The 144,179-nt window shown below is 41.9% G+C and overlaps 4 protein-coding genes across 5 annotated transcripts; 2 read left to right on the top strand and 2 right to left on the bottom strand.

Moving 5' to 3' along the window:
• The first annotated feature begins 1,251 nt into the window (after positions 1-1,251).
• On the top strand, positions 1,252-23,258 carry LOC109899097 (synaptic vesicular amine transporter). The gene is made up of 15 exons (XM_031835781.1): positions 1,252-1,418; positions 3,520-3,859; positions 5,170-5,228; positions 5,383-5,466; positions 8,562-8,654; positions 8,756-8,845; positions 8,959-9,002; positions 10,218-10,278; positions 10,831-10,926; positions 11,748-11,826; positions 12,355-12,406; positions 14,768-14,831; positions 14,938-15,057; positions 15,257-15,390; positions 20,491-23,258. Exons 1-15 carry the CDS (start codon positions 1,286-1,288, stop codon positions 20,590-20,592), a joined length of 1,551 nt encoding a protein of 516 aa, XP_031691641.1. The 5' UTR covers positions 1,252-1,285; the 3' UTR covers positions 20,593-23,258.
• A 5,963-nt stretch (positions 23,259-29,221) lies between these two features.
• LOC109899693 (PDZ domain-containing protein 8-like) lies at positions 29,222-93,798 on the bottom strand. The gene is made up of 5 exons (XM_020495136.2): positions 92,592-93,798; positions 67,135-67,263; positions 57,372-57,474; positions 35,678-35,840; positions 29,222-35,512 (listed from the first exon to the last, which is right to left on the bottom strand). Exons 1-5 carry the CDS (start codon positions 93,470-93,472, stop codon positions 33,264-33,266), a joined length of 3,525 nt encoding a protein of 1,174 aa, XP_020350725.1. The 5' UTR covers positions 93,473-93,798; the 3' UTR covers positions 29,222-33,263.
• A 4,463-nt stretch (positions 93,799-98,261) lies between these two features.
• On the top strand, positions 98,262-120,795 carry LOC109899098 (ectodysplasin-A receptor-associated adapter protein-like). Of its 2 annotated transcripts, none has more exons than XM_031835780.1 (6): positions 98,262-98,372; positions 115,971-116,029; positions 117,276-117,318; positions 117,427-117,497; positions 117,916-117,964; positions 118,171-119,626. In XM_031835780.1, exons 1-6 carry the CDS (start codon positions 98,300-98,302, stop codon positions 118,557-118,559), a joined length of 684 nt encoding a protein of 227 aa, XP_031691640.1. In that variant the 5' UTR covers positions 98,262-98,299; the 3' UTR covers positions 118,560-119,626. The 2 variants fall into 2 exon arrangements, with proteins under 2 accessions (XP_031691640.1, XP_020349743.1); XM_020494154.2 differs by lacking the exon at positions 98,262-98,372 and adding an exon at positions 110,564-110,910 and having other exon boundaries at positions 118,171-120,795.
• Positions 119,901-132,649, bottom strand: LOC116376226 (neuroblast differentiation-associated protein AHNAK-like). Its single transcript, XM_031835779.1, has 5 exons — positions 132,583-132,649; positions 127,209-127,265; positions 126,418-126,541; positions 126,134-126,309; positions 119,901-124,845 (listed from the first exon to the last, which is right to left on the bottom strand). The coding sequence occupies exons 2-5, from the start codon at positions 127,209-127,211 to the stop codon at positions 120,391-120,393; spliced, it is 4,758 nt and encodes a 1,585-aa protein (XP_031691639.1). The 5' UTR covers positions 127,212-127,265; positions 132,583-132,649; the 3' UTR covers positions 119,901-120,390.
• Between the last annotated feature and the right edge of the window lie 11,530 nt (positions 132,650-144,179).

Here is a 144,179-nt window from a genome sequence, read left to right as displayed (position 1 = left end):
ATTTAACCAGGTAGGCTAGTTGAGAACACGCTCTCATTTACAACTGCGACCTGGCCAAGATAAAGCATAGCAGTGTGAACAGACAACACAGAGTTACACATGGAGTAAACAATTAACAAGTCAATAACACAGTAGAAAAAAAATTGGAAAAAAAGAGAGTCTATATACATTGTGTGCAAAAGGCATGAGGAGGTAGGCGAATAATTACAATTTTGCAGATTGCATTGATTTCATATCATGAACATCATCAAAACACAGACTTTCACTATTTCGACTTTGTCTTCAACGTAACCTCTAGTGGACAGATTCTCGTGGACAGATTAAACAGCGAGAATCTGTCAAGGTTTACGTCGAATTATGTGATTACTAGCAGCAGTAGTTCCTGGATTTGGGTTTTCATCATTGATTATTTGGACGAATCAGGATTGGGAGAAGGCAGTGCTAAACGGTTTTCACTGTATTCCACAGCCACAACATCAAAATTGGCCATATCGTAAAAATTCCTGAAAAGAAAATGTCCTTTTTAGCCATGATTAACACGGATGACATTAGCGGAACGGCTCCCTCCTGCCCTAGCCTTCGTTAACAGAACAGGGGCAAAGGACACTTTGTCGGTGTGTACTAGCTATAGCTAGCTACCGTTGTCGCCCCCGCCTCTTCTGCCTGTGAGGTTTATCAGCGTATGGCATCCAACATTATGTTGCATCCCTGCCATCTACTGTACTGGAGCGCCCCTGCCCATATACTGGAGTAAGAGTTTAAAATGGATCAATAGAAGTATAAAGAGGGGTTCCTGCAGATGCAGAAATGCCCACATGTAGGAACGCCTCCGAATTGCGGGCTGCAGTTGCACCCTTCTCGAGACACTGTTGTGCTCTAGGTGAGGATGTTCATGATAAAAGTTGCATGACGTCAAGGACCAGTCAAGAAACTAAAACGCCCTGCACATATCGTTTCTTTCACCACGGTTTGCAGCCTCAAAGTGATTTTTGCTAATGTGCATCTAAGGTAAGATTTCAACCATTATGTCACATTACAGGTCACGATTTATTGAAGCAGATGTCCCAATTTCTGTTTTATTCTAATGACACATATGCGATTTATTTGAGTCTTCTCCAATCTACATCAAGTCATTGATGTAGATTGCCTTGTATGAATGCTTAATTTGCCATTAGGCTTCTTGTGCTAAAGTACATTTTTAGGACTGTCACTCTCTGGTGTCCATAACGTTTGTTATTTCCCCAGAGCAAATCTTTTTTCGCTCGCTCCTTTGTGGACTCAAAAAATGGGAAGATTAGACACTCTGAGAGAATTTAATTTATTGTCATGGATGAGAGAGGAAAGACAATCGAGGAAGTTGACCCTGGTCATCGTTTTCATCGCCTTGCTGCTGGATAATATGCTTCTAACGGTGGTCGGTAGGTGCAACTTTGGAAATATTATTTTCACACCTGTTACTGTTGTGTCAACTGTTGTTTCACCGATTGAAACGTATCAATGCCTGTCTAAAGGACAATTCGAGTGTTTTGCTAGCCAAACTAACCCTATTATTTTCAACCATGCAATGTTTTGCTGTTTGACTTGTAAGAAGTTGTATTCTCCTTTTTGTTTAGAGTAGTTAAATTATAATTTTGGTGTGGAAAAAAAGTTATTCGGTCTTGGCTATTACCCCCCCCCCCCCCCCCCCCCCCAAAAAAAAGAAAAAACATTGTCTAGTCTAAAGCCTATGATTTGCTCATAATTTTACCTTGCATGAAGCTTTTTAATTATATACGAAATTAGACACTAGCTACTTCAGTTGTTACATTTTATTCAAATAAGATACACATTGGTTTTCATCCAATATCCAATATTAGATAGCACAATGAGTAGGAATGACAGTCTGGTCTCATAGACTAAACTATACATAGTAAACGTAAATCATGGACACAAAAATGTGTATTATATGTTAGGTGTGGTATGATACATAAAACAGAAGGTTACTTAAGGCAAAACTGAAAGTAGGGTGGGTGAGTGTATAACGCGAATGTCTAGCAACCCAAAGGTTGCGTGTTCGAATCTCATCACAGACAACTAGCATTTTAACTAATTAGCAATATTGCAACTACTTACTACTTTTTAGCTACTTTGCAACTACTTAACATGTTAGTGTTAGCCACCTAGCTAACATTAGCAACAACAAATTGGAAATCGTAACATATTTTACATTTTGGAAATTCGTTACATATTGTACGAATTGTAATTCTTAACATATCATACGAAATGGATGATGGACATCCACAAATGAATACATACATACCAAATGTAACATATCATACTAATCCAGGCTGCATCACATCCGAATGTAATTGGGAGTCCCATACGGCGGCGCACAATTGGCCCAGCGTCGTCCAGGTTTGGCCAAGGTAGGCCGTTATTGTAAATAAGAATTTGTTCTTAACTGACTTGCCTAGTTAAATAAAAGTGAAATAAAATGTAAATAAATAATTGGAACATCCCAGATTTACTTTTACTGTGTTACGTCTACTCCTGAGTCCAAGTTCAGAATGAATGAATAAAATATGTCATAAATCCAACATATTGTGAATCAAAATGTAAATATACCCATAATAACATATTAGTAAGCGGCCTATGTGCTACAATGTTTTTCCCTAAACATTTCCTCTGTTGATTATTCATGTTATCAGATTGTGTCAAGGTGTTTTACAACCTTAGGCATTTTCAAAAGCTGAATGTAGCCTTTAGTGTAAAGTTCACAGGGAGGTTAATTGTTAATAATTGGTCACCATTTATATCGTCTTTCACGTGGCCAAGTGAATAGTAATTAGTAAATGAAAACTATGGTGGGCCGGGATGGTGGGCCCGCTACAGATTATTTGGGCATGGAATTCATCCATCTACACCCATTGTATATTTTTGGTCCCAAGGTCCCCAGCTCTCTTGATTTCCTTGAAAGCATCAGCATTGCCATTACCAATGAATCTCCCAGTCGTATCAGATAGATTATGGATGACATTGATGTGCACATGAATGCTGTTATTTTGCTTGAGATTGTGCCGTCACGTCTCCCGGACATGTCCATTGAGCAATGGATACAGATGCGCATTGGAAGAATGTCCACATTTTTCAGTCAGAAATGACTCTAGAGTAGCTGTATATGCTCATACGTGATTGGAGACAAATCGATAAACAGCAAGGGTGTGAATAACAATATGATAAAAGCATGATAATAACAATAATATGAAAATAATCACCTAAAAACCATCTTAATGGGGCCAATTATTGTGTTATCTGGCACATTTATAGCTACATGAGTTAAATCAAATCAATCTTTTGTTAACCTTTGAAAGAAATGGAGTGTGTCCTAATGTCCTACACGCTACGAAAATCTAATAAATATGAAATAAATTCGTAATTATATTCCACACAGACTTCTTTGGATGATGAGGTTATATCGGAATATACTATAGTAGATATAACACTTCAGCATCTGTTTTTCTGCTCCTTTCTTCCTGGTAGTCCCCATCATCCCCAGCTACCTATACACAGTTGATGATGCAGTAGCCAACATGGCCAAGAATCACACCACGGCCTCCCCACACACCCCTTCTGGAACCTTCCATACCATCGTGTCCCTCTATGACAACTCTGTCAGGGTAACCAGCGGGGGCCCAATGGACTCCACACCCATACCCTTGGATAAGGCGCAGGCTCTCACACCCCACAACTCCACAGAGCCTGACTGCCCCAAAGCAGATGACCAGCTTCTCAATGAGAATGTGAAAGTGGGACTACTTTTTGCCTCCAAGGCCACCGTACAGCTCATCACCAACCCCTTTATTGGGCCTCTCACCAACAGGTGGGTGATTGACATGACCACACTGGTTGGTGTGTTTTGTGTTATCTAATTTTCATACTTATTTCTAGATTATTTCAATGAAATGCCAGCTGTGAACTGGCTGCATGGCAACTATAATTCAGGTTTCGTAAAACCTGTCCATTTGTGTTGCCCTAGTTTATGAAGAGTTTTAGCATTTAAAATGATTCCCTGGTTGCACAAATGTTTTAATTATGGTTATAAAGGGGTGGTTTCATACAGTTATGACTTGATTTGACTAATAATACTAATAATTAAGACAAGTAGTTTTGAATGACACTAAAATGAGATGACAGCAGGCATGCAGGTTAGGCCAATGTGTATCTTCAGTGTGAAGCCACATGCAGTGTGGGTGCCTGCCAGGGCTTCCTGCTAGCCCAGAGCTAAATGGTGGCTCAGCTTGGCCTGCGTTTGGGTAATCAGTCAAAGGTCCATGGAGAGAAAGACCAGGAAGACTCTTTTCAAGTGACAGGGAGTCAAATCGAACGCTGCCATTTGTATATTGCTATTTTGAAACCAAATGTCATGTCAGTTAGATCTAATCCAGCCTGTTCCCATATAGCTAAATTCCTGTTTAGTGGTTTGTGTTGGATTTATGCATCTCTGCATGCATGCATTCAGTATGGATCCCTGCTTGTAGTGCTTTACAAGCACTTGTAGTTATTGTTTTGAACTACGTACTGTATTCTGAAATTACTCAATATCAATTATACTAAGGATCAGTACTTTTGTAGACATATCTGTATGTTAGCGCACCTATTCAGAAAGACCAATTTGTCAGAGATATTACTGTGAAATATTTTCTTATAGAATGCTCACATGGGTAAAGTCAGTCAAGGTTTGAGCTCTAGCAGTGCTCACGAATGCATCAAGGCTAATATTTACCGTCTCAGCCGGGCACCACAATATTCTGTAATTGAAGCAAACAATAGAATCTTATTATTTACCCATAGTCACCTTCCGTGTGGGAAATGACAACACAAGGCAAGTCATGCATGTCAGGTACATGGAACAAGGCTCTAAGTACACACAATGCATATTTACAAAAGCATTGACACCGCTCCATGATTGTGTCGTTTTTGTGCAGACCAACTCCCAGGTGTGTATCACACAAATATCAGTTGTATCACAACCATTGTGTCAAACGCAGTGTGTACGAGGCCAAAGAGTGTTTCTGCCCAACTTCTACTAGACTGCCTAATGTTAGATGAGCTGTAGTTATGCGTCTTGTTTTATATAGTATTGCATTACATTCTATACTATTGAGAAAGGATGTCTCAATGTGCTTACAGAATAGGATACCAGATCCCCATGTTTGCTGGGTTCTGTATTATGTTCCTGTCAACCATTAGTAAGTATTACCCACATCCACACCTGTCACATCCACACCTGTCACATCCACACCTGTTTCCAGATCTCACACCGTGTTTCAATTATATTTTTCATGATTGATGTTTTCTGTTCTTTTTTTTGTCGTCTGAATTTCTATTGTCGTCGTTGTAAAGTGTTCGCCTTCTCATCGAGCTACACTCTGCTGTTTCTGGCCAGATCCCTGCAGGGTGTGGGCTCCTCCTGCTCCTCCGTGGCTGGTAAGGTCCTTGGCATTATACCTGACATTTATAGATGCTTTCAGGATTAGCTTCACTTTGAGACAGGAGCAGCAAGCACATACCGTTTCCCCAGAACCTTCCCCTTTGTTATTACAGTAGGCCTACCTTGGTATGCATCTTTGTCTCTCGAGTTGAACAATGAGGCATTTATTATACACATCTCTAGTTGAGTTATTGAAAGGTGATGTGGTGAGAGGAACAACAAATACTCCCTAACGTAACGCTGGTAAGTGTCTATTCAAACAGTCACAGAGGATTTGTTGCAAGCAGCCCTGGGATAAATTAAGAGCAGTGTTTCAAGAACTAATAATAATAATGTATGTAGTATGCTATAAAGAAATACATTGCCTTGCAAAAGTATTCAGATTTTTTAAAAATTATGTTACAAAGTGGGATTAAAATGGATGTAATTGTCATTTTTCTGTCAACAATATACACAAAATACTCTGTCAAATGTCAAAGTGGAAGAATTAAAGATACATATAAAATTAAATAACAAAAATATAGTTGTTGCATAGTATTCAGCCCCTTTGTTTAGGCAAACCTAAATTAGTTCAGGAGTAAAATTTGGCTTAACAAATCACAGGAAAAGTCACATGGGCATGACATGATTTTTAAATGACTAACCCTTCCTCTGTCCCCCATACATACATCTGTAAAGTCCCTCAGTCATGTATTGAATTTCAAGCACAGATTCTACTACAAAGACCAGGGAACTTTTCGAAAGCCTCATAAAAAAAAGGGCAGTGATTGGTAAATAGGTATCAATAAAAATCAGATAGTGAATATCTCTTGTAGCATGGTCTAATTTATAATTGTGCTGTGCATTATGTATTAAGCCACCCAGACACCTCCAAGATACAGTCGTCCTTCTGAACTGAGCTGCAGGACAGGAATGAAACTGCTCAGGGATGTCACCTTAAGGACATTGGTGGTTTTAAAAGTGGTTTCAATGGCTGTGACGGGAGAGGACTGAGGATGGATCAGCAACATTGTAGTGACTCCACAATAATGACCTAAATGACAGAGAGAAAAGAAGAACATAAATACACAAAACATGCATCTTGTATACAACAAGGCACTAAAGTAATACTGCAAGAAAAACATGACAAAGGAATACACTTTTTGTCCTAAATGCAAGCCTTATGTTTTTGGAAAATCCAATACAACACATCACTGAGTAACTGCCTTCTTATTTTCAAGTGTGGTGGTGCCTGCATCGTGGTATGGGTATGCTTGACATCAGCAAATCCTGGGGAGTTTTTCAGGATTAAAAAAACGGGACAGGGCTAAGCACAGGCAAAAATCCTAAAGCAAACCCTGCTTCAAATCTGCTTCATACCAGACACTGGGAGAGAAATCTACACTGGAGTTGCCTACCAAGAAGACAGTGTATGTTCCTAAGTGGCCAAGTTACAGTTTTGACTTAAATCTGCTTGAAATACTATGGCAAGACTTGAACATTTCTGTTTAGCCATGATCACCAACATCTTGACAGAGCTTGAAGAATTTAGAAAAGAATAATAGGTCAATCTTGCGCAATCCAGCTGTGCAAAGCTCTTAGAGACTTACCCAAGAAGATTCACCTCTGTAATCGCAGCCAAAGGTGTTTCTAACATGTATGGACTCAGGGAGCTGAATATTTATTACATTTTTATTCATGTTTTTAAACATTTTCTACTTTTTCTTCCAAATTGACCTTAGAGTATTTTGTGTAGATTGTTGACAAAAAATTACAATTAGTCCTTCTGAGTAGCGCAGCTGTCTAAGGCACTGCATCATGGTGCTAAAAACATCACTACAGACCCGGGTTCGATCCCAGGCTGTGTCACAGCCGGCTGCGACTGGGAGACCCATGAGGCGGCGTGCGATTGGCCAAGCGTCGTCCGGGTTAGGGGAGGGTTTGGCCAGCCGGGATGTCCCTGTCCCATCGCACTCTAGCGACTCCTTGTGGCGGGCCGGGCGCCTGCAAGCTGACTCGGTCACCAGCTAGAAAGTGTTTCCTCGGACACATTGGTGCGGATGGCTTAAGCGTGCCAAGAAGCAGTGCAGCTTGGCGGGGTCATGTTTCGGAGGACGCATGGCTCTCAACCTTCGCCTCTCTCGAGTCCGTACGGGAGTTGCAGCGATGGGACAAGACAACTACCAATTGGATATGATGAAATTGGAGAGAAAAAAGGGTTAAAAAAAACAACACCTACTCACAGGTTTATCTTTATTTTACTACATTGTAGAATAATAGTGAAGACATCAAAACTATGAAATAACACATATGGAATCATGTAGTAACCAAAAAACGGTTAAACAAACAAAATATAGTTACTATTTGAGATTCTTCAAAGTAGCCACCCCATCAATGCGCCCCTTCAGTACGCCATCCCATCTGGTTTGGGCTTAGTGGGACTATCATTTGTTTTTCAACAGGACAATGACCCAACACACCTCTAGGCTGTGTAAGGTCTATTTTACAAAGAAGGATAGTGATGGAGTACTGCATCAGATGACCTGGCCTCCACAATCACCCGACCTAAACCCAATTGAGATGGTTTCGGATGAGTCGGACCGCAGAGTGAAGGAAAAGCAGCCAACAAGTGCTCAGAATATGTGGGAAATCCTTCAAGACTGTTGAAAAGCATTCCTGATGAAGCTCATTGAGAGAATGCCAAGAGTGTGCAAGCTGTCATCAAGGCAAAGGGTGGATACTTTGAAGAATCTCAAATATAAAATATACTTACATTTGCTTAGCACTTTTTTGGTTACTACATGATTCCGTATGTGTTGTTTCATAGTTTTGATGTCTTCACTATTATTCTACAATGTAGAAAATAGTAAAAATAAAGAAAAACCCTTGAATGAGTAGGTGTGTCCAAACTTTTGATTGGTTCTATGTATGTAAAAAAAAAAAACTTTTTAAAAAGACAATTAAATCTATTTTAATTGTGAAAATGTGGGGGGTCTGAATACTTTTGCAAGGCACTGTATATCACCCTGACTGCTCAAACCAACTAAATAGATATGGCCAGGTGAAATGTACCTTTGTATATAAGAGCTTACATGTTCTGTTCTTCTTCTAGGGATGGGGATGCTTGCCAGTGTGTACACAGATGACGAGGAGAGGGGAAATGCCATCGGGATAGCACTGGGTGGTCTGGCCATGGGCGTGCTGGGTATGTACACAATTCATTATGTATTTGAGCTCTTTGTAGACTACTGTAACAGGCAACAGTTGGCACAAAATCATTGACCACCTTTACTTTCTTCCACCCAGTGGGCCCACCATTCGGCAGCATCATGTATGAGTTTGTGGGGAAAACGGCGCCTTTCCTCATTCTGGCTGTTCTGGCTGTGCTGGATGGAGGTAAGTAATGTGGCCATGTTTCTCTCTATCATAATGCAGATATTCTGTTTTCTCTAATCTGGAGTCACCTGTTAGGCATGATAACTAAGTTCATCCTCTGTGTCTCCCAACAGCACTGCAACTGTTCATTCTCCAGCCCTCAAAGGTGGAACCAGAGGTGAGTGTATGGCTATCGATTTGACAGCTCTTTTTATGATTATTGATGTAAATTCATTGGAATTGTGGAAGAATGTGTTCACAATCACCAGATCACTGTGATATGAATGCGGGGATCAATAGAGTATTATAAGTGATTTGATTGGATTCATACAGCGTCTTTCCAGATGCTTAAAGTGCTTTACACTGTTTAGGGAATACAAATATTGCACAGGCCATTACAAGTAATTTAACACTGAGTAAATACACTTTTCTCTGTCAGAACTCTTCTGCCATGCAAACAGATAAGCAGAGAAATGAACCTCAGCCGCTCACAGTGACAGCCATGAGTGATGATCCGTTTGGAAGTGTCTTCCAGCCAGGTTTTTATATCAGAGCGGCAGCCTGAGCTGTGTGCTGTGTAGGTCTCTGGTATGATGGGTTACCATCACAGTTAGAGGAGACATGTGCCTGGGATGGATATTCCTATCAGAGCCCCTCTGACTTTGATCTATGGGGCTGATGCATATCAGTCATCACGGATACCAAGGAGGTAGTGACAGAGACCCAATCAGATGGTGGCTGTGATTATCAGACCAATGGCGCTTATACATTGTTTAGTTGTGGATGATGAATATTAAAAAGGAAAAAAGGGAAGGGGACATGACATAATCCTCACTATTAGTACATCACTGCTGGGCGGCATGTAGCCTAGTGGTTAGAGCATTGGACTAGTAACCGAAAGGTTGCAAGATCAAATCCCCAAGCTGACAAGATAAAAATCTGTGGTTCTGCCCCTGAACAAGGCAGTTAACCCACTGTTCCTAGGCCGTCATTGAAAATAAGGATTTGTTCTTAACTGACTTGCCTAGTTAAAATTAAATTAAAAATCTCTGTTGCTGAGATTTATAACAGTGATGTGAATACATGATCATTAAGCTTAGAGACGTTGTCATAGTAACTGACAAGAGGTTATTGTCACACCTGTGCCAGTCATTAGTGAACTCAATGGCTATGTGTGGACATTTCCTATTCATTACTGTAAGAGCAGGAACAGTGGTATTTCAGTGTGTACAAACACTTTGCATACTGAAAGCACAGATAATAACTGTACATCATTGTGGAATGATGTAAAGGTACAGACAGCACTGTAGTAACGAGGTACCACATAATTATTCGAGGCTGACTGACAGCTGTCTGTTTAGCTCTACATTTCCTGACCCTTTTCTCTCTACAGAGCCAGAAAGGGTCCTCACTTTGGAGCCTTATTAAAGATCCATACATACTCATTGCTGCAGGTAAGAATTCATAATTTATTATTGTTAGTCATATTATTACTTCATTCTGAAGTACCCGCTGTGTCACACTAAATAAAAAGCAACTAGGTGGGAGCAAAGATGTGGAAGAAGAACTGACTGAGATGTTCGAACAAATTGTATTCCAGTGGTTGAATTTCTGTCCTGAGCTAGGAAAAGACAAACACTGAGCCTACCAATTGATTTCTGGGTTAAGAACAGTATTATTGCCAGAAAGAGTGTTGAGAGAGAGCGAGCACTGCATGTTAGAAGGGGTCATCTCCGCATCAGAATAGAATGTGTATGTGTGTTGTGTGCGTGCACATTTGCTTGTGTGTGTTGGAGTATGTGTGATGCTGAAGTGCTTGGGGAAACAACATCTATGTGTCAGTTAGACTCCCCACCACTTCAATTACCAGGCCCTTTTGCTAGGGCAGCCTAATACTGGGTATTATGCCTTTGGGGGGGGGGGGCTGTCAGGGACATAAAAATGTGTAAAGATGGAGAATAACAGGCCCAAGATCCACTTATCCTCAGTCACATTCTCTTTTCCAGGATCCATTTGTTTTGCAAACATGGCCATTGCAATGTTAGAACCAGCGTTGCCTATTTGGATGATGGAGACCATGTGTCCAAGAAAATGGCAGCTAGGTATTTTGACATTTCTTTTCCTTTTTGTCCCTCTTGACAACCCTGTTTCCCCTATTGACAATGCTGCACATGAAACCACTCTGCTTTTTACATTTTTTATTTTACCTTTATTTAACTAGGCAAGTCAGTTAAGAACAAATTCTTATTTTCAATGACGGCCTAGGAACAGTGGGTTAACTGCCTGTTCAGGGGCAGAACGACAGATTTGTACCTTGTCAGCTCGGGGATTTGAACTTGCAACCTTCCGGTTACTAGTCCAACACTCTAAACACTAGGCTACCCTGCTTGCTGAATGTACTTAGAATAATGGCCTTCATTTGAACTCGAGGTTTGAAAACACAGCAAAAAGAAACAGCATAACACAATAATAACTTGATTATGACACTGTGGCGTATAACTGTGAATTCACAAAAACTTCATACAGTATCTAGATGACCATTGAAACGGATCTGTAGTCATTCTCCACCTCATTGAACCTCTCGTTTTAGTGAAACCCGAATTACTCTTTCTTTTCCCGCCATTATTACTTATTTTTTTTATTAGTGGCATTGACTATGAGGACTCGCACAGATAAATGGGGGATGAGAAAGAGGATGGAGGGACATGGGGGGGGGGGGCGGGGGACAGGATATTAGGGTTTCATTTGCGGGCGAGTGGAGAGTGGGAGTGCTCATTACTGTGTCTAGGAGATATGCTGGAGCCCTATGATAGAGACGGATAATGTGCTTGCTTATCTGGGCCCCTCTGTACCCTGCTATCTCTCTACCCTGCTCTCTCTCAACTGATCTCTGTCCCCCCCTCTCTATCTTTCTCTCTGCCAGGCGTTGCCTTTTTGCCAGCCAGCATCTCCTACCTGATTGGAACGAACATCTTTGGCGTCCTCGCGCACAAGATGGGGAGGTAGGGAAGGAAATGACTCCCGTTTTTTATTCGGTCTCCTTATCTTTTCCTACGTTGGTATCTGTTTCCTGTGCTATTGAGCAACTCTAAATGAGATTTCTCAGGCAGGTTGGGTATTTGCTGTTTATTGAAGTCTACAGCGTGACAGTGTGTTTATAACTGCTTGGCTAACGTTTGTTTGTTTACCACAGTTGTGTGTGCACAGTCCCATTTAAATCAATAGATTTTTACCTCACACTTTATGAAAATACATGTGTTTCAGGGCTCAAATATTGCCTGTAGTCATAGAAGTATTCTTTTAGAAAGTTTGAAAAAAAATCTAACATTTGTTTCTCAAAATGTCCTAATCCAGTCTCAAAGAAAACAGATTGTGATCCATTTGCTTCCTCTGTCATTTATTTGAAGTTTATTATTGTAATAAATGAGATTTTGTGGGCTGGCGGTACAAAAACAACTGTGAAGGGAGGGGAGAGGGACATTGACTGTTGTCATTGGCAGACCCTGAACTGCTCTTTCCTCTTTTCCCAGATGGCTGTGCTCTCTCATCGGGATGGTCCTCGTGGGGGTTAGCATCCTCTGTGTGAGTACTAGACACATCTTTATCAGGTAGCTTTTAGCATCCAGCTCAACACAATGCTAACATTAATGTACCCGTTTGGCCTGGTGGCATCATCTGAATCAGGGGGTCCATCTAAGGATATGGGTAACACTATTGGGTATACACTATACAGTGCCTACGGAAAGTATTCAGGCCCCTTAACTTTTGCCACATTTTGTTATGTTACATAGCCTTATTCTAAAATTGATTAAATAAATAAAAATTCCTCATCAATCAGCACAAAATAACCCATAATGACAAAGCAAAAACAGTTTTTTAAAAATGTATTCAGACCCTTTACTATGAGACTCGATATTGAGCTCAGGTGAAACCTGTTTCCATTGATCATTCTTGAGATATTTCTACAACTTGATTGGAGTCCACCTGTGGTAAATTCAATTGATTGGACATGATTTGAAGGCACACACCTGTCTATATAAGGTCCCACGGTTGACAGTCCACGTCGGAGCAAAAACTAAGTGATGAGGTTGAAGGAATTGTCCGTAGAGCTCTGAGACACGAAGTGTCGAGGCACAGATCTGGGGAAGGGTACCAAAAGATTTCTGCAGCATTGAAGGTCCCCAAGAACACAGTGGCCTCCATCATTCTTAAATGGAAGTTTGAAACCACCGAGACTCTTCCTAGGGTTGCCCACCCGGCCATACAGAACAATCAGGGGAGAAAGGCCTTGATGAAAACCTGCTCAAAGAGTAATCAGGACCTCAGACTGCAGCGAAGGTTCACCTTCCAACAGAACAATGACCCTAAGCACACAGCCAAGACAACGCAGGACTGGCATCGTGACAGGTATCTGAATATCCTTGAGTGGCCCAGCCAGAGCCCAGACTTGAACCCGATCGAACATCTCAGGAGAGACCTGAAAATAGTTGTGTAGCAATGCTGTAATTGATGCTGTAATTGCTTCCAAAGGTGCTTGAACAAAGGGTTTGAATACTTATGTGAATGTGATATTTCAGTTTTAATTTCAAATTTCTAAAAAACTGTTTTTGCTTTGTAATCATGGAGTGTTGTGTGTAGATTGATGATGGAGAAAAAAAACAATTTAATAAATTTTAGAATAAGGCAGTAACATTACAAAATGTGGAAAAAGTCAAGGGTTCTGAATACTTTCCAAGGCACTGTAAAAACAGGGGTATGTGGACACCCCTTCAAATTAGTGGATACGGCTATTTCAGCAACACTGGTTACTGACAGGTGTAAAATATATATATATATATCACACAGCCATTGGCAGTATAGTGGCCTTACTGAAGAGCTCAGTGACTTTAACGTGGCACTGTCATAGGATGCCACCTTTCCAACAAGTCAGTTCGTCAAATTTCTGCCCAGCTAGAGTTGTCCCGGTTACCTGTAAGTGTTGTCATTGTGAAGTGGAAATGTATAGGAGCAACAACGGCTCAGCTGCGAAGTGGTAAGTAACACAAGCTCACAGAATGGGACCGCAGAGTGCTGAAGTGTGTAGCACGTAAAAATCATCTGTCCTCGGTTGCAACACTCACTACCGAGTTTCAAAGTTTGTTGGGAGCTTCATGAAATGGGTTTCCATGGCCAAGCAGCCACACACAAGCCTAAGATCACCATGCGCAATGTCAAGCGTCTGCTGGAGTCATGTAAAGCTCACCGCCATTGGACTCTGGAGCAGTGGAAACAAGTTCTCTGGAGTGATGCATCACGCTTCACAATTTGGCAGTCTGATGGACGAATATTTTAATATTTTTTATAATAGACCGCTGCTTCATTCAGGAGCCCAGAGTGCCAGGAGAACGCTACCTACCTCAATGCATAGTGCCAACTGTAAAGTTTGGTGGATAAGGAATAATGGTTGGGGGCTGTTTTTCATGGTTCGGGCTAAGCCCCTTAGTTCCACTGAATGGAAATCTTAATGATTTCGGAATGAGATGTTGGACGAGCAGGAGTCCACATACTTTTGGTCATGTTGTGTAGGTGAAAGCTAGGGTTTTACCAACCCAGTCATGTCAGATCAGGGGTTACATACAAGAAGGGATTCATTTTCTAAGTATTGGAACAGGCCTACTGTCTTAATGTCCTACTGTATCTCATTAGTCTCCAAATCATATTTTGAGTCTACGAAGGGAAGGGGAGTTCAATCAGAAGTCAATTCAAAAGCCAGTCAGAAAACAGTGAATTCTCTGGACACAGATAATTACATTTTCATTGTTGTTCCTTATGCAATTGTGTTGTGCGAGAACAAAGATCCTCAAGTCCTGAGACCACATAAAGATGGTATTCTGAATTACACGGTAAATATTTGATCAATACAAATCCTCTTCCACTCCTTACCTTGACTATGTCGTGTCATAGGTCCCTTTCGCTAAGGACATCTATGGACTGATACTTCCGAATTTTGGTGTTGGTTTTGCAATTGGTAAGTCAATTTGTATGGCATTGTATAGAGAAACAACAGATGATGAAATCAGCATCTGGTTTGTAACAGATATTACTGAACTTCTCATTGTCTTGTCTCTTGTCAGGCATGGTGGATTCCTCTATGATGCCAATCATGGGATATTTGGTGGACCTGAGACATGTGTCAGTCTATGGCACTGTGTACGCCATTGCTGATGTGGCTTTCTGTATGGGCTTTGCTTTAGGTAAATTATCATCAGATGCTTGAAAATATCCCAGTCCCATAGTATAGTTTTAAAACATTTCTGTCACATGTTCTTATGTATGTTTTTTTTTTAATGAGGTGTGGCAGGATAAGAGTGGCATCACGATATGTCAATTTGGGGGAAATAATCTATATCCGGCTCCTCTATAAGCTCACTAACCTTCCTTTTGCTGATGAAGGTCCGTCCGCTGGAGGCGCCATAGCGAAGAACATTGGGTTCCCCTGGCTCATGACCATTATCGGCGTCGTGGACATCCTCTTCGCTCCCCTCTGCTACTTCCTCAGGAGTCCTCCTGGGAGGGAAGAGAAAATGGTGAGACACTGAACACCTTGTACACATGTGCACAGAAGTGTGCATGCAAGCACACACCTACACACACACACACACAAACATACTACACACACTTAAACAGAGGTATGCGTTTGAATACTGGTTACTTGTAAAGCTGCATCTGATGCAGAGAGAACTATCCATTGCCGTCCCCACAGGCTCAAACTATTGCCATCTTTTCACTACCAGGTGAAACGGAGAGAGAGGAACTCGGGACACACTTCGATCATGAGACACACTTTGAATGGGCTGTCTGTTTAAGATGACCAGTTCAGGTCTCATCATTGCTGTGTATTGCATTCTACTGCTTTTGGCCACCCCCACTCTACCTTCTACCTGCTTTTGGTTCCCTAGACTAAATTGATTTAGACTATGAGTAAGCTGTGTATGGGTAGGTGGAAGAGGATGGCTTATTTGTGCACATGGGGGAGGGATAGGTGGATCGATTGTGCACATGGTGCCTGGTGGCACCTTAATTGGGGAGGACAGACTCATAGTAATGACTGGAATGGAATGAATGAATGAAATGGTATCAAACACATGAGCTGTGTTCAAATACCCATGCTAACATACTGTATACTGCATACCTAATGAGTATATACTACATACTATATACTATTAGTTCATTCTAGTATACTGTAAACGAATGGTATCGTTTCACTTGAGCATACTAGAGCTTTGCCTGTCTACCGGAAGTGGATGATGTTGCTATGCCACCTCTTGCTAGCCTGTTAGCATAACAAATGACTAGCTAAACATTTTACGATTTTGGGTGTATTCGTAAATTCAATCTGCAGTACCAGAATGGCTGAGTCTGGCTGACTGGCGGATCCTGGCAGACTGAAAGATCTGGCTGCTCCACCCTGACTGGCGGCTCTGGCTGCTCCATGTAGGCTGACAGCTCTGGCGGCTTCTTACAGACTGGCAGCTCCTTGCAGACTGACAGCTCCGTGCAGACTGGCAGCTCCTTGCAGACTGGCAGCTCCTTGCAGACTGGCAGCTCAGGCTGCTTCATGCAGACTGACATCTCTGGCTGCTCCATGCAGACTGACAGCTTTGGCTACTCCATGCAGACTGACAGCTCTGGCTGCTCCATGCAGACTGACAGCTCTGGCTGCTCCATGCAGACTGACAGCTCTGGCTGCTCCATGCAGGCTGACAGCTCTGGCTGCGCTGAACAGGCGGGAGACTCCGGCAGCGCAGGAGAGGAGAGAGGCTCCGGCAGCGCTGGAGAGGCGAGGCGCACTGTAGGCCTGATGCGTGGTGCTGGTACTGGTGGTACTGAACCGAGGACACGCACAGGAAGCCTGGTGCGGGGAGCTGCTACCGGAGGGCTGGGGTGTGGAGGTGGTACTGGATAGACCGGACCGTGCAGGCGCACTGGAGCTCCTGAGCACCGAGCCCGTCCAACCTTACCTGGTTGAATGCTCTCGGTCGCCCTGCCAGTGCGGCGAGGTGGAATAGCCTGCACTGGGCTATGCAGGCGAACCGGAGACACCGAGCGCAAGGCTGGTGCCATGTAAGCCGGCCCAAGGAGACGCACTGGGGACCAGATGCGTAGAGCCGGCTTCATGGCATCTGGCTCGACGCTCAATCTAGCCCGGCCGATACGCGGAGCTGGAATATACCGCACCAGGCTATGCACCCGCACTGGAGACACCGTGCGCACCACAGCATAACACGGTGCCTGCCCAGTCTCTCTAGCCCCCCGGTAAGCACAGGGAGTTTGCGCAGGTCTCCTACCTGGCATAGCCATACTCCCTGTGACCCCCCCCCCCCCCCCCCCAATACATTTTTGGGGCTGACTCTCAGGCTTCCATCCGCGTCACCGTGCTGCCTCCTCATACCAGCTTCTCTCCGCTTTCGCCGCCTCCAGTTCTTCCTTGGGGCGGCGATATTCTCCAGGCTGAGCCCAGGGTCCTTTACCGTCCAGTTCCTCCTCCCATGTCCATTTCTCCAGGTGGTGCAACCTCTCCCACTGCAGCTGCTGCTGCTGCTGCCTCTGTTGCCTCTCCTGTGGCTCCTGCCTGTTAACACGCTGCTTGGTCCGTTTGTGGTGGGTGATTCTGTTACGGTTTTCTAGGTGTGAAGGATAGTCGGACCAAAATGCAGCGTGTAGATTGCGATCCATGTTTAATGAACAACGTGAAACACGAATAAACACAAAACACTACAAAACAAAGAAAGTAACGAAAACCGAAACAGCCTATACTTGTGTAAATAAACAAAGCGATAGGAACAACGACACTAAGGACAATCACCCACGACAAACTCAAAGAATATGGCTGCCTAAATATGGTTCCAAATCAGAGACAACGATCTGATTGAGAACCACTCCAGACAGCCATAGACTTTGCTAGATAACCCCACTAGCTACAATCCCAATACATACACACCAAAACCCCAAGACAAAACACACCACAATACAAAAACCCCATGCCACACCCTGGCCTGACCCAATACATGAAGATAAACACAAAATACTTAGACCAGGGCGTGACAGTGTGTGTGTGTGTGTGTGTGTGTGTATCAGTCACCAGATCTCAACCCAATTGAACACTTATGGAAGATTCTGGATTAGCGCCTGAGATAGCTTTTTCCACCACCATCAACAAAACACCAAATTATGGAATTTGTCATAGAAGAATGGTGTTGCATCCCTACAATAGTGTTCCAGACAATCCGAAGGCGCATTGAAGCTGTTTTGGCGCTATTAAGACACTTTATCTTGGCGTTTCCTTTATTTTGGCAGTTACAGTGCCTTGCAAAAGTATTCTCCCTCCTTGGCGTTTTTCCTATTTTGTTGCATTACAACCTGTAATTTAAATAGATTTGATTTGGATTTCATGCAATGGACATACACAAAATAGTCCAAATTGGTGAGGTGAAATACAGGGAAATTCTTGAGGGAAACCTCTTCTAGAGACTGGGACAGAGGTTCACCTTCCAGCAGGACAATGACCATAAGCATACTGCTAAAGCAACACTCGAGTGGTTTAAGGGGAACATTTAAATGTCTTGGAATGGCCAAGTCAAAGCCGAGACAGACCTCAATCCAATGACTTAAAGACTGCTGTACACCAGCGGTTGCCAACTAACTTGAAGGAGCTGGAGCAGTTTTGCCTTGAAGAATGGGCAAAAATCCCAGTGGTTAGATGTGCCAAGCTTATAGAGACATACCCCAAGAGACTTGCAGCTGTAATTGCTGCAAAAGGTGGCTCTGCAAAGTATTTGGGGGGGGGGGGGGGGGTTGAATAGTTATGCACACTCAAGTTCTCAGTTTGTCTTATTTCTTGTTTGTTTCACAATAAAAACAAATTTGCATCTTCAAAGTAGTAGGCATGTTGTGTAAATCAAATGATACAATACACCCCAAAAATCGATTTTAATTCCAGGTTGTAAGGCAACAAAATAGGGAAAATGCCAAGGGGGTGAATACTTTTGTAAGCAACTGTACAATACCTGTACATAGTTAGAAATGCTTTTATAAATTGCACATGCGTATGTCTGCAACTAACTAATGTCATTCTTGCTAATTTATTATACATAAAAAACAGAAATACATTATTTACATAAGTGTTCTGCCCCTTTGCTATGAGACTCGAAATTGAGCTCAGGTGCATCCTGTTTTCATTGATCATCCTTCGGATGTTTCAACAACTTCATTGGAGCCCACTTGTGGTAAATTCAATTGATAGGACATGATTTGGAAAGGCACACACCTGTCTAAGGTCCCACAGTTGACAGTGCATGTCAGAGCAAAAACCAAGCCACAAGGTCGAAGGGATTGTCCGTAGAGCTCCAAGACAGGATTGTGTCGAGGCACAGATCTGGGGAAGGGTACCAAAACATTTTTGCAGCATTGAAGGTCCCCAAAAACACAGTGGCCTCCATCATTCTTAAATGGATAAAGTTTGGAATCCCCAAGACTCTTCCTAGAGCTGGCCGGCCAGCCAATCTGAGCAATTGTGGGAGAAGTGCCTTGGTCAGGGAGGTGACCAAGAACCCAATGGTCACTGTGACAGAGCTCCAGAGTTCCTCTGTGGAGTTGGGAGAACCTTCCAGAAGGACAACCAACTCTGCAGCACTCCACCAATCAGGCCTTATGTTAGAGTGGCCAGACGGAAGCCACTCCTCAGTAAAAGGCACATTACAGACCGCTTGGAGTTTGCCAAAAGGCACCTAAAGGACTCGCAGACAATGAGAAACAAGATTCTCTGGTCTGATGAAACCAAGATTGAACTCTTTGGCCTGAATGCCAAGCATCACGTCTGGAGGAAACCTGGCACCATCCCTACGGTTAAGCATGGGACTGGGAGACTAATCAGGATCGAGGGAAAGATGAACGGAGCAAAGTATAGAGAGATCCTTGTTGAAAACTTGCTCCGGAGTCATCAGGACCTCAGACTGGGGTGAAGGTTCACGTTCCAACAGGACAATGACCCTAAGCACACAGCCAAGACAATGCAGGAGTGGCTTTGCGACAAGTCTCTATGTCCTCGAGTGGCCCAGCCAGAACCCAGACTTGAATCCGATCTATCCTCTCTTTAAATAGCTGTGCAGTGACACTCTCCATCCAACCTGACAGAGCTTGAGAGGATCTGCAGAGAAACTCATCAAATACAGGTGTGCCAAGCTTGTAGCGTCATACCCAAGAAGACTCGAGGCTGTAATCGCTGCCAAAGGTGCTTCAACAAAGTACTGATTTAAAGGGTCTGAATACTTATGTAAATGTGATATTTCTAAAAACCTGTTTTTGGTTTGTCTTCATGGGTATTGGTTGTAGATTAATGAGAAAAAAAGCAATTTAATTCATCTTAGAATAAGGCTGTAATGTAACAAAATGAATACTTTCTGAATGCACTGAGACAGGCAGATGAATTTGCCTTGGTAGTTGTCTTCCACATGACTGTTACAATGTAACCACAGTACAAAGCTCTTTGTGTTCAATCGAGAGCCATCTTTTGTCTCTGAAACTTTGATCCTTGATAACAAATTATTGGTGGCTAATTTTTGTTCTCTTAGAATTTCTGGTAAATTATTTGGTTATATTCTGACTCTATACAATTGTAATCTTCTCAGGCCATCTTGATGGACTCTAACTGCTCGATGAAGACCCGATCATACTCAACACAGGGGAACACAGAGTACGAAGAGATGGAGACAGAGTACGATGAGTATTAATGGACACCAGACATGTATGTTACCTTCCAGAAGATCTATTTTGTTGTACAAAAACAGAGATACAATGATTATTATTTTTTAACAGCGAAGCTGTTTCGTTGTGAGTGTCCGTCTTCACTGTTCTGTGTCATTGTTATTGTACGACTAGAGCAAACCAAAGTTGTTGTCATTGCCGTGTTTATTTTGAGCCAACAGCCTTATCCAATGGAAGTGGGGCCGTGTCAAAACAGGGTTTTCATGGGCCGTAATAGCAGACTGCTGTGAGTCATATTTACTGAATAGTTCAGATGAGGGTGGTATTATACAGTCGTGGCCAAAAGTTTTGAGAATGACACAAATATAAATTTTCACAAAGTCTGCTGTCTCAGTTTGTATGATGCCAATTTGCATATACTCCAGAATGTTATGAAGAGTGACCAGATGAATTGCAAAGTGCCTCTTTGCCATTCAAATGAACTGAATCCCCAAAAAACATTTCCACTGCATTTCAGCCCTGCCACAAAAGGACCAGCTGACATCATGTCAGTGATGGCTGGAGATCATTCTGCCATGCTGATTGAGTTTGAATAACAGACTGGAAGCTTCAAAAGGAGGGTGGTGCTTGGAATCATTGTTCTTCCTCTGTCAACCATGGTTACCTGCAAGGAAACACATGCCGTCATCATTGCTTTGCACAAAAAGGGCTTAACAGGCAAGGATATTGCTGCCAGTAAGATTGCACCTAAATCAACCATTTATTGGATCATCAAGAACTTCAAGCAGAGTGGTTCAATTGTTGTGAAGAAGGCTTCAGGGTGCCCAAGAAAGTCCAGCAAACACCGTCTCCTAAAGTTGATTTAGCTGCGGGATCGGGGCACCACCAATACAGAGCATGCCCAGGAATGGCAGCAGACAGGTATGAGTGCATCTGCACGCACAGTGTGGCGAAGACTTTTGGAGGATGGCCTGGTGTCAAGAAGGGCAGCAAAGAAGCCAATTCTCTCCAGGAAAAACATCAGGGACAGACTGATATTCTGCAAAAGGTACAGGGATTGGACTGCTGAGGACTGGGGTAAAGTCATTTTCTTTGATGAATCCCCTTTCCGATTGTTTGAGGCATCCGGAGAAAAGCTTGTCCGGAGAAGACAAGGTGAGCGTTACCATCAGTCCTGTGTCATGCCAACAGTAAAGCATCCTGAGACCATCCATGTGTGCGGTTGCTTCTTAGCCAAGGGAGTGGGCTCACTCACAATTTTGCCTAAGAACACAGCCATGAATAAAGAATGGTACCAACACATCCTCTGAGAGCAACTTCTCCCAACCATCCAGGAACAGTTTGGTGACGAACAAAGCCTTTTCCAGCATGATGGAGCACCTTGCCATAAGGCAAAAGTGATAACTAAGTGGCTCGGGGAACAAAACATCGATGTTTTGGGTCCATGGCCAGGAAACTCCCCAGACCTTAATCCCATTGAGAACTTGTGGTCAATCCTCAAGAGGCGGGTGGACAAACAAAATCCCACGAATTCTGACAAACTTCAAGCATTGATTATGCAAGAATGGGCTGCCATCAGTCAGCATGTGGCCCAGAAGTAAATTGACAGCATGCCAGGGCGGATTGCAGAGGTCTTGAAGAAGAAGGGTCAACACTGTAAATATTGACTCTTTGCATCAACTTCATGTAATTGTCAATAAAAGCCTTTGACACTTATGAAATGCTTGTAATTATACTTCAGTATCCCATAGTAACATCTGACAAAACATATTTAAAGACACTGAAGCAGCAAACTTTGTGGAAATTAATATTTGTGTCATTCTCAAACAATTTGGCCACGACTGTAGATCACCAAATTCTGTGCTGTAGATCGGCTAGGAGTACAAACCTATCCTAATAATTCACCTATTGGCCATTAACAGTACGAACAAAACTAATGTACTTAGAGAGTTACTTCTGTCTGTGTAGAAACTGACCTAGGGTCAGATTCAACATCTCGAACAAGGCTCTATGAGAACACTGCTTAGTGTTGGTCATTCTATTATTTAGATATATAGTATAAGATAGCCTATTACAGAGATACAAGTTACTCAATACATTTGGAATGAGAATTTTCTTACTGCTATAACAAGGCAAACCACATTTTACCTTGAAATGGGCCTTTTTCATTGATTCCACAAACATTTTTTTTATACATTGAGATCGATTTTTAAATTGAGGAAATACCTGAAATGAAAGGACAATACACCAGAAGCTGTTATAGCCAATGCTGTCCTGGGTTGACTGCTTATGACTGTGCTTGTGACTATTTGCATGGTATACCACATTAAAAAAAACACCATCACTCCAATGCCTTTCCTCAGTTTCACTGTCCACATCAAAACTAAAAACAAGTTAATAAAGCACATGACTGTCACTGTAAATGATACCACAGCTCATAGGACACATATTTAGCTGTTTTTTAAGTGTACATACCTTTTGGTAAGCCATTTGAATGTGTGGAAAACAAAGACTCATGTCTTTTTTTCACCTTTATTTAACCAGGTAGGCTAGTTGAGAACAAGTTCTCATTTGCAACTGGGACCTGGCCAAGATAAAGTGTATCAATTCGACACATACAACAACACAGAGTTACACATGGAATAAACAAAACATAGTCAATAATACAGTAGAACAAAAGAAAACAAAAAAAGTCTATATACAGTGAGTGCAAATGAGGTAAGTTAAGGAAATAAATAGGCCATGGTGGTGAAGTAATTACAATATAGCAATTAAACACTGGAATGGTAGATCGGCAGAAGATGAATGTGCAGGTAGAGATACCGGGGTGCAAAGGAGCTAAATAAATAAATACCAGTATGGGGATGAGGTAGGTAGATAGATGGGCTGTTTACAGATGGGCTATGTACAGGTGCAGGGATCTGAAAAGCCTCACTAAAGCTAGTGAGGGAGATGTGAGTCTCCAGCTTCAGAGATTTTTGCAATTCGTTCCAGTCATGGGCAGCAGAGAACTGGAAGGAAAGACGACCAAAGGAGGAATTGGCTTTGGGGGTGACCAGTGAGATATATCTGCTGGAGCGCGTGCTACGAGTGGGTGCTGCTATGGTGACCAGTGAGCTGAGATAAGACGGGGCTTTACCTAGCAGAGACCTGTAGCCAGTGGATTTGGCGACGAGTATGAAGCGAGGGCCAACCAACGAGAGCGTACAGGTCGCAATGGTGGGTAGTGTATGGGGCATTGGTGACAAAACAGATGGCACTGTGATAGACTGCATCCAGATTGTTGAGTAGAGTGTTGGAGGCTATTTTATAGATGACATCACCGAAGTCGAGGATCGGTAGGATGGTCAGTTTTACGAGGGTGTGTTTGGCAGCATGAGTGAAGGATGCTTTGTTGCGATATAGGAAGCCGATTCTAGAGTTAATTTTGGATTGGAGATGCTTAATGGGAGTCTGGAAGGAGAGTTTACAGTCTAACCAGACACCCAGGTATTTGTAGTTGTCCACGTATTCTAAGTCAGAGCCGTCCAGAGTAGTGATGCTGGACGGGCGGGCAGGTGTGGGCAGTGATCGATTGAATAGCATGCATTTAGTTTTATTTGCGTTCAAGAGCAGATGGAGGCCACGGAAGGAGAGTTGTATGGCATTGAAGCTCGTCTGGAGGTTAGTTAACACCGTGTCCAAGGAGGGGCCAGAAGTATACAGAATGGTGTCGTCTGCGTAGAGGTGGATCAGAGAATCACCAGCAGCAAGAGCAACATCATTGATGTATACAGAAAAGAGAGTCGGCCCGAGAATTGAACCCTGTGGCACACCCATAGAGACTGTCAGAGGACCGGACAACAGTCCCTCCTATTTGACACACTGAACTCTATCAGAGAAGTAGTTGGTAAACCAGGCGAGGCAATCATTTGAGAAACCAAGGCTGTCGAGTCTGCCAATAAGAATGTTGTGATTGACAGAGTCGAAAACCTTGGCCAGGTCGATGAATACGGCTGCACAGTAATGTCTCTTATCGATGGCGGTTATGATGTTGTTTAGAACCTTGAGCGTGGCTGAGGTGTACCCATGACCAGCTCTGAAACCAGATTGCATAGCAGAGGAGGTATGGTGGGATTCGAAATGGTCAGTAATCTGTTTGTTAACTTGGCTTTCGAAGACCTTAGAAAGACAGGGTAGGATAGATATAGGTCTGTAGCAGTTTGGGTCTAGAGTGTCACCACCTTTGAAGAGGGGGATGACGGGCAGCTTTCCGATCTTTGGGAATCTCAGACGATACGAAAGAGAGGTTGAATAGGCTAATAATAGGGATCTGAAGACTCAATGTTTAGGGAGAAGATAATTAACTTTCCCTATTGACATTACAAGCCATACAAATATATATTGTGTTGAAAGGTAAACGTACGGATACAGGTTTACTTTGACGTCTCTGAATAAACAGCACCTTGAGGAGATGGTAAAGCACTTTATCAGAGTCTAGTTACTCACACCATTTAACTCCAAGGACAGTTCTAGTATGTTGATGTTGGTTTAGCAGAGAGAGAATTGAGGTGATGAGCTTGATATGTTTTGTAATTTTGTCTAATGTTAGCAACAAAACACTCAAAGTTTTATCAAAGATGAATTCACTTATTATTGTGTGTGCAGTGCAGTGAACATCCCAGTAGTGTTAATCCCTAACACTACTCCCGAGTGGTACAGCAGTTTAAGGCACTGCATCTCACTGTTAGAGGTGTCCCTGGTTTGAATCCAGGCTGTATCACAACCGACCGTGATTGGGAGTCCCATAGAGCGGCGCACAATTGGCCCAGGTTTGGCCGGTGGAGGCCGTCATTGTAAATAAGAGTTTGTTCTTAACTGACTTGCCTAGTTAAATAAATAAAATAGAACCGCAATGTGTTTTCAAACACTGAGGTTGAATTTCTGGTCTCAATCTTGACCAGTTGGAATCTTAAACTAACCTGTGAAGAGCATTAATATTATTTGTGAACTTATTTGTGAACACTTCCAGTAGATCATCAAAAAGTATACACACAATATATACAGATCAATATGCATTGTTTCCAATATCATATTGACCAGCAGCAATGTGCATGCACATACATACAGTAGCAACTTCAGTCTGAGGATTTGATTGGCTGACTGAGCCCTGGCCTGCACATGTCATTAGAGACTTTTGTGTGCAGTCAGTCACCAGTATTAATCCACAACACAGAGCCATGAAGTGTCCCTCCCATCCCCACTCTCCTATTTGTCCTGAAGCTGAAACTATTGACTCATCCACTGCTCTTTGTCAAGAAACAGCCAGGCATACAAAGCACTGCTAATAACTGTCAAATATCTCTGTGCTGTTTGGCAAAGTGCATTTATTACAAACCATTCTGTGGTTGTTCGAGCAAACCTGACATCTGGAAATCTGTGAAAATACTTTTATGCCCTTGCCACGGAAAAACACAATGGCACATGTTAAAAATGTCAAATAAGACTGCATTTTTAGGTATATGAACTGTTATTTGCAAAACTCTGGGTTTGCTGGATTGAAGGTTTGGTTGAATGGACACCCCAATGTGTTTCATTGTAAATAAATGATGCAAGCAAAATAGTCTGCGATGGAGTTGACAGAGAAAGTTTCCTAATACCTTCACTATTAGTTTCATTATTTGCTCTTAAATGTATATTAACATTTTACATTGAAATACTCATGTCGAGATGGCTACCATTCTGAGAGATTGTTATTATTTTGCAATACATTGTTGGGTCATGTAGGTTACATAGTGGATTATACAGTGCCCTCCTGAATTATTGGCACCCCAGGTGAACAAAAAAGGCTGTGAAAAAATGTAATTGTTGTTTATCAACTTGTTCTTACACTCCAAATATCATATGAACGTAACATTTAATTGAGTTAAAATTCTAAAAACAAAAATGTAAAACAAATCAAGAAAAAAAGTTATTCTAAAACATACGTCAGAATTATTGCCACACCTAAAAAAATTATTATTAACAAAATCAATTGTATGTATATTCTGATCTGAGTCTTTGGGAACTCTTAACAGGTCATCCATGACAGGGGTATAAATATGAGGTGACACGCAGGCTAAATCCCTTAGTCATCCATCAACATGGACAAAAGGTTGTTGACCTTCACAAATCAGGCAATGGCTATAAAAAGATAGCTACATGCCTGAAAATACCAATGGCAATAATGAATACATTTTAAACAACTGGTGACTGTGATGAACCTGCCTCGAAGAGGATGCAAGTGTATTAAGAAGGATGGTTCAAGTGGCAACAAAAAAATCTCCAAGGATAATAGTTGGAGAATTGCAGAAGGGAGTTGGAGTCACCAAGTCTCCAAAACTACAATTAGACGCCACCAATTCCAAAAAGTTATTTGAAAGGGTTGCTAGAACAAAGCCACAAACGTAAGCACTTGGAGTTTGCTAAATGTCATTGGAAGTTTGATTGGAACCACCCTTCTATGGTCTGATTAGACTACAATAGAGATTTTTGGCAACAAGGGTTTGGTGTAAAAAGAGAGCCATGGCCATGCAGAAAATAAGTATGGTGGTGGATCTGTGATGTTGTGGGGCTGTTTACTTCCAAAAACCCTGGGAACCTTGTAAGGATCAGTGGTGGAAATATTACCCCATTTTCATACTTGAGTAAAAGTATAGATACCTTAATAGAAAGTTACTCAAGTAAAAGTGAACGTCAGCCTGTAAAATACTACTTGAGTAAAAGTCTAAAAGTATTTGGTTTTAAAATATACTTAAGGATCAAAATTAGGGCCTCCCGAGTGGCGCAGTGGTCTAAGGCACTGCATCGCTGTGCCACGAGAGATTCTAGGTTCGAGTCCAGGCTCTGTTGCAGCCGGCTGTGACCGGGAGACCCATGGGGCGGCGCACAATTGGCTCAGCATCATCTGGGTTAGGGGAGGGTTTGGCCGGCAGGGATGTCCTTGTCCCATCACACACTAGCAACTCCTGTGGCTGGCTGGGCACAGTGCACGCCGACACGGTTGCCAGGTGTTTGGCGTTTCCTTCGACACATTGGTGCGGCTGGCTTCCGGGTTAAGTGGGCATTGTGTAAAAAAGCAGTGTGGCTTGGTTGGGTTGTGTTTCGGAGGACGCACGGCTCTCGACCTTCACCTCTCCCGAGTCCATTTGGGAGTTGCAGCGATGAGACAAGACTGTAACTACCAATTGGATGACAAGAAAATTGGCTAAAAAAATATATTAAAAAAATAATACATTCTTTAGGAATGTATTAAAGTAAAAGTTGTCAAAAACAGAAATAGTAAAGTACAGATAGCCCCCCAAAAAATACTTAAGTACTTTACACCACTGGTTAGGATACATGGCATCATGAGATTTTAGGCAAAAACCTGTCTGCCTCTGCCAGGAGGCTAAAACTGGGTCGTCGTTGGATCTTCCAGCAGGACAGCAATCCAAAGCAAACCTCCAAATCCACAAGAAAATGGTTCACTGACAATAGAATCAAGCTTTTGCGATGGCCATCCCAGTCCCCTGACCTAAACCCCATTGAAAACCTGTGGGGTGAGCTGAAGAGGGGAGTCCACAAGCGAGGACCAAGGATCTGGAAGAATGGTCTCAAATCGCTTCCTGTGTTCTCCCACCACATCAAACATTACAAGACAACTCAGAGCTGTTATCTTGGAAAGGGGAGGGTGCTCAAAGAACTAAATGCAGGGGTGCCAATAATTGTGATATGTATGTTTGTTTAAAAAAATATATATATATTTTTTTGTTACTTAAAAGGTTAGATTAATATATTTTGAGTGTAAGATTAAGCTGATAAACAACTTTTTTCCCCAGCCTTTTTTGTTCATATTTACCTAGGGTGTAGAGATGAATATATTGGTCATTTGTTTATATTAGAAATCTATTGCACACATGCACAAACATATGTGTGTGTGTGCCCATGTTGGTGTGTGTGCCTTCTGACATGTATGTAATTGGTTTGTGTGTATATCAACTACTTACTAACTGGTACACAAAAACAAATGTTGACCTTTTATATTCTGGACTGGTTGTTTACCTGTAAAGTGTGCTGATTGTGTAATATATGTTGATACTCAGTGGGGATGGAAAACCCCAAAATAAATGTTGCTCTGAAAAAGTGTTTGGATTGAATATGAGTATGTCAACATTGGATCTCTTTTTTTTTTAAGCAGTAGATTCAATCAACCTAAGTTTGTTACATGTTTGATGGTATGATTGTTTTTGACTGAGGATAAATGCCTCCTATTCTTGATGTCTTCGAAGCAGTAGTGGGAGACACAATGATGATGGGGGACCAGGCTATGATGATGGGGGGGGGGGGGGGGTGTCACCAGTTTCCCATGTTTGAGAGACACACTGTACTTATCATGACAGTCTCCCCACTGGGCTCCAATTACTTACCAGATGCTCCGTTCCCATTCCACCAAGGAACTTTACAGTTACCATAAGACCGATGGCTGCCTTATCTTTCCCTGTGTCTACAGGACAGTGTGAGAGAAAAACCATAAGATCAATGTAATGTTTCACTAAGAAAATATTTAACAGGAGCAAATGCCATATTCTGAAGGTACTGTAAGACTATGAGTTCAGTATTGTGTAATTCAAAGAGTATTTAGAGTAGAAACACACAGGAAGGGGCTTCAGATGAGCTTGTTTATTGAGGCTATGTACAATAGCGCTTCATCACATGATCCACCTCTAGAACTGTGTACAACATCCCTCTTACAAAACAAATCACAAAAGCAGAACGCCATAACACGATGTGAATCGTGGGGAGAGAGATAAACAGCGTATGAATGGGATTAGAGAGCACAGATTTATAATAGCTGCAGCAGTAGTAATGGAAGTAGCAAGACACAGACCAAAAATGTTTTTTGTTTACTCTCCTCATGAGCTCAATTCCAGCCCAGGGTCCCCCAAGTTACCTAACTGACCCTTAAACTACGCCAGATATTTTTTTGCGTCGGAGAGAAACAACGAGAAACTGAAAAGGAGAGATTACAAACTGAAGATTCCCTTCCTGATTATCACATTTATCTTCATTTCCTCCAAAAATATGAATATACAACAATTGAAGAGAGATCAGCAAGTAGCAGCCAAGACAGTATCTAGAAGAGCATCACGTCTATTGCACAGACATTTTTTGCTTTGCTTCCTTTCCCCTTCACACCTTGTATATTGTCCTCCTGTCTGACCCCAAAAGTCCTGCTTTTAACCAGCTCTGGTCCTGTGCTGAAGCAAATGGCAGCACAGCCACAGAAGTACACTGCGATATAAATTAGCTTGGTGAGAACAGAATACATGTCATACTGATCCTATCCAGAGGATTTGGGCCCCTTGAGAAGAGAATAATGCTCTCCTTATATGAACTTTACCCTAAAAATCAGTGTGTCCCCCATCCTAACTGCACAGAGCATTTATAACATCCTAACTGCTCAGAGCATTTATAACATCCTAACTGCTCAGTGCATTTATAACATCCTAACTGCTCAGTGCATTTATAACATCCTAACTGCTCAGGGCATTTATAACATCCTAACTGCACAGAGCATGTATAACATCCTAACTGCACAGAGCATGTATAACATCCTAACTGCACAGAGCATGTATAACATCCTAACTGCACAGAGCATGTATAACATCCTAACTGCACAGAGCATTTATAACATCCTAACTGCACAGAGCATTTATAACATCCTAACTGCACAGAGCATTTATAACATCCTAACTGCGCAGAGCATTTATAACATCCTAACTGCGCAGAGCATTTATAACATCCTAACTGCACAGAGCATTTATAAATCAGAACCCACACCAGTCACCAAACGAAGTAAATAAAGATATGCAGTACCAGTCAAACATTGACACACCTACTCATTCCATGGTTGTTATTTTTTTTTACAATTTTCTAAATTCTAGAGTAATAGTGAAGACATCAAAACTATGACATAACACATATGGAATCACATATGTGTTAATACATTTTATATTTGAGATTGCGCAAAGTAGCCACCCTTTGCCTTGATGACAGCTTCGCACACTCTTGAAACAGTCTTGAAGGAGTTCCCACATATCCTGAGCACTTGTTGGCTGTTTTTCCTTCACTCTGCGGTCCAACTCATCCCAAATCATCTAAATTGGGTTGAGGTCAGGGGATTATTGAGGCCAGGTCAACTGATGAAGCACTCAATCACTCTCCTTCTTGGTAAAATAGGCAGCACACAGCCTAGAGGTGTGTTGGGTCATTGTCCTGTTGAAAAACAAATGATATCCCATCTGGTTTGCGTATCGCTGCAGAATGCTGTGGTAGCCATGCTGGTTAAGTGTGCCTTGAATTCTAAATAAATCACCAACAGTGTCACCAGCAAAGCACACCATCTCCTCCATACTTCACGGTGGGAACCACATATGCAGAGATCATCCGTTCACCTACTCTGCATCTCACAAAGACACGGTGGTTGGAACCAAAAATCTAAAATTTGGACTCATCAGATCAAAGGACAGATTTCCACCAGTTTAATGTCCATTGCTTGCGTTTCTTGGCCCAAGCAAGTTTCCTTATTATTGATGTCCTTTAGTAGTGGTTTGTTTGCAGCAATTTGACCATGAAGACCTCATTCACACAGTCTCCTCTAAACAGTTGATGTTGAAATGTGTCTGTTACTTGAACTCTGTGAAGCATTTATTTGGGCTGCAATTTCTGAGGCTGGTAACTCTAATGAACTGTTCCTCTGTAGCAGAGGTTACTCTGGGTCTTCCTTTCCTGTGACAGTCCTCATGAGAGCCAGTTTCATCATAGTGCTTGATGGTTTTTGTGACTGCCCTTGAAGAAACTTTCAAAGGTCTTGAAATGTTCCAGATTGACCTTCATGTCTTAAAGTAATGACGGACTGAAGTTTCTCTTTGCTTATTTGAGCTGTTCTTGCCATAATATGGACTTAGCCCTAGTTGGTCAAATTATATCTTCTGTATACCACCCCATACCTTGTCACAACACAACTGATTGGCTCAAATGCATTAAGAAGGAAAGAAATTCCACAAATGAACTTTTAACAAGGCACACCTGTTAATTGAAATACATTCCAAGGTGACTTCCTCATGAAGCTGGTTGAGAGAATGCCAAGAGTTTGTAACGCTGTCATCAAGGCAAAGGGTGGCTACTTTGAAGAAACTCAAATATAAAATATATGTAGATTTGTTTAACACTTTTTTGGTTACTACATGATTCCATATGTGTAAATTTGTCATTTTCATGTCTTCACTATTATTCTACAATGTAGACAATTGTAAACATAAAGCAAAATCCTGGAATGAGTAGGTGTGTTCAATCTTTTGACTGGCACTGTACATAGAATAAAACAGAGATCCATGTGCTCCTGTAACAACATTCATACTGAGATGAACCATGTAAATAAAGAACTTTCTGCCACGACTACATAAATACTTTGCATTTATCAAGAATAATTTCAAAAGCAAGCATTCCATCTGAAGTAACATGATTGGATAAAACCACCACCACCACCATAGTTATGTTTTAGTTCAGGGATATTATATCCATACAAAAAAACTAAACAAAAAAAAAGATTTGGAAAGGGGGCAAGAACACAAAAGCAGGTGCTTAATCAAATAACTTACATTTTAAAATGATACATTTGAGAAAAATATGATATAACTATCCCTCCACCCAAAAAGCTAAGAAAACATTGTAACAGAGAGAGAACTAACATGTGCAGTTAATATGCTGGTTAAACAAAAATGGGTCATACATGTTTGGCCTATAAATAAACTGAACCAAGGATGACAGGGGAGAGACCATCTTCCCACACAACATTATTGCCCATTTCATTCAATCATCACAAGCTTGTAGTTTGCAAAAAGTCCAAAAAGTCCAAAAGAAGAGGAAAGTCATAGGTGATTTCGAAAAATAGATGATGCATTCAAATCAAAAGTGCTCACAAAGTGAATATATGAAAAGTACATCATCTGAAACATACATTTCCATATTGTGGAGGATTTCATTTTTGTTCTGCATTTCCACACTGTTGTCTTCCTGTAGACGCACAACACGGTGTCCAGTCTAACAAAATATGCTTGTGTTACTCACAGTCAAACAAATCAAACTAATATTTATTCCCCAAATACAATTTGGATAAAACAGAGCCATTTGCTATTTGCATAGCTCCTGCAACGGCAACCACATTTTGATTGCAATCTTCTGCAAAACGGAAAAGCGGTTGCTGTAACATTTAGTGATAAAATACTGAACTGTAACAAACATTTAAACTCACATTTTCAAGTGATAGAAAAAAAGTTAAAGGTGCCCTGTAATGTCAACAAAAGCAAAATTATAGAAGGCAATTTTATATATGTATGTTTTAAAATGTTTGTGATCCCAAGCACTTACAGATTGCCATGAAACACTGATCCTCAATGCAAATTTCACCATCTAGCTTTCCAGCTTCCCTTTAAAAGTATAATTTTAGGAAAACTAAACTGCTGTTCTTTGGGACAACAAGAGTGGTCTCCCCAAACCAAGTATGAATTGCATGACCAATTGTTTTACAAATCAACCATTTCACCCAGACCGCCTCAGCTGATCTTCAGAAGGGAACCTTCACCCCACAACCCCCACAGAAAAAGGTTCTGAAGCCCATCCCTCGTCCTTGTCCTCTCTAGTGGAGCGCCTCCACACAGATCTGCTCCTCTGTGATGTCATCCAGCAGCAAGGCCTCCGCTGGGCTGCATATGTCACTGTCATAAACCTCTGTCCCCAGTAAGGCCTCCTCCAATGCCACCCCCTTATCCTTGAAGCCATGTGGCTCCGAGGGGGAGGTGCCGGTGCTATCCACAGACTCCAGGTCCTCGATACCTGCCCGGTAGTGAATCACGAGCAGGGTGAGAGCCTGGAGCCTCTCACCAGACTTGGCCAGGGCGGCCGTGATCAGGGCCTTACTTCGGGCGTCCCCCGTCTCCCTCTCCTCCAGCATCAGGGCATTGTTGTGCTCCAGTTCCTGGTCGATCTCCTGCTGCAGCTTGTCTAGCATCAGCTCCAGCTTTTGAGAGCGCTCGTCAGTGGGCAGGCCCCGGTAAAGGTCGCGGCCGATCTCCTTCACTGCGATAAATACACTGTCGTCAAGTCCTCCCTCCCGCCGTACAAGCTTGGTGCTGCCGCCGGCTGCATGCTTGGAGGGGCTGGCCCCAGCGTAGGTTTCTGTATCGCTGCTCTCGTTGTCAGAGATGTCGGGGATGTGCACCACATCTGGCACATCAGCCGCTTGCTCTGCCAGCCGGCTCTTTGGCACCTGGCGCAGATTGAGCAGACGGGAGCCGGTGTTGATGATGTGGCGGCTGAGGCCCGCAGTGGCGCGGTTGATGGTGGATTTGGCCTCCGGGTCAGCACTGCGTCGGTCAGTGGCGGCCACGCAGAAAGGGTGCTCGGCCAGGCACTTCTCTTGGCACTTCTTGTGGCAGACATAGGAACAGATCATGCACTGGGAGGCGGCCTTGGTCCACACCTTCTTCTTGCAGTACTCGCACCAGGTGGGGTTCTGGAACTGGGTGTCCTGAAAGTTGTGGCGCACCTCCACCAGCTGTATGGCACTGTAGGCCAGGTCGTCACGGGGAACAAAGGAAAGCTGTTCCCTCTCCCTTAGCTCCTCATCCGGCATGCTGGCCTTCTTTTCACCCTCCATCAGCCCACCACACGTCTCTGACTCTCCATCAGCCAGGTAGCTGAAGTTGAGTGTGACGTCTCCGTAGCAGAGCTTCTCGTTGAAGCCCTTGTGGCTGCTAAGGCTGCGCAGGGCGGTGCGGCTGACGCTGGCCCTGGGCTCTGGGGCTTCCAGTCTGAAAGTGCTCTGGTACTCAGACGAGGACAGACACTCCAAGGCCACATGCTCCAGTGTCAAGCTGACATGGCCCAGACACAGCAGGCTGCCCAGCTTGAAGGGGTCTTTGCACCACAGGGCCGTGTTAAGGTACTTATGGTTGCTCTCCACCGCTAACACCACAGAACCATTGCCCCAATGGGCCGTCCGGTTGCGGAACATGATCTCTGAGGACTCCCACATTGAGTGGTCCTCCATGATGTCTCGGGTGATGACGGAGCTCTCAGACACCTTGTCTTTGGCCAGGTCCTGCTTGCTGGGAGCGGAGGGGGCCCCTGGTGGCTCTTCGCAGGGCTCGGGTGGTTTGACCGCCGGCTTTGGTTCGGGCTGTTTCACAGGTGTCGTCACAGCACTGCCTTTGTCACCATTGCTTCCAGTGGAGTGTGTAGGAGTCTTTTCTAGAGTTTTCTCAGCCGCGGTGGTAGCTTCGCTCCCCTCCAGCAGACTTTGTGTTTCAGAAGAGGCTGACGTTAATTTAATGTGGGGTCTAGGGGGCACCAGCGGGCGAGTGGGTGGGGGTGGAGGGGGGACAGTGGGGCGCTGTGGCCACTCTCCTGGTTCACCACTCTTGTGTGGTGAGTGCTTTGGTGTGGGTGGAGGTCTGACCGGTGACTGAAGCCCTGCCAAGTTCAGTTTGCGGTTGAGGATGGGCGATATGCTGCCAAGGGGTTTGGAGGCCAGATTGGCCACAGTCCTTTTGGGGCTTTGGTTTACTGACAGGAAATCCTCCTTGGCCTCGGCGCTGCTGCTAAGCAGGCTAGACTTGGGGTCTGCAATCGACTCTTCAAACTCAGAGTCCATGTCTCTGCTGTCGGATATGTCGGCGAGGGCGGTGATGGGTGCCGGGTCCTCCTCATAGCCCCCCGGCGGGAGGATGAACCCGGGCTCCTCCAGCTGGCCCAGCCCCTCCTGAAGGGCTCCCAGGCCAATGGTGGTTCTCTGGTGACGCACAGGCCTCTCATACAGGACCAGCACCCTGTCCCCTGCCTGCTTCAGCAGTTTGGGCACTTGGACAGAGGATGTCACTTTGACACCTGCCCGGAAGAAAAATAACATGTTAGACTCATATTGAGATAAACAGTACAACATACATCCAGTATTACTGTATGCTGCTGTTCTTAAGTCACTTCAAACATCCTCAGGGTTGCCAGATCATGCCACAGTCGGTTTACTTATGCTGCATGGCCTTAGTGTCTTACCGCCGATGGCGATGAGTCGATCGCCCCTCTGTAGGTCTGCCAGGGCAGCAGGAGAGTTGGGAGTGACTGTCTCGATGCTGACATGGACCGCATCACCCTCACAGTCAGGGATGTGCCTGAATGTCATACCCACACTGCCAAAGGGCCCTTTGATCACTTCTGCCTGAAACACAGAGAGAAACAAACACACTTAGCACTTTCAACTTAGGATCACTTTAAAACTAGAATCCTGAAGAGAAAACAATAACAAAGTGTTTTGCTAAAAAGCTAAGAAATGTAACCACTCTCAAATGTATAGATAGAGCTATGGATGCATGGACTGACCATCCATGATATAAAAAAGTATACTTTTAACCATGTTTTGAGGCTATACAGTGTTTTTTAAGTAAGCTCATAAGGCATTTATAAGTTATATTCTACAATAATGAATGGGTATATAGAATAATGTATAAGTCCAAAAATGGATGTAGCAACTAAGGATTCTAACTTTAAGCTTGTTATGGATATCAGAACATTGAAGAAAATACAGTAAGCCAAAGTATCACAGAACAGTTAACACCCTTACAGCATACAAATATTCAACAATATTAGTATTCAACAAATGAAGTTCATTTCTAGACAGTAAGTAAACACTTGACTTCTTGTGAAGTCCTCAGTCGACTATAAACATCTCATATGTTGCCTGACTACATTTTATTTTGAAACGTTAATAAATACCTGTTATGTTAATTTTGGCAGGGTTACCTGCCTACATTACCCACTGTAGTGTGCGTAGGTCTCAAGCCCATAGTAAGTCAATAGCGCTAACTGGCTAGCTACTAATGTTAGCTAGCCAGAGATAAATTCTCCATGGCTATCTACCTTGGATAACATTGGTTTTAGGTCATTTTTGCCTGTTCTACTATCTGGTTAGCTACATTATTACAATTCACATATAGCTAGCTGATAGTTATGATGGAAAATGTTTTCTTTGTGTACATCTTGTTTCGTCTCTGTTGTCATTGTCCTAGCTAGAAGAAGGAAGGTTCAGTGAATGGGTAAGTCCACAGTATGTCAATAGGGCTAACTGGCTAGCCACAAATAATTGTTAGCTAGCTAACATGGGGCGGCAGGGTAGCCTAGTGGTTAGAGAGTTGGACTAGTAACCTAACCAGAAGGTTGCAAGTTCAAACTCCCGAGCTGACAAGGTACCAATCTGAACAGGCAGTTAACCCACTGTTCCTAGGAAAATAAGAATTTCTTCTTAACTGACTTGCAAACCGTAGTCTGGCTTTTTTATGGCGGCTTCTTCCTTGCCGAGCGGCCTTTCAGGTAATCTCTAGGAGACAGAACGCGTCTCCTTCCTGAGCGGTATAACGGCTGCATGGTCCCAAGGTGTTTATACTTGCATACTATTGTTTGTACAGATGAACGTGGTACCATCAGGCGTTTGGAAATTGCTCCCAAGGATGAACCAAAGGTCTACCATTTTTTTTCTGAAGTCTTGGCTGATTTCTTTTGATTGTCCCATGATGTCAAGCAAAGAGGCACTGAGTTTGAAGGTAGGCCTTGAAATACATCCACAGGTACACCTCTAATTGACTCAAATGATGTCAATTAGCCTATCAGAAGCTTCTAAAGCCATGACATAATTTTCTGGAATTTTCCAAGCTGTTTAGAGGCACAGTAAACTTAGTGTATGTAAACTTCTGACCCACTGGAATTGCGATACAGTGAATTATTAGTGAAATAATCTCGTCTGTAAACAATTGTTGGAAAAATTACTTGTGACATGCACAAAGTAGATGTCCTAACCGACTTGCCAAAACTATAGTTTGTTAACAAGAAATTTGTGGAGTGGTTGAAAAAATGAGTTTCAATGACTCCAACCTAAGTGTATGTAAACTTCCGACTTCAACTGTATGTAAGCAAGGTTTGAAATAATCATGTTTTAGTCAAATATTAAAATCGGACAATTTGCAATCTACAAATTATTTGTAATTATGTTCCGGCCCCCTGACTATCTGCTCAAGAAAAAAAATCCCGGCTCCTGTTGAGTCATGCTGATGGCAGAGTCAGGGCCCATCCTGCCTGGTGTCAACGGTACAGACTGGTGGCGGTGGTGTAATGGTGTGGGGATTGAGCAATGTTTCCTTGCCTTGAAGAAAATGAAATACAGAGATAGAGGTGCTAGTGTCAGAGGTTACGTAAAACCAAACGGTTTGACAAGTAAAAATAAAAGCATAGCTACAAATAGAGGACATTAGGACAATTCAAGTTGGTTTAGCAATGGCAAATATACTTCAAATGAGTAGGCAACACTCACCAATAAGCCATCTATCCTCAACAGCTCAGGCCAACATTGCTGTTCTGCAGAATGGATGAGTTGTGTGTTCCACCTGGCCACCACATTCAGCAGCGTCTTTTGCGCATCACACAATGTGCAGGTGATAGGTTGAGTGAGTGGAAGCCTTTTCTGTTCACATAGCTTTTATGGCGATGTGGGTGCCGTCTATTGCTCCATTCGTATTTGGGAACCTATTGATGGCAAAGAAACCCCTCAACTTTAACCTGTTGTGAGATGGTGTATGGAAATTGTATGCAACTGTTCGTTTTGCTAATGATCACATCCAAAACACAGTCCGTCGAGCTGTGAGATGCCGATCGGTAAACTCCTGCCAAAATCCCTAGGGTGGAGAGCACTTGGATGTGCACCGGAGTGGCATGTGCTTGCCTTTCTAAAGTAGGTATTAAATCGTTACAAAAATCCTATAACATTGGTTTGGGGAAACTATGTCTGATGATCCAATTTGTACTTGACGCTAAAAAGTCCCACCTGTCTCTAAAAACGTGCTCTCTGCAAAATACAATAACTGTGCCAAATCTTCCAACAGAGCAAGATCGGCCAGCTCTCATTCCATTTCCCCATTTCCTTTAATAGTATTTCAACAATGGCTTCCCTTTCACACGTACCTCTAATTTAACAAATAACTGTACTTTAGAAGGATTATTATTGTAACAAATGCACTGTCAAGATATGTTACATGACTTCACAATAAAAATGGATTACAATTTCAACATATATTTGACCCATTCACTAGGCTACGCTTGACCAGCAGTTCCCGTATTCCGACCAAATCGACACTGTGCGTACGCATGGTCATGGATGTAAATTTACGCACACTCTCAAGCAAACGTTCATATTGATAAATCTCACACTTTGCGCAGAAATTATACCCTGCATCGTTTACGCACAGATTTGTGCCTACAGAAGTTTGATAAATGAGGCTCCTGGAGTTTACCAGTTGCCTCAATCACTGTCACAGCGCACTGAGAACAAGTCACGTATCCACCATTCACCGGTTGTGACGTTGGTGCAACCTGCTTTGTGTCTCCCTGGCCCAATGCAACATGACAGCATGTGTCGCTAAAGTGCAGTCCGTCTAAAGTTGGAGTCCCCCTCTATTGTATGCAGATCCTCATAACACCATGTCATCATGGGACAATTCCAACTATCAACATCGTGCACACACCAACACAACTATAGAATTGTGGAGGAAGTTGATGAAGTCGGTCAGATCTTGAATGAGAGTTCAAATGTGATGAGAGATTGATGGTTGAGGGAGAAGGGGAGACAGAGAGGACTCAGAGAAGCCAGAGAGACTGAGATGAACAACTGTAATTTCCCAGCTGTCATTTGGCATAATTCTCAAGGAGGGCACTGATCAAGTTACGGGCGGGGATGAAAAAGCAAATGATCTATATGAGCTGGCAAGCCGAGGGGGGTTGATTCACTTGAAGCTGACAGATGATTTCAAACCTGGGATAGGAACCTTTTGGAGATAAAGAGATGTGGCTACATCACAATGTAACACTGTAGGCAAGAACAGATCATAATGGTTTATATTTCTAATAAAAGTTTCAGGTATCATCAGAAAAAGTCAAATGGTAACTTGCGCTTGACATTTGACTGTTTTATTGTTGGAAATCAAATGATTGTGCAATCATAAAGAACTGCAGATTATCTTGACTATGTTCACACATGTTGCAGATGGTTTAAAAATACTTACAATACACCAGAAAAATAAACACACAGTTGAGCTGTTAACCATGAAAATAGCCTGTAGGCCTCGTCACATTGGGAGGCAACTGACAATGTTTTTTTAAATAAAAAAAAAATAAAACAAAAACAATCTGTTTTATTGTCACATACACCATATAGGTGCAGTGAAATGTGTTGTTTTACAGGGTCAGCCAAATTAGGGTTAAGTGCCTTGCTCAAGGGCACAGACAAAATAAAATATTGTCAGCTCAGGTTTTCAAACCAGTGACCTTTCGGTTACTGGCCCAACGATCTAACCGCTAGGCTACCTGCCGCCATTATATGGTGTGGACAGCAGTTTTTTAAGTTAGTCCTATAACCTGTTTATAAATCCTGTGGACCCAGAAACCTGCCTTTTCATTTGAGACATTCCAAATTCATTTAATGCAGGTCTCTGCCTCACGGCTTAACTTGATCTGGCCACGTTGCTCCCCTTTCCTAGAATGCCCTAACGACATTTAAAAGGCAACAGGTGTTTGTGGGGAAACTAGGAGAACAGCAAAGCTAACAGTAGCTGTAAAGACAAACTGTGCACAAGAGCCTTTAAAGTCATCAAAATTGTGCACAAGTCAATGATGAAGACCACTGTGTATCTAAGGATTAAATGTCAGGAATTGTGAAAAACTGAGTTTAAATGTATTTGGCTAAGGTGCATGTAAACTTTCGACTTCAACTATGTAAATATACACACACACACACACACATATTCTTACACAAATATATATATATATATATATATATATTTTGCAAGTGTCAAACAGAGTTGACAGCATGCTCTTGTAATATTAGAGGAGGAAACTACACATTTTGTAGGTAAGTCAAACTCTGGGGGCCAATCTTGCCAAAGAAAACATGTTTTCCCCCTTTTCTAAAATAAGAGGCCAGTGAGATTCAGAAGAGGGTCTGAAACCACACATACCGTCAGCTCCAAAATGATTGGAACCCTTGATAAAAGACGAGCAAACTCGACTTCAGAAAATAAATATACAAAATACTGTATAATCTATATTTTATGCCAAAAGAATTACCCTAATACAATTGCTCAGAGAAAGAGATATTGTTTAACAAGTCATATTTACTTTTCTCAAAAAAATAGGGGTCAAAATTATTGGTACCCTTGTTTTAAATACCTTTAAATACCCTTACCTTGCAAACATAATGGCACTGGGCCTTTTAATAAAATGTTTTAGGAGATTGGAGAACACATTGGGAGGGATTTAGACAATTCCTCCATAAGTAATCTTTCCAGATTCTTGATATCCTTCGTCTGTGCTTATGGACTGCCCACTTCAATTCAAACCACAGGTTTTCAATGGGGTTCAAGGCTGGAGACTCAAAATGTTGATTTAGTGGTCAAGTAACCATTTCTTTATGGATTTTGATGTGTGCTTGGGGTTACTGGCTTGCTAGAAGATTCACCTGCGTCCAAGTTTCAGCCTCCTGGCAGTGGTAACCAGGTTTTTGGCTAAAATGTCGTAGTACTGTGTAAAGTTCATGATGACGTAGACCCAGGAGCAGGGCCCCAGGAGCAGTGGAAGCAAAATAGCCCCATAACGTCAAAGATCCACCACCATATTTTACAGTAGGTATGGGTTAATCTTTCTTTCGAAGCCAAACCCACCACTAGCCCAAGAGCTATATTTTCATGTCATCCAACACATGTAAACGCCTGGAGTATGCTAAACTGTAATGGCACTTGGATCGGAACCTGTACTGGGGTCAGATTATATGAAAATAGAGTTCTTAGGCCACGTACACCAGTGGTGGAAAGCTGCATAAAAGGAAAAGACCATACCTACTGTAAAATATGTGGACTTGTTCATCAAAATCTCTTTCTCTGAGTAATTGTATTAGTATAAAATATAATTTAAAAAATGTAGCATGCAATATAGCTCAGAAATGTTAATTGTATTATTTATTTTCATTCAGTCTTTTTCGTTTATCTATCAAGGGTGCCAATCATTTTGGACCCGAGTGTACATAAAGCAATTCAAGCTCAACATTTAGCATGGCAGAGTGAATATCAAGGGTGCCGCCGCTATTACTGAGGCTAATATCTTCTTTGTGCCAGGAGCGGAAACGCTGTGTGATCTAAACCGGAGGCTTTCATCTGAGAATGTCTGCCTCTGAAAGCATTGCAATCCACTTCAGTCGCTGGTTATGATGCAAATCACACACAAGGCTGCGACTGACAAAAGACAATTTAACATCAGATCGAATGGTCTGCTATACACTGCTATAGTCACGAAGCAAATTCAATTGAGGGCAAACCATCAGCTGGATCCTCATGAGTTTCAGCATCCAACCTGAAGAAACACTGATCTCTGAACTAGACATTCAGTCTAAAACCTCACAATTCTAATAAGCATTAAACAAAACTGTTTTCATGGTACTGCAGCTTATCAATATTTTGTGATGATAATGCTCGCCGGGGGCCTCCCGGGTGGCGCAGTGGTTAAGGGCGCTGTACTGCAGCGCCAGCTGTGCCATCAGAGACTCTGGGTTCGCGCCCAGGCTCTGTCGTAACCGGCCGCGACCGGGAGGTCCATGGGGCGACGCACAATTGGCCTAGCGTCGTCCGGGTTAGGGAAGGCTTGGTCGGTAGGGATGTCTTTGTCTCATCGCGCACCAGCGACTCCTGTGGCGGGCCGGGCGCAGTGCGCGCTAACCAAGGTTGCCAGGTGCACAGTGTTTCCTCCGACACATTGGTGCGGCTGGCTTCCGGGTTGGATGCGCGCTGTGTTAAGAAGCAGTGCGGCTAGGTTGGGTTGTGTATCGGAGGACGCATGACTTTCAACCTTAGTCTCTCCCGAGCCCGTACGGGAGTTGTAGCGATGAGACAAGATAGTAGCTATTACAACAATTGGACACCACGAAATTGGAGAGAAAATGGGGTAAAAATCCCCCCCCCCCCCAAAAAAAAAAAAGATAATGCTCGCCGGGTCAAGGAGGGTTAGGCTTGAAGCTCATCAGTTTGCCTTGAATAGGATTTGTAGGAAATCAGTTTATCTGATAGGCATGTCACCTCTTGAAGGCTCTCAAAAATGAGACACTATACAAAAGAAGAAAGCAGAGATAATACCCTCTGCTATGACTGTTCTACATGCCCTGGCAGCAAGACCCTGAGATAGACATCCTGTGTGTGTCCATGTCACTGTTTTCCCCAAAAAAGCCTAACCCACTCAGAGGAGTCATTGAGTGGCAATTATGGGTCATTTGCAAGGATGAACGCAGACTAAAGGGCAATTACAGAGGAGACGGTAGGAGCAGTAGGGAACGGCGTAGGATTCAGCCAGGCCAATAATTTCAGGGAGCAGGTAAACAGATGCTGCCGCTCACCAGGGATGTGGCGTGCAGCGCTCCGCACCACATCAATTTAAACTGATTCTGTACACGGTCCCTATAGATCAGCACACCTGGCCCACAGATGGCCTACCTGCCATGAACTAAAAAGAGCCTCGAGCTGTGTGTACAACATGGTACCATTGTCTTGAGTGACATGTGATTACATTCATAGGGGTGACGTAACACTAAAAAGCTTTACAGTTAGATGACCAAGTCGTAGGCTGCAGCAAAATAATACAGGGTTGAATACATCTATGCTTGCAGTTACAGCACTTCAAGTAGTTATACTGAAAAAATGATCGCCTTGCACTGAGCGGAAATCATATGTTTTTCAGTGCAGGAAGTGAGGTGAGTCAACACCATTGATGACTAAATACAACTCCACTACGTCCTTTATTCAGTTACTGTTCACAGGGAAACAAGTAGTGAAATCGTAAACATAAAACTGCAGGATTATTCACACAAAAAAAAAAACGGTGTCCCCACAAATACAATTGTATGCTCTGCTAAGCAACATTGCCTCTGAACAGAATGCACAGACATCAAATTGTACGCTGCAATTGTAATGACAGGCCGTCTGACAGAGTACATTGGTGAGAAACAAATTACCCATGTAGCAGATGCCAAGAGATTGAGAGGCGGCGGGTAGCCTAGTGGTTAAGAGGTGGGAAATCTGTCGATGTGCCTTTGAGCAAGGCACTTAACCCTAATCGCTTCTGTAAGTCACTCTGGATTAGAGCGTCAGCTAAATTACCAAAATGTCAAATGTAAATGAGCAAATATGCCAAGTTGAGGCACATGGATGGGTGTGTGTGTGTGTGTGCTGACGGACAGTCATTGAAGCTATTGTGCTCAAACACAGTAGCCTTGCATATATACCTGTTGCTCGAGCGACGCCGTTGTTCAATCTACCTCTTCATCCACCCCCTGGGTCATTTGCATATGAGAGCAGAGTTTTTTTTTTTGTGTGAAGTTCAAATAGTGCCTTCTCCCCTCCCACATGCTGTGTGCACAACACACACACGGTGGACACTGACAAGAAAGAAAACCCCTCATGAATTTAGAAGTAAAACACATTTTTTTTATCATTTTGAAAAAAAATGTAAAGACTGAATATCAACAATGGTGTTGGACAAAAACAGACCTGAAATTCAACTAATGAAAAACCATGTGTGCCAAACAGGCCTTTTTTTATGGCACTTTTCATGCTTAAAGTTGTTTTTAAATGGATTTTACCCTGAAATGACATTGTTTTATTATTTTATGTGGGTGCTTAATCTCAAGCGCGAGCTGAAGTGACTGAGTAATCTAGTTAACATTGACAGAGAACAGACAGCTCTTGGTTTCTTCTCACTGAGGAGAAAAACAAACAGGAAGCGTAGCAACAGTGAATGGCCTCGATGTAAATAGAACAATTTTCTGTCTATTTCAGCAAACCTATCTTTTATCTGTGCTGCCATGAAGAACAAATGAAAGGTTAATATTACTTATTTAGCAGGTATTCCTGATTAAAATACACATTCGTCTGTAGCCTCGTCCTCCGCTTGAGTAAGAATACAGTTGGCCATTATCTTCTTTGATTCATCACAGTATCTATTTAAATCGCACGTTGGATTTTTACTTAAATTGGCCTGTACTGTGAAATCTATTCAATAGTTTGTTGATAATGTGTGTGTGTCTTCTTTGTTATTATGTAGCCTAATGAAAATGGTGAAATTCTATGACAGAGAAATTTTAGATAAATGTTCAACTTCAGCACTCCCTACATCAACGTCCATGTGTAGACTGACACCATGCTAGATGCCAAAATATAAGCAGCAATATCATGACGTTAGGCAGCAAGAGGTAAAAAAATAGAAAGGTTAGCCAAAACAAACACATGGTTTCAGTGGTTTTGCACTATTGTGAAAAAAGATAAAACATGTCAACGATAGCAGCCCCTTACTTTCCTTCTGCCTCAAATTGTTTCATATAATACCCTGTATAGGCCAGGTAGTGCCACAGTCATAGCTTAACCAGCTTCATCTATTTGTTACACTCTCTAGTGTAACATGTGCTTTTAGAGGTACAAACTGAAATATAGATGACCTGAGAGGGCTGGGGCTTCTGCAGAATGGCTGAACTTGAAGCTCCTCTCGGGCTGGTCCAGGGGGTGTCTGCCGGATGCTGGTCGGGGCGAACAAATCCTTTTCCCTGTCACTGGGCTGCCCAGTAATCTAATCTAATGCCACATGTCAGATCGATTTGTGTATGCTTATAGGGTACAAGTCCCTGCAAGGCATGCAGACAGCTACTGCAGGGGGTCCAGGGGCCAGATCTCGAAATATATTTAAAAATACATGTTTATGAATATTATTAAAAACAGATTAAATATATTTTGGCAAAGGGAATAAGTTGAGGGTGTAATACAGTATTATGGATCTAGAATGTCTGTTCTTTCCACCAATTATCAATGTTTTCAACTCAATACTTATTGTTTTCCCCAAAATAAATATAGATTTTTAAATGTCATTTTTTTTCTTCACATGCTTTAAAATGGCAAAGTTCTCCCTCTGCATCATGGAAAAATGTGTCGAATTTCAGGATATTAGCTTTAAAACTGCATTAAAAAAAAGATCTCTGCCACATGACAAAATGTGTAGAATTGCAGGAAATTTGCTTGAAAACTGCAAAATTCTCTCTGATACCAAGAGGGCCTTTAAAATGTTCCTTCCCAGGGCCAGAGACTTGGTTTGTCTGGCCATGCACTGTCAAAAAGTCATAGTAAAACTCTTAAGTGTGCTATTTTTACCTCACTCGAGTTGTGTTCTGATTATGAGAGGGTCCCCAATGAATTAGGCATCACAAAAAGCATCCCCAGCCCACAAAAAGTTTGGCAACCCCTGCGATATGGAATAGAATGTGTAAGAGCGAATGTGACTGTGTGATTATTTTTATATGGCTGGTTATGGCTGCCTGGTTTAACAGATTTAATAAAAGGTCTCATAATGGATGTTTCATCAATAATCTCTGTTTTGTATGTGAAGCATTGCAATCTGTTTAACCCAAAAACTTTTAATTGAAGGAGAAAGCCAATTACATTACTCGTTGGGCATGTTGCAGATGTACCTGCTAAATCAGGCCTCACACGTAACTGACATAATTATCGTTGCCTGTCATGGTTGCCCTTTCCTCTTTCGTGAAAAGTAAATAACGCTCTAAATCAACTATTCAAATACCTATTTATTTTACTGAAATGTATGTCCCTCAGTTTTATGCCATTGGTGTTACCGCCTTGAAAATCACAGATTACAGTACAAAGATATACAAGGACGTTGAGCATTCTCTCCATTGGCGAACTGCTACTGGGGAAGAGGTCTGTCTATATTAAATACAATTATTAGCTAATGACACCCTTTTAGTATGTCATACATTTGAGGATTCCATTGATCATTTGGTGTGTGTAAATTCAAAAGTGTCACTTGGTGGTAGTCAATTTAAATGAAGCATTAGTGGCCTCCACTAATAATTAAGATACTATATTAGTTATTTTAGAATGGGAAGATGTACCCAAATACATTTAAATAATACAAATCTAGAAAAATTGAGTTGACAAAGCGAGTTGACAAAGCTTGCGGTCTAATTTATGATCGTGTTTGTCATCAAAAGTTATTTTAATTTTAATGTTGCCACTGTGGCTTATAAGAGGCCGGGTTCAAAAGCAAGGGGACAAAAGAGTTGTTATGGAGACTGAGGCGAACACAAAAAAGGTACTCATGCCCCCCCCCCCCCCTAATTTGCACTTGCATATACAGCCTCCCCTGTAGGTTCTTCTCCCACACGTAGTCCACAGGTCTGTTTATAGCAGGCCCATTGTCCTTCGCACCCAGATAATAATCTCTCATCAGCAGCGGTTTTCCCAAATGGAAATAAAACCACCACAAAGACACAAAATGTCCTTCCTCTCATATCAGCAATTTCCTTTCAAACAGCAATGACACACTTTTATTTTCCTTATCACGTTGGCATTTAATTATTTATTCTTGGTCCTTTGAGCTCCAACGTGCAGCTTGTCAATCAGGCAAATGCAGTGTTTGCCTGGTCATATCCTTGTCTGAACTTCTCAAGTGGAGGCTCTCTGTGGGATCGCAGGTGCTACTCAGCTCTCTGGGACTTCTCAATCCTGACTTGCCTGATTAACCCCTGGCATTTACTTAGCTTAGCTTAGGAGCTGATTGGAGCCCGTAGGTAAACAGCAATACAGTGTATTAGTCTGGCCCAACCACAGTGTATTAGTCTGGTCCAACCACAGTGTATTAGTCTGGCCCAACCACAGTGTATTAGTCTGGCCCAACCACAGTGTATTAGTCTGGCCCAACCACAGTGTATTAGTCTGGCCCAACCACAGTGTATTAGTCTGGTCCAACCACAGTGTATTAGTCTGGCCCAACCACAGTGTATTAGTCTGGCCCAACCACAGTGTATTAGTCTGGCCCAACCACAGTGTATTAGTCTGGTCCAACCACAGTGTATTAGTCTGGTCCAACCACAGTGTATTAGTCTGGTCCAACCACAGTGTATTAGTCTGGTCCAACCACAGTGTATTAGTCTGGCCCAACCACAGTGTATTAGTCTGGCCCAACCACAGTGTATTAGTCTGGCCCAACCACAGTGTATTAGTCTGGTCCAACCACAGTGTATTAGAACATCCCCTGCCAACCAACCCTTTGAACCCTACCAGAGCAGACATGGAGCCAGTCCCATAGCAACCCCCTCCAGCACCAGTCTCTTCATTTGTCTCTTAGCCTTCCTGTGTACTATCAGAGTTTTGGATCAGAGGAAATGCAAACTGCAGCAGAAAAAAATTCTAAGAAAATAAATTACCATCAATTTATTTCATACTGAATGAAGTTAAACTGAGGAGAAAAAACATGGCCCTTGTCAGAGGAATATAAGCTGATCATAAAACTAAACAGTTCTCCTTCAGCTCATCTGAGCAGTGTGCCAACTAGTGTGATCTACTGTAGGCTATAGCCTAAGATCCATCTGCTGTGAGTTTATACCGGTACTAATAAAACAAACATTGATTTTCTGTGCCACAGCAAAAATCAATATATTTTTTCTTTATTTTTCTTCAACATCATAGTATTTCTACCAAACATAGTTGTAATAAACTTGTGTTATGCTTTTCTTCAGTAAATAGATCTGTTTGGGTACAACAACAGCTTTCTAAAGGTTATGTAGTTCTTTGTGGCACTGTGGCAGCCAAACCTGCCTGCGTATGAAACACAGAGCATCGCATTTGGTTAATTTCCTCACCGTATTGATGTTTCTTTCAGAACCTGGGACAATTCTGACATATAGCAGCAAATAACGTGAGGTCATTCACACTCGAATGAGTGATGCTGTCCAAGGCATCAGATGAAGGCATTCCGAGCCCAAATGACAGGAAGTCAGTAATGTGGTTGTGGCGAGGTCTGTCATGCTCACCCTCCGAGGTGAATCGATTGTAAATTCAATGATAACAAACAGCCTACGAGACCTGGTGTCTGTGTCTTTAATCTGTTCCCACCTTGCAGACACACAGCTGTAAACAGAATTATAGTGGGCCATTTATTGGCCAAACCTAGGAGGAAGGCGCTGATAAGTGTCACACAATCCGGCAGTCAATTTGTTTGCCATGTAACAGATATTGAGGTGACAGCAGTTCTCCAATGGCTAGATCATCAACTATCCCCACTGGGTTAAGAAATAAAAGTATTTTACTGGCTTTTGAGAGAGTTGATGCATGTCAATACATTTTCCACATACATTTTCGATCCATTAATATGTGTCAAAGGCATTTTTGTTACCTACAGTGGTTCATCCTTTAAAAGTTGCAGCGTACTGCGGTGCAGCTTGCATGGTGCTGCAGAATTTTATTGCACGTTATTTACGTGTAAATCACTGGTAGCATTAATGCTAGTTAGTGCTAGTTTGCCCACCAGAGGGCATCTTTGAGAAGCATTTGATAGCCTTCAATAGTGGCTATACTAGAGAATTTAAAACCTTTTTTGTAAGAACATAGTATACGGGACAGATTTTAAGAAAAGTTGCTTGTTTAATTTGATTCATATTATGATGTTTCTATTCCAAGAAAAACAAAAAAACTTGGGGTTTCCATTAGGATGGAACGGAAAATATGGCACTGTACAACATGACGGTCGGGAGTACAGTACTACTTCGCTAAAGAATCCCCGTGTCGTGCGGGCACATGGGAGACCGGGGTTCAATTCCCCGACAGGGAGGAAAGAGTAGGCTGTCCTTGTAAATAAGAATTTGTTCTTAACTGACTTGTCTAGTTAAAGGTTACACGAGCATAACATTTTTATTCCCTAATTTTCTAATTGTAGTCTAACCAATACCCAAATGGAAATTCAGTGAAAATAAAAATCTCATTGATTTATCAAGACCAGTCCCCATGCTTGTTTCAGAGCAGTGCGATACTGCTAAAATAGTTGTAGGCTATTGCTTCAAATTCTATTGCTTCTAACTTCAATATGCTCTTTAAATAAATAAGACCTACACCACTTTTAACAGCACATTACTCAACACTAGTGAGACTCATGTCGCCTACGGTTGGCCTTCAGTATATCGAAAAATATGACTTCTCTCCGCTAATAATTACATAGAGGATTGGAGGATATTTCTGTAATTCAGTGATATTTATTCCCATAGTAATTCATTATGGAGCCATAACTAAATGAACATCTGCATTTTGAAAGAGTATTTTTATAATTATTTTATTAACGAAAGCATAAAGATGCCATTATTAGTTACATTGTTTTAAGTTGAACGTGCAGACTGGCACTAAGAACAAACAGCTAGAACGTTTCCCTAGTCAGCGACATTATTAGTGCAATGCCTCAAAGTGTTGCCAGTGTGGCGAGGTGGAGGTCCTTCCTTCCTTCCCTCCCTCCCTCCGGGCTAGGTCGGTCTTCTGTGCACGGCTCTGCGGACATCCCGTGGCCCCTGCCCCCGTGCCTTGAACCTCACACGCTTTCAGTGGATACAGCAGGAGAACTGCAAGGCAATCCCATTGTGCGCCACTCGGGAGCCATGACCGATATATTGTCCTGCTAATAACGGGGTTAATAATATATCTGTGAGAATATCCAACGGGCTTTTATATAATTCTAAACTAATAAATAATAGCTTTGTTCAAAAAAATTATATTTTGGAGATGATTTTGTATTCAAATAACATCAAATGAGCGAGAAAAAGGCCATTCTTGAACATGGGGTGAGACATCGTTACTAATTTTTAAATAAAGCCAGTTGGTTATTTATTTCTGTTTTTAGAGGGAGAGAAACCAATAACCTACAGTCATCTCATGTGACTCCCAGTCGAGGCCGGCTTGGGTATTGAACCAGCATCTTTAGCAACACAGCTTGCACTACTATGCAGTGTCTTAGACAGTTGTGCCACTCAGGCGCTGTATAACGTGACCGATCGGGAGTGGCCTACAGTAAGAGCAAAATAATCCTAACAAAATAAAATAATACAAACCTTAGTGTAACAACAGTTTTAGTAAGTAATACTGAAGTCTTGCACAATTATCAGTTTATATTTAGGTTCATGTCACCCATTCATTGTCAGAGACACAGTAGGACACAAAAGCATAATCGGTGCTCCAACTCCCCCGTGCGCTGGTCTGGAGCAATGAAGTGGTGACGCAGGGTACCGTCCTAAACCACACATTACCTAAGTCCCGCAGCATAATCACAAAACTTTTAGTGGCGCAACCACTGTATATTATCACTGTCCCTCAGGGAATTGAATAGCCACACCAACACGATGAAGAGCTCTGCCACACAACAAAGGAGCCAGTAAGTGCACTGTGTATACCGGACCTGTATGGTGGAGTTTGGGGTTGTGTGCAACCCATCGCCTGAATGAACCTCATCTTTGCAGGGCAGAATGAGCAGGGGCAGGCAAGGTCAAAGGGAGGGGGAGAGAGAGAGAGACAGACCTGTCAATTGACTGCCTTTCATCAACTGTCAGTGTGAGCCATGCACAAGGTGGATTAAAAGAGACAGGAACGCACACACGCTAGAGTGGAACATCAAACAGTGGGGAGTGAAGAGGTGCGTCAGAGTATCTCTGATGACACCAATGGACACAGGAAGTGCTCCCTTTCGATTGCTCCAAACCAGCACTGGTGAGATGCTGAAGGCAAGACTGCAGAGATGGATACATGGAGTTGTTCCAGGTGAAGTGGCAAAATGAGAGAGGATCCTTTGTGAAAACAGGATGCAGAAAAATGACAGTTAAGGCGTCCGCATGCTTCCCATGCGAAACAGTTTGTGCATCTATTATGATGGCATTTTGTGATGTTATTTGTTCGTTTTGGTCTTTGGCAAGGTTTTTTTCCGACTGTTTGGGCAAACACATTTTTCTTGAGGCTATCCACAGTTCAATAGGGATTCTTCAATTAAGTGTGTTGTCATTCAAGGAGGGAAGACTCGTTTTCATGCATATTTCTTAAATTGAGAAATACTGCACCAAACATCTTAGTTAGAGGTAAAACTATGTGACTAAGACCTACTCCTAAAAAACAACAAAATTACAGATTTCTTGAGATATCTTAGATCATTAGTGTCCAGGACGTTGATCGCGGTCGACCCGTCAATTGCAACGTTCTTTCTAGTAGACTGCATAAAAAAGTTTCAAAATGTATGCACAATTTTTGTTTTGTTTGGGCAATTCAGCGTTACCATCGAGTCTGCTTAAAAATAATGAGGTCCACTGTTCTGAAGCACCATATGCTTTGCTTACAGGTTAGCTTCTTTTTCGAATACTGCAGCACAGCCAAAATATTTTTTCATTTTTTAAACTGCATAATAGACATACAATTGGACCAACCCGCGGCACTATAGCTGCTACATTTGTTTTCCAAACTGTAACTACCATAGCAACTGTCTGAAGTTAGTACGTTTACATTTCCACGCTTGCGAGACCTGTAACAGAATATTCTTTGTTATTCCAGTGGTAGTTGTTATTTTACTAAGTTTTTTTCTATGAAGTTGAGGTTCCATTTTTAATATGAATGCTGGACCAAGCAGCAAGAAATCGAAAATCTACCACTTTCACAGTGAGTGGGAGGAAGATGATTTTTTTCCAAATTCAAAATGTGTGTCTGATCTGCTATTCAAACATAGCTCTTGCTAAGAAGGGAAATGTCGAGAGGCATTTCAAAACTGTTCACAAGAAATATGAAAGTGACTTTCCAGCTCAAAGTGAACTACGTAGGAGAAAAGTAAGAGTTGAAGTCTCCAACTAGCTGCCCAACAATCAATCTTTACAAGGCCCAGCTCAAAATCAAAGGCAGCCACAATTCCATCATTCCGGGTGAGTCGCATACTAGCAAAGCACAATAAACCGTTCCAGGATGGAGAAATGCTAAGAGAGGCCTTTTTAGAGGCAGCAGAAAAGTAGATCGTACATAACTAAAGTCTGGGCACCCCTGTCTTAGATAAATTCAGACTATTTTGAGGAAGTGTATACTGGCTACGGCATCTCAAGGGGGACAAACAGTACTAGTGCCTATTTTTTCTCATTTATCAAGTGAAGGTCTTTTAAGGGAGTACAGACATTCACTTCAGCCGAGTTCTGCTTGGAGCAAACCAAACCTAGTATGCAGACAGACGCCTTTACAGTGAAAAGTGAGGAAATGTCTTATTGATTATTCATGAAAGACGGGGAGGGACAGAAACACAGAAAAATGCTGAATAAAAGAAACAAAATCGTAAGGAAATAAAAGCAAACAAGCTCTCTAGGTCACAGGAATTAAGGATGCCCTGTGAGCACCTTTACGTCTGGTCTTGTTTTTGACACTCAGTCTGTGGGGAACTCCTCTGAACGAGCTGTGCGTGCACAGTACTACGTCTAACTGTGTACAGACAGACTCACTAGTCTCCAGCCAGTTGAAGAGAGTGAAACTCAGAGAGACAGCTCCTAACTCCAGCCAGAGACATTGTCTGCCTGTGTCATTCCCATGACCAACAGCAATGATGGAGAGAGTGAGAGAGATGTAGAGATGGACTGCTCTGTGGTGAGAAATGCTGTGTTCTTTCGCAGTGTCATGATCTCCTAACCACTGAGCGGAGGTGATCCTATCGACAGAGCAGTGCATTTCCCTTCATGTGTAGTAAAAATAAGTGTGTGGGGGGGGGGGGGGGGGGGGGGGCAGTGCTGAACCCGGACATCCTTTGTCATTGAGGAGAACTAGACATCAGTTCTTAGATATAGCCATTCAGCCAGTCACTTTCTAATCTAAGCACACACCTTCAGGAACATTTGGACAACAGAAGGACCATGTAAAAAAAGAAAAAAATCTAGTTTAAATCAATTGGTTATTTACCATTAACATTTTGGTACTAAAAAGAGATGGACTGATAGACACACAAATATGAAAACTCATGTATAAAACACATACAGACACACATTGTCTGGTAGGCTGTCTGAAAGCATCAGCACTCGGGGCCAGTTGATGGCTGATGATGGAATCAATGGGGCAGATGTGCAAACACGTAAGGCGGAGCAGTCTGCACCACAGGCCTTCTGTCACTAATAAACCCAGCCCAGCTTGGTCATGGAAAAAGGCTAAATTTACCCAAGCGTCCGCAACGTTTCCTCTCCCCCTACACATATTGAGATGGGTAGAATGTGATGGCAGGAAGGAGTGTGAAGGGAGCGAGCCCCCCCTCTAGTCTACAATAGGAAGGGAAACGCATCTAAAAATCAATATTAGGAATGCAAACCGTGCTATAACTCGATGTAGGAGAATGTGGTCAAGGTGAGAGTAAAACGGAAGCAGATAGCTCAAACCTTATCCTGGTTTACAATAATTTACCAGTAAAATTACACTATACTCTAAGCTACAACTGTGACCACACAACTAGTATGAATGACAACACTATTTTCTTTCTACAAACAGGTTATTCAAGAGCAGGCTTTGCAGCACTCTGCAATGGAAACCAGTATTGTGCATGTCTTTTGTGTGAAACCACTAAGTAAATATCTACAGACAGCTGCAAATGGCTGTGAAAAACACTGTCAATAATATAATTTAGGAGCTTGAACCAATTCTCCTGGAAAAATGCTACTCTGAGGACAGAGCTGCTCAAGGGAGGAAGGGAGGGAGAGAGAGAAAGTAGTTAAATCGCATGAAAACCATGAACCATTTGTGTGTACCACACAAAGAGCCCAGTTCAGAGGAAAGTTGGGCCTCATCTCAGGCGATCATTCTTGGAAGAAAAAAAAATGCAAAGGAATATGCAAAGAGAGAGAGAGAGTGACCTTTTTTCAGATGGTATCGCCTTTAATCCTTAGCATGGAGTCCTGTTGGGACACAAGCTGGAAGAGGCTGATAAAACAGCCTAAATGCCACTTTGCATCTGCATCTCTAGGTTGCATATTAATGGAGAGCTGGCAACAGATCTGTCTGTAGAGGAGCCATTAGAGGGATGCACCGGGCAAGTTGAACACTTTTACCTCAGCAGCTGCAGTTGAGATTTTACATTGGAAGGAATGTTTGAGGAAAATGTGTTGTAGCATGTCTGTGATTCATAGCTTTTACAAAAATGGCTACTGCCTTCGGCTATCACTTGCACTATTACACACAGTGCATTCAGAAAGTATTCAGACCCTTGGACTTCTTCCACATTTTGTTAAAGCCTTAATCTGAAATTGAATTTTTTTCCTCAATGTACACACAATACTCCATAATGACAAAGCAAAAACAGGTTGACATTTTTGCAAACATATTAAAAAAAATAAACACACCTTAAGTGTAAGTATTCAGACCCTTTGCTATGAGAATAGAAATTGAGCTCATCCTGTTTCCATTTATCATCCTTGAGCTGTTTCTACAACTTGGAGTCCACCTGTGGTAAATTCAATTGATTGGAAATTATTTGGAAAGGCACACACTTGTGTAAGTAAGGTCCCACAGCTGACAGTGCATGTCAGAGCAAAAACCAAGCCATGAGGTTGAAGGATATGTCCGTATATCTGGGGAAGGGTACCAAAAAATTTCTGCAGCATTGAAGGTCCCCAAGAACACAGCGGACTCCATCATTCTTAAATATAATAAGTTTAGAACCACAAGACTCTTCCTAGAGCTGGCTGCCTGGCCAAACTGAGCAATCGGGGGAGAGGGGCCTTGGTCAGGGAGGTGACCAAGAAACCAATGGTCACTCTGACAGAGCTCCAGAGTACTTCTGTGGAGTCAGGCCTTTATGGTAGAGTGGCCAGACAGACGCCACTCCTCAGTAAAAGGCACATGAGAGCCCGCTTGGACTTTGCCAAAAAGGCACCTAATGGACTCGCAGACCACGAGAAACAAGATTCTCTGGTCTGATGAAACCAAGATTGAACTCTTTGGCCTGAATGCCAAGCGTCACGTCTGGAGGAAACCTGGCACCATCCCTACGGTGAAGCATGGTGGTGGCATCATGCTGTGGGGACTGGGAGGCAGGGACTGGGAGAGAAGTCAGGATCAAGGGAAAGATGAACAGAGCAAAATACAGAGAGATCAATGATGAAAACTTGCTCCGGAGTCATCAGGACCTCAGACTGGGGTGATGGTTCACCTTCCAACAGGACAATAACCCTAAGCAAACAGCCAAAACAACACAGGAGTGGCTTTGGGACAAGTCTCTGTATATGTTTGAGTGCCCCAGCCAGAGCCCGGACTTGAACCCAATCAAACATCTCTGGAGAGACCTGAAAATAGCTGTGCAGCAACACTCCCCATCCAACCCGACAGAGCTTGAGAAGATCTGCAGAGGAAAATGGGAGAAACTCCCCAACAGGTGTGCCAAGCTTGTAACGTCATACCAAAGAAGACTCAAGGCTGTAATCGCTGCCAAAGGTGCTTCAACAAAATACTGAGTAAAGGGTCTGAATACTTATGGAAAGTGTCATATCAGTTTTAAAATGTTTAATACATTTGCTAAAATGTAAAAAATAAAATAAATAAAAAAGTCATAATAGGGTAGTTAGTGTGTGTAGCTTGATGAGGGAATTTTGCAATCAAATTTAGAATAAGGCTGTGACGTAACAAAATGTGGAAAAGATCTGAATGCTTTCTGAATGCACTGTAGGCTACAGAGCTACAACAAAAACACAGTTTGAAGCAAAGCGTAAAACTCAAACAAGCTTAATATGGGAAAATGTAATGGTAGAGATATAATTAGGTCTCAAATGAATGTGGGTCAAATAAAAATGATGTTCATTGGCTCCCTCTTCAAAACAAACATCACACACACACACTGTGTGTGTGTGTGTGTGTGTGTGTGTGTGTGTGTGTGTGTGTGTGTGTGTGTGTGTAAACTGTAATTTACAGATCATGTCATGCTAGAAAGCATGGCTTACTGAGAGGATACTCAGTAAATAAGGATTACTGAGACATTTATTGGAAGAGACGTAGCGAAGAACAAATGTTAGTGGCATTGCCCCCTGCTGGACAGGATGGAAGCTGCTCCTTTAATTACAATGAATATGAAATAATTGTTCAGAGAAATTACCTCTTGAATGAAACTAAAATGAACTTTGAGCCAATACAAATGACAGTTATACACACAGAAAGAAGCAGCGTTGAGATGTGTGAGCGGTGGAGTCAGCAATTAGCCTAGACTTGACATTTCAGTCCCAAATGGTCGTTAGGCGTTACTTCCGAAAAAACCCAATGTGAAAATGCTAATATCTCTGAATTGCTGCAATTAGAAAAGGTTTGCTCTAAAGCCTGATTATGTGTTTTCTTTCAAAATGTTACTGGGGGTAATTGACTTCTCAGATGGGGGGGAAGTTAAAACATTTGTGTCAATAGATCAAGTATGTCATGCTTCTTCTCTAATGGCTATGGTCTCTATCATGTTAATATCTGTGAATAAAAATGTATAAAAATCAGTGAAACCGATAAATGTCACCATTAGGTGTTTTGTTGTTTAGCAAATTAACGTTTCACAAATGTACCTCATCTATAAGAGTTAAACACCATTGCCAAAATGTGACAATTGATTTGGACCCCAAAAATAACATGGAGCACCGATACGATACTTTGTTTGTTATTCTTCTTAAGAAAAACGGTTCCCCTTGTTGAACATGGGGGATCAAACGTGTCAGTAGCCTTCTGGCTTTTTGTCGGAAACAAATAGGCATTCAACTCGGGTGGTCTTTAAGAAAGATGACTGCTGTTTTACATGGGGGAGGGGGGGGGGTAACAGTATCTTAAGAGAAGCCCACCGTTTTGATGGAGCTGCGCGTCTTCTCTTTCCACTCATGGCTGCTCAGCTCAAAGGTGCAGTGCACGTAGGTCTCTCTGTCATACGAGCCCAGGATAAACAGCCTGAAGGAGAAATTACAGAACAAAAAGCTCATTTAGACAGTACATCATTGCGGATTCTCCTGGTCTCCCTATGTATAGTGCATAGCCTACTGTATGTAAACCTGTTGATGCCACTATGTTTTCTGGTGCTACTAAGATGTATCAGAGAGACCCCTGACCAATGGTTGCAATGATACTAAAGCAAACAAACACTGTCAAGGCTATTGCTGCCCCCTGGTGTAGTGATGAAAATACACAAGAAAAGCAAAATCTACTGTAGTACAGCAGTAGTATCTGCACATTTGAAGTGTTGAGCTATTTACACTCCCATAATTATTTATTTTGGACGGTGAAGATAAAATGTTTCAGTACAGAATGTCACCTTTTATTTGAGGGTATTTTTTTTATACATACAGCACTTTATGTATCTAGTACCCCAATTTGAAGGTGTCATAAGTATTTTTACAAATGTACTTGTGTATAAAAGTAGTCAAGTGTTTTATTTGGTCCCATATTCCTAGCACAAATTGACTACATCAAGCTTGTGACTCCACAAACTTGTTGGGTGCATTTGCAGTTTGTTTTGGTTGTGTTTCAGAATATGATGTGCCCAATATAAATGAATGGTAAATAATGTATGGTGTCATTTTGGAGTCTTTTTTATTGTAAATAAGAATGGAAAATGTTTCTGAACACTTCTACATTAATGTCATGCTACCATGGATAATCCTGAATACTGATGAGAATGTTAGACGCACAAAGATCATACTCCCAAGACATGCGAACCTCTCACCATTACCAATAACAGGGGGTTAACATTTGTTAGTTTTTTTTGGGGGGGGGTATAATATTTATGCCTGTAACTTTCTCGCTCATCATTATTTAAGACTGATTCATGATTATCCGTAATCATGGTAATATCCACATTGTGTTCAGAAACATTCTATTCCTATTTACAATAAAAGTGACTTCAAAAAGACAATATTACTTTCCATTCATTTCTATTAGGCACAACATAATCCGAAACACAACCAAAATAAACTGCAAATGCATCCAACAATTTTGTCGAGTCACAAGCTTGATGTAGTCATTGTGTGATAGGAATATGGGAGCAAATACTACACTTGACTACTTATGACACCTTCAAATAGGCGGTACTAGATACATAAAGTTATTTCTTTCATAAAGTTATTTCTAAACGGTAAAATAGTTATATAAAACACCCTCAAAAAAAAGGTGACATTCTGTAGCGTCTCATCTCAAATCCAAAATGCTGGAGTATAGAGCCAAATGAAAAGTTTTTGCTTCACTGTCAAATTAATACATTAATGTATTCTTGTGTATTGTGGGATTCATTTCTACAATATACAGTACATAGACCTATTTGAAATCGATGGTTTCAAAATGTATATTTTTTTTAACTTAATTTTATGGTCATAAAAATAACTGACAAGTGTTTGAAAAAGCAAATAAAAGAAACGGTAGTAACCTTTTTTTATTTCCCTCAATTAGACCACTGGATAAACCCATTACTTAAATCCATTGAGTCCCCAATTACTGTATACAACAAGTGCAGTATTTATACAAGATGTGTGGATTCTGGATTAACAATATACTGACTGTCTCTCCATCTGGTGGTGGTAGACAGCACATTTTACACAGACTTGATAACGTAATACTGTCACGGACTGATTGCAAATCTTCGAGCTCCTCTCTGAATTTGGGTAAAGCCGACCACTAAAACTTTGGACACTCTTCTTCTGTCTTGACCAGGAGTTTTCTTTATTTTTGCTATTTTCTACATTGTAGAATAGTGAAGACATCGAAATAACACAATAATAACCAAAAAAAAGTGTTAAACAAATATATATTTTAAATTTGAGACTCTTCAAAGTAGCCACCCTTTGCCTTGATGACAGCGTTACAAACTCTTGGTATTCTCACAACCAGCTTCATGAGGAAGTCACATTGGAATGTATTTCAATTAACAGGTGTGCCTTGTTAGAAGTTCATTTCTGGAATTTGTTTCCTTCTTAATGCTTTTGACCCAATCAGTTGTGTTGTGACAAGGTAGGGGTGGTATACAGAAGATAACCCTATATGGTAAAAGACCAAGTGATTTATAAATCAGTCAGTGGCAGTATGGTAAGAACAGCTCAAATAAGCAAAGAGAAACGACAGTCCATTACTTTAAGACATGAAGGTCAGTCAACACAGAACATTAAGAACCTTGAAAGTGTCTTCAAGCACAGTCACAAAAACCATCAAGTGCTTGATGTAACTTGTTAACTGCACCTCAGATTGCAGTTCAAATAAATGCTTCCCAGAGCTCAAGTAACAGACACATCTCAACATCAACTGCGTGAGGAAACTGCGTGAATCAGGCCACTAAGGACACCAATAAGAAGAGACTTGCTTGGGTCAAGAAACACGAGCAATAGACATTAGACTGGTGGAAATCTGCCCTTTGGTCTGATGATTCCCAAATTTGCGATTTTTGCTTCCAACGGCCATGTCTTTGTGAGATGCCGAGAAGGTGAACAGATGATCTCCGTATATGTGGTTCCCACCGTGAAGCATGGAGGAGGTGCTTTGCTGGTGACACCATCTGATTTATTTAGAATGCAAGGCACACTTAACCAGTATGGCTACCACAGCATTCTGCAGCAATACGCCAACTCCCGGAAAAGCTGGTTGAGAAAATGCCAAGTGTGCAAAGCTAATTTATTTATTTGTACTTTTATTGAACTAGGCAAGTCAGTTAAGAACAAATTCTTATTTACAATGATGGCCTAGGAACAGTAGGCTAACTGCCTTGTTCAGGGGCAGAACAACAGATTTTTACCTTGTCAGCTCGGGGATTCAATCTAGCAACCTTCCGGTTACTGGCTCTAACCACTAGGCTACCCTGCCACCCCGTCATCAAGGCTACTTTGAAGAAACTCAAATAAAATAGATTCTCATTTGTTTAACACTTTTTTCGTTACTACATGGTTCCATAGTTTTGAAGTCAACACTATTACTCCACAATGTAGGAAATAGTTTAAAAAAATAATAATTATTAAAAGTGAATGAGTAGGTATCTCCAAGCATTTGACTGGTAACTCTATATTCATACAGAGCCTAGTGAAAGTCTACACACCCCTTGCACAGTCTTCACATTTTGATGCCTTACAATTACATCTGAAAAAAGAGATTCATTTGGATTTTATTCCAACAGATCAACACAACCTACTGCTCGTGGCAATGTCATTTTGCTAAGTTGACCTTTAAGGGCCTTGTTGCAAACAGAATGGATGATTTGGAGTGGATTTTTTAACACCAGCTTTCTTCTTTTCACTTTGTCATACAGGCCAGTAATGTAGAGTGAAAGCAAAGTTGTTGATCCTCTGTATTTCCAAGTATTGTGGTGGCAGCATCAGGTTATAGATATGCTCGTCACCTGCAGTGACTGGGGAGTTTGTCCGGATTTAAATATTTAAAAAGGAGCCCAGGTTAAAAGTTAGAGGAAAACCTACAGCAGTCTGAGTTTTATTTTTCAGCGGGAGAATTACACCGATTTTAACACCAAAGTCAACATTTGAATATTGCTGTCCATCAATGATTCCCATCCAAATTGACTGAGCTTGAGCAATATTGACAAAAACTATAGCTGCTGTAAGAGTTGTGCTTAGTTGGCAAAATCTTATTCAAAATGAGTCACAGTTGAATTACTGCCAAAGCTTCTTCCACCAAGTATTAACTCTGGGGTGTGAAAATATATGCATTCATATATGCAATGTGTATTTTGTATTAATTTGGAGGGGGAAAAATTGACTTTGAAATCCCTTTTTAGATTGAATTCTAGACTTTCACTAGCGATGTATTTTGGACACACACCTTTTAAGAGGTTTCTCACCGTCTGTTGGTAGTAACCAGACAGAAAGTAGCCAAAACTAAGAGAACATAAAGAACATGATAGGCAGTTTAAAGAGATCCTGTTGCAATTTGCAATCGATCAAATATTCATCTGGACCAGTGCACTGTTCATTTCAGGCCTATGTAGAATATCCTGATATTCCTCTGAATATCAACAACCTTTTTTTCCTTAAAAATGCATTGCCTATCCCCCAAAAACTAAGACCTCGCATTTTGGTTGCAGTTGGCACCATCCCAATAGAATTCCACATAGACAAACCCAATATTGGGCACTGTAAGTGGAGGTGGATGGTTGTCATTGTCAGACATGTCTGGCTGGCCCAGTGAGGTAATAGGGTATCCATTTGCAGCAGCTGTGAGGATAGGAGTGTCAGCCAGCCTGTCATAGCGTTGGCCTGGCCTCATAATGGGCAGGGACTGTGCATTATTAATGAGGAGCGGTTTCTGGATGTCCTACCGTCTGCAGCTACTCCACTACTATACCAGACCCAAGCAACATAAAGGCTTACACCACCGTAAGCAGAGGGTGGAGGAGACAGAGCTCAGACCCAGAGCTGGCATGTTTACACATTTTCATTGGCCCAGAGTAGAGCTCTGGAGGTCATGAAATTGTGTCATCTGGTTGTCATGCAAAAGTCTGCCGGTCTCACGGTAATTTGCAGCTAATTAACATAGACATGTTTAGCATCTCAAGGCCTTGGCGCATACAAGCCGCTGATGCATGCATTTCCAACATCTACATTTTAAAAAGTCTAATAAATCAATTTAATATACACCATCACAATAAATCCATTATTTATTTTAGTCAGTTCTAAAGGAATTTTCCCTCCTTTCGGCAAATCTGAGCACGACTCCATTTTGTTGCTCCCAGCCTATAGACAGAAACTAAAACAGGAAACGCCCGCGCTCAGGTCTGTTCAACGCTGGTCCGACCAATCTGATTCCACGCTTCAAGATTGTTTCGATCACATGGACTGGGATATGTTCCGGATAGCATCGGACAACAACATTTATGTATATGCTGAGTTTATTAGCAAGTGCATCAGTGATGTTGTGATGATTGTGATGATGGTCTACAGTCAATCACGGATTACAAAAAGAAAACCAGCCGGCCCTGACGGCATCCCTAGCCCCGTCCTCAGAGCATGCCCAGACCAGCTGGCTGGTGTGTTTATGGACATATTCAATCAATCTCTATCCCAGTCTGCTGTTCCCACATGCTTCATGAGGGCCACCATTGTTCCTGTTCCCAAGAAAGCGAAGGTAACTGAGCTAAATGACTATCGCCCCATAGCACTCACTTCCGTCATCATGAAGTGCTATGAAAGACTAGTCAAGGATCATATCACCTACCCGACACCCTAGACCCACTCCAATTTGCTTACTGCCCCAATAGGTCCACAGACGACGCAATCGCAATCACACTGCCCTAACCCATCTAAATAAGAGGAATACCTATGTAAGAATGCTGTTCATCGATTACAGCTCAGCATTTAACACCATAGTACCCTCCAAACTCGACATTAAGATCGCAACCATGGGTCTCGACCCCGCCCTGTGCAACTGGGTCCTGGACATTCTGACGGGCTTCCCCCAGGTGGTGAGCGTTGGAAACAACATCTCCACCCCACTGATCCTCAACACTGGGGCCCCACAAGGGTGCGTTCCCAGCCCTCTTCTGTACTCCCCGTTCACCCATGACTGCGTGGCCATGCACACCTCCAACTCAAATAATCAAGTTCGCAGACGACACTATAGTGGTAGGTTTGATTACCAACAACGACAAGACAGCCTATAGGGAGGAGGTGAGGGCACTGGGAGTGTGGTGTCAGGAAAATAACCTCACATTCAACGTCAACAAAACGATAATGATGATCGTGGACTTCAGGAAACAGCGACGGGACAGTAGTGGAGAAGGTGGAAAGTTTTAAGTTCCTTGGCATACACATCACAGACAAACTGAAATGGTCCACCCACAAGGACAGCGTTGTGAAGGCGCAACAGCACCTCTTCAACTGAAGAAATTTGGCACATCACCGAAAACTCAAACTTTTACAGATGCACAATCAAGAGCATCCTTTCGGGCTGTATCACCGCCTGGTACGGCAACTGCTCCGCCCACAACCGTAAGGCTCTCCAAAGGGTAGTGAGGTCGGCACAATGCATCACGGGAGGAAAGTACCTGCCCTCCAGGACACCTACACCACCCAATGTCACAGGAAGGCCATAAAGATCATCAAGGACAACAACCACCCGAGCCACTGCCTGTTTACCCCGCTATCATCCAGAAGGTGAGGTCAGTACAGGTGCATCAAAGCTGGGACCGAGAGACTGGAAAAACAGCTTCTATCTCAAGGCCATCAGATTGTTAAACATCACTAACATTGAGTGGCTGCTGCCAACATACAGACTCAAATCTCTAGCCACTTTAATAATAAAAAATTGGATGTAATAAATGTTTCACTAGTCACTTTAAACAATACCAGTTTATATAATGTTTACATACCCTACATTACTCATCTCATATGTATATACTGTACTCTATACCATCTACTGCATCATGCCTATGCCTTTAGGCCATCGCTCATCCATATATTTATATGTACATATTCTTATTAGTTCCTTTACACTTGTGTGTATAAGGTAGATGTGAAATTGTTAGGGTACTTGTTAGATATTACTGCACTGTCGGAACAAGAAGCACAAGCATTTCGCTACACTTGCATTAACATCTGTATGTGAGCAATCAAATTTGATTTGGATAGACATTTTGGAACGTAGCATAAGGTAATCACACCATCTGGTATGAATAATAATAAATGAATAACTGTCCACACTCAAAAGCGATTATTCTAATTTGTTTAATTTTGGAGTATAGGCTAGACCAATTATGTACCAAAGGCATCTTAAAATCAGTTTAGTTTCTTGTTTTTCTGCCATGTGTAATATGCTGTAGGTTATATATTGTATAACGGCAGAGTCATAATTCAGATTTTTATTTCATGCTTGCGCTCATAAGCCTCTGCGGCTGTATAAGCCCTAATATGCCAATGTGTGTTTTGAATTAATCATCGCCTTTGAAAGCACTGTTCCATTTTGTTGTGTTTCGTTACCATTTGCATTGATGTCAGAGTGGTTAGAGGGACAATAGAGACCTGAGTACCAGGCCATTAGGCCATTAGCAAGTTGGGTACTACTAAAGCATGTCCAGTGTGCATAAGAGGAGATTACCATGACTCAACAGTCACATGGAATTTTACTGCGGTCATGACTGTCGGTGAGGTGGTGAAACAGTCACCACAACAGCCCTAGCCCAGTGCAGAAGTGGGTGTTTCAGGAAGGGAGAGGAGACTAGTGAAGGGATACATCACCTACCCCGAGACAAAGGGCTGCTTTTTAAGTGCGCCCTCTAACATGGAAACCAAACCAGCTACGCGCGTGCGCCATCGTGCATAAATGTATTTTGTCCCCCCACACCAAATGCGATCACAACACGCAGGTTAAAATGTCAAAACAAACTCTGAACCAATGATATTCATTTAGGGACCGGTTGAAAAGTATTAAACATATATGGCAATTTAGCTAGCTAGCTTGCACTTGCTAGCTAATTTGTCCTATTTAGCTAGCTTGCTGTTGCTAGCTAATTTGTCCTGGGATATAAACATTGAGTTGATATTTTACCTGAAATGCACAAGGTCCTCTACTCCGCCAATTAATCCAAACATAAAATGGTCAACCAAATCGTTTCTAGTCATCTCTCCTCCTTCCAGGCTTTTTCTTCTCTTGACTTTATATAGCGATTGGGAACTTTTATAAATTAGGTGCATTACCGGCACTGACCTCGTTCGTCTTTCAGTCACCCACGTGGGTGTAACCAATGAGGAGATGGCACATGGATAGCTGCTTCTATAAATCAATGAGGAGATGGGTGAGGCAGGACTTGCAGTACGATCTGCATCAGAAATAGAACTGACTTCTATTTTAGCCCTTGGCAACGCAGATGCTCATTGGTGCGCACGAGCAGTGTGGGTGCAATAATTGAATAACATGCATGTCTAAATTGATTTTGCGACGTGAGCGGTGTAGTCAGCCTGAAACTGTGGTAGGCATTGTCGACCCAAACGGATTAGGTTCGTTTGAGCAGGCGGTAAGTCAATCACCTGGTAAATTTGTAGCCTTGCTGGTTAAGTTGATTAGTGCTGCATTTCCTTTCTGTGGCTAGAGAATAAAAGGCCTTGATTATTTATAAAGAGCAGGCTTGAACACCTAGCATAAATACTAGTGACAAATGCAATGTTAAGATATAGTCCAGACATCTTAGGTCCTTTTAATGTAATAAAAGTGGTTTTCACCATAAGATATCCTAACCTGTCAAGTAGCTCAAACCAGGCTAGAATACACACAGTGGGTGGCCTACCTTATGAGTCTGCATAAAACGTGCTGAACATAGTGTGTGTTACATAAAGTATATAGTATCCCTGTGCAGAAAAGCTGTGGAGACCAGTACTGTTGAACTATTAACTTCTTGGATATAGGGGGCGCTCTTTTAATTTATGGATAAAAAAACGTGCCCGTTTTAAGCGCAATATTTTGTCATGAAAAGATGCTCGACTATGCATATAATTGGCAGCTTTGGAAAGAAAACACTCTAACGTTTCCAAAACTGCAAAGATATTATCTGTGAGTGCCACAGAACTCATGCTACAGGCGAAACCAAGATGAAACTTCAAACAGGAAATGGGCAGAATTTTTGAGGCTCTGTTTTCCATTGTCTCCTTATATGGCTGTGAATGCGCCGGGAATGAGCCTGCCCTTTCTATTGTTTCTCCAAGGTGTCTGCAGCATTGTGACGTATTTGTAGGCATATCATTGGAAGATTGGCCATAAGAGACTACATTTACCAGGGGTCCGCCCGGTGTCCTTTGTCTAAACTGGTGCGTAATCTACAAGCTGCACGCAGTCATCCAGTGATTGAGAGGAGAGAGAAGGCTTTCAACGAACGATATATCATGAAGAGATATGTGAAAAACACCTTGAGGATTGATTCTAAACAACGTTTACCATGTTTCAGTCGATATTATGGAGTTAATTTGGAAAAAAGTTCGGCATTTTGATGAGCGATTTTTCTTTTTTTTTTTGTAGCCAAACGTGACGCACCAAACGGAGCGATTTCTCCTAAACAAATAATCTTTCAGGAAAAACTGAGCATTTGCTATCTAACTGAGAGTCTCCTCATTGAAAACATCTGAAGTTCTTCAAAGGTAAATGATTTTATTTGAATGATTTTCTGTTTTTTTTGTGAAAATGTTGCCTGCTGATGCTAACGCTAAATGCTACGCTAGCTGTTACACAAATGCTTGTTTTGCTATGGTTGAGAAGCATATTTTGAAAATCTGAGATGACAGTGTTGTTAACGAAAGGCTAAGCTTGAGAGCTAGCATATTAATTTCATTTCATTTGCCATTTTCATGAATAGTTAACGTTGCGTTATGGTAATGAGCTTGAGGCTGTATTCACGATCCCGGATCCGGGATGGCTCGACGCAAGAAGTTAATAATGATGATCAATAGCATTTCATTCTTATGGTCTCATAGGCCTGTTAGGACCATAACACTAACTACATACAACACGGGAAGGGTTGACTTAGTTTGAGTATAATTATATTATTTGATATATTCTCTGATAAAAGGGCGATTGCTGTAATGCATAGGGAAATACCACCCCACCCCCCTCTCAAATATGACCAAGAATGAGTCATCCTACCTGCTACATTCAACGAGGGTGACTCTAAGCCGACCCTCAACCAATCCTGAGTCCTGAACAGAGAGGTCCAAGTCACAGGCGGAGGATCCAATGGAAGGTTGCACTTGGAACGGGAAGAAGGGTTTGTATCTGGAAAAACACAAAAAGGTAAACAATGAGTAAATTATTATACATTTGTTGTATACTGTTAGTGATTTCAGTGAGACTATAACTGCTGAGGAATTCTACACTTGAAAGAACTCAGGGCCTAACTGAAAACAAAATTTAGCCATGTTTGACAATCGAAGCATAGGCCTCTGGCTTTTCCATTGGGGGTAACATATACGTTTCAGAGGATGATCTGCTGTTAGCCCACAGCAACAGATTAACAGACACAATCGTTAAGCATTTCTACTTTGTCAGCATCCTCAGGATTGTCTCTATTAAGTGACAGAAATACAGGCTCAGTGATAAAGCTAGAGACAACCAGTCTAAAACGCATGCTAAAGCTGCTATTGACGGCTTATTCACGATACCTACACATAAACAAAGCCACACAGTATAGGACTACAGATATAAAAAGGCACAAAACAAAAAAAATGCACTGAATCAATGTGTGTAATAAATTTGTGTAATATGTTACATTGTAATTACAGGAATAATTACACAGTAATAAGGGCACTTCCTTGCTCAGAGAATGAATGGGTTGGAAAAGGGAATGAAGAAGACAATGAGAAGAGATGAAGTAGAAAGAGAAAGAGAAACATTTTAGGAAATAAAAGGAGAGATTGAGAGGATATGGAGTTGAAACATGAAGGAGGAATGATGTAGAGATGAGGAAGATGGTGAGATGAGGAAAAGTAGGGGAAAGACGGAGAACAGATAGATAAGAAATGTTGGAGATGCTATAGGAGCGTCTACAGGAGCCCCACTGTTCCAGTTGGCAGGTAGGAAAGGCAGGAGGAAATCCATATCCTGCTGGGATCAGATTATCTAACAAACCCTGGTTGTTTCCTGCTCTCGCTCCACAGCAGGGAGGCTGACCTCAACCAATGCGGGGCTGAGAAAGACACTCACAGCTTGGCTCTCCATCTCTCAGGCTCGCCCTAGCTCACACTCTTCTACTCACACACTGGCCCACTCTCCGAACATGACGTTCTCCTGCCCGTTGCTCGCACAACCTCTCTCCCTGACCATACACACAGACACCCTCACAAAATGTTTGGTCCCAGCACTGTGACTTCCGCAATTGGGTGTAGTCATTGGCTAAAAGCAGCAGTAAGGCAGATGGTTAAACCGTAAATAATGGGTTGTTGTAATTAGGTAATAAAAAGCATGAGCTGGCCCTCACCCAAAATAGTTATTTGAGGTGCTGACTAATGGTGAGTAAACTGTATGCTATTAAATAAGAGAGCCTCACACTCCATATACAAGCTTCCAGTAATTAATTGGATAAAGCACCAACTGCGCAAAACAGTGACGCAGAAACGTTGGTGGTTCACCCAATAAATTACTGGGAGCTTGAATATACAGTGTGCAACTCCCTTTACTCATTGTAATTAAGAACATCATGCTGTTTGGGACCACACGTATGCCTTTATTTTTGGCCCCTGATGCTATTTCTAGCCTGAAGCCCCTCGCATTCTAAACCAGATAAGATTTTGTGTAACTGTTCATAATAATCTAACATGGAAGATGTGAGCTAGCCTAACCATAGACGTATTGAATAGAAAAAAAGTATAACTCATTCTAGTTCCGTGAGCCCAACTCATCTCCAAAAGTCAAAGCAGGGAAACTTAAAATCTCAATCAGCAAGTCAATGTCCAACCAGAGGGAAAGAAAATAGACCACCTTTACTCCACACAGAGACGCGAACAAAGCTCTACCCCACCTTCCATTTGGCAAATCTGACCATAATTGTATCCTCCTGATTCCTGCTTACAAGCAAAAATTAAAGCAGGAAGCACCAGTCTATAAAAAAGTGGTTAGATGAAGCAGATGCTAAGCTACAGGACTGTTTTGCTAGCACAGACTGGAATATATGTTTTGGGATTCTTACGATGACGTTGAAAAGTACACCATATCAGTCACTGGCTTTATCGATAAGTGCATCGAGGACGTCATTCCCACAGTGACTGTACGTAGATACCCCAAACAGAAGCCATGGATTATAGGCAACATTCACACAGAGTAGAGCTGCCGCTTTCAAGGAGCAGGAATCTAACCCGGAAGCTTATAGGAAATACCGCGATGCACTCCGACGAACCACCAAACAGGCAAAGGACTAAGATCGAATCATACTATACCGGCTCCGACGCTCGTTGGATGTGGCAGGGCTCGCAAACTATTACAAACTACAAAGGGAAGACCAGCCGAGAGCTGCCAAGTGACACGAGCCTACCAGACGAGCTAAATGAATTCTATGCTCGCATCGAGGCAAGTAACACTGAAACTTGCAGGAGAGCATCAGCTGTTCCGGACGACTGTGGGATCACGCTCTCTGCAGCTGATGTGAGTAAGACCTTTAAAACAGGTCAACATTAACAAGGCCACAGGGCCAGACGGATTACCAGAACGTGTACTCCGAGCATGCACTGACCAACTGGCAAGTATCTTCACTGACATTTTCAACCTCTCCCTGGCCGAGTTTGTAAAACCTACATGTTTCAAACAGATCACCATAGTGTTCTTGGGCACAGGGACTAAGGTAACCTGCCTAAATGACTAGCGACCCGTAGCACTCACGTCTGTAGCCATGAAATGCTTTGAAAGGCTGGTCATGGCTCAATACACCACCATTAGACCAGAAACCCTTGACGCACTCCAATTTGCAAACCGCATCAACAGATCCACAGATGATGCAATCTCAATTGCACTCCACACTGCCCTTTCACACCTGGACAAAAGGAACACTTATGTGAGAATGCTGTTCATGGACTACAGTGGTAAGGGTAGGTAACAATATCTGCCATGCTTATCCTCAACACGGGGGCCCCTCAGGGGTGCGTGCTCAGTCCCCTCCTGTACTCCCCGTTCACTCATGACTGCATGGCCAGGCACAACTCCAACACAATCATTAAGTTTGTCGATGACACAACAGTGGTTGGCCTGATCACCGATAACAATGAGACCTGACCGTGTGGTGCAAGAAGAACCACCTCTCCCTTAATGTGATCAAGACAAAAGGAGAGGTCTACTTTTGAACTCAGACACAGATGCTTGTTCTAGGTCTCAAGAAACAAAGAACTCTTCTGTTGAATCTGACAATTTATCTTGATGGTTGTACAGTCCTCGGAGTTACTCTGGACCCTGATCTCTTTTGACCAACATATCAAGACTGTTTCAAGGACAGCTTTATTCCATCTATCTAACATTGCAAAAATCAGAAGCTTTCTGTCCAGAAATTATGCAGAAAATATAATCCATGCTTTTGTCACTTCTAGATTAGACAATTGCAATGCTCTACTTTCCACCTATCCGGATGAAGCACTAAAAAAACTTCAGTTAGTGCTAAACACAGCTGCTAGAATCTTGGCTAGAACCCCAAAAAAAAGATCATATTACTCCAGTGCTAGCCCCCTCTACACTGGCTTCCTGTTAAACTTCTTAAACTTCCCGCTAACGGGATCGATATGACAACAGCCAGTGAAAGTGCAGGGCACCAAATTCAAAACAATAGAAATCCCATAATCAAAATTCCTCAAACATAGAAGCATTTCAAACCATTTTAAATTTGCACTCCTTGTTAATCCCACCACAGTGTCCGATTTCAAATAGGCTTTACGGCGAAAGCAACACAAACGATTGTTAGGTCAGAACCAAGTCACAGAAAAACAGCAATTTTTCCAGCCAAAGAGAGGAGTCACAAAAATCACTAAGAGATACAATTAATCACTAACCTTTGATGATCTTCATCAGATGACACTCATAGGACTTCATGTTACATAATACATGTATGTTTTGTTCGGTAGAGTTCATATTTATATAAAAAATCTCAGTATACATTTGCTCATTGTTCAGTAGTTCCAAAAACATCAGGTGATTTTGCAGAGAGCCACATCAATTTACAGAAATACTCATAATAAATGTTAATCCAAATACAAGTGTTATGCATGGAATTTTAGATACACTTCTCCTTAATGCAACCACTGTCAGATTTCAAAAAACCTTATGGAAAAAGCAAACCATGCAATAATCTGAGTACGGCGCTCAGAGACTGAACAAGCCAAAAATATATCCGCCATATTGTGCAGTCAACAGAAGTCAGAAATAACATTATAAATATTCACTTACCTTTGATGATCGTCATCAGAATGCACTCCCAGGAATCCCAGTTCCACAATAAATGTTTGTTTTGTTTGATAATGTCCATAATTTATGTCCAAACAGCTACTTTTGTTAGAACGTTTTGTAAACAAATCCAAACTCACGAAGGGCGTCCACTAGGAGCAGACGAAATGTCAAAAAGTTCCATTACAGTCCGCAGAAACATGTCAAACGATGTATAGAATCAATCTTTAGGATGTTTTTAACATAAATCATCAATAATGTTCCAACCGGAGAATTCCTTTGTCTTCAGAAATGCAATGGAATGCGAGCTACCTCTCACGTGAACGAGCGTCACGAGCTTGTGGCACTCTGCCAGACCACTGACTCAGAGCCCTTATGAGCCTCTCCTTTACATAAGAAGCATCAAACAAGGTTCTGAAGACTGTTGACAACTAGTGGAAGCCTTAGGAAGTGCAACATGAGCAATATCCCACTGTATCTTCAATAGGGTAGGAGTTGGTCCAACCTCAGATTTCCCACTTCCTGGTTGGATTTTTTCTCAGGTTTTTGTCTGTCATATGAGTTTTGTTATATATGCATATATTAGCAACTGGGACTGAGTAGCAGGCAGTTTCCTCTAGGCACCTTATTCATCAAAGCTACTCAATACTGCCCCCAGCCATAAGAAGTTAAGGCTAGGGCTGATTCCAAGGTTTTACTGCTAACCTACAAAGCATTACATTACATTTCAGATTTGGTCCTGCCGTACATACCTACACATACGCTATGGTAACAGGCCTCCTTACTGTCCCTAGAATTTCTAAGCAAACAGCTAGAGGCAGGGCTTTCTCCTATAGAGCTACATTTTCATGGAATGGTCTGCCTATCGATGTGAAAGACACAGACTCTGTCTCAACCTTTAAGTCTTTATTGAAGACTCATCTCTTCAGTAGGTCCTATGATTGAGTGTAGTCTGGCACAGGAGTGTGAAGGTGAACGGAAAGGCATTGGAGCAACGAACTGCCCTTGGTGTCTCTGCCTGGCCGGTTCCCATCTCTCCACTCGGATTATCTGCCTCAAACCCTATTACAGGGGCTGAGTCACTGGTTTATTGGTGCTCTTCCATTCCATCCCTAGGAGGGGTGTGTCACTTGAGTGGGTTGAGTCAATGACGTGATCTTCCTGTCCTGTTTGGCGCCCCCCCCCACCCCCACGGTTTGTGACGTGGGGGAGATCTTCGTGGACTATACTCAGCCTTGTCTCGTGATTATAGGTTGGTGGTTGAAGATATCCCTCTAGTGGCATGGGGACTGCGCTTTGGCAAAGTGGGTGGGGTTATATCTTGCCTGATTGGCCCTGTCCGGGGGGAACGTCGGACGGGGCCACAGGGTCTCCCTCCTGTCTCAGCCTCCAGTATTTATGCTGCAATAGTTTGTGTGTCGGGGGCTAGGGTCAGTCTGTTAATATCTGGAGTATTTAAATTGTCTTAGCAAGTGTCCTGTGTGAATTTAAGTACGCCCTCTAATTCTTTCTCTCTCACTTTCTCTCTCTTGGAGGACCAGAGGCCTAGGACCATGCCTCAGGACTACCTGGCCTGATGACTCCTTGGTGTCGCCAGTACACCAAGTCGTGATGCTGCTCAAGTTTCAAATGATCTGCCTGTGGCTATGGAACCCTGGCCTGTTCACTGGACGTACTACCTTGTCCCATACATGCTGTTATCAACTCTCTAGAAACAGCAGGTGCGGTAGAGATTCTCTGAATGATCGGCTATGAAAAGCCAACTCACATTTACTCCTGAGGTGCTGACCTGTTGCACCCTCTACAACCACCGTGATCATTATTATTCGACACTGCTGGTCATCTATGAATATTTGAACATCTTGGCCATGTTCTGTTATAATCTCCTCATAGCCTGGTTCCTCTCTAGGTTTCTTCCTAGGTTCTGGCCTTTCTAGGGAGTTTTTCCTAGCCACCGTGCTTCTACACCTGCAATGCTTGCTGTTTGGGGTTTTAGGCTGGGATTCTGTACAGCACTTTGTGACATCAGCTGATGTTAGAAGGGCTTTATAAATACATTTTATTGATTGTGGACTACAGGAAAAGGAGGACTGAGAACTCCCCTTTCTCATGTAGTGAAGCAGGTTGAGAGCTTCAAGTTCTTTGGCGTCCACATCACCATCAAACTAACATGGTCCAAGCACACCAAGATAGTCGTGAAGAAGCCACGACAAAACCTTGTCCCCCTCAGGAAACTGAAAAGATTTGGCATGGGTCCCCAGATCCTCAAAAGGTTCTTCAGCTGCACCATCGAGAGCATCCTGACCGGTTGCATCACCGTCTGATATGGCAGGCAGTGATGCAACCATAAGGCGCTACAGAGGATAGTGCGTATGGCCCATTACATCACTGGGGCCAAGATTCCTGCCATCCAGGACCTCTATACCAGGCGGTGTCAGAGGCCCTAAAATTGTCAAAGACTCCAGCCACCCAAGTCATAGACTGTTCTCTCTGCTGCCACACGGCAAGCAGTACCGGAGAGCCAATTCTAGGTCCAAGAGACTTCTAAACAGCTTCTACCCACAACACATAAGACTGACTACTAAGGGGGTGGGGGGGGTAATTTTCTTAAAACTGCATTTTTGGTTAAGGACTTGTAAGTAAGCATTTCACTGTAAGGTCTGTTGTATTCGGCGCATGTGACAAATAACATTTGATTTGTTTTGAAATTCACAGCTAACACTGATATTTTCTTATCTAGCATTGTCCAAATTCAATATCTTGAAATCCCATTTACCTTCCATGTTGACATTATGGCTGACCCCATTTAGTTGACTGGTCGATTGTTTGGTCGATAAATATGTTTTTAGTTGAGCAGTTGCAAATAAAGTGCCTTCGGAAAGTAATTAGACTCTTTGTTTTGTTACAGCCATTTTGTTAAGTTACAGCCTTATTCTAAAATGGATTCAATCACTAAAAATTCCATTGTAATCTACACACAATATCCCACAATGACAAAGCAAAAACTGTTTGTTTTTCTAAACGTATTAAAAATAAAAAACAGAAATACCTTATTTACCCAAGTATTTGCTATGAGACTCGAAATTGAGCTCGGGTGCATCCTGTTTCTCTTGATCATCCTTCAGAAGTCTCTACAACTTGGAGTCCACCTGTGGTAAATTCAATTGATTGGACATGATTTGGAAAGGCACACACTTGTCGATATAAGTTCCCAAAGTTGACAGTGCATGTCAGAGCAAAAACCAAGCCATAAGAGCGAAGGAATTGTCAGTATAGCTCCGAGACAGGATTGTGTCGACGCACAGATCTGGGGAAGGGTACCAAAACATTTCTGCAGCACTGAAGGTCCCCAAGAACACACTGGCCTCCAAGTTAGGAACCACCAAGACTCTTCCTAGAGCTGGCCGCCCAGCCTTACTGCGCAATTGGGGGAGAAGGGCCTTGGTCAGGGAGGTGACAATAACCCGGTGGTCACTGAAAGCGCTCTAGAATTCCTGTGTGGACATTGTTGTCCTTCTGGAAGGTTCTCCCATATATGCAGCACTCAGCCAGAAGAAGCCACTCCTCAGGAAAAGGCACGACAGCCCGTGTGTTTGCCAAAAAGGCACGTCAAGACTCTCAGACCATGAGAAACAAGATTCTCTGGTCGGATTAAATTAAGATTGAACTCTTTGGCCTGAATGTCAAGCGTCATGTCTGGAGGATTTTTTAAAAACCTTTATTTAACTAGGCAAGTCAGTTAAGAACAAATTCTTACTTCCAATGACGGCCTACACCTGCCAAACCGTGACAACGCAGGGCCAATTGTGCACCGCCCTATGGAACTCCCAATCACGGCCAGTTGTGATACAGCCTGGAATCGAACCAGGGTGTCTGTAGTGCCACCAGGGTGTCTCAGTGCCTCTAGCACTGAGATGCAGTGCCTTTGACCACTGCGCCACGCGGGAGCCCAAACCTGGAACCATCCCTACGGTGAAGCATGGAGGTGGCAGCATCATGCTGTGGCGACACTAGTCAGGATCAAAGGAAAGATGAACTGGGCAAAGTACCGAGAAATCCTTGATGAAAACTTGCTCCAGAGCACTCAGGACCTCAGAATGGGGCGAAGGTTCACCTTCCAACAGGACAATGATCCTAAGCACACAGCCAAGACAACACAGGAGTGGCTTCGGGACAAGACTATGTATATGTTTGAGTGGACCAGCCGGAGCCCGGACTTGAACCCCATCGAACATCTCTGGAGAGACCTGAAAACAGCTATGCAGTGTTCCAACATCATTTCATGAAACTCCAGAGGCAGTTTGGAACTCGGTAGAGAGTGTCAACTGAGGACAGACAATTGTTGCGCGCTGCAGCACACGGTGGTGCCGTTCTGTGAGCTTGCGTGGCCTACCACTTTCTACTTCACAATAACAGCATTTACAGTTGACAGAGGCAGCTCTAGCAGGGCAGAAATTTGACTGACTTGTTGGAAAGGTGCCATCCTATGCTGGTGCCACGTTGAAAGTAACTCATTAAGGCCATTTTACTGCCTGTTTGTCTATGGAGATTGCATGGCTGTGTGCTCGATTTTATACACCTGTCAGCAACAGGTTAGGTTGTAATAGCCCGAATCCACTAATTTGAAGGAGTGTCCACATACTTTTGTATATATAGTGTAGGCCTACCAGATTACTTATTTTCCCTTGCGCAAAATAGCCTACAGCTGTGTGTCTGTCCCGAGCTTATTGGCCCCGGAAACTCTGAGGGTCCAGAATATTTCATACAATGTTGCAAGTTTGCTAGCACGAGCTTCGGGCCAGACGAAGTTAATACAATAGTTGACACAATATTTAAAAGTTCCATGAGTAGCCAATGTGATTTACAGGATATTTATCAGGATATTTTCTACCTTCAACATTTTTATTTGTTGGCTTTATAGGCTATTTTTATATGGCAATAGATGTTCCTTTTAGATTTGAATAATTTAGATATAATTGATTAACCACATAACATTGATTTTGAGATATGAAGACATTATAAAGGAATAAATTAATTGGCATGCAGATCAGTAGAAATTGTACGATAAATTGGCACTCCAACTGGAAAAGGTTGCCGAATGCTGGTGTAGCTGATTACCGGCAACATCAGGAGCATAATGGTAGAATCTGCGAAGGCCAGCAGCAGAGGGCAGCGGGAGGAGAACGGCCGGGATTATTATTTTTTTCTCCTTCTAGTTAGGCTATATTGACCTGTGTCTTCATCTTATGCACAGTGCTTAACGCATCAGACAAGCACAGTAGCCAAACATATGGCTTGCCAAAAATACTTTAAAAAATATACGTTTTAAAATTTCAAACAATCGATTCGTCAGAAGAACAGACAACTTTCTTTTTTTTTTTTACTCGGATACAGCCATAGTTAATACCGTGCTCCCACCCATCCAGGACATCTACTCGAAACAGTGCCTGAGGAAGGCATGCAGCCTCATCAAGGACCCCACACATGCCAGCCACGAGCTGTTCTCTCCCTTACTGTCAGGCAGATGCTATCGGAGCATGAGGTCTGATACCAATAGGCTCAGATACAGTTTCTATCTACAATCCATTAGAGTGCTGAACACTTGAACTGGACTGACCACCTGCTGATTCTCCAAACCTTAGCACCCATGCACACACCCAAACAGATACACCACAACTGCTGCTACCAGAATCTTCATATACTGCTCAATTTATACACTTGGCCCCTTTCCCTAATACATGTGTAAACATTAAACTAGACTATAAATTGTACCTTCCTGTATTATACTTATGCCAACAAACAAAAAAACATATTCCAATGCAATTAACTTTATGGTCGTAGTCTTATCTTGAATTATTTGTTATTGTTGTTGCATTGTCGATAAGGAACCTGCAAGTAAGCATTTTGTTGGACAATCTATACCATGCGTTTCCCGTACATACAGCAGTAAAAGAAAAACTAACTACACTGAACAAATGTTAGTTTATAAGGAAATTTGTCAATTTAAAGAAATAAATTAGGCCCTAAATCAATGGATTTCACATGACTGGGAATAAAGATGTGCATCTGTTGGTCACAGATTCTTTTTAAAAGTAAGGTAGGGGTGGGGCTCATTAAACCAGTCAGTATCTGGTGTGACCACCATTTGCTCCATACAAAGCAATCTCCTTCGCATAGAGTTGATCAGGTTGTTGATTGTTGCCTGTGGAATGTTGTCCCTCTCCTCTTCAAAATGGTTGTGTGAAGTTGATGGATATTGGCGGGAACTGGAAAACGATGTCATACATGTCGATCCAGAGCATCCCAAACACCCTCAATGGGTGACATGTAGGCCATGGAAGAAGTGGGACATTTTCAGTTTCCAGGAATTGTGTACAGATCCTTCTGACATGGGGATGTGCATTATCATGTTGAAACATGAGGTGATGGCGGTGGATGAATGGCACAGCAATGGGCCTCAGGATCTCGTCACGGTATCTCTGTGCATTCAAATTGCGATCGATAAAATGCAATGGTTTTTGATGTCGGTAGCTTATGCCTCCCCATACCATAACCCCACCACGGGGCACTCTGTTAACATGGTCATCAGCAAGTCGCTCACCCAAACAATGCCATACATCCTGCCCGGTACAGTTGAAACAGGAATTCCTCCATGAAGCGCACACTTCTCCAGCGTGCCAGTGTCCATCAAAGGTGAGAATTTGCCCACTGTAGTCGGTTACGACACTAAACTGAAGTCAGGTCAACACCCTGGTGAGGATGACAAGCACACAGATGAGCTTCCCTGAAAAGGCTTCTGACAGTTTATGCAGAAATTCTTCGGTTGTGCCAACAGTTTCATCAGCTGCACCTGGTCTCAGACGATCCCGCAGGTGAAGAAGCCGGATGTGGAGACCATAGGATGGCGTAGTTACACTTGGTCTGCGGTTGTGAGGCCGGTTGGACGTACTGCCAAATTCTCTAAAATGATGTTGGCGGCGGCTTATGGTAGAGAAATTAACATTGAATTATCTGGCAACAGGTCTGATGGATATTCCTGCAGTCAGCATGCCAATTGCACGCTCCATCAAAACATGTGGCAAAACTGCATATTTTAGAGTGGCCTTTTACTGTTCCCAGCACAAGGTGCACCTGTGTAATGATCATGCTGTTTAATCAGCTTCTTGATATGCCACACGTCAGGTGGATGGATTATCTTGGCAATGGCGAAATATTCACTAACAGGGATGTAAACAAATTTGTTCCCCAAATTGAGAGAATCTTTTATTTCAGCTCATGAAACATGGGACCAACACTTTACATGGTGCATTTATATTTTCGTTCAGTGTTTATCAACATTTTTAGCTAAACGTGGACCCTAAACAGCTTCTACCCCCAAGCCATATGACTTCTAAACAAGACTGCTAAATAGCTAATCAAACAGCTACCCGGACTACCTGCATTGATCCTTTTTTGCACTGACTATGCACACACACTGGGCTCTACCCACACACGCACTATATACACCCACACACACATGCATACTGACACCACACACACCATACGCTGCTGCTACTGTCTATTATCTATCCTGTTGCCTAGTCACTTTAACCCACCTATATGTACATGGCTACCTCAATTACCTCGTACCCCTGCACATCAACTCAGTGTATAGCCAGGTTATTTTGACTCGTTATTGATATTATTCATTGTGTATTTATTCCTTGTCACTATTTCTACTTTTGGTAACACCTTATTTGGATAGTCCATGCTCTACAGATGAACTATCTACTAACCCTTATCCTAACCCTAAAAACTTAACCCTTACCCTAAACCTACTCTTAGCAAGCAGTTGGTCATACTATCTGTTGATAAGCATCTGTAGAACATCTACAGATAGAAAATCTGGACTATTAAAAAAAGTATATATCTTATCTTTAACTCTGCATCGTTGGAAAGGGACCCATAAGTAAGCATTTCACAGTTAGTCTACACCTGATGTTTTCAAAGCACGTGATGAATCAAATTTGATTTGAACTGCCTTGGTTGCCCAATAAAGATCTGCAAAACTCAGTTTAATAGTCCTGGTGTGATCGGTGAGGATTAACGTCTATTTTGGGAGGACTGGATAAAATGCAGCCAGACAGATGTTTCAGGCAATAATCCTAAAATGACTGTATGAGGGTTGCTAGGTGAGAGGAAATGATAAGCAGAGGTGACCAGTAAAATGCAACAATCTGATGGAATAACCAAACACATTGTGATTCTCTTAAATAATGTATGAAAACTACATTACTGAGCAAAGCAGACTGAAAATCCTTCCACTACCTAGTCTACATTCTTTGTAAAGGTATCAGTCTCAAAATGAGAAGAGGCATATGTGTGGAAAACATGCCAATGGCCCATGTGGTGAAAATAACAGCAATGATTTATGTTATGAAAATGGACTCAACACCACCTGTGTAACCCCCCCACTGCTCAATGCCCTAACAGGATCAGGGAGCACATGTGTCATCATAAACTGGTCGTGTGTGTGCTAAAGACAGTAGCATAGCATTTTCTACTACTTCACTCAAAATAGAACTGAAATCACATGCATGCTCCTTAAATTATTACTGTACTCTGAGACAAATGTACTTCATTGTTATGCCCGGTGCCCTAGCAACAGTGAAATCTAAAGATGTTAGATAGAAATCTTGAAAACATTGAGCTGAAACAGATTGCAATTCATATTTATCCTATCACTTTAGCAAGTAAAGAAAACTGGTCAGGTGTCTTGTAAAAAAAAATATCAACATTTCGAGCAAAAGGAATCGATGAAGTTATTCATTATCAGGATGTCATGAACAACATTATCAGGATGTCTAGCACAATTACGAATAACCGATGGTTATGGATGAAGACCGTAATGAAAATAACAGCCATAACCATTTAGAATTTTTGTTTCCGATTTTCTTTTGTGCAATGAGCAGCTGACTGAAGACGGGACGGCCAGGCATTCGTGCAGTTTTGTCAGTTTCTGCGGTAACATGGACTGTTAACAACGTGATAAAACTGTTGGTCCTTGCTACAACAAGCAAGCTGTTGCCTTAAGGTTAGGCATAAGGTTAGCAGTGTGGTTATGGTTAGGTTTTAAATCACATTTTAATAGATCAATTGTAGAAATGGGCAGAATTCAGCCATAAATTTTGGACATTGTTGCTATGGAAGCTAATGATGACCAGCGGGGTTGGAGCAAAGGATTTGTCGGTTGCCTAGGCAACTGTTGCAGCTGCAACACACATTGCCCATACAGTCAGGAGCGGAGGAGAGGAGAAAACATACATACATACATACATACATTTTTGTGGATGGCCCATTACTGTCATCCAAAATCCCATGACAGTCACAGCCCTACCCTGACATAGGGTGACCACATATCCCGGATTGTGCAGGAAAGTCCTGCATTTTGGCCCTTTGTCCAACAACCAAACAATTGTGTCCCACATTTTATCAAAAAATTAACTAATTTACAGAAAAGGTAAATTTATCACGCATTTCACTCAGACTTCCTCTTCAATCGAGGAAAATAGGCATTCCAACCTGTACCTTTTGCAATCACGTTGCGCTTTTGACGAGATAGATCATAAGGATGTGGTGCTGGTGATGTTAAATAATTCTCCAATCGTTGTTGAGATCTGATATTATGCACAGCGCAGGATGAGACATTGGTTGAGATAGGACATTGGCCTATCACATTTCTCAAATCCTTTCGGGCTGAATTCCATCTAAATTTTGAGAAAATTGGACAGTTAAGTACTTACAAAAAGCGTGCTTTTAACAAAGAGCTACAGAAGTATGTAAATCGCCGTATTAGACTGAAACATAAGGTAAATTTCAAACTAGTGCGGTTTGCTCATTCAACATATTTGCTTCTACTTCACTCAACCCCATTTTTTGTCTCACTTCCTAACGGTTTTACATTCCCTGAAACCAACCAGAAAATGTTCTTTGGCCACATATTCCACATTTTCAGAAAACAGCTACACGTGGTCTCGTTTTCTGCATCACCAAATTTGGCATGAGGCAAGAGTAGGCTAGGTGCGCTTTAGTTAAACGGGATGTGTGTGTGTTGGGGGGTGCTGGCCCCTCAAAATTATTAATGTAGGCTACACTGTCCCGCAAAATCCTGTTCTCCCTCATTTGGGTATTTTAAATGTGGTCACCCCAAGCTGAGCACCACTAAAACACACACTTATACAAGGGTATGCAATATGTTGTTCTATTGACAGAGGTTGGACATAAGGGGAGATTGGTGGGCGAGGGCATGGCCATTTGTCCTGTATGAAGTACAGGCTGTAGTAGTAGTAGTAGTAGTAGTAGTAGTACAGGCTGTAGTAGTACTTCTAGCTTCATTGTTTTATAAACCTCTTTTTCTCCCTCTCTGAGATCCAATAGAACAGCTAAATAACAATGACAGCTCAATCAATGAAGTGTCTGAAGTCCCAGGTTATCCAGAGTGGAGCAGAGAGGAGAAGAGGGTCCATTAAAAAGTGGCTACCTACATGTAAAACTGTGCTGTGTCCAGCTGTGTCCCTCCCTCAGCATGTAGAGTCAAAGAGCTCAAAGAGAGAGCGATAGAGGTTAGACGTAACAGTGAAGGAATAACAGATGTCTGGAGAGCAATTACGTAACAAACAACCCAGCTGACAGTGGATAAGTGAGAGGTGGGGGTTGTTTGATGCCGTAATGGCTCCAACGCCATGAGGCTTCACCCATTACGGATGGTCCAGGACATCTCAAACTAAAATCATTTCTGAATTTCACACAGGACATACGAGTCATATTGTAGAGTCAATCCAACAACCACCCAAATTCATGACAATTAAAAAGGAATTACGCACGGTAAGCCCAAGCTTACAAAAAATGATTCCAATCTGGTCTGTCCTGTCCACTCTCAGATTAGGATGGGAACAGGGTGAATGGTTTAGTGCATTTTACTCTGATCTGATCCACCAAGTGATTGGCCCCTTACCTGGCAGAACAGATCAACGTAAATAGTCCGGGTGGCCATTTTGATTAATTGTTCAGCAGTCTTATGGTCTTGGGGGTAGAAGCTGTTAAGGAGACTTTTGGTCCTAGACCAAAGATTTTTGAGGATCTGGGGACCCATGCCCTCTTTACAACTGTCTTGGTGTGTTTGGACCATGATCGTTTGTTGGTGATGTGGACACCAAGGAACTTAAAACTCTCGACCTGCTCCGATTAAGCCCCGGCGATGTTAATGGGCACCTGTTCGGCCCTCCTTTTCCTTCAGTCCACGATCAACTCCTTTGTGTTGCTCACATTGAGGGAGAAGTTCTCGTCTCTGACCTCCTTCCTATAGGCTGGCTCATCGTTGTCGGTGATCAGGCCTACCACTGTGTGTCGTCAGCAAACTTAATGATGGTGTTGAAGTCGTGCTTGGCCACGCAGTCGTGGGTGAACAGGGAGTACAGTAGGGGTGCATGCTTAGTCCCCTGAGTGGGCCCAGTGTTGAGGATCAGTGTGGCAGATGTGTTGTTGCCTACCTTTGCCACCTGGGGACAGCCCATCAGGAAATCCAGGATCCAGTTGCAGAGGGAGGTCCCAAGGTCCTTCGCTTAGGTGATGAGCTTTGTACTGTAGTCAATGAACAGCATTTTCAGAAAGGTGTTCCTTTTGTCCAGATGGGAAAAGGCAGTGTGGAGTGAGATTGAGATTGCATCATCTGTGGATCAGTTGGGGCGGAATGCGAATTGGAGTGGGTCTAGGGTTTCCGGCATGATGGTGTTGATGTGAGCAATTACTAGCCTTTCAAAGCACTTCATGACTAGCGACGTGACTGCTATGGGCAGTAATCACTTAGGCAGGTTACCTTCGCTTTCTTGGGCACAGGGACTATGGTGGTCTGTTTGAAAGATGTAGGTATTACAGACTCGGTCAGGGAGAGTTTGAAAATGTCAATGAAGACACTTGCCAGTTGGTCTGCGCATGCTTTGAGTACACATCCTGGTAAACTGGCCCAGAGTTCTGCCATCTGTGACATTCAGCAAATCCTAATGTCCACTGCTCTGTCCTCAAAGGCTGTTTTATATTACATCACCTCAGAACCCTAGCTTGCTCAGTCAGTCCTTATCATGGGCACCTCAGACACATGCACCCTTTTAGGCAACTCCTCCAGATTGGTGCATTTAGTCTACAATTAATAGTTAGCTCCCACACATGAGCCGAAACAGATCTTTCACAAGAAGTGGCTATGCCATGCCAATAGGTGTCTGTGGCAACAGAGGAACATTAAAATAGTTACATTTAGTTGTTGTTCTCACAAAACAACCAAACCATTGTTTGCCTGCTCTGCAGCCCACACAGTACATAGTGGATAAAAGGAAAGTGACAAAATGAACAGACACAAGACAGCATTTCATTGCTTTTCAAGTGAAACAATGTGCCTACTCACATTCTCTGGCATTTAAACAGCAATAATTACCTGATTAATCTCACCTAATTAGTTAAGTGTAAACTAAATTAATGAGAAAAGCTGGTTTTGTAGGGACTATCTGCTGCATTACAGTGTTAAAAATGTTTATCAAATAAAACATGTAAAAATCAACCGCCAGGGACCTCCCAAGTGGCACAGTAGTCTAAGGCACTGCATCGCAGTGCTTGAGGCGTCACTACAGACCCAGGTTTGATCCCAGGCTGTGTCACAATTGACAAAGGCTGTGTCACAATTGACCCAGCGTCATCCAGGTTAAGGGAGGGTTTGACCGGCTAGGATTTCCTTGTCCCATCGTGCTCTAGCGACTCATTGCGGGCCGGGCGCCTGCAAGCTGACTTCGGTCACCAGCTGGCCAGTGTTTCCTCCAACACATTGGTGCGGCTGGCTTCCGGGTTAAGCGAGCAGTGTGTCAAAAAGCAGTGCGGCTCGGCAGGGTTGTGTTTCGGGGGACGCATGACTGTCAACCTTCGCTTCTCCCGAGTCTGCAGGGGAGTTGCAGTGATGGGACAAGAATGTAATTACCAATTGGATATCACAAGATTGGTGAGAAAAAGGGCAAAAAAATATTTTTCAACATTTTTAAAGCAACAGCCAGGTAGAACAATGATAAACATGATTTGAAATGGAGCAGAACATACGACATCGATCACCACATTCTTTTGGAGAGATTGGAAACCCAAATTGGTCTACACGGACAAGTTCTGGCCTGGTTTAGATCTTATCTGTCGGAAAGATATCAGTTTGTCTCTGTGAATGGTTTGTCCTCTGACAAATCAACTGTAAATTTCGGTGTTCCTCAAGGTTCCGTTTTAGGACCACTATTGTTTTCACTATATATTTTACCTCTTGGGGATGTTATTCGAAAACATAATGTAAACTTTCACTGCTATGCGGATGACACACAGCTGTACATTTCAATGAAACATGGTGAAGCCCCAAAATTGCCCTCGCTAGAAGCATGTGTTTCAGACATAAGGAAGTGGATGGCTGCAAACTTTCTACTATTAAACTCGGACAAAACAGAGATGCTTGTTCTAGGTCCCAAGAAACAAAGAGATCTTCTGTTGAATCTGACAATTAATCTTAATGGTTGTACAGTCGTCTCAAATAAAACTGTGAAGGACCTCGGCGTTACTCTGGACCCTGATCTCTCTTTTGAAGAACATATCAAGACCATTTCAAGGACAGCTTTTTTCCATCTACGTAACATTGCAAAAATCAGAAACTTTCTGTCCAAAAATTATGCAGAAAAATGTATCCATGCTTTTGTCACTTCTAGGTTAGACTACTGCAATGCTCTACTTTCCGGCTACCCGGATAAAGCAGTAAATAAACTTCAGTTAGTGCTAAATACAGCTGCTAGAATCCTGACTAGAACCAAAATATTTGATCATATTACTCAAGTGCTAGCCTCTCTACACTGGCTTCCTGTCAAAGCAAGGGCTGATTTCAAGGTTTTACTGCTAACCTACAAAGCATTACATGGGCTTGCTCCTACCTATCTCTCTGATTTGGTCCTGCCGTACATACCTACACGTATGCTACGGTCACAAGACGCATGCCTCCTAATTGTCCCTAGAATTTCTAAGCAAACAGCTGGAGGCAGGGCTTTCTCCTATAGAGCTCCATTTTTATGGAACGGTCTGCCTACCCATGTCAGAGACGCAAACTCGGTCTCAACCTTTAAGTCTTTACTGGAGACTCATCTCTTCAGTGGGTCATATGATTGAGTGTAGTCTGGCCCAGGAGTGGGAAGGTGAACGGAAAGGCTCTGGAGCAACGAACCGCCCTTGCTGTCTCTGCCTGGCCGGTCCCCCTCTTTCCACTGGGATTCTCTGCCTCTAACCCTATTACAGGGGCTGAGTCACTGGCTTACTGGGGCTCTCTCATGCCGTCCCTGGAAGGGGTGCGTCACCTGAGTGGGTTGATTCACTGATGTGGTCATCCTGTCTGGGTTGGCGCCCCCCCTTGGGTTGTGCCATGGCGGAGATCTTTGTGGGCTATACTCAGCCTTGTCTCAGGATGGTAAGTTGGTGGTTGAAGATATCCCTCTAGTGGTGTGGGAGCTGTGCTTTGGCAAAGTGGGTGGGGTTATATCCTTCCTGTTTGGCCCTGTCCGGGGGTGTCCTCGGATGGGGCCACAGTGTCTCCTGACCCCTCCTGTCTCAGCCTCTAGTATTTATGCTGCAGTAGTTTGTGTCGGGGGGCTAGGGTCAGTTTGTTATATCTGGAGTACTTCTCCTGTCCTATTCGGTGTCCTGTGTGAATCTAAGTGTGCGTTCTCTAATTCTCTCCTTCTCTCTTTCTTTCTCTCTCTCGGAGGACCTGAGCCCTAGGACCATGCCCCAGGACTACCTGACATGATGACTCCTTGCTGTCCCCAGTCCACCTGACCGTGCTGCTGCTCCAGTTTCAACTGTTCTGCCTTATTATTATTATTCGACCATGCTGGTCATTTATGAACATTTGAACATCTTGGCCATGTTCTGTTATAATCTCCACCCGGCACAGCCAGAAGAGGACTGGCCACCCCAAATAGCCTGGTTCCTCTCTAGTTTTCTTCCTAGGTTTTGGCCTTTCTAGGGAGTTTTTCCTAGCCACCGTGCTTCTACACCTGCATTGCTTGCTGTTTGGGGTTTTAGGCTGGGTTTCTGTACAGCACTTTGAAATATCAGCTGATGTATAAAAATACATTTGATTTGATGATTACACTAGTTTATTACACAACCCTATAATCACAACTACGCATTCTGAAAAAGGGCAATTCCACAGTAACACAGTGATGCAGAGACACCTTTTTTAACTTTAAAATGTATGCCAAACAAAAACCAATGATTGCAAAATTAAGCAAACCATACAACTCCATGCAAAATTAAGCAAACCATACAACTCCATGCACAAGGCCAACTTTTAACAATTTCCACTGAATTTCACTAAAAAACACATTTCCTTGAAGATAGTGCTGAGCAATTAGTGCTTTTTGAGGCCGGTTCAGTTTTGGTTGGATTTTCTTTTTTTAAATGATCAGGCTTTTCGACTTCAATCATTTGAGTTGAATGCTGTAACACAGAATAAAACCATTAATAGAATTCCCATGACGCTAGTGACTGCCCATTACTGCTTATCACTTATTAGCTTTTTATTCACATTACTTATATATTTTCAGTTGTGTATATTACATGCGTTTTATTTGATGACTATTATTTTATTCCAAGTCATCATCTCATCTCTATAGAGCTGCTGCCTATGCTTTCTGACAAAAAAGTACATTTTGTAGTTCTTCAAAGTAAATAAGGCATACTTTTATGACTGCTGAATAACAATGATGAATCACTTAAAATCATGTATTTTCAGGTAGAGATATCTCACGAAGGAACAGCTGCTCTCTATATTTATTTTATTTAACTAGGCAAGTCGGCTAAGAACAAATTCTTATTTACAATGACGGCCTACCCTGGCCAAACCCTAACCCGGATGACGCTGGGCCAAATTGTGCGCTGCCCTATATCCCCTCACGATCTTGCATTCTTCTGCCTCTTTTGTAGCAGGCATAAAATAAGCACAGACCGGACAAGTAGAAGTGGAATGGATCATGGTAATTGTTAGGGTTGGGCGATATGGCCAAAATCTCATATTCCGATATTGGTCATCTCATATCCCGATAACGATACATATCACGATATAGCACATTTTCTGTAAATTCAATGAATAAATAGTTTATATAAGATGACCACATGTAAAGGCCTGTACATATCAATGATGTTGCTCTTGATGCGGGCGATTCCCTGATCCACCTCTACGCAGATGACACCATTCTATATACTTCCGGCCCTTCCATGGACACTGTGCTATCTAACCTCCAAACGAGCTTCAATGCCATACAACACTCCTTCCGTGGCCTCCAACTGCTCTTAAACGCTAGTAAAACCAAATGCATGCTTTTCAACCGTTCGCTGCCTGCACCCGCATGCCCGACTAGCATCATCACCCTGGATGGTTCCGACCTAGAATATGTGGACATCTATAAGTACCTAGGTGTCTGGCTAGACTGTAAACTCTCCTTCCAGACTCATATCAAACATCTCCAAACGAAAATCAAATCTAGAGTCAGCTTTCTATTCCGCAACAAAGCCTCCTTCACTCACGCCGCCAAACTTACCCTAGTAAAACTGACTATCCTACCGATCCTCGACTTCGGCGATGTCATCTACAAAATAGCTTCCAATACTCTACTCAGCAAACTGGATGCAGTTTATCACAGTGCCATCTGTTTTGTTACTAAAGCACCTTATACCACCCACCACTGCAACCTGTATGCTCTAGTCGGTTGGCCCTCGCTACATATTCGTCGCCAGACCCACTGGCTCCAGGTCATCTACAAGTCCATGCTAGGTAAAGCTCCGCCTTATCTCAGTTCACTGGTCACGATGGCAACGCCCACCCGTAGCACACGCTCCAGCAGGTGTATCTCACTGATCATCCCTAAAGCCAACACCTCATTTGGCCGCCTTTCATTCCAGTTCTCTGCTGCCTGTGACTGGAACGAATTGCAAAAATCGCTGAAGTTGGAGACTTTTATCTCCCTCACCAACTTCAAACATCTGCTATCTGAGCAGCTAACTGATAGCTGCAGCTGTACATAGTCCATCGGTAAATAGCCCACCCAATTTACCTACCTTAGCCCCATACTGTTTATATTTATTTACTTTTCTGCTCTTTTACACACCAGTATCTCTACCTGTACATGACCATCTGATCATTTATCACTCCAGTGTTAATCTGCAAAATTGTAATTATTCGCCTACCTCCTCATGCTTCTTGCACACAATGTATATAGACTCTTTTTTTTCTTTTTTACTGTGTTATTGACTTGTTAATTGTTTACTCCATGTGTAACTCTGTGTTGTCTGTTCACACTGCTATGCTTTATCTTGGCCAGGTCGCAGTTGTAAATGAGAACTTGTTCTCAACTAGTCTACCTGGTTAAATAAAGGTGAAATAAAATAAATAAAGAAACATTTCTTATTACATTTTGAATTATACTCAACAAATAAAAGGTACTTACTCATATTTGATTATTTCTCCTTTTATTTAGAACCTTTGTACAAATTTTCAGTTAAGCATGTAACAAAATAAAAAAAGGTAAATAGAAAATACTTCAACTATAGTTGCAAACTAAATAAATATAGGCCTAAAATAGATGTATTTTGGGGGGCTTGCCTGTTATTTTGGCATTAATACTTGTCACATATTAATTTGCATTTGGTACCTTGGGTCAACTGTTATCACCAACTCAAGAAACTCCCGTTTCTCGACCATGTAAATTGGGGCCATGTCTGGACAGATGTAAGTTGTAACGGCAGCTGTTCTCTTCTTCCATCTTCGGGATTCATTGGCATATGGTGCGCCGCGGGCAAAAACCTCTTGCAACGTCTGAGTCAGGGGTTTGTTTTGAGGACTCGACTGTACTTTTTTGGATCTCATCCGTAGACTCTCTCCATACTATTTCACATGATTCTGGCGTAGGTGGTAAAGAGGTTAGTCGTGTTTGAGCTTGTTGTCAGAACTCTGGCCTGCGGCATATTTTGCAGAGGACGTTTTTCTGGTCTGTGTCAGACTTTTCATACCAAAACCTAGGGCTGGGCAATAAATCAATAATTAATTGAGGTAATTACTTCCCTCAATATTGATATAAAAACGTTTAGATTCATTTTCGATAATGTCGATATAGAATAATTAGGTACAGCAGTCAATTTGACCTCTGACGCAGCAGGAACGTGAGGAGAAGCGACAATATGCACGTGGAGAGGTATACACCCACTAAAAACCACTTAGCACCTCATGTGATGGAGTAACCACTATTAACCACAAAAAATGATTGATGTAAGCAAAAACAGTGGCAGTGATAGCCATGGAGAAGGAGCAGCTTCCAACGAAGAAATTGATTTTAAAAAAAGGGTTAAACTGTTTCAGTAATTTGGAAGTGGTTTGGCTTTTTGAAGTCCGACAAAGAGCAGAGCAACATTCGGTGCAAATTTTGCCGTAGACAGGTGGCCACAAAGTCTGGTAATACGACAAACCTTATTCAACATCTGAAGCAAAGTCACTGTTTGGAACATGCAGGAAGTTTTGAGTTTGCGCCACGGTATTGATAAACGCAACCTCAAGCACCAGCCAATCTAGGGATGTTTGCCCGAAGCAGTCAACACTGACAGCGTTTATGCCCTACAAGCAAACATTGAAAAGACAAAGACATCATAAATGCTATTATGCATTGCTATTATGCATTTTTACCTTGTCAGCTCAGGTATTCGATCTAGCAACCTTTCGGTTACTGGCCCAACGCTCTGCCTAGTGGTTTGTTCAGGCATTAGGCATTCTTGAGTCTGAAGCAGATATGCACCTTTTAAACATTATTTGATTAATATCGTGATAACTTTAGTTATAGAATGAAAAAAATATATAGATAGTGATAATTTATTTGCCATATCGCCCAGCCCTACCCAAACCACATCCATGCGACTGAAGTAGCCCCTCTTTTAGGTACGAGCTCCGAGCTCCGTGTCTCCGTGCTCTGTGTCACGTTCACGCTCCTCCATGTGTTTGTGTTGCAAATTTCAAGAACACAAAGCATCGTCCAATTGACGAAAAATATTGCCGTAAAGAACGTGATTTACGACAACGGAATAATTACCATGTTCTATGCGCTAAACTACGTAGAATATTGGCCTGTTGTTAACTACAACTCCCTACTACATCCCAGTTCAGACAGGACCTGATTTATCTCTAGAGAAACTGTGCAATGTGCACGTTGAGCTCACAAAAAAAAAACTAATAAAGCGGAATTCAAATAATAAACAATGTTGGTCAACTAATTGATTAAAAATAAATAACCAAAATTTCCGGTAATCGCTCAGCACTACTTGAAAAACATTTCAAATGCAAAGTTTCTCAGATTTTTCACTTTAAAATGTCAAACAAAAACGAATTACTGCAAAGTTCAACAAACCATATAAAATAAAATAAAAACACGTGCTTGCAGAGCAGTGCAGATGCAAAGATTGGTAACAGAATGACGGTTTATGCTGTTGGTACCGTCATTCTGTTACCGAACTGTGCATCCCTCTGTTAGCGTGGATTTGCCCCCAAAAAAACTCACATGCAAAGACCACATCTTGAAATAAATCATATTAGGCTAATAGCAAACTAAAAAAGTGATTTTGGCATGCTACATTCTAGTGAATCTCCAACGCACCTGCAGACAACCTACCCAGGATGTGAAGTGCATTTCACTTCAAAGGATAGAACAGGCAACAAGATAACATTTTGCTGGAATACTGCTATTCTAACAATCCAAGCAAAGGAATGAGACAGGAATAATGTTAATCACGCTGTACAGGAGACTGAATGTATATAGGTTTTACATTCCAATGCAGCTATCGCTGCAGTTCCAGCACAACAGTGTGACCCTTCCAAACATAACACAGAGGAGCCAGCTGCATGGGACAGTGTTCCATGTAATTGGGGCCACCAATTCTGAGCCCAGAGTGCTGTCACAGCATTTATGATAAGCTGACAGAGCCACTAGAAGCATTTAGAAGAAGATCAACCATAGCAAATTATAGGTGATAGGCTAAGGCCTACCTTTTCAGCATAATTCAATCGATTAGTTTTCCGCAACTTGAAAAGGCATCGATTTATTCTACATTAAGGCCTAGTCACGTTGAAAAGGTAACGCTTAACATTAAATTGCTCTTATACCTGAGAAGTTACAGTAGTGGTACAGTGTAACAACATTACGGTAACAAAATAGCCTAATTTAGTAAGGCAGTATATCATCAGTTAAACCTACATTTAGGCTATGTGACATACATTTATAGAAAATCAGAAAACTTCCAGGCCTAGCTTAGTCTAAATTGTTTACCTATGAGAGTGCAAACAAATACAAGAGTGAAGGGGAACACTTCCAGTAAAAATTACCTATAAAGGGGGAGCCTGAAAAAAGTGACAGAGATTAATAAATAGGAGGAGCTGAAAGGATGCTGCACGTGCATTCATGTTTCTAACAGGGAAATACTAGAAAACTTTTGTCTTTCAGTTTTACACAAGTGTTGGCTAAATATTTAACTGTCACTACTTCACACCAGGTTGTGATTATTTAAAAACATTCTGAATGTAGTGACAGAAAGCACTCCTCTGTCTAAAAAGGATGAACCCTATCCTTTCATAGGTCTGCAACCATGATGTCCCTCAATGGCTTTCTTTGCAACAGGTGCCATCCCATGTCTCAAGACCTTAAACTAACACACTGTGTGCATACTGAAAGTGGGTATGTCCTGGCTGACAGTTGAAAAAACATCAAGACAGCATGTTTTGTTGTCATTAAACCTTTCAGTAACATGGTGGTCCATTTTTAACCAAAACATTTTTCTAAAAAGGTGGCAGTAGGCTAAAAGGCCTAAGCAGAGCCTTAAACTGAGTTAAATAGAAGGCTCTGGGCCTATGTATTATCACCAACTTGGAGTCCAAATATGCATCTTACAGATCTTGGTAACTATAGAAATAGAAGTAAGGCTGTTGAGGGCCACTTTCCATGGTCCTTAGGGTTAGCTTGAAATATTGATACAGATTTTTGACCATCTCTCGGCAGGCCTACTGACTTGCATAGACCTAAACAAATATAAAACTGTAGTTTCTGAACAAGTTTTACCTGATTTTGTAATTTGGCAAGGTGTGTTTCTTCTTGATGACTCTTTTCAACTGGTTGACAATGATTGAGGTAAGCTGAGGCAAGGGCCTTCCCTCGAACTGTGACTTCACCTCAAAGTCTATCAATGGGTCCTCGAGGAACGTGAAGGACCAGTGCGTAAAAGGCACGCGAGTGAACTGCAGCTTCAGTCTTCCAACCACACGCGTCATCTTTACGAACAGGTAGGCTGACTTCCCAAAAACAAGGTCTACATCAATTGCTAGATGGAATCCCCCATTATATTCTAGGTCCACCTCGAAATTGAGTTCCTCGGGCATGCCGTCTTCATTTAAACGCACTGGATTAATAAGTTTGGCCGTTTTAAAAACGGGCAAAGAATTACCCAGGGAGATATCCCTGAGACTGAGTCCCTCCAACAGCCGACCAGCTGTCTTGGTTTGTAATAGCTCCTCGAACTCCACCTTGATCTTTTTGGTCAGCCAGTGCCTAACGACAGGAGTGTCGCGGAGTTCTCTGAATAGGAACAAAAAGATAGCGTTTAGAAAATTGCACGTCTCCGGTTTGGAGGTGTGGAGTGGCTCGCTTTGACAATGCGGTGGAGGTTGTTGTTTAGGGCTACTGCTTGTGACAGCTGCTTCCTGTTGCCTGGGAGAGATGGCCTCTTGCTGTTTGGATGCAGCAGAAGCTGCGATATCTTGTTGTTGACCTGATTCGGCATGTTGGTTATTGAAGTAATCCTTCAAGGCGGGATCAGGCACTGCTTTGACATATTGCACTGTCCCGGTTTTTGGCTCGGGGCTTCTCCAGTAAAGCAGTAAGAACTGTAATACCAACGTAATGAGTGCGCCAGATAATGCGGAAATTACTATCAAGTAAATCATTTCGAGCAGTTGCCTCTTCCCGTTTCCGCGTTATAAAACAATCATATTCCGACGTTTAACCGTAATAACAAAGCAAGTTCCACCTGGTTGCTCACAAACATGCCATATTAGCTGCCTTTTTCTTGGGGTTCAAGCTCTTCAGCTGATTGGGCGAACGTATTACGTGGTTGTGCGTAATGACGGATTTAGAAAAGTGTACACTACCATACCAAAGATTATGGATATTTTGCCGCCTTCGTGTGCTAGTCGGAACTAAACTCAAATTTCCGACTCGCTAACTGGTTCAAATGTGGCACTTGTATGACTACAACTAGTTAGCAAATCTGAAATGTCAGAGTTTGACTAGCACTTGAACGCGGCAATACTTGTCTCTCCGCCCTAACACAAAGCTGCACGGAGCGCTCCCTATTCCTCTCTTTGGATTGGTGGATACACTCATTATTTGAGTTGTTAACATCAACCACCTGAATTAAATATATGCTACGCTACTAGCCTTATGTCATGAATATGTATAGCCATCTCGAGACAACTCCGATATAAACGTTTTTTTTCTAAATTGCCGGGATATCACGTATCCTACTTATCAGTACACTCGTAACAATCTAAGCATGACAAAACTTATATTCGATCAAATAAACCTCATAAATAAATAAACTAAACAACGTCGCCTGCTGGATAAGAAAGATTTCTGGAAAAATTCTGCCTCTCACTTAGCCTTTTCCGAAATGACCATAAACACCAACCGAGCCCAGGGAAACTTTTGGTGCATTCAATGCCATGTTCAAAACAACTGGGATCTCGGAAATCTCCGACTTCTGACTTTAGCACATTCAAAACAACTGGGAACTCTGAAAAAAAACGAGCTCCGACCGGGAACAATTGATTTGAATGGTCATCCAACGCGGAACTCCAACTCGGGAACTCAAACCACTTTCCAGAGCTCTGACTTTCCGACCTGAAGATCACTGAGGTCATGATTTGACCTCCATTTTTTTTTAAACATTTATTTTTTAAGAATGTAGTCCTCTTTGTGGCATTTTGTGAATGCTTTATTTTATACTGATGCACTATACGTTTTTGTGCTTGTGGATTAGAGGTCAACCGATTAATCGGAATGGCCGATTAATTAGGGCTGGTTTCAAGTTTTTCATAATGAATAGGAAATCGGTATTTTTGGGTGCGTATTTGCCGATTTTAATTTAAAACCTGGTAACCTACCTACCAGGTTTTACTTCATTTCAAACTCAAGTTTGTACTATGCTATAAACTGTCTCCATACAACACCACTGAATAATTTTCTACTTTGAAACCACCGTAGTCCAGTTTTGGCCATGGCAGGCAGTGATTAGCCAATTTGGGCCATATTGCCCCACCCCAGAGACGATAACACGCACTGCCTTGTCAGAGAGTCTCATTCTTATTTTATTCAGCCACTGCTGTTTATCGAAGCCACCATTCTTATCATCTGAAAATTCATCTTTACTTTTTTAATCCAAATGGCTCAATTTCAGATACCCTACGCCTTCGACCGAGCGACAAAGACATTTTTTTAAACATTTTAGATTCCTTTGACATCTGTCCGTTTAGAAGCCTGAGTCAGTTAGCTTTCTAGCCACTGCTAACGGTCCTTCTAGCTAGCTAGCTAACGCGTCACGTCTGCAGGAGACAAGATTCTGAGGTAATTATTTTATAATCGCCTTCCCAATCACACTCAAACAGTGTTCTTAAGCTTTGAGTGAGGGTACCAGATGGATTCCTTTAGATTTCTGTTTTTTAACTGTTTATTTCTCCTCAGACGGAGGTGTCGTCACCTGCCGGGATAAAACAGTGCGTCGAGTTCATGTCAGGGAGGGACTTTCACGGAGAGTGCGCCCAATGCCTCGGACCACGTTGAGGTGGATGTAACGGACCCCTTCTTCTGTATCCACTGCTCCGGGCTTCCTCTGCCTTCTCTCCGCCATCGAGTGGACCTGGTCTCTATCTCTCCACCACCCAGCTCCTCCCGTATAGCTCCGCGAGAACTTATGGAAGAGCGGCCAAGGTGCGGCTCTCCAATACTGGACTCTGCCTCTGCCCTTCCCCAAACTGCTGGTTCTTTCGAGGACACAGAACATCGGGAGCTGAGAGACGTCCATGCCAGCCTGTAGGATACCACAAAAAGGTGGTAAAATAATCAAATAAAAAGATGCCTCTCTGAGGATGCATAACGACTAGTTAGTGGGAAGAACGTTTTTTGTATGCTGTAGCATTGAGATTTCCCTTCACTGGAACTAAGGGAGTGGCAGGTAGCCTAGTGGTTAAAGCTTTGGACTTGTAACCGAAAGGTTGCAAGATCGAATTCCTCAGCTGACAAGGTAAAAATCTGTTGTTCTGGTCCTGAACAAGGTAGTGACGTCTTTAAAAATAAGAATTTGTTCTTAACTGACTTGCCTAGTTAAATAAAAAGGTTTTTAAAAAACGGGCCTAGCCCGAACCATGAAAAACAGCTCCAGACCATTATTTCTCCTCCACCAAAATGTACAGTTGGCACTATGCATTCGGGCAGGTAGTGTTCTCCTGGCATCTGCCAAAACCCGATTAGTCTGCTGGACTACCAGATGGTGAAATGTGATTCATCACTCCGGAGAACACATTTCCACTGCTCCAATGTCCAATGGTGGCGAGCTTTCCACCACTCCAGCCGATGCTTGGCATTGTGCATGGTGATCTCAGGCTTGTGCGCGGCTGCTTGACCATGGAAAGCCATTTCATTAAGCTCCCGATGAACAGCGCTTGTGCTGACATTGCTTCCAGAGGCAGTTTGGAACTCGGTAGTGACACAATAACAGCACTTACAGTTGACCTGGCCACTCCAAGCAGGGCAGAAATTTGACAAGCTGACTTGTTGTAAATGTTGGAATCCGATAACGGTGCCACGTTGAAAGTCACTGAGCTCTTCAGTACGGTCCATTTTACTGCCAACATTTGTCTATGGAGATTGCATGGCTGCTCCCTGCTCAATTTAATACATCCGTTCCGCTCTGAGGAAGAGGTGTGTCTTTACACCCTGTCCGTGCGCTCTCGGAAAAGCAGCCTGCGCCGCGCTGACCAGTTGTTTATGTGCTTTGCAAGCACAGGGTAAGGCTTTGTCCAGAGAACGACTATTTCGCTGGATAGTTGAAGCTATCTCTTTGGCATACTCCTCTGCGTGCAAGGCTCCCCCCAGAGGGACTTAAAGCACATTCTACTAGAGGTGTGGCAACATCTGGACACTACTTTGGGTCTTTACATTGGACGATGTATGTGGGGCAGCTTCTTGTGCCACACCTCACACTTTTGTCAGGTTCTATAGTCTTGACATGACTGCTTCGTCGTTGTCACATACAATACTGGCTGCAGCCAGACGTTAGTTCCCACAAAACATGTATTGTACACATCCCTTTGGGCCCTACATGTTCACACTATAATCCCTTCTACCAGTGCATAGTTATAGAAGAAGGTTATTCTTTCAAATTACCTGTGTTACCTATTTCTTACTAATTGTATCATATAGCCTGCAGTCTTTGCTTGTCTTATCCCGGTTTAATCTATTTTACAATAAGGCTGTAACGTAACAAAATGTGGAAAAGGGTCTGAATACTTTCCGAATGCACTGTATTCCCTGAATTTTAGTACACTGATGATACTGTATGTTTCTTTGTGAATGGCAATTTCATCATGACCACTAGTTCTTAGCTACAGATTGTTATACCAGATCATGTGATTTAACCAAAGATTTATGCTATTCAATTACTGGGAGTTACAGGAAAGGTTATGTTTGACGTAGCACAGAGAATTTAACCTATCTTAACGATGTCGTCTTCATCCTTGATTCAGGGAAACAAGATTCTCATAAAATGTCTGCATCCAGTTGCAGGGGGTCAGTTTGGATTTTAAAAAATGCTCTGTTAATAAAATACTTTTTGCTCCATGACATAATCCATCAATTTGTAAGCCGCCATCTTGTCTATTTCAAGTCTTCTCTCATTAATCGAAGCAGGTCTCGGTTATCATGCCATGCAGCTCTTTGGGGTGCACACTCACCTGTCTCGATCAATGAGAGAAGACCTGAAATTAGACAATGTCTGCAACAATCTTTGGGTAAATCACATTATCTGGTGTAACAATATGTAGCTACAGTTCCCTGCACTTGTGTGTCTCTACACCTGAGAAACACCCAGACACACTGAACTGTAATACAGTGTTCATACAATGTTTTTGTTTTTTTACTTGATTTAGCATTAAATAGTGTACCCTTGTATTTTAGATTTTGACAAAAACAATGTTGAGCATCTGTTTGATGCTACATAGCCCTGTACAGGCAATATAAATATATTCTCTGACTCCATAAAGGCATACAAATTTCCAAGATATTTTGAAAGAAAAGATCCATATTTATCTCATGGTGATTCTGCATCAGGGCTCTACAACCCTGTTAATGGAGAGCTACCGTCCTGTAAATTTTCCCTCAACCATAATCTAGCACACCTGATTTTAATAATTAGCTGGTTGATAAACTGAACCAGGTTAGTTACAACTGGGGTGGGAGCAAAAACATAAAGGAGGGTAGCTCTCCAGGAACAGGGTTGGAGACCCATGTTCTACACATGGTCTTATGCTGAGCCACACTGGCTGTGTTTACAGAGGCAGCCCAATAGTGATCTTTTTTCCCACTATTTGGTCTTAATCACATATCTTTTTCAGAGCTGATCTGATTGGTCAAAATACCAATTAGTGAAAAAAAGATAAGAATTGGGCCGACTGTGTAAACGCAGCCATAGTCCTTTATCCGGCTTCTGTACACTGGCAATGGTGTTCGGCATTGGTGGGTTGGGGAAGCTGAGACTTTGCGCTTATGGCGAATGTTCTTGTCCTGTCTGCGGTAAGTGGCCAGCTGGATAAGACTCTGCCAAAAGTGGTGTAGGGCTTCTTAACCAACAACTGTTTGGTCCTCTTGCAGAAGATTTAGGGCAACATGCCTTTGTTGGTTAAGGTGTCAACAGAATGGGACCATTTAGCGTATTGTTTAGGGACAATGAGGGGACGTTGGGAGCTGCTTTAGAGAAAGATCAGTCAACACAGTGATTGGGCTGGGGGGCTAAAGAAAGTGTAAAAAGTATTTTGGAAGGAAATTCTTACACCGTATGAATAGTTGTGTTGGAGATTAAGGAGAAATGGCACCTCAATCGCTCTCATAGACAACAATACATTTACTGTCTAAGCAGAACCCTGCACAACCCAAAAAAACTTTCTCATCTCAAAGTTCTGTCTGTAAATGAGGTGGTTGTGTCATTACTGTTGTCTTTATTTTATATCCTTCAAGTGCCGCTTTCTGGTTTCTGTCCCACAATCTTGTTGTGCTCCATAACAGCAAGGTGTGTCCGCTCCCTCATGCGTGTATCCAAAATGTCACTGCTTTGGGGTATTTTTCAGCAGGGCACTGGGGAATGGCTCCAGATAACCCGGGTTTTACAAAAAGAAAAGGTTAAAAAAACACTTGGAACCCCATAACAAACACTACCCAATTCATGTTTATACCATGCTTACTGTAAATTGAGTGACCTTAGTAAATATGCCAACTTACCTTCACCTTGTACAGAGCTAGAGGTTGGAAGAGCATGTGGTTGGAATCAGATTCTGTACCACCTACAACAAAATACACAATTTAACCACCCCACTATTTGTATTGATGTCTATTAGACTGGCTAGCTTAGCATACCTAACATGGACATTTCAATGTTGTCAGTTTGCTGTTAGCTAACTACGCTTAGACGTTGCTAACGCTTGCAGATCGTACAACTCCTGGATAAGTATTTTAAGTGTCTTAGCTAACCAGACCACATGTTATAGCATTTTTTTTTGTCGGTGACGTATCACGCCACCATTGGTTGTTCCCTCGCCTCGCCTTAGCTGTGGTACGTGCCCAATTTTGTGCATTAATTCTGGCCTAACCTAGACCAAAATATTGTATTGTAAAATCAATACAAAGCATACACATGCAAACGACATCATCAAACAAACATCAACTGATCACACCTGCCTAGACCCACTAGCACACATCACTTTCCCCCACAAAGCCTGAAACTGCACCATTTTTTCTCTCTCCGTAGCCCAGCACTTTCATTATTTAAATAATAAATAATTAGATTTTTCCATTGTAATTCATGATGGCGGAGTGATTAATTTCCACGTTTTTTGTTTACATTTTCTCAAGATGAGTGATGAAAAGAGGATCGTCCAACCCGTCGGGTATCTCACTACACCCCATATGCAATGTATTGTAATAAGCAGACAGACGGGTTAAAGGTAAATGTTCATTATAATACTTCTGACAGCCAACTTTCTACCTTCGCTCACAACTTCCGGACTTTATATCATTCCCAGAAAGCATGGTTGGATTTTTGATTATTGAGTCATTATTACTTTACACTTAAGACATGACTTGGGCCGGCGTTATAATTGGAGTGCCTTAGGAGGCCTGGCCCGCACTACCGTACCTCCTTGCCCGTCCAAATAAAATATTGAAATATTGATTTATTTGACTGAGACACGCATCGACAGAAAGAGGCATCAATCTCATATAAAACATCTGATCGAGCGAAAAAGCGCCCCTCTGTCTTAACATGTGTAAACTATGTATCTGATGCTGTTTTGACAAAAATAGTACAATCTCCTTTTACTCTCTGTTCTGAACGTGCTAGACGGCCAGTTCGTATACTCTTTAGCCATACCCTTATCCTACTTCTTCTCTGTTCCTCTGGTGATGTGGAGGTTAATCCAGGTCCTACAGTGCCTAGCTCCACTCCCACCCCACAGGTGCTCTCATTTTGTTGACTTCTGTAAACGTAAAAGCCTTGGTTTCAGGCATGTTAACATTAGAAGCCTACTCCCTAAGTTTGTTTTACTCACTGCTTTAGCACACTCTGCCAACCCAAATGTCTTAGCCGTGTCTGAATCCTGGCTTAGGAAAACCACCAAAAACCTTGAAATTTCCATTCCTAACTATAACGTTTTCCGCCAAGATAGAACTACCAAATGGGGCGGTGTTACAATCTACTACAAAGATAGTAATACAGAACTCTGCAGGCTATCTAAGTCTGTACCCAAACAATTTGAGCTTCTACTTCTAAAAATTCCTTTCCAGAAACAAGTCTCTCACTGTTGCCGCTTGCTATAGACCTCTGACCCCAGCTGTGCCCTCGATACCATATGTGAATTGATTGCCCCCCATCTATCTTCTGAGCTCGTGCTACTAGGTGACCTAAACTGGGACATGCTTAACACCCCGGCCATTCTACAAACTAAGCTTGATGCCTTCAATCTCACACAAATGATCAATGAACCTACCAGGTACAACCCCAAATCAGTAAACACGGGCACCCTCATAGATGTCATCCTAACTAACTCGCCCTCCAAATACACCTCTGCTGTTTTCAATCAAGATCTTAGCGATCACTGCCTCATTGCCTGCATCCGTAATGGGTCTGCGACCAAACGACCACCCCTCATCACTGTCAAACGCTCCCTGAAACATTTCTGCGAGCAGGCTTTTCTAATCGACCTGGCTGGGGTATCCTGGAATGACATTGACCTCATCCCGTCAGTAGATGATGCCTGGCTATTCTTTAAAAGTGCCTTCCTCACCATCTTAAATAAGCATGCCCCTCTCAAAAAATGTAGAATTAGGAATAGATATAGTCCTTGGTTCACTCCAGACCTGTCTGCCCTTGACCAGCACAAAAACATCCTGTGTCGTTCTGCATTAGCATCGAATAGCCCCCTTGACATGCAACTTTTCAGGGAAGTTAGGAACAAATATACACAGGCAGTTAGAAAAGCTAAGGCAAGCTTTTCAAACAGAAATTTGCATCCTGTAGTACTAACTCAAAAACGTTCTGGGACACTGTAAAGTCCATGGAGAATAAGAGCACCTCCTCCCAGCTGCCCACTGCTCTGAGGCTAGGAAACACTGTTACCACCGATAAATCCACTATAATTGAGAATTTCAATAAGCATTTCTCTACGGCTGGCCATGCTTTCCACTTGGCTACCCCTACCCCGGTCAACTGCCCGGCACCCTCCACAGCAACCCGCCAAAGCCCCCACCATTTCTCCTTTACCCAAATCCAGATAGCCAATGTTCTGAAAGAGCTGCAAAATCTGGACCCCTACAAATCAGCCGGGCTAGACAATCTGGACCCTCTCTTTCTAAAATTATCTGCCCAAATTGTTGCAACCCCTATTACTAGCCTGTTCAACCTCTCTTTCGTATCGTCTGAGATTCCCAAAGATTGGAAAGCTGCCGCGGTCATCCCCCTCTTCAAAGGGGGTGACACTCTAGACCCAAACTGCTACAGACCTATATCTATCCTACCCTGTCTTTCTAAGGTCTTCGAAAGCCAAGTTAACGAACAGATTACTGACCATTTTGAATCCCACCATACCTTCTCCACTATGCAATCTGGTTTCAGAGCTGGTCATGGGTGCACCTCAGCCACGCTCAAGGTTCTAAACGACATCATAACCGCCATCGATAAGAGAAATGACTGTGCAGCCGTATTCATCTACCTGGCCACGGCTTTCGACTCTGTCAATCACAACATTCTTATTGGCAGACTCGACAGCCTTGGTTTCTCAAATGATTGCCTCGCCTGGTTTACCAACTACTTCTCTGATAGAGTTCAGTGTGTCAAATCGGAGGGACTGTTGTCCGGACCTCTGACAGTCTCTTTCGGTGTGCCACAGGGTTCAATTCTCGGGCCGACTCTCTTTTCTGTATACATCAATGATGTTGCTCTTGCTGCTGGTGATTCTCTGATCCACCTCTACGCAGACGACACCATTCTGTATACTTCTGGCCCCTCCTTGGACACGGTGTTAACTAACCTCCAGACGAGCTTCAATGCCATACAACTCTCCTTCCGTGGCCTCCAACTGCTCTTAAACGCAAGTAAAACTAAATGCATGCTATTTAATCGATCACTGCCCGCACCTGCCCGCCCGTCCAGCATCACTACTCTGGACGGCTCTGACTTAGAATACGTGGACAACTACAAATACCTAGGTGTATGGTTAGACTGTAAACTCTCCTTCCAGACTCCCATTAAGCATCTCCAATCCAAAATTTAATCTAGAATTGGCTTCCTTTATCGCAACAAAGCATCCTTCACTCATGCTGCCAAACATACCCTCGTAAAACTGACCATCCTACCGATCCTCGACTTCGGTGATGTCATCTATAAAATAGCCTCCAACACTCTACTCAACGAACTGGATGCAGCCTATCACAGTGCCATCCGTTTTGTCACCAAAGCCCCATACACTACCAACCATTGCGACCTGTACGCTCTCGTTGGTTGGCCCTCGCTTCATACTCGTCGCCAAATCCACTGGCTACAGGTCTCTGCTAGGTAAAGCCCCGCCTTATCTCAGCTCACTGGTCACCATAGCAGCACCGACTCGTAGCACGTGATCCAGCAGGTATATCTCACTGGTCACCCCCAAAGCCAATTCCTCGTTTGGTCGTCTTTCCTTCCAGTTCAAATCAAATCAAATCAAATCAAATTTATTTATATAGCCCTTCGTACATCAGCTGATATCTCAAAGTGCTGTACAGAAACCCAGCCTAAAACCCCAAACAGCAAGCAATGCAGGTGTAGAAGCACGGTGGCTAGGAAAAACTCCCTAGAAAGGCCAGAACCAGGCTATGTGGGGTGGCCAGTCCTCTTCTGCCTGTGCCGGGTGGAGATTATAACAGAACATGGCCAAGATGTTCAAATGTTCATAAATGACCAGCATGGTCGAATAATAATAAGGCAGAACAGTTGAAACTGGAGCAGCAGCACAGTCAGGTGGAAGTTGAAACTGGAGCAGCAGCATGGCCAGGTGGACTGGGGACAGCAAGGAGTCATCATGTCAGGTAGTCCTGGGGCATGGTCCTAGGGCTCAGGTCCTCCGAGAGAGAGAAAGAAAGAGAGAAGGAGAGAATTAGAGAACGCACACTTAGATTCACACAGGACACCGAATAGGACAGGAGAAGTACTCCAGATATAACAAACTGACCCCAGCCCCCCGACACATAAACTACTGCAGCATAAATACTGGAGGCTCAGACAGGAGGGGTCAGGAGACACTGTGGCCCCATCCGAGGACACCCCCGGACAGGGCCAAACAGGAAGGATATAACCCCACCCACTTTGCCAAAGCACAGCCCCCACACCACTAGAGGGATATCTTCAACCACCAACTTACCATCCTGAGACAAGGCTGAGTATAGCCCACAAAGATCTCCGCCACGGCACAACCCAAGGGGGGGGGGGGGGGGGGGGGCGCCAACCCAGACAGGATGACCACAGCAGTGAATCAACCCACTCAGGTGACGCACCCCCTCCACGGACGGCATGAGAGAGCCCCAGCAAGCCAGTGACTCAGCCCCTGTAATAGGGTTAGAGGCAGAGAATCCCAGTGGAATGAGGGGAACCGGCCAGGCAGAGACAGCAAGGGCGGTTCGTTGCTCCAGAGCCTTTCCGTTCACCTTCCCACTCCTGGGCCAGACTACACTCAATCATATGACCCACTGAAGAGATGAGTCTTCAGTAAAGACTTAAAGGTTGAAACCGAGTTTGCGTCGCTGACATGGGTAGGCAGACCGTTCCATAAAAATGGAGCTCTATAGGAGAAAGCCCTGCCTCCAGCTGTTTGCTTAGAAATTCTAGGGACAATTAGGAGGCATGCGTCTTGTGACCGTAGCGTACGTGTAGGTATGTACGGCAGGACCAAATCAGAGAGATAGGTAGGAGCAAGCCCATGTAATGCTTTGTAGGTTAGCAGTAAAACCTTGAAATCAGCCCTTGCTTTGACAGGAAGCCAGTGTAGAGAGGCTAGCACTTGAGTAATATGATCAAATATTTTGGTTCTAGTCAGGATTCTAGCAGCCGTATTTAGCACTAACTGAAGTTTATTTACTGCTTTATCCGGGTAGCCGGAAAGTAGAGCATTGCAGTAGTCTAACCTAGAAGTGACAAAAGCATGGATAAATTTTTCTGCATCATTTTTGGACAGAAAGTTTCTGATTTTTGCAATGTTAAGTAGATGGAAAAAAGCTGTCCTCGAAATGGTCTTGATATGTTCTTCAAAAGAGAGATCAGGGTCCAGAGTAACGCCGAGGTCCTTCACAGTTTTATTTGAGACGACTGTACAACCATTAAGATTAATTGTCAGATTCAACAGAAGATCTCTTTGTTTCTTGGGACCTAGAACAAGCATCTCTGTTTTGTCCGAGTTTAATAGTAGAAAGTTTGCAGCCATCCACTTCCTTATGTCTGAAACGCATGCTTCTAGCGAGGGCAATTTTGGGGCTTCACCATGTTTCATTGAAATGTACAGCTGTGTGTCATCCGCATAGCAGTGAAAGTTTACATTATGTTTTCGAATAACATCCCCAAGAGGTAAAATATATAGTGAAAACAATAGTGGTCCTAAAACGGAACCTTGAGGAACACCGAAATGTACAGTTGATTTGTCAGAGGACAAACCATTCACAGAGACAAACTGATATCTTTCCGACAGATAAGATCTAAACCAGGCCAGAACATGTCCGTGTAGACCAATTTGGGTTTCCAATCTCTCCAAAAGAATGTGGTGATCGATGGTATCAAAAGCAGCACTAAGGTCTAGGAGCACGAGGACAGATGCAGAGCCTCGGTCCGATGCCATTCAAATGTAATTTACCATCTTCACAAGTGCCGTCTCAGTGCTATGATGGGGTCTAAAACCAGACTGAAGCATTTCGTATACATTGTTTGTCTTCAGGAAGGCAGTGAGATGCTGCGCAACAGCCTTCTCTAACATTTTTGAGAGGAATGGAAGATTCGATATAGGCCGATAGTTTTTTATATTTTCTGGGTCAAGGTTTGGCTTTTTCAAGAGAGGCTTTATTACTGCCACTTTTTGTGAGTTTGGTACACATCCAGTGGATAGAGAGCCGTTTATTATGTTCAACATAGGAGGGCCAAGCACAGGAAGCAGCTCTTTCAGTAATTTAGTTGGAATAGGGTCCAGTATGCAGCTTGAAGGTTTAGAGGCCATGATTATTTTCATCATTGTGTCAAGAGATCTAGTACTAAAACACTTGAGCGTCTCTCTTGATCCTAGGTCCTGGCAGAGTTGTGCAGACTCAGGACAACTGAGGTTTGGAGGAATACGCAGGTTTAAAGAGGAGTCCGTAATTTGCTTTCTAATAATCATAATCTTTTCCTCAAAGAAGTTCATGAATTTATCACTGCTAAAGTGAAAGTCATCCTCTCTTGGGGAATGCTGCTTTTTAGTTAGCTTTGCGACAGTATCAAAAAGGAATCTCGGATTGTTCTTATTTTCCTCAATTAAGTTAGAAAAATAGGATGATCGAGCAGCAGTAAGGGCTCTTCGGTACTGCACGGTACCGTCCTTCCAAGCTAGTCGGAAGACTTCCAGTTTGGTGTGGCGCCATTTCCGTTCCAATTTTCTGGAAGCTTGCTTCAGAGCTCGGGTATTTTCTGTGTACCAGGGAGCTAGTTTCTTATGAGAATTTTTTTTAGTTTTTAGGGGTGCAACTGCATCTAGGGTATTGCGCAAGGTTAAATTGATATCCTCAGTTAGGTGGTTAACTGATTTTTTGTCCTCTGGCGTCCTTGGGTAGGCAGAGGGAGTCTGGAAGGGCATCAAGGAATCTTTGTGTTGTCTGTGCTATAAATTCACGACTTTTGATGTTCCTTGGTTGGGGTCTGAGCAGATTATTTGTTGCAATTGGAAACGTAATAAAATGGTGGTCCGATAGTCCAGGATTATGAGGAAAAACATTAAGATCCACCACATTTATTCCATGGGACAAAACTAGGTCCAGCGTATGACTGTGATAGTGAGTGGGTCCAGAGACATGTTGGACAAAACCCACTGAGTCGATGATGGCTCCGAAAGCCTTTTGGAGTGGGTCTGTGGACTTTTCCATGTGAATATTAAAGTCACCAAAGATTAGAATATTATCTGCTATGACTACAAGGTCCGATAGGAATTCAGGGAACTCAGTGAGAAACGCTGTATATGGCCCAGGAGGCCTGTAAACAGTAGCTATAAAAAGTGATTGAGTAGGCTGCATAGATTTCATGACTAGAAGCTCAAAAGAGCTTTTTTTTTTTGTAAATTGAAATTTGCTATCGTAAATGTTAGCAACACCTCCGCCTTTGCGGGATGCACGGGGGATATGGTCACTAGTGTAGCCAGGAGCTGAGGCCTCATTTAAAACAGTAAATTCATCAGGCTTAAGCCATGTTTCAGTCAGGCCAATCACATCAAGATTATGATCAGAGATTAGTTCATTGACTATAATTGCCTTTGAAGTAAGGGATCTAACATTAAGTAGCCCTATTTTGAGATGTGAGGTATCATGATCTCTTTCAGTAATGACAGGAATGGAGGTGGTCTTTATCCTAGTGAGATTGCTAAGGCGAACACCGCCATGTTTAGTTTTGCCCAACCTAGGTCGAGGCACAGACACGGTCTCAATGGTGATAGCTGAGCTGACTACACTGACTGTGCTAGTGGCAGACTCCACTATGCTGGCAGGCTGGCTAACAGCCTGCTGCCTGGCCTGCACCCTATTTCATTGTGGAGCTAGAGGAGTTAGAGCCCTGTCTATGTTGGTAAATAAGATGAGAGCACCCCTCCAGCTAGGATGGAGTCCGTCACTCCTCAGCAGGTCAGGCTTGGTCCTGTTTGTGGGTGAGTCCCAGAAAGAGGGCCAATTATCTACAAATTCTAACTTTTGGGAGGGGCAGAAAACAGTTTTCAACCAGCGATTGAGTTGTGAGACTCTGCTGTAGAGCTCATCACTCCCCCTAACTGGGAGGGGGCCAGAGACAATTACTCGATGGCGACACATCTTTCTAGCTGATATGCACGCAGAAGCTATGTTGCGCTTGGTGATCTCTGACTGTTTCATCCTAACATCGTTGGTGCCGACGTGGATAACAATATCTCTATACTCTCTACACTCGCCAGTTTTAGCTTTAGCCAGCACCATCTTCAGATTAGCCTTAACGTCGGTAGCCCTGCCCCCGGGTAAACAGTGTATGATCGCTGGATGATTCGCTTTAAGTCTAATACTGCGGGTAATGGAGTCGCCAATGAGAGTTTTCAATTTGTCAGAGCTAATGGTGGGAAGCTTCGGCGTCTCAGACCCCATAACGGGAGGAGTAGAGACCAGAGAAGAATCGGCCTCTGACTCCGACCCGCAGTCACCCGCAGCAGTTCTCTGCTGCCCATGACTGGAACGAATTGCAAAAATCTCTGAAGCTGGAGACTCACATCTCCCTCACTAGCTTTAAGCACCAGCTGTCAGAGCAGCTTACAGATCACTGCACCTGTACATAGCCCATCTGTAAACAGCCCATCTATCTACCTACCTCATCCCCCATACTGGCATTTATTTATTTTACTCCTTTGCACCCCAGTATCTCTACCTGCACATTCATCTTCTGCCGATCTACTATTCCAGTGTTTAATTGCTATATTGTAATTACTTCGCCACCATGGCCTATTTATTTCCTTAACTTACCTCATTTGCACTCACTGTATATAGACATTTTGTTTTATTTTGTTCTACTGTATTATTGACTGTTCGTTTTGTTTACTCCATGTGTAACTCTGTGTTGTTGTATGTGTCGAATTGCTACGCTTTATATTGGCCAGGTCGCAGTTGCAAATGAGAACTTGTTCTCAACTAGCCTACCTGGTTAAATAAAGGTTAATAAAAAATAAAAATAAAAAACTATGTACAGATCTCTGGTTTCAGCATCTTGCAAATTGGAAAGGAAAGCTGGTGATTGCACAGTGCACTGTTCGGGTGCTGGCTTCCCCTAAAGTAAGTGTATGTTTTGCCACAATTATATAATTACTCTGGTCTAAATTAATTAATTAAAAATACTTCACTTCATTGAGGCTGTTGAGCTGTCTGGTATTTACCATTACACCCATGAAAAAATGTGAGGTATTTCCTGCCTATGGAAATCAAACGCCGGTCCAACTGATTTGTTCTGCGCAGGACCTGGACATAACTCTGCCGTTATGATGTATAATGTGTGAATTTTGTCTCTTGTATAGTACATTCTATACATTATCTTTATACTGGATTCATCGTACAAATTCGTTAACCGTAATTTCGTTCGCTATGCTCCAACTTTCCCTCCATTTTGTGTCAACATCAGTTCTTTTCAGGTCTTGGTTCGAATAGTTTATTTTTTCTAAGAGATTGTCAATTGAATATGCTCACTGCAAGGTTTTTTAAATTGCATGTATTTGAAACTATCAACACTGGTCAGTCAAATTTATTTTTAACTCTGTCATTGAAATACATGTATTTTCTGTTATCAAGTAATTTACGGTTTCTATGCCTTTTTTAAATTTTATTTTTATTGCCATTATTAAAAACAATCCACGTTACTTTCTAAATGTAATCATTTACAGTTACCTGTCAAATTGCAATCAGTAACGTAACCTTTGGATTACTCAAACTCAGTAATGTAATCTGATTCATTTTATTGGATTACTTTCCCCTTGAATGGCATTAGAAGAAGACGAGAAGGATCCATCAAGCACATTTGGTGTGTCATTTATAGTGGAATGCCTTGTGGTCAGACTCGCTCAGGTGGAGTACACTTGCACCTTTTTTCAATGCTGAATTGAATATGATTGAGAAAATAGAAAGGTGTCATCATGTATTTTTTCGCAAACCTTTGATTTTAAAAGTAATCAAATAAGTAATTAACTAGTTTTTCAAAAGTATCTGTAATCTGATGACAATATTACCACTGGTAATGTACCTGATTACAGTTTTTAGTAATCAGATTACATGTACATGCTTACATGTAATCAGTTACTCCCCAACAGAACACTCTTAAATCTTAATAAATGCCTAGGCATAAAATTATGTGTTGTATTGAATTTCTAAGAGAAGCTGTGTTTTGTCCACATTGTGCAGGACATACCCATACAGTACAGCAGATGGCAGCAACTTTACATTTGAATTTTCAAAGGTCTCTCTATAGGGATAATACATTATGCAGTATAAGTTAACTGTTATATTATACGATGCAGCCTGGTCTCATAGAGTAGACGTAACATAGTAAAGTAAATTCGGGAGGCTCAACTTAATGTTGTATTACGTTAAGTATGGTTACACAAGACAGAAGATGACTTAATCATCTGTTTTATACAACAACGTGAATGTCGAGCTAACCAAAGGTTGCGTGTTCGAATGTCATCATGGACAACTGTAACATTTTAGCTATTTAGCAACTTTGCAAATAATTAGCATGTTAGCTAACCCTTCCCCTTTAACCTAACTCCTAAACCTAACCTTAACCCTAGCCCTACCCTAGCTAACATTAGCCCCTTTTGCCACACAATTGGAATTCGTAACATATCATACGTTTTGAAATGTATAACATATTGTATGGATTGCTAATCGTAACATATTGTACGAATTGCAATTGTAAAATATATGACTTGTAATTTGTAACATATACAAAATGGATGATGGACATCCACAAATTAATAGCCTACATACCATACAAAACGTAACATTTCATATTAATTGGAGTGGCCGCCAGATTTCATTCTGTGATGTTTCCTACTGTTCAATATTCACAATCAGTGGAGAAAAGATCTGAATTTGGCTGCCTATGGAAATGCAGCCCAAAAAGTGTGGCTGCATTAAAAAAAAGTAGGCCTATGCTTTAATTTGGACCACTGGTTAACTGGAGCCACTGCATAGCCTTATAACTGTTTTTAGACTATTTTCCACACCAGTGTTATGGGGCATAGCATCGGTCTGTTTCCTTGGCTATATAGCTAAGAAAAGTCCCCATTGTCGGGTCATCAGACATGGAGGAAAGTGAATGGTAAATCTGTAGAAGGGGTCTGTCAGCCTCCATGTCTACCATTTATTTATGTGTATGGGAAGTTACGTGACACTTGTGGTCGGGGGAGCGGTTTTATGGTGCTTTCAAGACTGGGAAATAACCGAGATCAGGTTATGACGTTGGTGATCTTCAGGTCGGAAAGGCAGGGCTCTAGAAAGATGCCTGAGTTTCCGATTTGGAATTCCGAGTTTGATGACCATTCAAAACGTTTTGTTCCGAGTTCCCAGTTGTCTTGAAAGCACCAATAGCATTGAGGTCAGAACTTGTTTTTCTCCCATTGAGCGTCATTTTACCAACTAAACCTCCCGCCCCCTCAGCGCACTCTCGGGAACGCGGTTGCACTATTCGACTCAATTTCGTTATCATCCGTTGTCATTTTACTCTTATGTGCAACGGACTTTTCTCTTATGTTCACATCTATTTGTGTGAAGATGACTAGCTTGAAGGCGTTTAAGGAGCCATTCGGTAAGTCTGCACTGTTATTTCAAACGTTAAATGGTATAGATAGGCTATGTCGTTTATGATGCTACCTTTTTTGCTAGTGGTTCTTTTTGAGCAACCTTCTAATTTACAAATAAATAGACCCACTGTAATATTGAAATGCAAAAGTCCTTTTGTTTTTTAAATGTTGGTTATCTGAACTTTTTAAATAATTCGTTTAAAAAAGTTTTATAATTCATTTCACATTGACATACTTTAATTAAGATAACTTGCATTCCATTGATTCCATTTCAACGTGCTCTTCTCACAAGTGGGATTTCCCCAAATATAAAAATACCCCTCATACTGGTCATCTATGGGAATCAAACCGACAAACCTAGCATCACAAGTGCCATGCTCCACCAACTGAGCCACATCACATCATCGCAAACCACTTGATGTCTCAATGTACTCAATAACTTTATTGTCCATTGTTTTTCTTCATGGTGATGGAAAGTCAACAGGTACAAACCTAGATGACCAGCCTTTATACAATATAGTACTGTACATTTACATTAAGTGGTTTGTAAGGATGGTAAATTAATACTGAACAAAAGTGGTTATTTTCCATGTTATAAAAAATATATATATATGATCAAGAAAAGATTTACTTTGATGTGGATATTTTGTGTCTTTGCCCATAACTTTGCACCTTTTGATGTAAATGTTTGAGGACACGGTTTTGTTCTTTGTCATTCTAATGGAATCCAGAATAACAGAGAAAGGGACAGGGCAACAACTCTTGTAATTCTAACTATTGAATCCTGAAAGATACTGTTCTCAATTGTACAACAACATTTTCTGCCAAAGCAGAGATGCTGAAAAAAAATGTTGCCAGCCCTACAGACTTTTTATATCAATCCACTAATACAAGTAAAGTCCCAGTGCACTACTTTTGTGGAAAAACATTGAAACAAGAATAATATATACAATACCAGTCAAAAGTTTGGATCCATCTACTCATTCAAGGGTTTTTCTTTATTTTAACTTTTTTTATACATTGTAGAATAATAGTGTTGACATCAAAACTATGAAATAACACATATGGAATCATGAGGTAACCAAAAAAGTGTTAAACAAATCAAAATATATTTTATATTTGAGATACTTCAATGTAGCCACCCTTTGCCTTGATGACAGCTTTGCACACTCTTGACATTCTCTCAAACAGCTTCACCTGGAATGCTTTTCCAACAGTCTTGAAGGAGTTACCACATATGCTGAGCACTTGTTGGCTGCTTTTCCTTCACTCTGCGGTCCAACTCATCCCAAACCATCTCAGTTAGGTTGAGGTCGAGTGATTGTGGAGGCCGGGTCATCTAATGCAGCACTCAATCACTCTCCTTCTTGGTCGAATAGCCCTTACACAGCCTGGAGGTGGGTTGGATCATATTCCTGTTGAAAAACAAATGATAGTTCCACTAAGCTGGGATGGCGTATTACTGCAGAATGCTGTAGTAGCCATGCTGGTTAAGTGTGCCTTGAATTCTAAAGAAATCACGACAGTGTCCATGCTTCACGGTGGGAACCAGACATGCGGAGATCAACCGCTCACTTACTCTGCGTCTCACAAAGACAGGGCGGTTGTAAGCTAAAATCTCAAATTTGGACTCATCAGACCAAAGGACAGATTTCCACTGGTCTAAAGTCCATTGCTCGTGTTTCTTGGCCCAAGCAAATCTCTTCTTCTTATTGCTAAATTTAGTAGTGGTTTCTTTGCAGCAATCTGACCATGAAGGCCTGGTTCACGCAGTCTTCTCTGAACAGTTGATGTTGAGATGTGTCTGTTACTTGAACTCTGTGAAGCATTTATTTGGGCTGCAATTTCTGAGACTGGTTACTCTAATGATCTTATCCTCTGCAGCAGAGGTAACTCTGGGTCTTTGTTTTCCTGTGGCAGTCCTAGTTTCATCATAGCGCTTGAGGGTTTTTGCAAATGCACTTGAAGAAACTTTCAGCGTTCTTGACTTTTGCTGGGTTGACTGACCTTCATGTCTTAAAGTAATGATGGACTGTCATTTTTCTTTGCTTATTTGAACTGTTCTTGCCATAATATGGACTTGGTATTTTACCAAATAGGGCTATCTTCTGTATACCACCCCTACCTTGTCACAACACAACTGATTGGCCCAAATGCATTAAGAAGGAAAGAAATTCCACAAATGAACTTTAAACAAAACACACATGTTAATTGAAATGCATTCCAGGTGACTAGCTCATGAAACTGGTTGAGAGAAGGCCAAGCGTGTTCAATGGTGGCTGTTTTGAAGAAATTTGTTTAACACTTTTTTGGGGGGTTACTACATGATTCCATATGTGCTATTTCATAGTTTTGATGTCTTCGCTGCTATTCTACAATGTAGAAAATAGTAACAATAAAGAAAAACACCAGAATGAGTAGGTGTGTTCAAACTTTTGACTGGTATCATAGATTATTAATTTTTTTATTCCACTTTTTTTTTGAAAGGTTATTTTTCAGGAGGTGCTGCAGCACCCTCAGCACCCCTACTTCCCGCACACTGTGGAAAATGTATGAAAATGTGAGCTGTCCCCTTGAGCTCATACATATAAATTACATTTACTCAGTGATCTGTTTGGACAGATACCTGTTGGGTCTTGAGGATGCCTGCTCAGTTGAATGAGCAGAACAATAATACCCCAATTTTGCACAATGCTCTGATTCTTTCATAAAAATGTCTGTGCTTTTTTTAATGCTGAAACATGGTCCTCATCAGCAAGCCTTGAAGAACAAGCTCTTTATTCTTTATTACAATTGCGTTGTCAATCTTCATATAGCAGCCAAGGCCTGTGCAGAAGCTGAGGGCTTTAGGCCAGCAAAGTAAGCCTCCTCTCACACAACAAAATCACAGATATTATTATTTGTCCTGCTGGAACTTGAGTTTTACAACACACACACACACACACACACACATACACACACACACACACACACACACACACAACCCTCAATCATTCACCGTACATAGACAAGGCAACTTTCAAAGCATTTGTCCATCTCTGCTTTAGGTATAGAAACTGCATGGATTGGGTTAGGTATTAGCGCGCCATTCATCTCAAGCCATGTGTGGAAAAAAGCATGCCTTGGTCGCTGCAGAGCAAATGCAACATTGCACGGTCTGATTAAACTTTTAGAAACTCGACTTATCTTAGTAGCAAAGGCATGGGTGGTCAAAAATTAGAAAATCTAGGTTAATCTCTTTGGAATCATGGCCTGGAGGGATCTATTATGATGTGGTTTATATTTCATCTATTGAACTTCTTGCAGAGCGAGTAGGTACATGTCTGTGCATTCCCTGTGGAGCAGAAACAATGCTGAGCTGAGATGGGTTTCTGCTTACAGTTGATGAGTAGGGGACATGGGGCTGATGTGTCTCAGCATTGCACTAATAAAGAGGAAGGTAGAATGAGATTGAGTATGCATTACCAAAGCATCTGTACACATCTATGTAACCACAGACCTAGAATGAGATTCTATTTTTGTGTCCATCAGCAATTACACGGTTATTACAGTGATCATCACTGCTCTGCTGTTATTGATCTTACTGAGAGTATGGCATATGGTGAGTTAACTGGCATGTCCTCTCCTCTCTTGTCTCACTGTCATCATCATCTATGTAACAACAAAAACGGTTGAGAAAATACTGCAATATGTCAATATGCAGAAAATACTGCAATATTTTGTTCGTACCCTCCACAGAAATTATCACAGTTTCTGGACTGTGATATGTTTAAAATAATATTGTTCAATTTATTTATCTGTTATTTTACCAGGTAAGTTGACTGAGAACACATTCTCATTTGCAGCAATGAACTGGGGAATAGTTACAGGGGAGAGGAGAGGGATGAATGAGCCAATTGTAAACTGAGGATTATTAGGTGACCGTGATGGTTTGATGGCCAGATTGGGAATTTTGCCAGGACACTGGGGTTAACACCCCTTCTCTTATGACATGTGCCATGGGATCTTTAATGACCACAGAGAGTCAGGACACCTGTTTAACGTCCCATCCGAAAGACAGCACCCTACACAGGGCAGTGTCCCCAATCACTGCCCTGGGGCATTGGGTTATTTTTTAGACCAGAGGAAAGAGTGCCTCCTACTGGCCCTCCAACACCACTTCCAGCAGCATCTGGTCTCCCATCCAGGGACTGACCAGGACCAGCACTGCTTAGCTTCAGAAGCAAGCCAGCAGTGGTATGCTGCTGGCTAATCAAAGCTGGTGAGGGTGTTTTAGTATTTATTTTAGTCTGGTATGACTGCAATGTAAAACTCTGACACAGTTTGCCTCCCACAAAAGAAGTGACGTCTTGACAATATTTCCCTTCTTGTTGGTGATATGTTCAATCAATGACAGAGGCCCCTGGTGTGAGACACCTTACAACTCCATTATAGTAAAGTGTGTGTGTGTGTGTGTGTGTGTGTGTGTGTGTGTGTGTGTGTGTGTGTGTGTGTGTGTGTTTGTTTACTCATGTCACCAATGTGAGAAACTCTGCTATTCTTTTATCTTGTTTGAGGAAGTGAATCCACCCACGTATTGTCGTTTTGAGATCTATGTCTGACTTACACTGTAGTTTCAACTGTGTCAACAACTTCATTAATATAACCCATGTGAAATGGTCTTTGGTTAACTTGAATGTGTTTATAAATCCAAGGTTCCCATTTAAGCTGAAGTGAGTGTCAGCTTCATGGAGTGTAACCTAAGAAAGGTCAGAGTAGCTCTTTATTTGGAACTCTGAGGTCTCATACAATAGCCTCACAGTGACGCAGCCTGATAGAGGCCTGCATAGCCTTGTAGAGGTATGTTTTAGAGCTGAAAAGAGGGCTTTGTACGTCTGCAACTATCAGGACCCTTGACACTCAATAAGTTCAGATTTAATGTGTCCTCTTCATGCTGATATTTGCTTTGTTGAAAAACTGCATTCCATTTCCATCAGCCATCATTTTCTATAAAATCTGCAATATTGTCCTTTGTGCATTGTTCTCTTCATGTAATCTCCCTGTTACACCTGTCTTGTCTCGACAGATAGAATCATCTCTGAACCAGTGGAGGACACAGATACTAGTAGCTTCATGGCAGAAATGGTACGACCCTCCTAATATCATCTGAAACAAACTAGTGTACACAAATGTACTATCTGAATTTAAAGGGATAATCCACCCCCAGAAATAAAAAGTCAGGAAACACCTGTCAATTTGGTGAAAGCCGATGTTCTATCAGTGGTTAAAATAGAACTATACCCAATGATTTAACTTCTAAATGGTCCGTCTGGGAAATCTGAAAATCATGTAGAAACTCGTCATAGCTACCAGTTTCTCGTCACTGGAGATAGGTGATAACACACTATCACATTTCATAACGCTTTTAAAACAATTACCTGCCCTCCAGATCGGCCAATAGAACACATTCATCCGTTTTATATCGTCATGACAAAGTGTATATTTCGCTTAGATGTGCTCAATCTAAACAGTGTACCAAATTATTCAACTCAGTTTCTCCTTTAAGTACCATCTCACAATGTGCCCTGTGAGAAATGTGAGAATTGGCTGTTGTTGCCAAAGCAACATACTCTGCACTCGCTCTCGGTAGTGACAAACTGCAAATTTAACTCACTGAGATACACTCCTAAATTAACAGTGCAGTTTGTTTAAGTGATTTTACAGCTAGCTAGATACTTCACATGCTGATATGGACTTTGGTATTATTGTGTGTAGCTATATTTGCTAGCTAGCTACCTAGCTAACTTGTCAGCCAGCCCAGAGAGAGCATTCCATGGTGAGTTTTGTAGTCAACTTGAACTGCAACATTTTCCCACAATTATTTTCATGTTGCTACCAAGCTTGTTATAATGACAAAATGAAACATTTGTTCACAAAAAATATTGTTTTCACATATTAGTGTTATTTAACACTATTTAACACTGTTAATAATTGGAATTAGAGGTTTGGGGTGGATTATCCCTTTAATTGAATAGATACATTGTTTTTGTTAGCAATAATGTTGTTATATTCTTTTGAGCTAACTCTTCGGCCTGTTTAGATTGAGAAGAAAATAGCCATGTAAAGTAATTGAAGCATAGTTGAGTACATTATGCTGGAATGTCTTATGCCCAGGGACTGATATAGAAGCAAGTTGCAACAAGCCACTTTTCGCTATCCAACACAGAGTATAATTTTCTCACACAATTTACAGACGTTTTCATTGCTACCTCTCGGTCTTAAAAGATGTAGATCAGCATAAATATCTGCATTGATATATAGTATTAAGATCACAATCCATCAGTGTGCCACTTCCCAGCAAAGCTGAACATGTGTGTTTTGTGTCTCTTAGTCCTTGAAGTCCAACTATCCAGTCCAAGTCACTGAACCTCAAGGTGGGTGCTCTAAGCTCAGTACATCTGTTCACACAACTGATGTGCCTTTCTGTGCACTCTGATGAGAAAGTACAGCATTCACTTACACCGTCCATCTGACCTTTCCAGATGCAGTGACACTGCAGCTGAGGTCCATGCCACCTGGCTACCTCACACCTCCTTCAGGCAGAATAAGACAGGTGTGTAATGGGGTCACTTGCACTGAGCTAAAGTGTATTGTTTCTTTGTTTATGATATTAATGTGAAAATGTGGTGACTAGTCTTGACAGGATGCTCCTGTACACTGTAGCTTTTTAAATATAACTCCAAACCTCTTACCGAGCATCTGAAAATGCCATACCCTGGCTATCTGTAATGTTTGAGCCTTTGTAACGGAAACTAGCTGTTGGTGTCAAAACCACAAGACCATTTTGATGGGTGAGAATGATCACTTTTTTTCCATAGGAAAGGTGTTGTGAGTTGGTTTAAAAAGGTTGTGATTATTTTAATGGTATCAATTAGAATATTGTGAGGTATTCTGAATCATATTTGTAGTTAATTCCACTCTAGAATTACAACAACTGAATGTAATGTTTTGTTTTACCCAACCTCATACAGCCAGTAGAAGTAGGTGTGGAGTGCATCTGCACAGGCTCCATCTTACAGGGTAAATTAAATTAGCGTTTTTATCATGATGTATACTGTATTTCCGAACAACATTTCCAAGCACATGTTCTACATATTTTCTACACAGATGCATTACACTAACATACGTGTACCTAAAATGGTAGTCTAATCATTTCCATGTACAGTGTATATATTTCCAAGGCTGTTGGTAATTCCATTTTCCTTGCCCCAATTCCTACCCCCTAGACTTCCCCAAGGAGCTGCAGTTCTTGAACAACCCCTGTGAGAAGTGCTGTTGTTCAGCTCCACCTCCAAAGATCAGTGATCTGATGGATGACAAGGACTTGCTGGACTTACTGCGTCTTAAACTGGACCCAAATCATTGCACTGTTAAGAACTGGAAGAACTTTGCGAGCCGTTGGGGTATGAGCTATGATGAGCTGACTCTGCTGGAGCACCGGACCCAGGGCTCAATGTGCCACAGCCCCACACAAGAGTTCCTGCTGCGCAACAACCACAAGACCGTCACTGAGCTCACCGAACTTTGCCGAGTTTACCAGCGCATTGATGTGCTGCGGCTTCTGCAGCGCTGGATGGATAACGACTGGCCCTCACGCTGGCAAAATGCTCATTAACCACTTGCCCCAACCCCTGAAAATCCCTCAGAAATTATGCATATTACTTTTTACATTTTGCTATACACTTTATTGAATTAGCAACAGGGACTTGGACCATTTTTTCTTTAACAGAAGCCCATTTATTTAACATCCAGTGGTTCCAGGATTTTGGTTGAGTTGGTGTGCAAAAGTGGACCGGTAGATCACATTTTATGACTCCTGCGGAGTTGAGGACTTAATAGGACTGATTTCCATTGTGTACTCTTTACCAATACTGTAGTTCTGAGCATCTCAACCAGCTCATTATTTTCTTTTTCAAAGGTCCCGCAACCTCAGAATTGCTGTGTGTCCAATAGTGATGGGATGTTCGCGAACAAACGGCTCTTTATGAACAGATCCTTTTTGGTGAACTTCAGGAAACAAATTGCATCGTTGAAAGAGACGTTCATTTTGCTCCCTGATTTGCATACTGCTACTATGCCTATATAACGTGTACATTCTGGTCCACATTCATTTTTGCAGTGCGTTAAAAATGAACACCATTTTTTTGGACCGATCTAATAATTTGACCACGTAAACATTTTATTTCACGATCTGACATAATGGTAGCCTACCTTTTGGGCTTTACATTGGAGATTGGAAATCATGGTTCTAGGTCAATCTTAAGTGGAACTGTGCTAACCAACATGGCACATCAAGAAGTGGGAAAGAGAGAAGATTTAAATGGTGAACTGTTAGTACATTTCTACTTATTAGAACAGTCACCATAGTAATGACAGACAATAATAATCAATGTAGTATATATAATATGGCAAAGGAGACAGTGTTGCGTATTGGTCTTTATAGTCTCATAAAAACATGAATCATCTCCAAATATTGTATTGTTTGTATTAATAGTTAATGAGTCTTGATTATTTTGGGATAGTTTGATGAAGCTGAGGTCATGTTGTCAAATGAGATATCTCACTCCGGTCTGAATCCTAATTAGCAATTTTCCCTTACGTTTTATATTTTTTTGTGGTTACAATTCCCCCCACCCCCACTTGAAGCAAATAAAAGCTAGATGTTTTCCAGCTTCTTGCTAATCTTATGAACTTTTCTTAATCAACACGTTTCAAAAGTCATCATTGAAAAATACAGCACTGAAAAAAAAGGATTTCTGTTGGAAGTTACCCATGAGAGTTTGAGCTTTCTGTGTATATGATTATATAACTTGGTAAATGTTTATTTATCTAGATTTCAGTGATGAATATCCAATCAGAGGAATTCAAGCCTGTCATTTAATTATACAGTATCATATGGTTGTAGTCAATTATAAATTAGTAGTCTATCATCAATAAATGACAAAGAAACATAATGGATGTATTAATTTAATATAATAGTTTATTGGAAAAATATCTCATGAAAAGTTTAATTACATTTCACTTTTCAACTATTGTTTTTGCTTAAAATGTAAAGATGACATCTTCCATACAGATTGTGTCCCCTTTGTGTGTGAAATAGGTCTGAATTGTGACAGATACAATATTGAGGCATTTGTAAAAATGAGTATACTTCCAAGTGAACAGAAGTTGGGAAATAGTACCATAATTTAAATAAGTTTGAGTACACATAGAGCTAATGAGCACATTTTCCTTAATTTTGATGTCAACTGTTTAAATATAGATGTAGCATATGGATGAATACAAAGAGATATCTGAGACAAATCTACATAAAAAAATAATGACATGTTTATGTTTTCTACATAAACAAATCACATCCTCAACATGGAGTCAACTCATGCACAAATGGAATGGTGCTTATTTACAAAAAAGTTGCATTCATTGTTGGTTTATCCCAAGTGTAAGGTTCACATGGCTGGAAACCAGGAGTAATCTGCATCGGGATCTGTGATATTCAGACCAAGCATATTGGAGAGGCTTATTGATATCCTGTTGTTTTCATCCGATGAGTCTAGTGCATCTGAGGTGATTTTTGCTTTGAACAACTTCAACCGCTCCATGATGTTAATAGGTCCTGAAGGTGATGTCTCTTTCCCTCCTTCAGTCAAAGATACATTCACTTTAGACAAACTGACCTCTGTACTAGCTGTATCAAGGCTTCCTTCAAGCTTTGGTGTGTCAATGGCCTCAAAAAGGGCCTCCGCAGCATCTTTGAGCGCACTCTCAATCTTGTTGTTCTTTGGAAGTCTGTGAAAGGTAAACATTGGTACTTCTACCTGACCACTCTCTGTTTCATCCATACTCTGCTCTTCCTCATTGTCCATGTCAGAATCTTTACCTTTTGAGACAGAGAATCTAAACCTTGGCCACTTTAATTGCCATTTTAACTTACTTTTTTGAGTGTCATCTATTTTGATGTCAGGTAAATTGACGTCAGGAGCAGAGAGACTAAGTTCAGGTGTACTAATCTCTCCCTCAATTTTGGGGACAGAAACTTCCACATCAGGCGCATTCACATCTGCACTGGCATCAAGTTCTGGTACCTTTATTCTAGGTCTTGAGAGACCAAACTTTGGCATCTTAAAATAAGGCAGTTTTCCAGAGGGAGCATCAATGTCAACATCTGGAGCTTTCAGCTCAACCCCAGGGCTTTTAATGTCTCCCTGCACTCTCAGATCAATGTCTGGGACACTTACTCCAATCTCTGGAGTAGATAGATTAAGACCAGGAGCATTCAATTCCACCTCCGGGCCGGAGAGGTCAGCTTTTGGTAAACTTAGATTTACATCTGGAGAACTGATATCACTTTCAACATTAGGAGCAGATAGATTTTGGTCTGCTTGAGGTACATCTACCTTTGGGGCTACACGCCCAGTCTCAAGTGTGGGAACTAGAATATTTCTGTCAGGTGCATCAACGTCAAAGTTGGGTTCCTCCAGTTTATGATTTGAAAGAACAAATGATGGGTGCCTAAAATAAGAGAATTTGAATTTGCCTGAAGCGGCATCCTTATCTATATCTGGAGCTTTTAGATCTACTTCAGATCCTTTGAGGTCAGTTTTGGGTGCGTTGATATCCATCTCTGGTACATTCACTTCACCCTCAAGTTTGGAGGCTGAAAGATTGAGCTCTGGTGTTTTCAGGTCTAGATCATGAACTTTAAGGTCTACTTTTGGTAAATGCACATCAACCTCAAGAGCTGAGATGTCTAAATCTGGTGTCGTTGGATCAGCATCAACATTAAGGTAAACATTTGGGGCTTGACGATCTACATCTAGTCCTTCAAGGTGCATTTTGGGCAAACTGATATCTAAATCTGGAGCAGAGATATCTCCTTCAACCTTTAGGGTAGAAAGGTTCAGCTCTGATATTTGAGGCTGGACATCAGTGGCTTTTTGGGCAGCTTCAGGCAAACTGACATTGATACCTGGAGCAGCAATGTCTCCTTCAATTTTTGGAGCTGAGCAGTTGAGGTCAGGTGCATTCAGGTCTAGATCAGACCCTTGAATATCTGCTTTTGGTAAATTCACATCGACCTTTGGAACTGATATGGCTGAATCTTGTGTCTTAAGCTCAATTATTGGAACCTCAATGTTGAGATCAGGGGCTTTAAGGTCTACTTCAGACAAAATAATATCAAGACAGGGAGCAGCGATGACTCCCTCAATTTTGTGGGCAGAAAGATCAGGTGTTTTCAGCTCTACAACACAGGCTTGGAGGTCAGCTGTTGACAAATCGACATACACATTGGGTACAGAGGCATCCAACTCTGGGGCCTTTAGATTAACATCCAGGTTTGGTCCTTTAACTCTTGGCCCTGTTAAACCAACATTTGGCAGTTTGATTTTAGGAAAATATAATTTTCCAGAGGGAGCATTACGGTCAACATCTAGGGCTTGAAGATCTACCTCTGGACCTTTGATGTCAGCTTCAGGGAAACTGATACTCAAATCTGGAGCAGCAATGGCTCCCTCAATTTGGGGGGCAGAAAGGTCCAGGTCTGGTGTTTTCAGCTCTACTACAGGAGCTTGGAGATGAGCTGTTGGCAAATTGACATCCAGATCAGGAACCGAGACGTCCAACTCTGGGGCCTTTAGATTAGCATCCAGGTTTGATCCTTTAACTCTTGGCCCTGTTAAACCCAAATTTGGCAGTTTGATTTTAGGGAACTTTAATTTTCCAGAGGGATCAAGGACGACATCTGAGACTTGAATATCCACAACCTGTCCTTTGAGGTCAATTTCAGGGAAACTCACATTGAGATCTGGAACAGCGATGTCTCCCTCAATTGCTGGTGCTAAGAGGTTGAGGTCTGCTGTTTTCAAATCAATTTCAGTCCCTTTCAGATATGCTTCGGGTAAATCAACATCTAATTCTGGGGTGTTAAAATCAGCATCTACATCAAGTTCCGGTCCTTTTACTTTAATTATGTTTGGCCATTTTATTTTCGGCAACTTTAATTTTCCAGAGGGAGCATCAAGATCTACATCTGGTCCTTTGAGGTCAGCTTCAGGCAAACTGACATTGAGATCTGGAACAGCGATGTCACCTTCAATTGCTGATAGGTCCAAATCTGGTGTCTTCAGATCAAGGTCTGGTCCCTTCACCTTATGTCCAGACCAGTTAACTTTGGGCATTTTAAAAGTTGGAAATCTATGTTTTCCAGAGAGTGCCTCAACGTTGACCTCTGGTGCCTGAAGATCTACATCTGGACCTTTCAAGGCAGCTGTGGGTAAATTGACATCTACATCTGGTGCACTTATTTCCCTGTAAATATTAGGGGTAGAGAGACTCATGTCAGGTACAGTCAGATTAGCATCCAGAACCATTTCTGTCTCCTTCACCTTTGGACCATGGAGTCCAAATTGAGGCTTCTTTAGGTTGAACAACTGGAATTTTCCAGAGGGAGCATCAGTGTCAACATCTGTGGCATCAAGGTCAGCTTTGTGTAAATTAAGATATACATCTGGTGCACTTATTTCTCCATCAATGTTTGGAGTGGAGTGATTCAAGTCAGGTGCAGACAAGTCAGCATCTATGTCGACTTGGAGTCCTTTAACCTTGGGTCCAGAGTGTCCAAATTTGGGCTTTTTTAGAGTAGTCCATTTGAATTTCCCTGAAGGGGGCTCAATGTTCACTTCTGGTGCGTTAAAGTCTACTTCAGGGCCTTTGATATCTGCTTTTGACAAATTGGTGTCCAAATCAGGCGTGTCAAGACCTGCATCAACATCAGGGACAGAGAGACTGAGGTCAGGTACCTTCAGATCTGCATCAACATCTGGAGCTTTAATCTTTGGTCCAGAGAGCCTGAACCTAGACTTTTTGAGTGTCGGGAACTTAAATTTGCCAATGGGAAGATGAATGTCAACATCAGGGCCACTCAGGTCTGCTTTGGGTAAATTCAATTCTAAATTTGGGGTGCTCATCTCACCCTCAATCTTTGAGGCAGAAAGATCAACGGGTGGTGTCTCCAGGTCTGTCTTAACACCAGGAGCTTTGACTTTTGGCCGATGAAGACCAAATTTGTGTTTCTTTAAATGAGGCCATTTGAATTTACTTGAGGGAGCCTCAATGTTGATATCTGGAGTTTGCAGATCTACCTCAGCTTTTGGTGAACTCAAATCTACATCTGATGCACTTATCTCTCCATCAATGTTGAGAGTGGAGAGATTCACATCAGCTGCAGACAGGCCAGCATCTATGTCGACGTCAGGTCCCTTCACTTTTGTTCCTGATAATCCAAACTTGGGCTTTGTTTGAGTTAGCCATTTGAATTTGCCTGAAGGAGCCTCGATGTCAACATCTGGAGCTTTCAAGTCAGCATTTGGAACATTCAAATCTACATTTGGGGCTTTAGTTTCCACATCAGGGGCTGAAATCTTCAGGTCTGGTGTCTCCAGCTCTCCACTGAGACCAGGGCCTTCTAAATCTCCTGATATGTTCACGTGTCCCTTTGGTGCTTTGGCTTTTATGTGTGGTAGATTGAAGAGAGGCATTTTTAATTTTGACTCCTTGTACTTATATGCATTTGTCTTAACCTCTGGTTTCTCCAAGTCAAGTGAGGCATCTGGAGTGCGGCGCTTTAGTATTAATAGACTGTCTTCAAGGCATCTGAGGGTGCCATCGAGATCTGCTCCTTTCATTATAGGCCTAGATATTCCAATGGTGGGCATTGTGAACTTTGCATCACCATCAGTTCCAGGTGTGTCCAATGTCACATTGGGCAATTCCCCATTCAAAGTGGGACCATTGATTTCACTCTTCAACCCCCCTTCAGCATTTAATTGTCCACTGAGGCGATCGACCTCGATAGTTGGTGCCTCAACTGATTGCTGCATTCTGCTGTAGGTATCCTTGAACATCTGTAGACAATCAAATAGTAAATAAAGCATAGTGCTATGTGGTACTCAGTGGGCAAATATTAAGGTTTTGATCCACAATACATTATTTTATTACCTTCAGAATGTATTCAGACCCTTGACCTTTTCCACATTTTGTTACGTTACAGCCTTATTCTAAAATGGATTAAATAAAACACATTCCTCAGCAATCTACACACAATACCCCATAATGACAAAGCAAAAACAGTTTTTTGCAACAAAACAAAACAGAAATACCTTATTTACATAAGTATTCAGACCCTTTGCTATGAGACTCGAAATTGAGCTCAGGTGCATTCTGTTTCCATTGATCATCCTTGAGATGTTTCTACAACTTGGAGTCCACCTGTGGTAAATTCAATTGATTGGACATGATTTGGAAAGGCACACACCTGTCTATATAAGGTCCCACAGTTGACAATGCATGTCAGAGCAAAAACCAAGCCATGAGGTCGAATTGTCCGTAGAGTGCCGAGACAGGATTGTGTCGAGGCACAGATCTGGGGAAGGGTATCAACAAATTTCTGCATTGAAGGTCCCCAAGAACACAGTGGCCTCCATCATTCTTAAGTGGTAGAGGTTTGGAACCACCAAGACTCTTCCTAGAGCTGGCCACCCGGCCAAACTGAGCAATCGGGGGAAAACCTGCTCCAGAGTGCTCAAGACCTCAGACTGGGGCGAAGATTCACCTTCCAACAGGACAACGACCCTAATCACACAGCCAAGACAACGCAGGAGTGGCTTCAGGACAAGTCTCTGAATGTCCTTGAGTGGTCAAGGCAGAGCACGGACTTGAACCTGATCAAGCATCTCTGGAGAGACCTGGAAATAGCTGTGCGGTGATGCTCTCCATGCAACCTGACCGAGCTTGAGAAGATCTGCAGAGTGGAATGGGAGAAACTCCCCAAATACAGGTGTGCCAAGCTTGTAGCGTCATACCCAAGAAGACTCAAGGCTGTAATTGCTGCCAAAGGGGCTTCAACAAAGTACTGAGTAAAGGGTCTGAATACTTATGTAAATGTCATTTTTCTATTTTTCTTCATAAATTAGCTAACCATTCTAAAAACCTATGAGGGGAAAAAAATGTCTAATAAATTTTAGAGTAGTAAGGCTGTGACGTAACAAAATGTGGCAAAAGTCAACGGGTCTGAATACTTTCCGAAGGCACTCTAATTCTTCAAAACTGAAAAATAATATTGGAAGTATTATGTCAGCATAGTGCAATGACTGCTGACATAAATCATTAAGTACATTTGATTCTGACACTTACATCCCCAGGATCTTTGAGGCCACCATCCAATGATCCGAGACTGACGCTGGCTTTCAGATCCTGCTTTGTCATAACTCTCATGTTGTCATTGTAAGGCTCCATGATCTTGAGTAATTTCACCCTGTCCTCTTTACTGAGGTGATTCAGATTGATGGTGACAACAACAATCTCATTGTCTAAAAGAGTAGAGAGAAAAACGTTTTACTAATAATGATCTATTATGCTTTGTATGTTATAATTATGAATGTTTTTGATCAGAAATAAACTAGTATGTGACATTTTACCTTCTTTTAAGCCAATCTTATCAGTGACACTCGGGTCTGTGATTCCAGTGATGACAACTCCTCCTCTTTCTGAATCTTCCAGGACCAAGCTTTTGGAGTAACATCTTTGCTGACTTTCCCCATTCTAGTAAGATGTCAAATAAAATGAAATAACAATTGTAGTCACTATCATCAAGCAGCAACCATTTGTAACAGTTACAGTAGCGTGTGTGCAGTACTCATCCAAAATGGACTAAGAATCTGGTAAAACAAAGTATCTGTATGGTTTTAGGCCCTGATTTTATTTTTTTTACACTGTGAATACACCCCAGGATAGATTGTTCTCGTAAAAACAGGCTGACTCCCTCAAGGCTCCTGCTCTTTAAAGGGGCAATCTGCTTTTCAAGCATTAACAAAGAAGCCACCTGCCATTGTTTTTGTAAAAACCTGAGGGATGGGTCTGGAGAAATGTTATCACTCTCAAATTCATAGATAGAGCTATGGTTACAAGGACTGACCAGCCATGATATAAACATTACAGTTTAAAATATATTTTGACTATACAGGGTTTGTTTACAATGATATTGTTTACTAACAATGAAGTAACATTTTCTTATATTTTGGGTTCTGATGTGTTATGACAGTTGACCTAAGCACACAAGGATTTTATCCTTGTTATATTCTTCATGAATCAATGGAATATATAATTTATTTAAGTACAAAAATGGATGTACCAATCTCAGATTGTCGCTTTAATGGGAAGCATGAAAGGTTATAACATTACAGGGAACGTTATAAATTATTTGACTCACCATGATTTCTGAAGTATATTTACAGCAGCATATCAAGAAAAATGTCCTCACTATAACCTGTAAAAACAACAATAAAGAAGTGGTACAGTTTATCTTTACTATCAGTTTATAATGTGATTTAATGAGCAAAACTCCCTCTAAAATAAGACATTTCATCTTACAGGGTTTGATGTTGCACAACAATAAAATGTACATTGAAAAATCCTTAAGGATGATTTCCCCCTATCATTTTGTAGGGGCCAAATGAGAAATCTATGGGTAGCTTTGGAAATATTGCATTTACTAATTACAAAACTGCCTCACATTATTATAATGTCTGTATGTGGTGATATATCTGATAATTAAAACATTTGTGAGGTGTAGCTTGCAGAGAAAAACCACATCCTCTCCCAGCTCGGTGGGTGAAACATCCACGCAGAAACAGAGTTGCACACAGTTAATTCATTTCTGCTCAGACTGACACCTAAACAGTCTTTGCTAGACTTTTGCTGCGTCACAAGATAAGGCAGGAGGTGGGATGAATGGAGGGTGATTTACATACAGAAAAATATGAAATGTTCTGAGACCAGGTTGCATAACTTAACATGTAAAAACCAACCAAAATAGTCATTGGACTATGTCTGCTGAAAGGTATCATCACTATTGTTATAATGACAATAATTATCTTGATAACCACTCTAAAGCTTTTGACAAAGCTCTCTGCCTTTAATTTACTGCTGGCTGATTGACAGAGAGAGTGACAGCGACACCCACACACAGACAGCCGCACACCTTAGGAACCCCAGGAATGGCCATTGCCAGGGTGCTCAGGGGAATGTTTCCCAAACAAGTTGGTTTAGATGCATGATAGCTTACATGCCATACCTACTACCATAGCCACATACTGCCACATCCACTACTCTCATGAATGTCAACGTATTCACCTGCATTGTGATGCTGAGGGTTTGGGCAGCATGTCAGAAAGAGGGAATGGTGTAAACTGAATTATGAGTGCCATGATATTGGCTTCAAAACATTACATTATTGTACCGGAAGGGGCAGACTGTGACAAGAATCCAGCCCAGGCATTTTATCCACACCAGCCCACATCACTGTGCACGCTGCCAACTCATCCACAGCCATACACACACATCCCATCCCCACACCCTACCTGGACACAGGCAGTAGTGCTGACACATAACATTGGCAGTACAGTACAGCGTTATTCAACAGTGACTCACCAGTGACTGACTTCCCCTCAACTTTTTTTTGTACAAAAAACTATATTTTTTACTTTTACCCTCCAATTTCATGGTATACAATTGGTAGTTACAGTCTTGTCTCATCACTGCAAGCCATGCATCCCCGAAACACAACCCACACTGCTTCTTGACACAACCCAGAAGCCAGCCACACCAATGTGTCGGAGGAAACATCGTGAGTCCGTACGGAAAACACCGTGCACGCCAGTGCACGATGGGACCCTGCTGGCCAAACCCTCCCCTAACCTGGACGACGCTGGGCCAATTGTGCGCCTCCCCACGAGTCTCCCGGTCATGGCCGGCTTGAGACAGAGCCTGGACTCAAACCCAGAATCTCTAGTGGCACAGCTAGCACTGCAATTCAATGCCTTAGACCACTGAGCCACTTGGGAGGCCCTCCTCAACTTTTTTTAAGCAGCTCATGTTCAAAAGAAACACAATATGTAAAAACACCACTGGTGACAATAACTGTGCCTCTGCGCTAGCCATTTTGTTTGCCTCCTTGTTGTGCTGTCTGTCTCTGCATCTTCTCTGCTGTCACTCTGTGCTTCTTATTGTTCTCTGCCTGCCTGTCTGCTTAAGCCTTATAAGGCTTATAAAACAGACGTTATAAAAGCCAAGCTAGCGACTTAGGCTATATTGGAAATTAGTAGCTGTTATACACTATATATGCACAAGTATGTGGACACCCCTTAAAATTGTAAGCAAATCCTCACAGCAATCTTCCAACATCTAGTGGAAAGCCTTCCAATAAGAGCTATTAATGCCCATGATTTTGGAATAAGATGTTCGACGAGCCGGTGTCCACATACTTTTGGGTGAGGTGACAATGTATACTGAACAAAATTGTAAATGCAAAAATGTTCATATGAGGAAATCAGTCCATTGAAATAAATAAATTAGGCCGTAGTCTATGGATTTCACATGACTGGGAATACAGATATGCATCTGTCACAGATACCTTTAAAAAAAGGTAGAGGCGTGGATCAGAAAACCAGTCAGTATTTGGTGTGACCACAATTTGTCTCATGCAGCACGGCACATCTCCTCCACATAGTGTTGATCAGGCTGTTGATTGTGGCCTGTGGAATGTTGTTCCACTCCTCTTCAATGGCTGTGTGAAGTTGCTGGATATTGGCGGGAACTGGAACACGTTGTCGTACACGTCGATCCAAAGCATCCCAAACACCCTCAATGGGTGATATGTCTGGTGAGTATGCAGGCCATGGAAGAACTGGGACATTTTCAGCTTCCAGGAATTGTGCACAGATCCTTGCGACATGCATTATCATGCTGAAAAATTAGGTGATGGCAGCGGATGAATGGCACGACAATGGGCCTCAGGATCTCTTCACGCTATCTCTGTGCATTCTAATTGCCATCGATAAAATGCAATTGTGTTCGTTGTCTGTAGCTTATCCCTGTCCATACCATAACCCCACAGCCACCATGGGGCATTCTGTTCACAACTTTGACATCAGCAAACCACTCGCCCACATGATGCCATTCACATGGTCTGCGGTTGTGAGGCTGGTTGGACGTACTGCCAAATTCACTAAAATGACATTGGAGGCAGCTTATGGTAGAGAAATGAACATTCAATTCTCTGGCAAAAGCTCTGGTGGACATTCCTGCAGTCAGCATGCCAATTGCATGCTCCGTGACATCTGTGTCATTGTGTTGTGTGATACAACTGCACATTTTAGAGTGGCCTTTTATTGTCCACAGCACAAGGTGCACCTGTGTAAGGATTGTGCTGTTCAATCAGCTCTTGATATGCCACACCAGTCCGGTGGATAGATTATCTTGGCAAAGGATAAATGCTCACTAACAGGGATGTAAACAAATGTATGTATGCACAAAATGTAAGAAAAATCAGCTTTTTGTGCATATGGAACATTTCTGGGATCTTTTATTTCATCTAATGAAACATGAAACCAAAACCAACAAGTTGCGTTTATATTTTTGTTCAGTGTAGAATGTGTTGTTTTAATTTTATAGGCACCCTTTACATTTTTTATGATGCATGATCTTGGCTGTCTAACTGATGACAGAGTTGAAGCAAGTCTAGTATAACCAAGAAATTGCACAAAAATAAATGCAAAATACAAAATCTTAACAGGTCCACAAGCCGCCAGCCATTCACCTTTTTCATTTAATTTTTTTTATATAAAACAAATATTTTTGTGTGTGTCAATTTCGACCTGCTCACCCAACCACAGAATGTACCAGCCTTCGGGCATTTGCCAGAATTGCCAAATAACTAGTCTGCCCCTGTCCACCAGCACAAATGCATTCTGTGAAAATGTAAAACCTGAGGCCACAAACATTGGGTTATAACTTTTTACTGGTCTCTTTGTGTTTCATGAAAAGGAAAATGGTTGTTTTCAATCTCTGACTAATACTAGAGGTAAGACAGTTGAAGAAAGTAAGCAGTTGTGGCTTTATTATTGTGGCTTCGTTTAAAGGCCAGAAAAAATCCCACATGAATGGCTTGGTATGTAATTCATATTGTATATCACAACAAGCAACACATTCCATATGTTAGGGAGGTCTATTTGCATATTTGATAATAATTGTATGGTGGCTTCATTCTCATCTGACCACTATGGAGAATGTAATACAACAGCAACACCTCAAACAGATATCAAGTAACAATGGTACTATAAAAGACACTGTGGGCTGGTTTCCCAGACAGATTAAGTATAGTCATGGACTAAAAAGCTTGCTCAATGGAGAATTTAATTCCAGGACTAGGATTAATCTGGGTCTGGGAAACCAGCCCTATAAATTTGATGAATAGTAACCCACAAGCAAAATCCACTTCATTGATTTATTTACAGTTCTGGGCATTAAAGTTTATTTTTCAAAATGCCTTGCAAGGGTGATGCCAAGTTCATTAGAAACCATCCAACAGCAATAACCCATGTGCTGAAATACATTACTGAAATGTGCCCCTACATCCACTACCTACACCCACACATCGATATAATCCCCATAATTTCACAATGTTTCAGATAACATAACAAATTTGCTCAGACGCTGACTCACAAACCCCCAACCAGACAGCAATTATGGGAGTATCTTCAGGAAACGAAATGGATCGAAACAACGACACTAAAAGCACAACATATAAAACAACCATCCTCCCTTGCCACATATTCAAATGAAGTTGTAAGGTTACACAGGTCGATATTTATATATATTTACATGTATATTTCTTTCAAGGAAATTAAATGAGGGACTATTTAATCTGAATAGCAAGACATTTAAAATACAATAATATCGCTGTGAGCAGCAACGAACGGGGTTCACAGGATGACCGAAAGGACACAAGATCAGTTGGATAACAAAAGCAAGCACTCTATAATGTATGCATATTCTTTTATGTGCAGTTATGAAATACAAAATCTGAAGTGAATCGGACATAATTTATGAGGAGAAGAGGATTTTTAGTATTAGTGTTACAAAGAATGAATTGTTAACCCAATGAGCTACAGACTTTTGGGTTGTACCATTAGATTTGTCTATTTATTCTGCATTCATTGGAACCAACCATTATTCTGTGTTTAACGGGGGCTGAGTAGAATAATGTTTGTGAGACTAGGGGCCGGTTCTTTTTATAAAAACGTCTGTATGGTTTGAGCTACAAACTATTAAAAGCTTTCTATGAAAAGCTGAGACTCTCACGAACTGTATAATGCTCACAAGCTACACAAGAGTCATTAGAAGGTAAGGGGTTCTTCTACATAGAAGATCCTAGGAAATCCAAGGACCTTGTGTCTATAATACTGTAATAAGCTCACATAGTTGCTGTCACAAATGCCAAACTCCACACAGTTGTCACTGACTAGTTGGATATTCACCTTTATCAATAAAACTCATGAATTCAACTGTTTAGGGCTGGGGTCTCAGGACATAAGGTTCATTCTATTACCAGTTGACACAGCAGAAACAAGAGCACTGAACTATGATTAAAATTCCCATTGTACCATTAGCACGAATTACATCAATTTGTTAAATATCTTATTCTAATGGCACCAAAAGCCTTATAATGTGGCCGCGTAGCTCGTATACATATATGCTGGGCCTGTGCTGGGCTCAGATTGGGGCATAGGATGGGAAGGACTCACCTTGTGATGCTCCTAGATATGCGTCCTCTGAAAGCCCAGGCAATGTTGTCTCCTCTGTACCTTAGCTGTTCTGTCAACCTAAGAGGATCTTTGTTAAATACATTATGTTAAATTCCTTCTCTGACCGCAACCTGAGCTGTAGAACAGGTTAGGCAGCACCTAGACCGCCTCCCCAATGCCACCCCAACCCCCACTATGAACCTTTTCACAGGGAGAGGGACATGTCATGCACATTTACAGGGCTGGTGACAGCCGAAACCTGCCAAGAGAGTGAGAGAGAGAAATGGAGATTTAGAAAGAGAGAGAAAAGGGTACACACCACCCATCCTTAACCAAGGATTAAGAAACAGAGGCCTGCAATAATTGAAAAACATGCATCTACATCCATCAACATATGAATGCACTCTCTCCTTCTCTGTCTCTCATACACACACACTGCCCACAGCTCTGGAGAGATTAATGGAATCCAAAGATTCTGCCATAAGCCATTGATCAGTGTCTTTGCCATCTTCCTACTGTATCTGACTGACCTGTATAGTGAAGGGAGGCTGATGTTATTTTGAGTGAGTTGAACTTGATTGTGATCGCTCAAAAATCTGCTCATTATCTTCAATATCATGATAAAGCATTGTTTTTTTGTCATTTCAACTTCTTTTGGAGGTTAATATGTATACACACAGATACATGGCAGCCCCTACGCTACAGCATCATTCTTATACTGTAGACTCATACTTTACTTACTGATTTCACTTCGTCCCAGGTACAGTAGGACATAAGGCCGTAGAGATGAGGTCACAGTGCTGACAATCAATGTGTCAAAGTGGTAATAATAACTGGGTTTATTCAGTATTATGCTTACTATGTACCAAACCAAAACCAGGCATAATATAGTGAGTTATTGCCCCACCCACTCTATGAATGAATACAATGTTTAGAAAAGTACATCACACAAGTAGGGCTCAGCTCCAGGAAAGCAATAGTGCTCTAGTGGTAGGTACAATAAGAAGAACCTCTGCATTCAAAGCTTCATTTCCTGAGTTACATTAGAAGTGTACATCCAAGAATTCTCAGGGTTATTGACTACAGATAAAATTATGTCAAATCACCTTATATCTACAGTAGCTTTGATTGGACTGGTACTCATATATTCCAAATCTTAGCTAGCACTCATCATCATGAATCAAGTTGACAATCTACTGTCAAATCCTTTTTAATCCTTGTCACATGAAGATAAATAATGAATAGAAATTATAGACAAAACATATCGGTGCTCATCGCCCGTTGGACATAAACATTACACAGCAAGTTGGAAATCGCAAATTCAACAAGGAGTGTTTTGGAAGGAATCAGTGGCTAACTGCAAGCATTGCAAAGCAATCACTAGCCTGCTACTCAGTGGAGTGGCGTTATGGTCCCAAGTCTGGGTTTAAGGGTCTCTTTTTGTCATGAGAATTATGTTCTCGATGTTCATAAACCAATTCAATTAAACTACTCAGTCTGCTAATCAGGATTTGTAAGATACTGATTGAACAGACGGAAGCCCAGCTAAAATAGTAAATAAGGTTTATTCACAAGAGCGCTGGTTAGTTGTACAAAACCATTCGTTTTATACTAGCGCCTTACGCACATACTCTTGCACACAAACATAATTCATACGCACATACATTTGCACACAAACAGTAGGTATCCTACGCACATACTGCCCTGTTACCCAGCCGACAAAGATTAGGGACCGTGAGAATCACTCCCTGTCCTTTCCCAAATCTCTCAGTGGCCCCTAGCCAAGGTCGGCACCGAATCTTGCTCAGACAGTCTGTGTTTAAGACACTTCAGAGACATATTGTACAATAATTATGTTTTACCCTAATTCTGACTAAAACTACACACATCATTTATTATAATTTTACTGACTATTAATCAATTTCATACAATTGTATGGCTTCAGGGTGGAATATTCTAGTCATTCATTTAAACCTATAAATTCCATCAACACTTTTCCAAGCTTAAAATTATAAACATTCAACATTGGCCATGCTGTCAATCCAGCATGATTTCTTCCTGTGCTCAAAACAACTGTTAACCCGGAACTGGGAAATCTGACTTCAGTGAGTTCCCGACAACTGGGAACTTGGGAAAAAAACATTTTGCACGGTCATCCAACTCAGAATTGTAAGTCGGGAACTCGGGCCTCTCTTGAGCTACGTCCTGAAGATCACTGACGTCATCATGATTCAACCTTTTTTTAGAGTTCCCAGTTGTCATGAAAGTACCACAAATCCAGAGAATGCCAGACTTTGATGACAAAGTTTGATGAACTTTTGAACTCCTGTTCAAGTGAGCACAGCACAAGTCCAAAAATGTCTTGTATGCTGCTGCATAAATGATGTAATATACTGTAGCTAAGAAAGTAATACTAAGTGTATGTTGTGTAGTAATCTGTTAGTAGGCCATGTGCCTCACCCTAATAATTTGGTATATTTTCCACTCTTAATTTCGCCTACTGTTCTGATTTGATGGTGCACATGTAGCCTGTAACCTGTTTAAGATAAATGTAATCACAGAATATTCTAAGAGCTTTCATTGTCTGCTTATATGCCCCCTTTATTTATCATATGGTTCTGACTTGGTGTACAGGGAAAACACTGTAAGAGCAGCCCATGTTTTGAATTCTGTCACTGTACATTTCAAAAGTGCTGAACAAAAAGTCATATTGACTATATTTGTCCTAGCTCGCTCATTAATGTCTTAATCGAAATTATGGATTGCCTCTTATCCGCTTGTCGTCCCCTTATGCCATAGTTTGTACATCTCAATTGTCAGTAGAAACCACCTTGCCTGCCCTGACCCTGAGCCTGCCGTCCTGTACCTTGCCCCACCACACTGGATTATTGACCTCTGCCTGCCCTGACCCTCAGACTGCCTGCCGTTCTGTACCTTTTGGACTGATCTGGATTACTGACCTCTGCCTGCCCTTGACCTGTGATTTTGTAGGCTACGTGTGCCTTTTAAAACAATTATGTAAAAATTCTGTCCTTGAGCTGTCCTTGTCTATTGATGTTCTGTTTTATGTCTTTCTGTATTATGTTTTGTATGAACCCCAGGAAGAGTATCTGCTGCTTTAAGCGACAGCTAATGGGGATCCTAATCAAATACCAAATACACCCAGAGCTGTCTATATTGTGGAGCTACGGGACATTTTGTAGCTACCTGCCCATTAAGAAACCAGGCTCATCAAGAAGGGGTGAGTACTCTTGTACTGGTACTTTTCCTCTTTTCCTCTTACTCGTACCCCTTTCCATGCCCTCCTGCTGTGGAGGAACCAGTCGAAATCGACTGGTCGGACCGACGAGAGCTTTATGCAATAAAATGCAAATTAATTATTTAAAAATCATACAATGTGATTTTCTGGATTTTTGTTTTAGATTCCGTTTCTAACAGTTGAAGTGTACCTATGATAAAAATGACAGACCTCTACATGCTTTGTAAGTAGGAAAACCTGCAAAATCGGCAGTGTATCAAATACTTGTTCTCCCCACTGTATATTAAATGTCTAGTTTCTGTCCTCCCAGTCCAACAGACAGATAGATCTCACTAGGTGTCTGGAATCCATCTCAGTACCACCACCATTGAGAATTTCTTTACTGATTTACTGTTGTTGTAATGAAGTTGCAAAGTATCATACTTATAATACATGTCTTATCATGCACTGTCCTCAGAGCAGAGAGGTATCAGGCAATGATGGCATTTTATGTTGAATCCCCCAAGTGTAAGATACTGGAACACAATAATCACTTGTTCTCTTCAGAAAACATGCACAGTAACTGAGTTGTAAGGTATTTGGAGGGTGGCAGGTAGCCTAGCGATTAGAGGCGGTTTGAATCCCAGGTCTGATAGGAAACATATGGTATCACATTTTTGATGACATTCCTGCCATTGTGCCTTTGAACAAGACATTTAACCCAACTGCTCCACGGGCGCCTAATGTGCCAAACTGTCCCCTGTTCCAACCTCTCCAACATGTACGTGTGTCTTTCGGAGGGTTTGGCATAAAGCGGTTGGACCTTGTGTACAAAGGACTAATAAAGTGACTTAAACTCTGAAAACACAGTCAATATCTGTCTTTGGCCTTCCAAAGGAGGTGGTGGATGTGAAATGACCATGTAGGCAGGGGAATGAACAGTGAAAAAAGCAGGTTTTACACTTGTAGAATGGACAAAGACATGTACTGCAAGGAAAATACCAGATGTTCTCATTATAATGAATTTGTTGTGAATTTGTTCCTACATGTCTGCAACCAAGTCAAATGGTTTCGCCTGAAGGGAGGATTCTGGAATCAGAAGAGAAATAAGGATGGCTTCTTGATTCATGTTTCACTTACTGTCTCAGCTTCAGGTCTAAACATGTTGTACTCTCATAGCTAGACTTCTCTTTAATGAAAGTCTCTAAAATGTCAGATGGGGAGCTCTGTGAAACAAAGAAAGTCTCCCCCTCTGTTTGCACAGGCCCAAACACCACACTGTGCACATCATTCACTCATACAGTATGTGCTTCAAATATAGTAAACTACGACACTAAATCAGAAAAATAAACCATGTTGAAAATGTCACAAGAAGGGTTTGTGTCATGCCACGAACATTCTTCCACACAACAACATTCCTCACATGCTTCAAAGCGAGATTCTTTATTTAACAATCCGTGTAATGCTGATCAAACCACCTCTTGCATTTGTAAGTCCTCGTATGCAGCAGCTCGTCACCGTGGAATGTCAAGAGGAGGGGGGATTTTTATTCATTCAGATGTGAATGGCTCTGATGACAGGTGAATAGTAAGACGCTGTCAATCCGGTTATTGTGACTCTACATAATCTGGTAAGTGGTACCCATAGTAAAGGAAGGAATTCTGAGTATTCGACAGTCAGCTTTTTCTAGCCTACCTACTCCATTTGTCTTGACACTGATGTCCAATCAACACAACATCGGATCAAAGGTTACACACCTTCAATTAAGAATCAAGGGCAATCATCTGTAACGAGTTTAGAAAAATGAAAAGTCTGTGGTGTACTTGTTTCCCTGGCTATTTTGCATTGAAACTTTTGCAATGCTCAACTACAATACTCTACTTGACAGCTAGGCCAACGATCCTTTCAGTCACACTTGGATTCATCCCACTGGACACATCACGTAATTTCAACATGGTTGAGAGTAACGTCTCAACCAAATATTACCCTTATTCCCATGTTGAAATGATGTGGTGTGCCCAGTGGGATGAATCTAAGAGATTTCAACCTTTATTCACCCATTCAAAAATTCATCCAAAAGTCTGTAGAATTTCCAATGTGTTCATCACTTTGATTTCAACCATCTAAAAGCACAACCAAATTCCAATGGGAAAAAAAATGTCATATTTTTTTGTTTAGTTGCCATCTAAATGTGTCCTCGCCGTGCTTTCAACCATTTAAAAGCGCAACAATGTTGAAATGAGAATATAATGACATATTTTGTGTTTATACAAAAACGCAATGTGTTATCACTGAGCTTCATCTAATAGCACAACGAAACGGCCTGGATTGCAGTTGAGATTACATTAAAAGTACATTGTGCAAGTAGTCAATGCTGTTCGAGATTCTGCACAGATTAATATAGCAATTTTGAAGATCTTCATAGACCTGCGACTTTGCTATCTTGAACATGCAAGTTTTTAAGATGACATAAGAAGACATGTATAGTTACTGTAGGCTAACCTCAACATTTGGCCATGGATGTGTCACTGATTTTAAGGATGAATGAATACTGCTACATTAGTTCGTAAGATACATAAAATACATACAATCGTACAAAATATTTTTTGCCTTTACTTTAGGCTATGTGATGCATTACAAAAGCAATATTAAATTGTGTTTGGTTGACAATACAACCAAATATCAACATCTAAAGGATATCTAATGACTGGATCGTTGCATCTGCGCTACTGGCTTAATCCTATTCTTCAACTTGTATTTTTTGGTTTAGTTGGAGACGTGAATCCAACATATCATTTGTTAACTTGTCAACAAGTTAATATGCTATTTACTGTATTGCAAAAGTGATACTGAATTGTGTTTGGTTGTCAACACAAATATCAACATTTGAAGCAGTTAAAGAATAGGACTAAGTCAAATCAAACTTTATGCAAAGTGCATTTAAAGTTTGATTTAGTCCTATTCTTTAACTTAGATTTTTGGTTGAGATGGAGATGTAAATCCAACATATCAATTATTCATTTGTAGACAAACTGGAATTAAAGCCAGACTAAGTCAGTGACACAGATGGAACTTTCCAAGTAGAAGATACATCTCCTTTAAATGTTGACATTTGGTTGTATTGAAAACCAAACACAATTCAATATCCAGTTCGTCTACAAATTAATAGTTTATTTGTTGGATTCACGTCTCCATCTCAAACAGAAATCTAAGTTAAAGAATAGGACTAATTATAATCTAACCAAACTTTGAATGCACTTCAAATAAAGTTGAATTTGATTTACTCCTATTCTTTAACTAAGATTTTTGGTTGAGATGGAGATGTGCATCCAACATATTAATGATTAACTTGAAGATTACATTTTAAATCAACCAAAGCTTGAAACCCTGTGCCTATATGCGTTGTCTATTTTTTGTTGAACCCTGGGTTGAATTGAAGCAAAAGCTGTTGATGACTTTTAATTTGCTATATAGGCCTAAATAGTATCATTGATGATATGACTTTTAAAGTATGGTTACATTTCATCTACTCTGTTTATGGCATGAAACAAAGCTTGGTGAGTTGTGAAAAAATTGTAGCAACACCATCCAAACGAATATCAAACCATTTAAAAAATGTACAGGGCCTTGCGAAAGTATTCGGCCCCCTTGAACTTTGCGACCTTTTGCCACATTTCAGGCTTCAAACATAAAGATATAAAACTGTATTTTGTTGTGAAGAATCAACAACAAGTGGGACACAATCATGAAGTGGAACGACATTTATTGGATATTTCAAACTTTTTTAACAAATCAAAAACTGAAATATTGGGCGTGCAAAATTATTCAGCCCCTTTACTTTCAGTGCAGCAAACTCTCTCCAGAAGTTCAGTGAGGATCTCTGAATGATCCAATGTTGACCTAAATGACTAATGATGATAAATACAATCCACATGTGTGTAATCAAGTCTCCGTATAAATGCACATGCACTGTGATAGTCTCAGAGGTCCGTTAAAAGCGCAGAGAGCATCATGAAGAACAAGGAACACACCAGGCAGGTCCGAGATACTGTTGTGAAGAAGTTTAAAGCCGGATTTGGATACAAAAAGATTTCCCTAGCTTTAAACATCCCAAGGAGCACTGTGCAAGCGATAATATTGAAATGGAAGGAGTATCAGACCACTGCAAATCTACCAAGACCTGGCCGTCCCTCTAAACTTTCAGCTCATACAAGGAGAAGACTAAGTTTGCCACAAGCCACCTGGGAGACACACCAAACATGTGGAAGAAGGTGCTCTGGTCAGATGAAACCAAAATTGAACTTTTTGGCAACAATGCAAAACGTTATGTTTGGCGTAAAAGCAACACAGCTCATCACCCTGAACACACCATCCCCACTGTCAAACATGGTGGTGGCAGTATCATGGTTTGGGCCTGCTTTTCTTCAGCAGGGACAGGGAAGATGGTTAAAATTGATGGGAAGATGGATGGAGCCAAATACAGGACCATTCTGGAAGAAAACCTGATGGAGTCTGCAAAAGACCTGAGACTGGGACGGAGATTTGTCTTCCAACAAGACAATGATCCAAAACATAAAGCAAAATCTACAATGGAATGGTTCAAAAATAAACATATCCAGGTGTTAGAATGGCCAAGTCAAAGTCCAGACCTGAATCCAATCGAGAATCTGTGGAAAGAACTGAAAACTGCTGTTCACAAATGCTCTCCATCCAACCTCACTGAGCTCGAGCTGTTTTGCAAGGAGGAATGGGAAAAAATGTCAGTCTCTCGATGTGCAAAACTGATAGAGACATACCCCAAGCGACTTACAGCTGTAATCGCAGCAAAAGGTGGCGCTACAAAGTATTAACTTAAGGGGGCTGAATAATTTTGCACGCCCAATTTTTCAGTTTTTGATTTGTTAAAAAAGTTTGAAATATCCAATAAATGTAGTTCCACTTCATGATTGTGTCCCACTTGTTGTTGATTCTTCACAAACTAATACAGTTTTATATCTTTATGTTTGAAGCCTGAAATGTGGCAAAAGGTCGCAAAGTTTAAGGGGGCCGAATACTTTCGTAAGGCACTGTATTTTTTGCGTATTGAATATTTATTCTGTCTTATCCGGTGTCCTGTATGAATTTAAGTATGCTCCCTCTAATTCTCTCTCCCCTCCCGGAGGACCTGAGCCCTGGGACTACCTGGCCTGGTGACTCCTTGCTGTCCCCAGTCCACCTGGTCGTGCAGCTGCTCCAGTTGTAACTGTTCTGCCTGCGGCTATGGAACCCTGACCTGTTCACCGGACGTGCTACCTTGTCCCGGACCTGCTGTTTTCGACTCTCTCTACAGCACCTGCTGTCTCTAACTCTGAATGCTTGGCTATGAAAAGCCAACTGACATTTACTCCCGAGGTGCTGACCTGTTGCAACCTCTACAATCACTGTGAATATGATTATTATTTGACCCTGTTGGTCATCAAGGAACGTTTGAACATCTTGGCCATGTACTGTTATAATCTCCACCCGGCACAGCCAGAAGAGGACTGGCCACCCCTAAAAAGATGGTTCCTCTCTAGGTTTCTTCCTAGGTTCCTGCATTTCTATGGAGTTTGCCCTAGCCACCATGCTTCTACATCTGCATTGCTTGCTGTTTGGGGTTTTAGGCTGTGTTTCATTATAGCACTTTGTGACATCGGCTTATATAAAACGGGCTTTATAAATACATTTGATTGAGTTGTTCAGGTATGCAACAATGTCACATAAACAGTGTGTCATTTATTCATGAATGGAAAACCTGCCATCTTGAAGTGCAAGAGTTTTGTTTTTGTCTTACCCTAGAAACCTGGTTATCGGTTTTCATTAAATAGGGCCCTTTGTTGGACTGTGAATATCTGTTGCTGAACAGGAAATAAATGTGTCACTTGTCTTACCCATCCTCAGTCTTCAGGAGGTCAGGTCACTCACTGTACATTGTGCAATCCGTGGGGTAAACTGAGACTCAAGCACCCCAGGCATCTGGGAGAGCAGAGGTATTTTGCATTGTGCCCAAGTGAAGGAATGCTTGTGTTAAGATTCTTATGATAGTCATCAGTTAATACAGTAGACAACAATACTATAGTTTCACAATGAAAATGCACAGTTGTACGTTCGACATGCTTCTTTTGATTTAAAAGACAAGTGGTCCTGTCTTCATGGAATTTGAATTCTTCAGTCAACTACTTCAACATAAAGCTACCAAGGCCCTACTCAATATAAAACAGTAATCGAGTGAGAAAAGTAGAAAATCAATCATTCTTCTTGCCTAGCAATAATTTGGAACTACATATTACTTCTATCACACTTTCTCACTATGTTTAATTCATGTTATCATGGAAATGCATATAGGCCAGGCAGTATGCAAAAAACTGTACCTATGCCTGATACCCAAGGCCAATTTTTTAAATTTGTTCTATTTTATAATTGTATAATAACCTTTAGCATTTATAAATTATTTGTAATAATAAGTTGAAGTATTTCACTATTTCTAATCATTTATATGCATTATATACCATACAAGGTCGTCATCAATAAAACGTCAAAATATGGTGCAGAGCGTTCGATTTGGCTGCTGGGGGGCAAGGAGACCCCCAGGATTTTATACGGTTCATTTAATCAATATCCAATTTAGTTTAATAATAATTTCAACTGCATTCATTTATTTTTCTTATGTCATCCACAAGATTGAATTAATGAACAGAGACGGTGTGGGCATAGAGGAAGGGCTACAACAGGATACATGTGCAAGCTCTTTTCAAAGTAAAAGCTGTGTGACGATCTGACGTTACGTGATCATCGCTCCAGCTAGCTAGCTTTCGTTAGTTATAAATAAGCGGCACAAACAGGTAACGTAAGTTACTTCAATGTTTGGTGGCTTTACTGACAGACAATACAGGGAGCTTATATTAAAAGCAACCAAGCATCAAGCTAAAGGCTAAAGCTAGCTAGCTATCACACCAAACAGTGTGTGTGTGTGTTTGTCTGTACACTGTACAAGGATCGTTTAGGACGATCCAGCCCCAGCTAACAGGGCTTGACATACCAAGTTTTGACCATCACCCTCTCTACCATCAGGTGGGTATGAAGTAATTCTAAACAATTGTCTATATGGTGTAGGTAGCTAGCTACAGGTGGTCGTTCCCACCACCCAATAATGGCAGAGATGAAAGGAATTAAATCAAATTTTATTTGTCACATACACATGGTTAGCAGATGTTAATGCGATTGTAGCGAAATGCTTGTGCTTCTAGTTCCGACAATGCAGTAATAACCAATGAGTAATCTAACCGAACAATTCCACAACTACTACCTTATACACACAAGTGTAAAGGGATAAAGAATATGTACATAAAGATATATGAATGAGTGATGGTACAGAATGGCATAGGCATGATGCAGTAGATGGTATAGAGTACAGTATATACATATGAGATGAGTAATGTAGGGTATATGAACAAAGTGGCATAGTTTAAAGTGGCTAGTGATACATGTATTACATAAAGATGGCAAGATACAGTAGATGATATAGTGTACAGTATATACATATACATATGAGATGAGTAATGTAGGGTATGTAAACATTATATTAAGTGGCATTGTTTAAAGTGGCTAGTAAATTTTTTACATCAATTCCCATTATTAAAGTGGGTGGAGTTGAGTCAGTATGTTGGCGGCAGCCACTCAATGTTAGTGGTGGCTGTTAAACAGTCTGATGTCCTTGAGATAGATACTGTTTTTCAGTCTCTCGGTCCCTGCTTTGATGCACCTGTACTGACTTTGCCTTCTGGATGATAGCGGGGTGAACAGGCAGTGGCTCGGGTGGTTGTTGTCCTTGATGATCTTTATGGCCTTCCTGTGACATCGGGTGGTGTAGGTGTCCTGGAGGGCAGGTAGTTTGCCCCCGGTGATGCGTTGTGCGCATTAAGATAGATTGTTCGATCATTCAATTATTCTCAATGGTAATTAGTGAGTATAGGTGAGTATAGCTGTAGAGAAATGGGTGGGCATACTGCGTATTCCTGTGTATAGCCACCTCTACAAATCAAAATCAAAGTTTATTTGTCACGTGCGCCGAATACAAGAGTGTTGACCTTACAGTGAAATGCTTACTTACAGGCTCTAACCAATAGTGCAAAAAAGGTATTAGGTGAACAATAGGTAGGTAAAGAAATAAAACAACAGTAAAAAGACAGGCTATAAAAGTAGCGAGGCTACATACAGACACTGGTTAGTCAGGCTGATTTAGGTAGTATGTACATGTAGATATGGTTAAAGTGACATTACATATATGATGAACAGAGAGTAGCAGTAGCGTAAAAGAGGGGTTGGGGGGTTGGGGGTGGGA

The sequence above is a fragment of the Oncorhynchus kisutch genome, linkage group LG11 (genome assembly GCF_002021735.2).
Source record: "Oncorhynchus kisutch isolate 150728-3 linkage group LG11, Okis_V2, whole genome shotgun sequence".
In the NCBI taxonomy this organism is placed as follows: Eukaryota; Metazoa; Chordata; class Actinopteri; order Salmoniformes; family Salmonidae; genus Oncorhynchus; species Oncorhynchus kisutch.
The sequence above is the reverse complement of the archived record's forward strand: the minus strand, read 5'-3'. Positions and strand labels throughout refer to the sequence as shown.

What these genes read in the sequence shown, in the direction of transcription:
- LOC109899097 (XM_031835781.1), top strand. Translation starts at nt 1,286, where the DNA reads ATGGGAAGATTAGACACTCTGAGAGAATTTAATTTATTGTCATGGATG. An exon ending in ATACATACTCATTGCTGCAG is followed by an intron (nt 10,279 to 10,830) that starts GTAAGAATTCAT and finishes TCTCTTTTCCAG; the next exon opens with GATCCATTTGTTTTGCAAAC. An exon ending in CTCGCGCACAAGATGGGGAG is followed by an intron (nt 11,827 to 12,354) that starts GTAGGGAAGGAA and finishes CTCTTTTCCCAG; the next exon opens with ATGGCTGTGCTCTCTCATCG.
- LOC109899693 (XM_020495136.2), bottom strand. Translation starts at nt 93,472, where the DNA reads ATGATTTACTTGATAGTAATTTCCGCATTATCTGGCGCACTCATTACG. An exon ending in ACCCTCGTTGAATGTAGCAG is followed by an intron (nt 57,475 to 67,134) that starts GTAGGATGACTC and finishes TTTCTCCTTCAG; the next exon opens with GCTGTTTATCCTGGGCTCGT. An exon ending in TCGACTCATCGCCATCGGCG is followed by an intron (nt 35,513 to 35,677) that starts GTAAGACACTAA and finishes TCTTCCGGGCAG; the next exon opens with GTGTCAAAGTGACATCCTCT.
- LOC109899098 (XM_031835780.1), top strand. Translation starts at nt 98,300, where the DNA reads ATGGTGTTCGGCATTGGTGGGTTGGGGAAGCTGAGACTTTGCGCTTAT. An exon ending in CCAAGTCACTGAACCTCAAG is followed by an intron (nt 117,319 to 117,426) that starts GTGGGTGCTCTA and finishes TGACCTTTCCAG; the next exon opens with ATGCAGTGACACTGCAGCTG. An exon ending in CTTCAGGCAGAATAAGACAG is followed by an intron (nt 117,498 to 117,915) that starts GTGTGTAATGGG and finishes AACCTCATACAG; the next exon opens with CCAGTAGAAGTAGGTGTGGA.
- LOC116376226 (XM_031835779.1), bottom strand. An exon ending in TAAGATTGGCTTAAAAGAAG is followed by an intron (nt 126,310 to 126,417) that starts GTAAAATGTCAC and finishes CTACTCTTTTAG; the next exon opens with ACAATGAGATTGTTGTTGTC. An exon ending in GCCTCAAAGATCCTGGGGAT is followed by an intron (nt 124,846 to 126,133) that starts GTAAGTGTCAGA and finishes GATTGTCTACAG; the next exon opens with ATGTTCAAGGATACCTACAG.